Here is a 144,179-nt window from a genome sequence, read left to right as displayed (position 1 = left end):
GGTTGGGAAAAGCAACTGAGACCAAGATAATATTTGTGGATCTTCCACGACTGATGGGCAAGGTGTTGGGGTTCCTGTGGTTGTCTGCCTGCACCTGTCTATCCCGGCCTCGGGGAAGGGCGGGGTGAAGGCCATCCCGGGACAGAGGAGGGGATTCAACTTTTCTTGAGTCCTGGCCTGAAGGAGGTGATGAAGGGAAGTCCAGTTCTTCCTGCTCCACGATGGTTGTTCCATCAGGAGGATAGATGGTGAGGGGAGCAGGTGCCAGAAGGACGACTGTCTGGTTTTCCCAGACCAGAGAGGATCCCTAAAAGAGGGCATGATGGAAACGTCCAGGGAGGACAGAGGATCCTGAGAATATGGGATGGGCGGAGGAGATAGGATGCTGGTGACATGCTTCCCTGGACAGGGTGAGTCGGCTGGACAGCTGGATGGGGCACTGTGCAAGGCCATGTCCAGCTGTGCAGGGACAACCGTGCAGCTCTACAGAAGTGAGTGGCCAGATAAATGAGCCTGAGGCAAAATGAGATGTGCAAGGTTTTGCTAAGTTCCCGGGGGCCCCAGAAAGGAATGCTGAGAGACTGAGAAGGGCTAGTGTGGGTGGACTTTGGAAACAGAGGCGAATGGCCAGGACCATGGACTTCAGTGATGGGTGGGCACACAATGCCCCAGGGGTCAGTTGAAAGCAGTCACCCAGAACAGGCACCAGCCCAGTGACCGGACTAAACTGTCAGACAGCTCAGGCTGCAGAACACCACCGACTGGGTGGCTTAAACATCAAATATTTGTTTCCCACAGTTCCGGAGGCTGACACATCCAACATCAGGGTGCCAGTGTGGTTGGGGTCTGATACAAGTTCTTGACCAACCCCCAACCCCGCCCCCCCGCCCCCCGCCACCGTTTGCCGTCTTTTTGCTGTGTCCTAGGGTGGAGAACAGAGAGAAAGAGCAAGCTCTCTTCCTCTTCCTATAAGGACACTGATCCTATCATGAGTAATCACCATCTGACCCCACCTCTTAATACCATTCCTTTGTAAGTAAGTAAGAGTAAGGGTTTCAACACAGGCATTGAGGTGGGGTGGGGGCGGGGAGCGGATATAAACCGGCAAGCCATAGCAGAAGAGAAGAGACGACCACCAGCAAGATGGCAGAAGACCGTGAGCTTTGAGGTGACCTTCCTTCCTTTGACGCCACCCCCCAAAGTCCTAAAATCTAGTCAGCTAACTTAATTGCTTGTTGTAAATTGAAGTTTTGTGAAAACCCACAATGAGGCTCCGTTTCCAGCCCAGGTGAAATAGGCATCTGGCCGGCAGGCAGAAGCTGGAGCCCTGAGGGCCATGAGGGTGTGGCCACAGAGAACTCTCAGAAATGAATGGAGATGGTTGTTGGCTTTCAAGACAGTGACACTGGGTTGCTCCAGCCCCAGTGCACAGGCTGTGCACAGAACAAGGGCATCCAGCTTCAACTTCAAGGGCCAATGGGGCTGAAATCCCCCAGAGAAGCTGCCTTTTCTTAATACGCTTGTGGTCCAGCCCTTAGCAGGGTTTGGATGGATGGGGGAAACTGGAATGTTTGGGCCTTTTGCCTCTGGCCTCCATCGGGCTCGACTCTTTACCCCAGGATACCATACAAGCATGATCATCTCCTACGTGGGCTGTGACGTGAAAGCATTTGGGGGGTCTTGCTCTCAAGCTGCTCCGCCCAGTTCAGTAGAAATGTCTCGTGTCTCGTGACATTTCGTACAAACGTGTCTCGTACAAACTGAGATGTGCTGTAAGTGTAAAACACATACCAGATTTTGAAAACTCAGAACGAGAGCAAGAAAGTCACCAATAAATGGCTTTATGTTAATTACATGCTGAAACGCCAATGTTTTGAATGTGTATTACCTAGGCTGCTGAAATTACTTGCCTTACTTTGTTACTTTTCCAACGCGGCTGCTAGAAAATTTAAAATCACCCATGTGGCTCCCGCTACATGTAGGGGCAGTGCTGCGCCAAAAAGAAAGTTAACATTTTGCAGACGCCATAGGTGATTGTGTCCGTCTGCAAAGGTAGCGTATTTGCGTACGTGTGTATATGGGTAGATGTGGGTACGTGTGTGTGTTTGTGTGTGTGTACGTGGGTGAGAGGGAGTGTAGATGTGTGTGCGCGTAGGTGTATCTGTGTGTGTGACAGTGAGTATATATATATATATGTGCGTGCATATGTGTATGTGTGTGAATGTGTGTGTGTGTGTGTGAGAGTGAGTGGCTATGTGTATGAGTATGTGCATATCTACGTGCGACAGAGCAAGTGCGTTCGTGTGGGCACATGTGTGTCCGTGGATATGTGTATCTGTGTGTGTGTTTGGGGGGCCTGAGCCATTGGAGGGGGGGCGGAGGAGGCCCAGTGGTAGGTCAGGACACCGTGATTCAGAGACCGTGAGAGGCAGCCTGACCTGAGGAGACAGTTTGGAATGGCACGTAGGAGCAGAGTGAAGGGGGCCCCGGGGGTCTCACAAATCACCAAGCTCGAGCAGCAGCGCCATGGAACTGAGGGAGGAGCCAGCCAACCGCGGCGTGGTTGGCACATGGATTTAGGCACAGGCTAGCCCGGTCGTTACGAGGATGGGCTTTGGAGCCGGATTGTTCGATTCTAGCTTCTCCGCGAACTACCTGTGTGGCCTTGGGCAAGTTACTTAACTTTGCTGTGCCTCAGTGTATTCATCCGTAAAGGGGACATCTATTTGTCATTGGTGACTATATCATTGGGTCATGGTGAGGTGGTAATGCGCTCGTCCGTGTCAAGTGCTTCAAACAGGGTCTGTTGGGTCCTGCTTGGTCACAGAATCCTCTATTATTTTGGCCAGGAGAATATGGTCTTATGACCGAATTGGCCCGGGTCTTGTGCCCGGCTCAGGTGCACAGGCAGCTGGGTCTGTCACCCCAAGAAAGGGGAGAGGCAGGGAAGTGTGCAGCTGATATAAACAGCAGCTGTCCCATCTACTCCACCCTCTGGCTCTGTGACCTTGGGCAAGTGACTCGATGAATCAGAAGCCCAACTTCCACATCTGTAAAAGCTTCCTGGAGAAATTGTAAGGATTACACAACCTGTGCCCCACGGAAGGTGACGAGCAAATAACTTAATGACCGTGTTGCTGTCATCGGCAGTAAGGGGCTGACTTTCGGTTTGGGCTAGACAATGGCCCCGACTTGGAAGCTGTCCCTTCTGGAGCTCAGATCCCACCTCAAACTCTCAACTCAGTGGCAGCAGAAAGGTCAGCTGGGACTTTGGGGCTGAGACCTGCTCAGCGGGCACTGGCCTGTGTCTGTTTAATAAATATCCCCTAGCCTCCTGGAAGGCTTCCTTCCCTTGCTGCGAAGTTTTGGTTCAACCTGTTCTCCTTTTGTAGTTGGGGTTTTGTAAGAGGCCAAGTTCCAGGCTGGGGCAGGATAAACAAGATTGCATGGCTAATGATTGGTGAGCTGGCCCGGAATGCAATTTACTGCAGGTTGCAGTGGAGGGGAGTCGGTCACCCCCTGGGCAGTTTACAGGGAGGTTGTTAAAACAGGAAGGAGGGTCCAGACTCTGCAGGATGGCTGCTCCGCATTTTTCTTTACCCTTTTTTTTTTTTTTTAGGAGTGGAGACACCTGCTTCCGACGGGGAATTCTCTGCCTCCATCTGAGTTATGAAGAAATAAAAACCGTGTGACCAGAGCCTTACATTTATCTCGCATTTTGCAGCTTGCAAAAGATACTCAGTTCTACCACCACTCCAGTGTTGCAGGTGGGGCAATTGGAGCTCAGAGAGGGGACGTGACTTGCACAAGGACACACAGCCAGGAAATAGCAGGGCCAGGATTCTAAAATTTTCCACAAAGCAAATGAGGCAAAACTAGTGTTTGTGCTCAATCTTCTGGAGCCGAAGCTGACCCTTCCTTCTGGGTGGGGACACTTGAATTGAATACAATCTTAGAGGAAGGGAGTGGGATGGTCCCCCATTCTAATGGGATGTCACGATGATGGGGAGAGACGTTTTCCTTTTTTCCTAGCTCGGAATTTTAGAAGTCTGTTTTCTCGACCCCATACTGTTCTTCTCTGCTCAGATATAGCCCGTCTCTCCAACCCAGCTCTGGCCACCTGTCCCGTGTCTGAAGGGACTGCACGGTGCAAAGGCCGAAGGAAGAGATCCAAGTTCCGTTCCTGCTGCCTGACCTCAGGCAAATCACTAACTCTCTCTGGACCTCAGTTTGCTTATCTGAAAAAGGGGTAGGTAAAGTCTAGATGAGCTCTGGGAGCCCGCCCACGCTTCTAAAGCTTCCGGTCTGGCCCCCTGCCTGCAGCTCCGCCACAGAAGAACTGGGGCCCAGGGCAACGTCTGGCCCTATCCTGGCACCTCGGTGCTTTGTCCTGCTGGGGACATCTGCAAGTCTCCCCAGGCCTCCGTGGATGGCCCCAGCTGCCCTCTCTGGTGAGCTCAGCACAGCATTCGTGAGAACCGATGGTGGAGATCAAGACAGACATGCCGAAAGGAGGCTCTCTCTCTCTGTCTCTGTCTCCGTCTCTGCCCCACGCAGGCTTCCTCCCTCAAGGCAGCTGCAGACTGGCCTGGGGGAGGACTGGTTGCCATTCCAGAAGGAGCAAAAACTCGGGGTGGACGGGTTCCATTAGCTCATTCTTCTAATTGTTCTGGCTGGTTATTGTTTCTCCTGATTTATTTCCAATTAGCGCTAGGGAGCTCAGCTTGGGGTTGATTCTGCCAGTTTCCCGGAGCCAGTTCTCAGCTATTTCTGGCTTGGCCAGACCCAAAGCCTTCCTGCTTCCATGCTAGCTGCCATTCGGGGAGGGCCTTCTGGGCACTTAGACCACGCTGCCTGCCACCCTCCCGACAGCACCTGTGAAGCTGGCCTCATCACCGCCATTTCACAAAAGCGGAAACTGAGGCTCGGTGAGGCGAAGGGACTTGCCCAGGTTCCCGCTGGCGGTGAGCGGGCGGTGAAGGCGAATGCTGTCTTACAGGCCGTCAAAGACAGGCGCGTTTCAGCAACATTGGTTGCCATGGTCTGCTTTTATTGCGCCCGGCGCACTGCCTTGCCATCGCATTACTTGCACTGCTTAGAAACAATTAATCCACAAATAAACCCCAGGCCTCGTCTTCCAATCGGAAACCCAGATTCTGGGACTTTTCGGGCCGTTTCTGAGCTAGCCGGGAAATCTCCTGGTCATATTAGGAATAAGCGAAGCCATTTGGGTTTTAATAACATGGTGAGAAAATGGTGTGACTTTCAAGTCTTTATTAGCCCTGGAATGCATTTTCCAAAGCAGGAATTAGCTGACACAGGCAGAGTGTCAGCTGGAAAAACAAGGTCTGGGTTAGGTGGCCCAGAAAAAAACCTGCTTTGGTGCCCAGAGCCTCCCACTGATTTCAATTGCTGGTTAGCACAGGCCAGCAGAATAATTGTCCCATCGGTGAACGTGCCATTAGAAATGACCCCACACAGCTAATGGGGGTTTAATACTGGCTTGCTTGGTCCTTGGTATGGGTCCTGTTCTCATTTTTAGTAAGAAAATTACCTGTCTGTCATTTCTTTTAAACTTGTACAGTAATAATTAGCCAGGCCCCAAAGAGAAGCTGGTTCCCCTTAACCTTGGCCGGATGAAGGCTCAGTGACCCATTAAAGTCTGTGAAGTCATTTGACTCTGGCTGGCTAGGGAGGCAATGTGGCAGATATTTGATAGAAAATGGTTATAATACCTCACATTTGTTCCTCTTTTTACGCTCTTCAGAGCTCAGGGTAACCTTGGGGTCATGAGCAAGGATTCTCACGAAGGGGTCGGCCAACCACGGCCTGCCAGCCAATCTGACCCACCTCGTACTTTTGCAAATAAAGTGTTATTGGAACACCGCTGTGCCCATTCATTTACATTGCCTGTGGCTGCCTTTGCACTCTCACACTACGATCGATCGAGTAGTTGCATCAGAGACTGGATGGCCTGCAAAGCCTAAAATATTCACTCTCTGACCCTGGACCAAAAGGGTTTGCTGACCTCTGCTCTCATTCACAAAAGCCAAGTTTGAATCCCGGCTCAACCACTCACCGGCTGTGTGGTCTTGGGCACATCACTTTGTCTCCACTCTCTGCTTCAGTTTCTCCATCTGTTAATGACAGGTAATAACAGTACCTATGCGGTGGATGCTAGCTAGCAGCCCTCACTGACTCCTTCAACTTGGGCATGACCATGGGACCGGCCTTCAGCAACTCAATGTAAATGCAAGCGGTGTGCATCACTTCTAGACAGAAGCGTTTGGAGCCGGCATCGGCTTCCCGTGCTCCCTTTCTCTGCCACGTTGTCCAAGGAGGCCGTGTGACCCGGCTGCTGCACCTACGAGCCGGTCAATTCGTTTCTTGAAAGATTAAAATGGTGACAGATCCTCTCTACCCACAAATGATGTTTAGCACGAGTGAGGAATCAGTCTTTGGTGTTTAAGCCACTGAAGATTTGAACATCGTTTGTTACTTCAACAACACCTAGTGTGTGGTCTCCGGCCCATTTCACAGTGTTTTGAATAAATTAGAGGAAATAGAGGCGCCTGGGTGGCTCAGTCGGTTAAGCATCCGACTTCGGCTCAGGTCATGACCTCGCGGTCCGGGAGTTCGAGCCCCGCGTCGGGCTCTCTGCTGTCAGCGCAGAGCCTGGAACCCGCTTCGGATTCTGAGTCTCCCTCTCTTTCTGCCCCTCCCCCACTCACGCTCTGTCTCTCAAAAAATGAATAAACATTAAAAAAATAAAAATAAAAAAATAAAACTAGATGAATTAGGTGTGTAGGCTCTGTAGAACAGCGGCCACCGTATAGTAAGTCTTCAGTGAATGCTAGCCGAAATCACTAATATCATGACGTCAATCATTATTAATGAAGACGTATACTATTTTTTCACAAATGAGCTCATTTTCGAGCTCGCAATGACTATGAGGTAGTGACTACTATCTTCATTTATTTGTTCAGTAAGCATTTCATGGGCACCTGTTTTACGTTCGGTAATATGTTAGACTCTAGGATATAGAAATAAATCAGAGAAGCTTTTGGCTCATAGAGGGAAGATCTGTCTCACTCAGACTCTAGAGTGGAAGTGATATTATAGGAAGACGTCACAGCTGAATCTTGGAAGATAAGTGGGGGTGCACCAGATGGAGAAGGGAAGGAAAGGCATTCCAGGCAAAGGGAACCAGCATATGCAATGACACAGAAGCTGAAATTATATGCTCTTTTGGGGAAACATTGGGCGGATTCGTGTGTTAGACAGACAAAACTTTGATTAGGAATGTAGCAGACAATGTTGCTTGGCCACTCAGTAGGTATCTGCAATTCATTCTCCCTCACCAACTATACCACCCAGAGAGAAGCAAGATCTATGCTTTCCCAGACTTCACCTTGCTAGAGATGGCCACGTGACACTGTTTCATCCAAAACAATGTCAAGAGAAGTTTCCTGGAGGAGCTGCAGGTTAAAGCAAAGAAGCCAATGAAGAGATTCTCCTCACTGTTATGTGTGAGTGCAATGCCTGGAGCCGTGGCAGCCATCTTGTGACAATAAGAGGAAGGACAGGAGACCTGGGGAGACGTGAAACCAATATCTGGACCTTAAAGTGCTGCAAAAGCAACGTTGGAGGCAGGTACCCTCAGACTTCCTGACAAGTGAACAATATATGTCTTTGTGATTTAAGCGAATGCCCGCCTGTTGTTTGAAGCCCAAGGAGAATTCTGAGCAATGACGCTGGAGAGGTTAGCAGGGCCCAGATTAGGCAGGGTCCCTAAAGGCAGTGGGGGGGGGGGGGTTTGTGCAGGGAAAGTTTTGCATAGGGAAAGGAAATTCAGGCTTACGGAGGGTAAGTCACTGCTCAGGATCCCACTGCTAATAGGTGTCAGAGGCTGGGATTTGCCCAAAGATCTTACAAACTGTTGACCAAGCCTCTTCCCACTGCTGCGTAGGGCATTTTGCCTCATTTTGCCTTCAATTTGCTCGTGGCTTGTTTTGGCCCGTGGGTTATTTCTAACTGCATGCTGGATGGGTTGAGATTTTGCCAAAGCTTCTTCCTAAGTTGGGAGTAGATCTGTGAATTTCGTAAATAAGGAAACTTGAGGGGGTCGGGGAAGAAATTGCAGAAGGTGAAGCAACTTAGGACCAAATTGGCTTGGGGAAAAGACTCACAAGGACCAGGACATGGCCCGAACTAGACACAAGAAGGATAGTACCAATCTTTCCACCATCTTGGTTTCATTGGCCGAGAAGAAAGTTACAGCCACAGCATCCTCTCCGGACCCTCTGTGGTTTGCATCTCTCTGACACGTTGCTGTGACAGCCTCTATGAGACCATGAGCTCCTCGGGGCTAAAACAGTGCCTGACCCATCTGTATCTCTCAGAGCCTGGCTTTGTGTGTGCCCCAGAGTGGGTACTTCCCAATATCTGCCCTGTGGAACCTGAAATGTAAGACAAAGAGAAATTAGGGGTGTCCTCATCTCTGGGGTAGCCACCTCTTCAAAAGATAGTATCACAGGTCATCCTGAATCTTGGAAGATAAGTGGGCTTTTCTCCCCCCCAGGCTCCTCGAGACAGGTGGACCCAACTCGCACATCAAGTCCCTCCCCCTGGTCCCCAAAAGACCAGCGCCAAAGACCAGCTGATATTCAATCTAGTTTGAGAGTTAAGAAGGCCAGTTCTTTCTTTTTCCTTTAAAAAATTTTTTTAAATTTTAAATTTAAATTTAAATTTAAAAAAAAATTTTTTTTAACGTTTATTTAGTTTTGAGAGAGAGAGAGAAACAGAGTGTGAGTGGGGGAGGGGCAGAGAGAGAGGGAGACACAGCATCCGAAGCAGGCTCCAGGCTCCCAGCTGTCAGCACAGAGCCCGATGTGCGGCTTGAACCCACGAGCCGTGAGATCATGACCCGAGCCGAAGTCGGAGGCTTAACCGAACGAGCCACCCAGGCACCCCAAAAAGGCCACTTCTGAGACCCAAATGGCCAGGCTCTGCCACTTATTAGCGTGACTGTGGGCAAATAACTTACCATCTCGGGACGCCTGGGTGGCACAGTCGGTTAAGCGTCCGACTTCAGCCAGGTCACGATCTCGCGGTCCCGGAGTTCGAGCCCCGCGTCAGGCTCTGGGCTGATGGCTCAGAGCCTGGAGCCTGTTTCCGATTCTGTGTCTCCCTCTCTCTCTGCCCCTCCCCCGTTCATGCTCTGTCTCTCTCTGTCCCAAAAATAAATAAACGTTGAAAAAAAAAATTAAAAAAAAAATAATAACTTACCATCTCTATGTCTCAGTTCTGTAGTAAGAAAGGATTGATTTCATATACTTGTGAGGATGAAGTGAATTAATACTAGGAAATGCTGGTATGTGCCAAGCCCTTGGTCAATGTTATTATTGTTATGTTTCGATTTTATCAGTTGCCCCTGTTATCGGTATCATGCTTCCAGGCAGCCCCTTAGACCATGACCCTTACTCTGACCCTGCTCCAGCTTCTGGTGCATAAATTGAGTCTTCACCAGGGTCCTCCTAGCTGCTGGCATCCATTCCGCCATAACTGGATCTGGATTGGGAATCGATCTTCTTGCCCCAGGGCTTGGAGCCCGGGCATTGCCCTCTAGATCCTGGCTTAGTCAGCCCCGCAGGCCCAATGTCCCCTGTTGCCCCAGGGAAGACCAGCTCTGACCCCGCACTCCCTCCCTCCCTGCCCCGCGGGGCTTGCCCCCTTCCACCAGCTCTGCACTCTCACGGGTGGGGGAGGGGAAGTCTGCCCCGGTGGCCCTGCCACGCTGAGCCTGGTCTGTGTATTCCCACCTTCACGCTTCAGTCGCTGTCACCCCTGACTCATCAGTTAGTTAACAAGCTCCGGAACCATTCCTCTTCCCCTGTGGCACCTCATCAAACAGCCCATCTCGCCTGCGAGAGTGCGGGCTCCATGGGGATCGTTCTGTGGGAGAACTCCGCTTGTCTGTTTTTCTGTGCGTCTGTCCTCCCTTTCTCATTGCTCGGAGAGCATCTCAAGGGCAAGGGCTCTGTCTCTTCTTCCTTTTGCAGTTAGTATGTAGGGAGAGTTTTGCTTTTCGCAGCAGGGAGTTGCGGACCATCTGGCTGGCTGATCAGGAAGGTTATTAGTTTTAACAATAATAATAGTGGCTCACATTTACTGAGCACTTACTATAAGCCGGGCCGTCTGCAAAGCACTTTTTTTGCATTAACTCGTAGAGTGTTTACAATAACCTTGGGAGGGCAGATTTTTTTTTCTTCCTTAATCACTATTTTACAGATAAACACACTGCAGCTTAGAGAACTCATTGCCCACATCAGGCAGCTAGGAGAGACTCCGCAGGATTTGACACCAGCCGGTCTGACTTCCAAACTGTGTCCTGAATCTGTGCTTCTCAAACTTTTGGGGATGTACGAATCACTTGGTGACCTTGTTAAAATGCGGATCTGGGTTAGGACCAAAGATTCAGCATTTCTAAGAAGCTCTTACACGACGATACTGCTGACGAGATCTGGATTAAATCGTATTTCCTCTTACCATGTTAGGTTGACTACAGCATGCTCAATTAAGCTTTTTCCTGGAAGGAAGTGTTTGAAATAAGTCATGGAAAAGGCTCGTGGCTGAGAGTCCTGGGTGTGAATTCCAACAGTTTTACAGTCATCGTGACCTTGGGCAACTTCTACTCTTAGGAACTCAGTTTCCTCATCTGTAGGCTGAGGCTAAATGCAACTTGCTGGATTATGAAGGATCAGATGTGATAACGCCCCTGAAAAAGGACTCTGCGGACCACAGAAAGTATGGCTGTTACATTTACTATTAAAGTCCTAAAAACCCAAATCATACTATTACTAATAACAGCTCCCAACCGAACGGACCATGGGTCACGGACATTCAAGTTGTCATTCGTTCGCCAAACTCTCTTATTTTTTTTACCATCTGATGATCAAGGATGAAGGGATTCACGGTGTTTTATTGCGCTAATTAAGAGCTTTCACTACCTCAGGATGTGAGTCTTACAGAACTTTCTGTGGTGTGTTTTATACCCACAAACCGATTCGCCCAAGCCCCTTCCGTCTTTGGCGCAATGGATGAAAAGGTAAAAAGCCTGCGTCCAAAAGAACATGAGATCACAAGGAGAGCTCGACTGAGCAGGGACGTGGAGCAACGTTGACGTCCCCCCACTGAGTCCCCAGCCCTGGAGGTCCAGCGTGGAAAGCAAACAATGGCTGTAGTACGCATCACTACAGTGGCCAACCGACCGATTAGCAGGGTTGTAGGTATTTCTCAGCAGGTCCCTTAATGTATTCTCTGTAATGAACCAGAGGTGGTGGGTTAATGATGGCTACAAATTCTCTGCTGCTCCTCCTATTAAAAGGTGATGTCGGGGCGCCTGGGTGGCGCGGTCGGTTAAGCGTCCGACTTCAGCCAGGTCACCATCTCGCGGTCCGTGAGTTCGAGCCCCGCGTCGGGCTCTGGGCTGATGGCTCGGAGCCTGGAGCCTGTTTCCGATTCTGTGTCTCCCTCTCTCTCTGCCCCTCCCCCGTTCATGCTCTGTCTCTCTCTGTCCCAAAAATAAATAAACGTTGAAAAAAAAAATTTAAAAAAAAAAAAAAGAGGTGATGTCTAGCTCCCCTCCCCTTGAATCTAAGCTGTCCTTGAGACTTGGTTGATACCAATAGACGGTGGCAAAGTGATCCTCTGGGGCCTCCAAGCCCGGGCCTTAAAAGGCAAACTGACAGTTTCCATGCTCTCCCCCTTGGAAACCAGCTGCTTCCAAGAAGCTTAGGCCAGACTGCTGAGGGGTGAGAACCCTGGCAAGGGAAGGGGCCTTGAGGGTGAGAGGCCATCTTGGGTGTTGTAACTCCAGCCCTCAGCTCCACCATGTGGAGTTAGATAACAACCCAACTGAGCCCAGTCCACCTCCAGGATCGTGAGAAATGATGCATTATTGCTGTTTTGAACCCCTGCGTTTGGCAAGTTACACAACTGAGCACTGAAACCCTAGGCACTTCTTGGATCTATTTTCTCTTTCGAATTCTCCGTCAGTTCGTACATCCGACACGTATTTCCCACGCGCGAAGCCAGTAGCCCTTCGTGTAGTCCCTCCACAGGCAGCGTCCAGGGCTGGCATCACGCAGAAACTGGCTAGAAATGCAAATTCTGAGCCCCACCTCCGATCTACTGCCTCAGGAACTCGGAAGACGGATTAACAAGGCCTTGGAGTTATTCTGACACGACACTCAAGTTATAGAACCACTGGGCTGAGCCCACGGTTTTCTATCCTGGGAGGACTTGAAAAACATACGGTGGCTTCAGAGAGTGCTCAGGTGTGTGTGACCCATAAGGAGTTTCATGCTGCCTCTGCCGCGTAACCGGGTCCCACGGAGGAATTAAAGACGTGCCTCCTGAAGCTGGGCCCTCTAGACCAGGGCTTAATGCGTAGAGGCACAAATGATTTACCTGAAGCTTTGGCAAAAAAAAAAAAAAAAAAAGAGGCAGATTCTGATTCAGTAGATCTGAGGGTTGGGCCTGAGATAAGTGGTCCTCCTTATAAATTCCCACCTGACTCTGATGCAGCAAACCTTACCTACGGTAGCAAGGCTCGGGGCAGTCGCTGTCACCATCTCTTCCGAAGGGTAGATGGCTTAAAAGGCAGTTTTCTATTACACAGCCACACACAGAGGCCCACGCACACCGTTAGGAAAGCTTCAATCAGAGGCAGCCATGCCCACTGCCACGGGGGCAGCCTCGGTGTCCCTTCCCCATGGTCGGCAAGCCCCCATAGGAGATGCCATTTGAGCTTTGCCTCGCACGATCGTAGATGAAGAGGACTTTGTCCAACAGACACGGAGAAGGACGTTCTTCTTTCTTTTCCTTTTTCTCCCCCCAACTCTTTTTTATTATCAATACGTATAAGAGAAATTTACCATCATAACCAGTTTTAAGGATACGGTGAAGGGGTATGAATACATTCATAATATTGTGCAATCATCACCACCGTCCATCTCCAGAATTCTTCCCTTTGTCACAACGCTGAAACTATAGCCATCCAACAATAACTCTCCATTCCTCCCTGCCCCCCGCCAGGCCCTGGCGACCCCTATTCTCCTTTCCATCCCTGATTTTGACGACTCGAAGTAACTCACCTAAGTACGGTGTACGTCCTTTTGTGACTGGCTTATCTCGCTTACCATAACATCCTCAAGTTTCGTCCCTGTTGTAACAGGTGTCAGACTGTCCTTTTTAAGGTTGGACAATACTGTGCTGTATGTATATTCTACCTGCTGTCTATGCCTTCATCCGCTGCTTGGACACTTGAGGTACCTCCGCGTTTTCGCTGTTGTAAATAATGCTGCCGTGAAGATGGTGTACAAACATCTTTTCGAGACCCTGCCCCCATTTCTTTTGGGTATGTACCCCGAGGTGGGATTGCCGGATCATATGGTAATTCCATTTCCATTTTTAATTCTTTTTGAGGAACCGCCGTACCATTTTCCGTAGCGGCCCTCCCATTCCCGCCAACGGTGCACGGGATTCCAATTTCTCCACATCCTCCCTGACGCTTGTTAGCTTTCTGGTCTTTTGATAGTAGCCATCCCCATGGGTGTGAGGTTGAAGGGCATTCTAAGGTCGTAGGAAGAGCCTTGTCAAGGATGCTCCAAAGAGCCACCCGGTGTAGCCAGGCAGCGTGGAGAAAGGGAAATGAAGCCAGAAATGGTTTATGGCTAGGTTAGGAACCACCTTGAAAAGTAGGCCAAAAAATCTGAATTTTGTCCCACGGGCCATGGAGAGCCACGGAAATTTCTTCAGCAAGGAGGTGACACGTCTGCGATCAGAGTCTAGTTCCCACGTAAGGCGGAGGGGCTGCCCCGATTGCCGTCACGACCACATGATTTATAGGATGAGACCAAGTGATACCAGAAAGACTTGAGGGCTTAGTGTCAGATGCAACAGACCGATCTCTTGAAACTGAGGGGACTTGCCCTCCTTTAAACTGGACACCTCTCCAATCAATTCGAGGAGTTGTCTTCAGGGGGAGGAACAGCAAGGTTTCCATTCCCAGAGAGCATAGCTCTGCTCACCTGTTGCGGTAAGTAATGTTCTCCCTGCCGCGATGAACAGAAAAGTGTGCGTGATGGAATGAAAATCTCCACTGCTGGGCTACCCGTGGGCAGCCTCGGTTACTATGGAAAATTCCTGATTAAAGTCAGCAGACGAGTTTCCTAGCTAGCGACTATTATTAAGAGGAGCTTCAGCCTTGCGCTGACATTCAAGATTGGGTTCTTTAATATGTCATTCCACAAGCCAGGTGATTAGACCTCTATGTTTTTTAAAAGCAAAGAGAATGCACCCACCTTTGCCAGACTGACTACCCTCTTTAATAACCCACGCGGTCCTGCTCAGTTAGCATGAGAACAAAACTGCAACCATGAAATTATTTTAACAAGACCATAAAAAAAACAATTTGCTGGAGTGATGTTTAGGGAGGGGGGGGCACCCTCTCTCTAAACTAATTAAACTGTACTATATGTCCTTGTGTAGTTCCTGACATCTTTCTGGTTCACTCAGTTTGAATGGTTGCCCAAGGATCAGCGCCAAGCTCCCAAATGGCTAACTCAAAACAAAAGCAGGGTCTCCAGAGTATCCTTGAGCATCCAACAAATTGAGGGAAAGTGATTTTGGGTTAATCAATGTACTTCAGTTGCAATCACATCTTGCCTCATAGAAAAGACCAAAACAAAGAATCACTGTCTGAAGTCCAATCCAGGATGAACTGGAAAGTGACATTGGCCTTATTGCATTCACTTAGTTTTTATTTTGTATTTTATGTTATATTTACTATTCTATTCTATTCTTTTCTAAAAATCGCACCCTGCCGTGGATGAAACTATTGACAATGGTCCTTCATTTTCTGTCCACTCAGCCCCACCCCTCTAATAATTTATGTCTTTCCCACTCACACTAGCTGTTACCGGAAGCCACTGGCAGTTTCCTTGAACATCTTTACAGGCAAGTGGTCTATTCTCAGCATGGTAGGGACTAGACATTGATTAATGGCTGGGAACTTTGGTTTCTGGCAAGACAAGCCTTAGTTCAAGCTGGAGAGGCCTTGGGGTGTTGGTCAGGCTCTCGTCAAAGCCAAATTGAAAAGCATATTAAGTGTGTTGGATGCAACGCAATTATGTATGTGTTAGATATGAAACCCCCTTCTGAGAAAGGAGCCCAAATATCATGCCCTTATACTCTTTCAGACTAATGTTTACTAACCCTTTCGGGGTTTAAAGAAAATGTCCCCCTTTGAAAAGCTCTTTAACAATGACAAGGCAATAAAATTTGTGGAGTACCAGCTCCCCTGAAATTCCAAAGAACTGTGAATCACAGATAAAATACATAAATCAGTTCATTTCCGGTTAAGCAACATACAGCGAGCACCTGCCGTGTATGAGATACTGACGGGGGACTATCTTTTGGGGGAACAGGATGAAACTCAGAGTGACGCTTCCTGACTTCAAGGAAATTAGACTGTCCGAATTTAAGAGAGGAATTGGTAAGATAAATGGTAGAGCTGCTCACTGATAAGCCCTAACGTTTGCATAACCCTCTACAATACGCAAAGTACGTGCATATATGTGTATGTGTACACACAGCTCCGAGGCTGTTCTTATCTCCCGGCAATAGATGCTGATGGTCTCTGACTGCAAATCAGTGGGGAAAAAAATCAGTGGGGGAAAATACCAGCTGGAGTCATGGGGACGCTCCAGAGGTGAAAACAACCAGGTGATGGATAAGAAAGTACGGGCTTTCGGAGTCCAATAGAGATGTGAGCCCTGGCTGTGCCACATACTAACCCGGAGCTTGTCAAGTGAGAGACACGATGCCCACCTATTAGGGTTGTTGAGAGGCATCTCCGAGATAAAATGTCTTAACCCAATGCTTGGTTCATGGCTGGCTCTCAGTGCCTGTCATGTCCTTTCCCTTCTTGTGTGATGCTTGCTTTATCAATCCCAAGTGTGCCTTGTGCAGAGGTGATGGGCCATGCTGAAGCTCATGCTATCCCCTCCCAGGGTGCCCTAATCAGTGCCATGGCACATTCTGTCTCCAGCCCCAGCGCTCCATAAAGGGTGTGTCTCACTTTTTACAGAATGGCTGCCTCCATTTGTCTGAAGGAGGGGCTGCCCGGAAGGGAAGCTGCCAAGAAGAACAGCAACCCAAGTCAGGCAACTTCCTGTTTTGAAACCCAAGGACCTGCTTGTCATCAAGGAGGAGCAGTAGAGGCTTGGGGAAGACAGTACCAATACCCCGTGCATAAAGGGCTGCCTGTCGCCTGCGGTTAGCATGACTGACACTGGGCTCTTGAGCCCGCTTCTGGCTTAACTATACACCCTTCCTCTACGGCATGCATTTTCTTAGAAATCCAAGATCCACGAAGGGGGTTATTTGGTGGCACGATCTGGTGTGGGAAGGATAGCCTGTTATTTGGTTTCTTTTTTTTTTTTTAATTTTTTTTAACGTTTATTTATTTTTGAGACAGAGAGAGAGACAGAGCATGAACGGGGAGGGGCAGAGAGAGAGGGAGACACAGAATCGGAAGCAGGCTCCAGGCTCCGAGCCATCAGCCCAGAGCCCGACGCGGGGCTCGAACTCCCGGACCGTGAGATCGTGACCTGAGCCGAAGTCGGACGCTTAACCGACTGAGCCACCCAGGTGCCCCTGTTATTTGGTTTCTACACGAACCCGTGTCGTATGTTACTTCACCTTTGCTCCTCTGGTGTTTTCCGTCCCTATCCCACGTGAAGAAGAAGCAGCAGAGCTCCTAGTAGAGCTGAGAGCCCTCAGTCCTCATGGCTCACGGCTTACCAGAAGCACAACGCCTGAACGTCAGCTCTCTAGTGTCACAGTCGCCACCCTTGGTCACCCACCATCATCTCTTAATTAGATAGATACCTGCGGTGGTCTCCTAATCACTGCTTCCCCCGCTATCGCCCTTGCCTTCCCACAACCCCCAGCCCACGTAGCCGTCAGTATCAACTCTCAGAACGGAACTCTGACCCAGGTCCGGCCAAGTGGAGTACAACATCCCCCCTGGCCAGCGTGACTGGCTCAGAGACGGGCTGTAATCCAAGCTAGTGAGTAATTAAAACTCTCATCTCTTAAGCACTTGCTGTGTGCCAGACACGGGACAAAACCCTCAACCAGCAGCGTCTCACTTCTTCACCCTCACAATAATCTTATGAGGTCAGAGCTATTATCATTAGAGAGGGTGAGACAATTGCCCTCTCTATTAGGCACAGCCAAATAATTGAACTCCATTCTTCCCGACTCCGGAAGCCACACTTGCACTTGAGTGTAAGTGCGGACACGGACCCCTCTGTGGATGCTTTCTCCAAACAACGGAATTTGTAACTTTAAGACTTTGTCCTCTAGTGAGGACATCATGATGATGCAATATACTCTCCTTGAACAACATCAAGGAGAGTAGGGTCCTGCCACACAGCCTGGGTGCCCGGGGCTTGCCCTGTGCTCCCTCCCAGCAATGTGAGGGCAACATATTTTCTGCCTGATGACAATGGGCATATTATTTTTTTCCGGATAAAATGCCTTCGTGTTATCACAGTCTGGTGCATCCTGGTACACCTTGCTGGATTGATCAGTTTCTCCCTCTGAAACTGATGTGGACACTTTGGTGCGTTCATCCTGGGATGGAGTCTCCTGCACGATTCCTCCTTTTTGGTTTGATATGGAATAAAATTGACCTTGTGACCATGACTCCCACCCTCAATGCACTTAACGGACTCCCCCCACAGAGAAAGAGTCTCACGCTTCAGAGCAGGAATCTGGGGTCGGAAAGACCAGTGTTAAGAACTCTCTGATCTCCAGCAAGGTACAGAAAGTCGCTAAACCCATCAGCAGGTGGAACGATAATCTTACCTCTCAGGGCTGGTGGAGGACCCGAGCTCGTTTAGGTCACCTGCTTAGCATAGTTCCTGACAAACAGTAAAGACTCAGTAAACTATAGTTCTTTTTGTTCATTTTCCTACTGAGAGGGAGAGTTCATTTTTAGACTTATGACTATTGGATTCATTAATTTATAAACCCAACTCCAAACACATGTTGTTGATGCTTAAGCAGCCCCATCCTTCTTCCTCCTTATGTCTCCTTTTCTTAATCAAAATATATGTCTCTCAGGGCGCCTGGCTGGCTCAGTGGGTAGAGCACCTGGCTTCTGAGCTCGGGGTTGTGCGTTCAAACCCCACGTTGGGCGTGGAGCTTACTTAAAAGAAATTTCTCTCGTAAAATGATTTCTACTACACCAGTTTCTGTATTTTTAATTGGAAACATGCACACGACATCGCTTAGTTGTCTCTCGATAAAAACCCATGTGAGATACTTCTCACAAGTCAGGTGTCAAGGAAAGTTTTTCTCCTGAGATATTAGCATGCTTATTCCTTACATAATGTAAATAAAGTAGCTGGTCATGTTTCCTTTTTGTTCTGGCCACTAGGAAGCTCAAAGCCCAATTTGTGGCTAGACTTTGATAAAAGCCTAGAATCCCCTGTTTGCTTGTTTATCTTATCACTGCCTTCCTAGTCCTGATCTGTTAAATCTGCCTAATCTTGATTTGGTCTCTATGCATAGTTTGCTACTCTTTACTGTATTATTGTAATGTATTATATTACTGTACATACTTAATAGTTAATGCCTCATTATACGATGCCCATAGAAAGGGGTCGATTATATACAGTCATTGGGATGATGATTTATCAAAATATTACATATTTGTTTATCTGCCGAAATCACATAATCTGACAAATCCAGATGATAATGAAGCAGGTTGTGGGGGAAGGGGAAGGTGCAGGTGTGTGTACATAACTATGTGTCCGAGAGAGAGGGAGAGAGAGACAGAGAGAAGCTTCCTCCACAGCATATACGACTCTATAGTGGGCTTGGGTTCCTGGGGAGTGTGTCACCTAAGACAGTTGGGGAGTTTTATCTTCTATCTTCTGATAAACCTGGGTGACTCATTTCTTTCTGGCTTGTACATTTGTCCCAGCCCTCTGGCTACTCCCTGGACTCCGGAATGGGCACCTTTAATCCACTTGCTACCAGATCCCAGAGTAGTTTCCTTTCCGTTTTTGTTTTTTTTTTTAACGTTTATTTATTTTTGAGACAGAGAGAGACAGAGCATGAACGGGGGAGGGGCAGAGAGAGAGGGAGACACAGAATCGGAAGCAGGCTCCAGGCTCTGAGCCATCAGCCCAGAGCCCGACGCGGGGCTCGAACTCCCGGACCGCGAGATCGTGACCTGAGCTGAAGTCGGACGCCCAACCGACTGAGCCACCCAGGCGCCCCCCTTTCCGTTTTTAATGCAATATGAGCACGTGACTTTCCTGCTTGAACCTTTCCGTGCAACCCACAAAGTAAGCCTTAAGACTTTCTAATGTAGTGCAACCCCCTCATTCTATAATTGAGAAGAATGAGAGCCAGAGAGGCAAAGCGACCGTCCTAAGGTCACACAGCAAACAAGGCGCAGAGTGGGGGCCAGAACGGAGGTTTCCTTCCTCTGTTCTTTCATTCCTACATGCATACATCTATTTATTCAAAAAATATTTCTGAAGATGAAGAGGCATCAGGCATATTGCAGGCTCCCGAGACAGCAGTGGGCGAAAATGACGCCGTGCCTGCTATCTTTGGGCTCACGTGCTAGAGGGGCAGATTAACACAGAAATGCGCGGCTTGAGCTGAGTGCTGTACAGACCACGAAGGGGCACGGTGCTAGTGAGTGAGTGGGCCAGTGCGGGGAGGGGGCGGGGGCCGCTTTGACGGGGACCTTTGAGCAAGCCAGTCGGGGGCAGATCTGCCCCAGGGCGTGTGCATGGGCTCCTGAAGAAGGCACTGGCTTGGCTGGATAAGGAACATGTCCAGCACAGGGAGAGAGCCCAAAGGAGGCGACGGGAGAAGCGACGGAAGAGGACGCAGGGCCTTGGCCAGGCCTCCTGCTCTGTCACCCCAGCGCTGGTTTCAGAAGCTCATCACAGGCTCGGGTGCGTTTTCAGACCAAAGTCCTTTGAAACATTGCAGGGGAGCAGGGAGAGGGGGCTTTCCTTCCAGACCCGACCCAACCACAGCTCACCCCTTCTTACTGGATCAGATTTACACCCGGTGGTATTTTTAGCCTTCTCTCTCCAGCTCGGGGAACGCACCCCACATGAAAGAGGAGACAAATTTATCTCTGTGGTTGAGAAATACTCACGTGTGAGAGGCACGTGATAGCAGGAAAGAGCACGGGCTTTGGAACGAAGGCAAGCTGGGTTTGGACCTCAGCTCTGTCGCTGAACTAGGTGTTGTCCTCAAGCAAGACTACCTCACTTCTCTGCACTTTTGATGTCCCAGCTGTAAATGGCATCGGTAAGAACAGGCGTTTGTAGAACACTTAGGCTGAGCCAGGCATGGTTTTAGGTCCTTTATAAATAGTATCTCGATTCATCTTCCTATGAGCCCTCCTCTTGATTATTATCATCAAGCCCATTATACTGATGGGGAAACTTAGACCTAGAGGGGATCACCTGCATTCAAATCCAAGCATTCCTGTCTTTTTTTTTTTTTTAATGCTTATGTATTTAATTTTGAGACACACACACACACACACACAGAATCCGAAGCAGGCTCCAGGCTCTGAGCCAACAGCCGCGAGCCCGACGTGGGGCTTGAACTTATGAACTGCGAGATCATCACCCGAGCCAAAGTCAGATGCTTAACCGACGGAGCCACCCAGGCGTCCCAAGCGTTCCTGTGTCTTATGTGTGATGCTGTTGGTGGGCATCTCAAAAGAAGGAGGGCCCAGCCTGGGCCCTCACAGTATTTAATCAATCTTCCGCTTATCCTAAGGAAGCCACCAGATGCTCAATGGTTGCAAATGTGAGCCGGTGGAGAGAGGCAAAGCTGGTTGGCTGTGTTGCTCACCAGCATCCCTGACCCAACAGCTGGATGCCCGGAATATGCTTCCTGCCTTTCTGCCATGGAAAAATAAATGGGTTTAACTTCTCCCCACTGAACTAATGGTCCCTCACAAAGCTGTATGGTAATTATCTCACTTGCCCAGGGCCAGAGCCCAAATAGAGGCCCACATATCGTATGTCTAAATATTAGAAGTTATAAATCAAGCTAACAAACTGTTAAATAAAATATGTTCTATCCACATACCTTGACAAATATATGTGCCTAACAATCTGGAAGGCCAAGATGAAATTAGGGATCGCAGACGCCTCCAGATTTTGTGACTAACTCTGGTGACATAGGAAGACTGGTTCCAAGCGGCCTCTAACCCCAGCCTTGTTCTCTGTCCTGTACTGAGATGGGCCTTGTATAGGCGAACGCCTGAGGGTTCTCCAGCCTGGTGTCCTAACCCCATCATCCGCTCCGTCTCCCCACCAACAGCTGCACTTCGGCCTGCCCTGGCCTTCAGGGTTTGCATAAGGGCAGCTTGCTCAGCCTTTGGGAGGACAGACCTGGGGAAGGAGTCTATGCAGTCTCCAGAAATGGGCTCTTAGCCTTTTGAGCACGACATCCCTGGTCCCCAAGTACGGAGCATGATCTAGAAGAGTGATCTCTAGTAGAAATGCAACATGAGTCACAGCTGCGAGCCACATGCGGAATTTAAATTTTGCGATCAATTACAAAAAGGTATTTATGAGAAATTTGCCGTTGTTGTGCTGTTCCGCTTTGCCAGCACATCTCCGCTGGCTCTAGCCGCATTTCAGGAGCTCAGCAACCACTTACCATCTAGCGGCTGCCTTATTTGGCAGTTAGGATGTGGAATTCTGCTATGCCAAGTGTCGTCTGTGGACCAGTAACATCTATGGTACCTGCAGAATGTCAGCGCTTCCTCCCTCCAGACAGAATCAGCACTTTAACAAGATCCCCAGGTGATGGATACAGGCATTCGAGTTTTACAGACTCGCTTCTACGGAAGGCCCCTTGACCTGCTGACTCCACCCAGAGAGGGCCAGAGCTAGACTGGGAGCAGGGCGGGGTGCTTTCTAAGGGTGGTTTTTCCAGACTGTTCCTACTGATTCACACTGCCTCCCCTGAGTCCCTTCCAACTGGGCAGAAAAGGCCAGCACAGTGTGAAAAAGGCAAACGTGGGGGGCTTAGAGAATAAGAAAAGGGTACATAGGAAGCAGGAATGGAGCTGTCTGTGAAAAGGGAAAAAGAGGAGAAAAAGCATGGTTCCAGGGGGACGGCAGGCAGGTCTGGGGAAGGGTGCTCTGAGGAGATTGTCTCAGCTGGGAGATAATGGTAAATAGTTTGCACTGGTTTCTGAGCATGAAGCATGGGAATCTAGTAAATGAGAGAGGGCCAAGGTCACCACGTGGGAGGCTTCTGAGAAGACCCGTACAGGGAAATTCGTGATCACAAGTCCTTACACGGCAAAGTCAGAGCTATGTCCCAACAGATTGTATTTGGTTCAAACTGATGTTTTATCCTGAAGGTAGAAGCCCGTCCCATCACGCGCTTTTCGTGGAGGTTTGTCAAACACGCTGGAGGTGAGGGTTTCCATTCAGACTTCCATTAGTGGAAGAGTGCCTGGTTGGCTCAGTAGGTTGAGTCATACTCTCGATTTGGGCTCAGGTCATGATCTCACGGTTGGTGAGTTCACCTCCCACCTTCGGCCCTGCACTGACAGCATGGAGCCTGCTTGGGAGTCTCTCTCAGCCTCCGCCCCTCCCTCACGCATGCTGTCTCTCTGTCTCCCCAAATAAATACATAAACTTAAAAGAAAAAAAAAAAAAAAGAAGAAGTTATGTAGTGGAAATGTCCTTGTCTTTGCTGTTAGCATAATGGACGTTATTTCGAGAAATTACATGCTTGGCATATTGCAGACTCTCAGTTCAAGCTGGGCCTGTGTCGGGTTGGAGCGGTAGGATAACCCCTGGAGGTATAAAGGAAAGAGAACGAAACTAAGGTCTACCAGCTGGATACATATGGTATCTCCATGAATGGCCAACTGCCTCTCTCGAGTGTCACTCGTTCCGTTGGGGGTTTTCATCAGCAAGTACTAGGATGGGCAGCTAACAGTGGCTTAAAGAGTGGTTCTCAAAATGTGGTTCGCCAGCATCACCACTATCACAGGAACTTGTCAGAAACGCCCATTCTTGGGCCTGTTCTAGACCTACTGAATCAGAGACTCGGGGAGTAGGGCCGGCAATCTGTGTTTTCATATGCCCTTCAGGTGATTCTGATGCATACTCAAGTGTGAGAAAGAATAGCTTAAACCATAAGGACATTTACTATTTCTTAATGAGACGTCTGGAAGCAGACTCCCTATGGCCAGGACTGTGGAGCAGCATTTCTGGGATTCTCTTGCCTTTCCCTCGTGGTCCTAAAATGGCGGCCATGGCTGTAAGCACCTCACATCATACTCACCTTGCAGCGTCCCAAACCGAAAGGACAAGGTGAGGGCAGCAAGGGGGTCTTTGCTCCTTAACACTTTCTCTTTCAGCAGGGAGGAAAACGTAGCTCAGGAACGTCCTCAGCAGACTTCCCTTCTGAATTCATTGCCCCAACCTGGGTCTCATGCGTGTCCCCAGGCAAATCCTGGGCAACGTGGGATAGAGCCTGACAAAGACTTAAGCTAACACAGCTCGTCTCCTTGAGTTCACTGTGCTCCTCCAGTGCCTGAACAAAATCATTCTCTACTTGCGAGAACACACCGGGGCTGGGGGTGGGTTAGGGGATGGCTACTTGCTGGTAACCAACAGCATCTGTCACAATTGTCCCCATCTTACAGATGTGAAAAGCGAAGCTCAGGGAACAGCACATACCTAGGAAACAGCGGCTCTGAGATTCAAACGCACTTTCTTCGGACTCTCCAGATCTTTCCATCGCCTCATTCCACCTATGAATTTATCAATGACCCAGAACTGGGGAGGCATAAAAGACTGATTCTGTGACGTTCCACGGTGGCAAACATTCAGATGTGGATTATAATTTGGAACACAACACATCAGCAGAAGAGAGACCACTAGCCGGACACCTGTGCTCCTATGCTTTACTTGGTAAGAGATCTTTTAAGTTTTTGTAAACTCATGTTCAATATTTAATATGGGGAAACGTCACGTTAAAATTTCAACTTCTGGGGCGCCTGGGTGGCGCAGTCGGTGAAGCGTCCGACTTCAGCCAGGTCACGATCTCGCGGTCCGGGAGTTCGAGCCCCGCGTCGGGCTCTGGGCTGATGGCTCAGAGCCTGGAGCCTGTTTCCGATTCTGTGTCTCCCTCTCTCTCTGTCCCTCCCCTGTTCATGCTCTGTCTCTCTCTGTCCCAAAAATAAATAAACGTTGAAAAAAAAAATTAAAAAAAAAAAATTTCAACTTCTAGGTGCCTCTGAAGAAACATGACAGGCTCTTGCCACAGACCCAACATCTCCTCATGGCGAGTATGGGTAGGAGCTGAGTGGTCTAAGTTTTTTCATTCCCCACCATTCCTTACCACCTTACCCCTGACCCAGTTCACCTATTTGTATCACCAGACTTGTCCCAGTTGGCGTTTTGCACGTTCCCCCCACCCAGGCCTGCCCCCCCCCCAACACCCGCCGGGGACCAAAGCCTGCAATGCTGAGGGTGGGGGATCCAATAGCATTTATCCTCACCCCCACCTCCCAAATCTGCAGCCAAGAGTCCTCGGGGCCGGGCAGGGATGGGACGGTGGGAGCTTATGGAGGGAAATCTGAGCTTTCCCGTGGGATCGCCTGCAGTGGGACGCTGTAGGACTTCTCTACAGTCCTTGCTCTGTAGGCTGAGACACTACGCCAGGACGGAGGCATGGGGCACCCCCGCCCCCAGGGGTATGCCACGGGAGTGGACCCCCAGGCTGCAAACAATTTGGGCAAGGGGGTCTGAAATCAAGGAGGTAGGGACTAAAGCCGAGCTGCTTTACCTCCTAGAAGCTGGTTTCCACTGAAACTCCCTGAGGTTCCTGTGCAATGTCCTACTCCTCAGGGTCCCTATATGTCCTCTGGGACTTGTTTTCGTTGTAAACACTACCTGGGGACTAACTGTCCTCTCACTTAAGCCACTACCAGAGGAAGTTGTATATACACCTTGGGCCTATTTCTTTATTTTGCCTTTCAATTCTGAAATACTGTTTGTTTGCTTTTTCCGAAGTACATCTATGGAATTGGGGGGGGGGGGACAGTGTTGCCCCAGGAGCACGCTGTTACAAAAGGAGAAGTCACACCAATAATAAAAATGCTGATGATAATAGTGTAGCTAAGAAATGAGGTAATGCATGGGAAAAGCCCTAGCTCAGCTCTGTGCCAGCTCGGAGGACACAAATACTCAGGGAATTCTCCGTCCGTCCGGTGGGAGGGCCAGACACATAAACAGGCCATTACAATGGAATCTGATCAGGGCGGCGCCAGCAGTAAACAGGGGGTGTTCTCAGCTACGGGAGGCTCAGCACCTTGAGATGGGAAAGCTTCTGGAGGAAGTGACAATTGAACCTTGGCACAATCGGCTGAGCAGAGAAGAGGAGAAGGGTGAGCAGGCCAAAGGAGGCATGGGAGCAAAGGCCGGAAATAGGTAAGAACACAGTGCAGGTGCATGGTAGCACCTGTATATTCCCGGAACTCACAGGGAAATGTTATGGAGGGCGGGGAGGGGGGGGGCTGGAGGAGTAAGGAGCAAGTCATGAGGTCCGTAGATTTCTCCTGGATGAACAGGGATGCCGTGAAGGGTCTTAGGTAGAGATGTGACCAACCGTGCTTATTGGAATGATCACCCAGGCTTCAGACGTTCTGAGAATAAAAAACAGAGGGCAGTGGATTTGAACCTAGCCACTGCCCAGGACTATTTCCTGCTAAGGAAAGAGGGAGCTGATACGTGACCTCTGTCTCCAGGGCTCTCCATCTCTGTATGCCAGAGGTGTGAAAGCAGAAATTGCAGATGTCCTAAGACCCAGCCTCCGGAGTCACACAGCTCACTTCTGCTGAATTCTATTGATCGAAGCAAGCCACAGGCCCGTCCAGATTCTAAATAGACTCCACTGTTTATGGGAGAAGAGGCAAAAGTTAGCAGTCATCTTCGTGTGCACCATGCCTTGCTTGCATATCCTTTTAAATCGTCCGCAACAGAATAGGATACGTAATAGGTGCTTAATAAATATTTATTCGGGATTGATTGATTGACTAATTGGTTAAATCATTTATTTATTCGTTTATGTGGGAATCACTGACCATAAAACAGATCAATAGTCTTCTTGGAAGGAAGGAAGGAAAGAAGGGGGGGAAGGAGAAGGGGGGAGGGGAAGAGAGGGAGAGAGGGACGAGGAAGTGCTGATTCTTGCGGTTTGTCAAATGCCTCTCCAAAGCCTCTCTTTGTCCAGACCCTTCCCCACTTGCCCCAACCTTCTCTTGTCCCTCCACCCTGGCATTCTTGCTCTTGCATATTGCACAGACTGGCACAGATCAGTAAATATTACTCTGAAAGATAAAACAAGGGGATATTTTTTAAGTCTGCCACATCCCCCAGTCACTGCACACATACGTCCACCTTGAACGCACATGCGGATGCTGTTAGGTCTATGAGAATGATGATTCATCCCACCATGGACTTCTCTAAGTCCCCGCCACTGACATCCTTGTGAGTCCGAATGGGAGCATGAACTGATGTGAGCTGATGTGCAGAAACATTGCCTACAGTCAAGAAAGAAAGAAAGAAAGAAAGAAAGAAAGAAAGAAAGAAAGAAAAGAAATAAACAAAGAAAGAAAGAAAGAAGGAAAGAAAGATAGAAAAGAAAGAAAGAAAGAAAGAATGAATGAGAGAAAGAAAAGAAAGAAAGAAAGAAAGAAAGAAAAGAAAGAAAGGAGGGAGGGAGGGAGGGAGGAAGGAAGGAAGGAAGGAAAGAAGGAAGGAAGGAAAGGTTGCCCTTCAATGTTTACTGTAACTCTTGATTTTCTTTTCTGAAATCATTTTTGCTAAGTCAGTCTCCATGTGGGATCCCCTTTGGTGGGACTTCCGTGATAGCTCTGCTATTGTTAAATTGCATCCCTCAAAAAGCCACATTGAAGTCCTGACCCTTGGTACCTTGGAAAGAGACCTTATTTGGAAATAGGGCTGTTGACAGTGTCATTCGTTGTGGTCAAGCTGGAGTAGGGAGGGCCTTAATGTGCTAGGACGCGGTGCCCTACAGGAAGAGGAGACACACAGACACGCAGGGTGAACGCCAGGTGAGGACAGAGGCAGAGCTAGAGCGAGGCAGTGACAAGCCAAGGAAGGGCAGAGATTCCTGCCAGCACCCTAAGCTAGGAAGAGGCAAGGAAGGATCCTACCCGGAGTCTCAGAGGGAACACAGCCTTGCTGACACTGTGGCTTCAGACTCCTGGCCTCCAGAGCTGGGAGAGAATAAATATCTGTTGTTTTAAGCCCCCGGGGTGTATATTATGTAATGGCAGCCCTAGGAAACTTAATTGACATGGCTCCCCACAGCCGTCTTTGCATCTCCAGTAGGACAAGAGTCTCAAAGGAACCGGGTGATTGATTTCAATTGGGCCAATTGGAATAGAATTTTGGATGTGAAACGCACACCCTCTCACTGGATTCTAAAAAAGGTCCACTTCCTTCTAAATTTCCTATAAAAACTGCAGGGACATTCAAAGATTCAAGGAGGCGCTCTTTTTCTTTTCCTCGAAAACAAACAAGTTTTCAGGATAACAGGGGCAGGAGGACAGCGTGACAGCGACAGTGGACAGAGAATGTGGAGTCTCAGAGCCGCCATCTTGTTGTCAGCTGCATGCTCTTGCACAGGTGGATCAGCGAGGGTCCTGGAGGAAAGGCCACTCACTGCTCACGGCTCTGATGAAGCGATCTGTGGGGAGGGACCACGTAGAGAGGTGCCGAGAAAGTTAGGGGACAAACCAGGGATGGTGAGGCAACAAAGGGAGGCTGGGACCCACTCTTGGGCCAAGGGAGCAAAGGAAGAAACCGTGTTAGTGAAATCCATTGGGAACTGCTCTCCACGGAGGTCCACAGCTCCTGGTAAACACGCATTCGAGCAAGTAGGGGTGAGAATGAAAAATGCCAACCTTCTCTTCATTCTGTTTTTTTTTCTCCAACCTTCTCTTCAGTCTGAACTTTGTCGTTGCTGTTGTTGTTATTGTTTTGTTTTGTTGTTTTCTCTGCCAAATGGAGATAAGACTACTGACCTGACAGACTTGGGAGAAGCTAACCTGAATTATGAGGGACCCAGTGCAATGCTTGGCACAGAGGCGTGTCCCCAATATCAATAAACATCTCGTGAACACGCCATGACGGATGGAATGGATACTTTTATAAGGCACACACCATAACTTTCCTTCAGCAAAAAAAATGTATTTATTTTTTTTTTTAATTTTTTTTTTCAACGTTTTATTTTTATTTTTGGGACAGAGAGAGACAGAGCATGAACGGGGGAGGGGCAGAGAGAGAGGGAGACACAGAATCGGAAGCAGGCTCCAGGCTCCGAGCCATCAGCCCAGAGCCCGACGCGGGGCTCGAACTCCCGGACCGCGAGATCGTGACCTGGCTGAAGTCGGACGCTTCACCGACTGCGCCCCCCAGGCGCCCCTCCTTCAGCAAAAAAATGTAAAAAGCCTCAAGTCATAGACTTGGATAAATTGTGCCTCCGCTCCATGTCATAAAAGGTGCAGAGGGAATTGCACAGCATATTAGAGATAATTAACTCCAAGTTTGAATCAGGGCTTCCAGAATTCAGGAAGGATTCCTCTAGTCAATCTTGCCCTAAAAAGGCACCGAGGCACATGCACGGGAAGGAAAATAGAGGCCAATTAATTCAAAACGCTTGGTACCTTGTAGCCTCAAGAGGTTTGGATGGGAGCACTTAGTGACTGTGACTGAAGTAGCGAGCGCGTTGGGCCGCATGGTGGGTGCGACCAAGCTCCCGTCCAGAGTAGGTCCGCTTCTAGGGACTGGTGACTCAAAGGCAAAATGCAAGATGGGGTTTCCTGAGCCCCAGTGGGTTTGGAAGGGGTTTGGAACCAAAGGCCCTTTCTATCCCTGGGGAACTATGTTCGAGTCTTTCCCCAGTTGCAAGAGAGAAAGGAAGGCATCATTGGGCGCCTCCTAAAATACCGAGCGGTGGGCTAGAAGGCTCCTGCACGTTGCCCCTGCGGATCCTCACGGGACCCAGGAGATGATGCAAGAGGAGCAAACAGGCTCAGGGAGGGCAGAAAAGTTCTTATCAGTTAAGCCACCTTGCGTTGGGGTGTTCTGTTACTTTTAGCTGAAGGCGTCCGAACTTGGGCACATAGCCTTGTCTGACCCTCTCCTCCCAGCTGGTTCCATCTCATCCTCAGGTCCAGCTCTGAGGTCACTCACGGTCACCTCTCTGCTCGACATGCCTCCTACTGGTCCCTCCATTCCATCCTGTTCTGTTTCCTGAAGAACCCTGGTGACTCCTTAAGCTTCCCTTTTTTAGGGATAGCACTCCCCTCCCTGACTAGAATGTAGGCCCCAAAAGGTAAGGGATGCATCTGCCCTGTTCATCTCGGGTCCCCAGGACCTAGCTCAGTGTCTGGCATACAGTAGGCACTCAATAAATTATCTCTGGGTGAGTGAGAAGTGGAGAGCTGGCATTCTAACCCAAAGCACCCCCCACCTTTGAACTCATTTGAACTCTTTTTTTTTTAATGTTTATTTATTAGTTTTGAGACAGAGAGAGACAGAGCATGAACGGGGGAGGGTCAGAGAGAGGGAGATACAGAATCTGAAATAGGCTCCAGGCTCTGAGCTGTCAGCACAGAGCCCGACGCGGGGCTCGAACTCGCGGACTGCGAGGTCACGACCTGAGCCGAAGTCGGACGCTTAACTGACTGAGCCACCCAGGCGCCCCTCCTCATTTGAACTCTTAAAACACAGCTGACATACAATGAGGTTCCTGGTCTGCAGTTCATTTCTCCACCCACGACTGATGACCATGGTCTCTGAGTGGGAGATCTCAGGCACAGAATTAGAATGGCCTTCTCATCCCTCTGGTCCACCTCCCTGCCTTCTCCGCCATAGCCCCCACCTAATTTGCTGCTGGGGGGAAAAGTCATGTTGGCGATAACATCGTTGATACCAAGAGCTCTTCGGAATGGAAACTGCAGCTCCGAAGGGGAACGTGATCTGGTCATCGGCAGTGAGTGGAAGACATGGCAAGAGAACCTAGGTTTCCCCTCTCTCTCTATGTCCTAAGACCTTTCCAATAACTGGTCACTTCTCTTAGGTGGAGACAGAGAGAGTCAGGATCAGATCCCAGAATTGCCATTATCTCCAGGGTAAGCGAGAGCATGTCATTTAAATTCTGTGGGCAGCAAATTTACCCACCTGCGGATTGGGGGCTCCACCAGCCTCCTCTGGGGGGTAGGTACGTGTGTGTTTCTTAGAAGATCATTCCAGGGCTGCTATAAGGCCATAAGGGTTATAGCAATGCTAAAACCAACTTGTCCTCCAAGTCCAGGGTCAAGGGACCACCTAAATCAGGCATTTAAAAACATGACCTCTTACAAACACGCAGCCCTATCCTTAGCAAGATGTTTCACCTGAAGCATCGTCCTCTGCTGGCTTCGTCTGACGGGTCATCTATCCCAGCCGCTGGACATCTGGTGCCTGCGGCTGACCCATCAGCTGCCTCGCCTGCCCCCAGAGCAGAATGATCTGTCCTCCGCCTCCATCCAGGCCACCATGAAATATTCAAGCCGCCCTGAGAGCAGATCACTTATTTTGACTGGATTCTGCTAGGATCGTGGGTTGGGTTACAGATGAGAAGTCTGACCAACTAAGAGAAATCAGAGGTCTGGAGCAGGCTGCTTGCAAAATGAAGAATGAACACTGAAAAGTAAATCACAACTCAGGAGCCCAGTCTGCAAACAAATGCAAACTTGGCGAGCTCAAACTTGCTTCGGGCTCCTAAAGAAGTAGCGGAAACCTGATAAAAGATTCCAGACAGTGGAGGATTGCAGTCTTTAGAGTTGTGGAGATCAAGGTTCCAATCCAGCGTGGCCGCTTTCTGGCTCTATTCCTTTGGTAAGTTACTGAATGGCACTGAGACTGTTTTTCTCTACCAAAGTGGGGTGGAATCAGTCCTACCTTCCTCAAATACGGTCAGGTATTCGGAGGGACCTGGTAGGCAGTGACATTATGCAAGTTTCCTCCTCTTTTCCAACCAGGGGCTTCTTTTTAATCTAGGTCACCTTTAGGAGTGAGAGATAGCCAGGCTACATCTGATGGAGGCAGGATGTCATTCACAGATAAGAAAAAGAAAAAAAAAAAAAAAAGGCAACATCCTGGCAAGCAGGTGGAAACATGCATGCTAAGCATTGATGGCCCTTTCTGCCTTTAACTCCCGAGTTCCAGGTCACGGTTATGAAATAAATTGTTGCAATGTGAGCAAAAACAAGAAAAGGGGGAGGAGGGGGCTTTGGACTAGAGATCTCGAGAGTCACAATAATAAAAAGAATTCTTCCTACGGGGGTCCCAGCAGTAAAGGTGTTCTGTAGCTGGGAGTTCATAGCTGTAAAATCGAAATGTCAGTAGATTTAGTGCTATCAGATTAAGTGCCACCCCCCTAATGGCCACCAGCTCTGACTTTAGTACTAAACATCTTACAGATGTTTTTTTATCTCCTTTATCCTCTTTTCCAGCCAGTGTTATGATAAAGTCTCAAAGCAAATGTTACAACTTCAAAGCCTTTCACCTAATGGCCCCTTTGGTTCCTCAGGGGACTCTGGGGAGCCAATTGTATACCATGAATTATCCACTGGGTTATATCCGGTTTGCATAACGGACACTCACACTGCAGGAGAAAAACCTGTGGTCGAGGCTCCAAGGTGTCTCTGAGCTCCCTAGCAGCCCCTTCCAAAAGGGAAACTCGATGAAGCCCAGAAGGATCTCTCCCTCCTTAAAGGGAAGCAACACATACTTTGGGGGTGGTTTCGTTGGCTTGGCGCCTTTGAAGTGGGTTACCATCTAAAAGGCTTTGGGCTGGATAGTTGCTGTTTGCTTTTCTGGCTGTGGCTTCCGTGGTGCGAACACAGGATGTATCTGCCCTGCTATGTGCAGCACGCCCACATGATCTGGCAGGCCCTAGGTTCCCCCTCTTTGCCCCCACGATGTGCCGGACTTTGTCTTCATGCATGGATTCCACACTCCGGCTCCATACGCTCCATTCATACACTCCACTGACAAGTCTCCTGTGAAGTAGACAGTACAATCCCCACTTGACCGCGAAGGGAAAGGAGGCCCAGAGAGATAAGGTAAGCGGCCCAAGGTCCCACGGTCGGCAAGTGGTAGGGCCCCAGCTAGACCCCAGGTCTCCTGACTCCAGCTGCAGCTTCAGAGGTATAATGAGGGGTTTAAGCACACACACACAGAGCAGGTCACAGAGCTGGTACTCAGACCTAGGACTCGAGATTCCAAGTGCAGTGCTCGCTCCACAACACTCCACACCCTCCCAGCCTCCCGCCATCCATTTAATAAATACTTACTGCCTACCTGCTGGGCACCAGAGCTGTTGAAGTCCTAAGGATACACCTGTGAGTAAGACGGACAGTATCCGTGTCCACGCGGGCTCTCCTTCTAGTGGGGGAGACGGACTATAAATAAGGAAGCCGATAGGTTGACCAAATCATTCTGGTCGAGGTGAGTCTCACGGTGGAAATGTTCAGGGGCCGTGGAGGGAAGGCGGGTGTGGGGTCACCGATTTCGATCAGGAGGGTCAGGAGAGGCTTCTCTGAGGAGGTAGTTATCTGAGAACTGCCTGATAAGTAGGAGGCAGACACAGAAGACAGAGCAAGAGGGGTGAGGGCCTGGAGGTGTGAAGTCTTTGTGACAGGGACTGATACGCGGGAGGGGTGGGGGGAAGGTCATGGATGAAGAGCTTCCGGTGAGGTTGGACAGAGGTTAGCCACAGGCCTTGAGTGCATGTGGAGGGCTGATATTTTCCTGAGAGCATCACAGAAGCGTGAAAGCGTTTTAGGCACGGAGGTGACGGGACCCTAATTTGCATCATAGAAAGATTACTCTCAGTTGCTGTGTGTGTGTGTGTGTGTGTGTGTGTGTGTATACACACCCTGGCGCTGGAGGTGGGGTTGCAAGTGGGGGTGAGGGAAGCCAGGAAGATGCTTCTGTGGGGGCCCCAGCAGGCCTGGACCAGGGTGGTGGAGACAAAAATGGAGGGAGGAAGCGAGCGGATTTGGGTTATATTTAAAAACAAAGTCATCAGGGCCTGTGGGTGACTTGAAAGTGAGCAGAGGTGGGGGTCAGTGTTCAGAATGACTTACAGGCTCTGGGGTCCCTTGAGCATACCAGGTGAAGAACAGGGCCATCTATTTGGGGGCTGCTGGAACAGGACCGCGGGGGCAAGACCTGGGGGCAGTGTGAAGGCCCTGCCGTGAGGCCCGGATCTCAAGTCTCACCCTGCGGCAGGAGCCCATCCAGCAAGCAAGCAGAACCCTCTGCCCACAGAGCAGGCAGATCACAGTCCCCACTGTGCCCAGAGGCTTCCGGGGGCCCCAGCCAGCCAGGCCCTGCTGCAGCCAGGGCACTGCACTCTCTAGATTGGGTTCCTGGAAAAACTGTTCAATTATTGATAAGGAACCCTCCTGACATCATTGAAAGACGACGAGGCTCTCTCCTCGCCTAAGTCATGCCTCTCTGCCCTGCAGATCTGGGTCCCCCAGCTCAGCAGTGGGGATGCAGGGCGGAGGGCGGGTGAAGGAGAGGAGGCAACAACTGAAATGCAGTCCGAACAAAAACACTCAGAACCTAAAAATGATGATGCTAATACTGTAATAACGGACATTTTCTGAATACTTGCTATGTGCTAGGCAGGATTCCAAGGGACCATACTCTTCTTAAGAACTCTAGGAGGCAAGTCTTACGGTTATGCCCACTTTACAGGTGAGAAAACTGAGGCCAAAGGAGGTTAAGTAAGTTGCCCCAGGTCACCCAGCTTCGCGATGGCAAAGCCAGGTTTAGACGCCGATAGTCTGGCTCCAGACCCCATGGAAACCCCTACTGCCCTGAACTGCCTCATGTGCTATCCCAGGTACGGTGTCGGAGCTGCTAGCAGAGGAGGCTACTTTCCTTTTCCTCATTTGAAATGAATCAGTTACGGGCTTCTGGGGGGCCCGGTCGGTTAAGCGTCCGACTTCAGCTCAGGTCATGATCTCAGGGTTCATGGGTTCAAGCCCTGCATCGGGCTCTCTGCGGTCAGCACAGAGCCCACTTCGGAGCCCCGGTCTCCTTCTCTCTCTGCCCTTCCCCCACTCATGCTCCCTCCCTCTCTCAAAAAACAAACAAATGTTCAAAAAAATGTGTTTTTAAGTGAATAAAACGAATTAATTAGATGCAATAATGTGGGAAACATTTAACTAAATCCCTGGTAGGGGCTTATATTTCCTATTTTACTTAGATTTACTAACCCCCTGTGAAATGAGGACTCTTGTGAAGCATATGTTACAGAGGAGAAAACTGGGGTTGATAGACACAAGAGGGTCTACCTAAGGCTGGGCAGCTAGGGAAGGACAGACCCAGAAATTGAACCTCGGTCATTTAACTCCAACGGTGGTGACTTCTCCAGCTGCTCTGTGCACAGACATATATGTAAACTCTATATACACGAATTGCTCAAGTTCATTGGAAAGAATATTACCGTTTCAACATAGAGCACACGTGCCTTGTAGTGCGTCCTGATGTTGTGACTGAGCCTTCTCATACCCCCAGGAAGCCTGGTGAAAGATCCATCTGAAGCTAAAATTCCAGCTGCTTCCGTGTTTCTTTCTCTGATCGTGAGTGTATGCCTTTCTTTTCACGACCTTAGAAGAAAGGAAGTTAGACCCTAGACCCATATCTTTCATGTTCCACCAATTTACTGCTTTGCAACAGTCTACTGTTTCTCTTTTATTTTGCTGTCTTTGAACTGTTTTCAATATTCCTCCTTCTCCTCCTCCCTCCCTTCCTTCCTTTGTCATTCAACCAACATCCACTGAGCACTTGCTCAGCCGCTGTGATGTTGCAGAAAGATCACCAGTAGTGGGGCAAAACAGGCCAGTGCTCAAATGTCCTTGACTGACTAGCTCTGTGACGTTGGGCAAGTTCTTTCACCTCTCTGGCCTCAGCATCCCCATCTGTAAAAGGGGCTAATCCTCCAATGTGCTCCGCACGGGTGGCCACAAAATAGAAGCACGGTCACAGCTATGAAAGTGTCTGATAGGGAACTTGGCATACAATGGGTACTCGTACGTATTGATGGACACTGAGACTTTGGGTGTGACGGGAGGCTCCGAATGGACCACAGACTCCACCCTGGAAGAGCCCTCTACCTAGAGGGGGAGATAGGGCAGAAACAAGGCAGGCTGTGACAGGGCCGTAGGAAGGGGAAGACAAAGGGTCCCGAGGATTAGCAGAAAGGAGAAAGTCTTGTCATGAAAGTGCCTTAGGTTCTACAGAACAGCCTGGAAACACATTCCTCTCTTTCTTTCTCTGAGGGGTCAGAATGATGTTTTTCTAGGCCAGATCTGAATCTGCCCTGAATCCTCAGTAAAATAGGGCAGAAGGTAATGAGAAGGAATCGAGGTGATCCTACCTGTGATTGAGGCCAGCGGGCTTGGAAGCTGGAGAAAGCTCCCTCGGGCTGCTCCCGTCTTTTGGCAAGAGCCAAAAGTCCAAGTCTGCCCGGAGTCCTGGTTCTGCCACTTCCTAACTGTGTGACTTTCGACGAGGGCCCCACCACCCTAAAGCTTCGGGCCCACCACCTGGAAAATATGACTAAAAACAGTTCCCACCTTTAAGGCCGTTATGAACATGGAGAGACCTATATGCAAATTCAGGGCACATGGGATATGCATAAGGACCAGCTTTTAACTTTTGTTCTCTTCCTGGTAAATGGGGGCATACTGGGGACTCTTCTGAGACAGGTGAATTTTATTGGCCAATTCGAATTTTGGCGGCTCCAGAACAACCAAAGGGTAAGCTCCTGACAGTTTTCGGTTTTCGATGTTCAACAGAGGAAACTCAGAAATATGTGTGTTTTGAATCAATGGGAGCAAGCTATGTACAAGAGAGCCGGGCTCCTGCATTCAAAAGCCAAGTGTAGGGGCAGCCCCCATCCAACCTGATCTCACGCTCACACTGGAGGACAGGTGTAAGGCAGACTTGTTGGGGAGGATATCCAGGAGCACTTTTGTTGGCTACAGCCATCAAACTGGGGCAAACATTGTGTGCGGGCCAGCACCGTCGGTATCTTTCAGAGCTTCGCAAAGCACACACATACACAGGGGCTCCACTGGGCTCATTCATGCAGTCAGCTCATGCATATGCATGAAGTAACTGTCCGGTGACCAATCAAGGGACACCATCTGAGCAGGAAAGGAAAGAGCATTAGGCCAGGGAAGCAGAACTCTGTTCAAATCCAGGCTCTGTCTCTTTCGTCTCCTTGAGCCTCAGTTTCCTCATTTGTAAAAATGGAGATAAGAAACTCGGGCTGGGGGGAATATTAAATTAGAGACGCGATATGAAAATGACCTGACACAGCCCTCGAAGAGTAGTAGGGCCTTAATAAATGCCGGTTAAATTGGAATCTGCCGAGGACTACAGGACGTAAAGATTTAACGAATATTTATTGCGATCCCACAGAATGTCAGCCTCGTGTCAAGTTCTGGGCGTGTGGGGATGAATAAAACATGCCATTGTGGGGTTGATATCTTAGACAATGGGACGGACACACAAATATCAGAAACGAAATCATAGAAGAAGTAAAACTGATGCCCGTGTTAAAGGACATGACTGCGTTTGCAGTCAGAGACACTCCTGGGCTTGCAAAGTCCCCTTTGGCTATTTCTGGCTTTGAAGAGTGTAGCCATAAAGACAAATGAGATTCACTACCCCCGTTCGATTCGAGTTGGTGAAGAGACCCCATCCAAGGTGTAAGGGGCAGAGGGTGACGTCAGGCTCCTGGCTTGGCCAGCACAAGTCCGCCAAGCACGTGCACCCACCATCCCACTCCGCAAACCCAGAAACGGGCCACCACCATGGAGGTCCCAAACTTCTCTTTGCCTGCAAATGTCCCAGGGAGTCAAGGGCCTCTGTGGTTATAGTTGAGACGCAGTGTTCCAGAAATCTTCCCTTTGCCCATCCAGTCCCACGCTCCCACCACTTCCGCTCTGCTCTGTGCCCTGGGGAGGCTTATCTGGGTGGATTGAATCTTCGGACCACCCTCCTTGCCCTCTGGTTCCTGGTTGGGCTCAGACAATGGGGAGCCTACCGGGCGATGGGAAGGAGGGAGGAGAGCAAGGCTGCAGGATTTAGTCCCCTGCCTCCGCCTTGCTGGGTCACTGTGGGTTGGCTGGGTCCCTCTACCAAAAGCCACAGCTCCTGCAGGGTGGGCCTTTCAGCACAGTTCAGGTCACCGCTCTGTCCCCTCTCCCTTCAGGCCTAGGGGAGGTGACAGCACTCAGCTATTACTGGCCCCAGGGAACTGCACTACCCCTGTGGTTTCCCCACATCTTTGTAAATAGCTCCTTTATTAAACTCTTCTCGAATCACTAATTTAAGTGTGCCATCTGTTTCCTGCCAGTCCCTGACTGACACCTCCGGGTTCTCGGCCTGGATACTGCTTTACTCTGTGCATATATTTTTCTGGACCAGTGGAAAATAAGGCTGGAAATTTGGCCATGACAAGGTTGTCCTTCCAAATCTTTGCACATCCTGTTGGCTGTTCAGTTTGGGCCACTCACAAGAGTCTTTCCTGCCAGTTCTAAGAAAAAGTGGTTTTCGGCCCTCGTGTGAGATCAGGAATCTCAGACGTCTAAGGGGACAGAACTCACACAAACCACGGGGGTGTATTCACCTACCGTATGTGGTGCTTCTCACGACTAATTTGCAATGACACACACCAAGTCCTCAGGAGAGCCCCTGACACACAGTAGGTGCTGTTCAACCTTACTTGGTCGTATCATCGGCTTGCTTTTACTCCCTAATGGTTCACACACACATTGTCCCAAACATCCATTCTGCTCTGTAGCCTTGTTGTTATAGATCTGCAGCATGGAGAAATGCAATTCACGTTGTTTCGAACTCCTACTGGGTGCCAGGCACTTCAGGCCGTGTGGCTGAGCGTGGGACTGACGCGGTGAACAGACATGATTTCTCTACCCATTTCCTGCCTCATCCTTATCCTAGCTCCTACCCTGGAGCCAGTTACGTCAGGCCCCTGTTGATGGCTCGGCCTCCCTGTGCGTAAAATCCGTAGAATAATGGTACCTACCTCTTGGAGGTGCTATGATTAAATCAGTAAGATGTGTGAACATGCTTAATAGCACACGTGCTTATTCGAATTTTGTACATTATCTCATTTCGTCTTCAGGGCAACCCTAGAATAGGCAACCTTGCAGGTCTATGTGACCCCAGAGCCTGGCTCCAGCCCACCGTCTCTGTGGAGATTACGTGGGGGGAGCAGAGTTGGAGGAGGGATGTAACGAACACATTGACAGTTGCCGTCAGGGTGTTGGGTTGTTACTACGTGCATACAAAAAGGAAAGAAAGAAAATGGCTGTACCCATGGTAGGGAGGTGGGAGGCCCAGAACCCGGCCAATTGGAAAGCAGCAGCTGGCAGGACCGAAGCTGATCACAGTGACCATCAAACAGGAAGCAGGGGAGGACTCCAACTGTCCAGGTCGCCGTAATTCCCTCCTGCAGGACAGTGAAGGATGAGGACACTTTGACAAGGTCCCACAGCCAGGCCCAGCTGTACAAAGCAGTGTCAGTGGCTCAGAAGGGACCGTATGGGGGACAAGAGCCCCAGTATATAGTTTCTTCTCTGGGTGGGCTCCCATTTCCCGCTCTGCCTCCGCTCGATGCCTGCACCAAGGCAGGGCAAAACCGCCCCATTTCCCCCCTGAAAGGCATTCACTCAGGGAGGAGAGACGAACAAAAAGCAACGGGGAAATAAGATCTGGCTTCGTCCGACACAAAAGGGTGGGATAAAGGACAATGTGTGTCAAACCTGGCATAAAAGAGACCAGGGATGAGGCTGATGAGGTGGGGACCCTCCCGAGAGAGGCTGCCAGTGGGACCTAACAGAGGGGAGCAGCCACTATGAAGGGCTGAAACTTTGCTAGAACTAGCTCAACTGTAGGTTGAAATCTTCTGGCTGGGATGGCTTCAGGGATTGACAGCTTTGGATTCCACACCTAGCTCAGTCTCCTGGCTGGGCTTCCAGCCACCAGCCTCTACTCTGTGATCCCGCCCCCGGGCATGTTTGACTGGACCAGGGGAAGAGGTCAGCTGACCCTAAAGAGACCAATCAGAATCTCACTGGAGGGGACGCCCCCCACCCCACCCCCGGGGGTTGTTCTGATTTGATTTTTCTCTCCTGTTTTGTTCACTGCTACATCCCTAATGTCTAAGCTAATGGCTGGCACGTAGTAGGTACTCAGTGTATATTCACTGTATATAAACTGTCTCCGCACTTCTCATCAGGATTCAGCCTCTGCAGAGCTGGCATTGAGGAGCCTGCCTCTAACTTGGGATCGGAGACAGCCACATTCTGCAAAATGGACTGTGGAATGTGCACAGGGAAAAAGAGGAGGAGTAAGAAACAGAAAGGAGAGGGAAGGAGGCAGAGAGAGTCCCGACAGGCGATGGGAACACATCCCTGTGTCTTCCCGGTCATGTTCCCTGTTGGCCTTAAGCTAGCCTGAGTGAGTCTCGATATTTAAAACCAAGTCATTCTAACCAAAACAGCATGTCTCCTTAGAGTCCCTCCCCAAAGGGATTGCTGAGAATTCCTGTGCGCTCTTGAAGTATTTTTAGCTGAGTGCACTTGGAGGCATGAAGGACAACTTTAGCCCTTCACCAAATACCTTGTCTGATCTGCCTACTGAGACACGGAGGTGGGAGGGGGTAGGGCAACTCTAGAGCCTGACGACCTGACTCCCAATCCCGGCTCCTTCCCACCCATCCTGCAACCTATGGCAGGTTTTCCGACTTTTCTGAACCTCAGTTCCCTCCTTTGCAAAATGAACATGGGAACAGCTCCTACATTCGTGGGTTATTTGAGAATATAAAGTGCTTTGCACAGCGCTTAGCACATGGTTCATGCTGGATAAGGGATAATAATGTATCCAATACAGCTGGATAAGTGATAATAATGTATCCAATACATCGAACAAGCAAGATTCCTATAAAACAACTTCTTATTTTTGGCCTATCATTTTCCTTTATACCTACTCATTGTGTGCAATCTATTCCTTGCTCCAGAATGAGAATATGGTCAGGCCCATGAGTTTCCTAATCACTGTTAGGTCATAGAAGGTCTAGTGATCATCCTAATTCAGGGACACTGCCTCCATTCATTACCTCTGTCTCCTCTCCTCTTCCTGATAGGGCCAACCCCCGATTTCTGCTCCTCCGTGAGCTTGTGAGCCTGTTTTCTGGATCCTCCAAGAAGGTAAGGGGGATAGAAAAGTTCTCAGTTGTGTGTATTGTCGAAGGCTGGCTTTGCACTCTCTGAGTGTGACAGATGTTTTAGGTTGACACTTAGATTTTCTGGAGACGTCCCTGCTGTGACCACCTATGATTACAACCTCTCACCTGCCACCTAGGGTCATATCCCTACTTCCCCTCCTCTGCTGCCATCAGCCACGGTCACTTCCAAGAGCATGCGCCAGACCCAGGCCCCCCACCCCCACGGCAGGGCACACGACACAAGCTCTCGGAGAGTCCCCGCTGGCCTAAGGGCTAAGGCCGAAGCACAAACTCCTTTTCCGAAGAAGATTTCACAAACTCTTCCCCACATTTCAACAGCCCAACCCAGTTCTCTCCTCCAAAGTGGTGAAGAGCTTGGAGAAGTGTGCAACTGGTTTTTGGATTTTTCTTTTATAAAAGGCTTCGCTTGGCTGGCCCCGCCCCGCCCGTGAAATGTAGCCGCTGTCGCACCTTGGTGCCTCTGCTAAAACCCCCATTTTGATCTGTTAACAAACCGACACATGCATTTAACCTTTCCGGTCACAAAACGTGATCAGGTGCGTTGTGTCAATTCGTCACAGCAACTCTATCAAGGTGGCAATTCTGTTCTCCCCATGTTACTGATGAGGAAACTTGAGGCACAGAGAGGTCGAAAAGCCTGCCTGAGATCGCCCAGCGGAAGATTTGCAGGCAGATTTGCACTGTCAGCCCGATTCCTTTTCACAGCAGCACAGAGCTTCCCGAAGAGAAAGGCACATAAGGGCTCTGTACCCTTCCTCTGTGCTGCCTGGCACTTGGGCTGAGAGCCTTCTATGGCCCAGGGCACTCCTGATTCGAGGGATGTCCTAGAGGCCTGCCCTGAAAGGCAGCGGCTTCCTTAGCACAGGCCTCAAATACAGACCGAGACTTCCTTGATGCGGATTGAGGCAGCCAGCCCTGTGACTGGCAGCTGGGTTCAGAGAACCGGCCAAAAAAAGCCTTGCTTCCTTTGCACATAAAGCGCCCATTCTCAGCCACACACACTGGCACAGACACTCACAGACCAGAGCCTCAAAGGGCCGGACAATAAAACAGACACAGGCCAGGGCAAGAGATTTTTTTTCTTTCCAAATGCAAAATGCAGATAATACTCAACACTTATATACCATTTGCATAGGAGCTGAAATTTTTCTAGGAAAGGCAGAGATTTCTTGTGCCAGAGTTTTGGGGGCAGATGGCTGGGGGAGGTGTCTATAAAGACAGCTTTATAGCCTGCGGCCACTTCCTCATGGTGATCAGCACATGGGCCCAAAATACACCAGCTCCCTTTCCCCCCATGTTTCTCGTCTTCTACCCATCTTCCTCTCTCCTTGTCCCCTCCCTCTCTCCATTATCGATACCTTCTAGTGGCCAGCCCTGGGCTAGCTACGGAGATGAATGATAGTCAAACCTGTCCTTTCTTGACTCACAGTCAGGTAGGGAAGCAGAAAAGGAAAAACCAACAAAGAAAGCCCGGGATAACAAAGACGGAGATACCTGCAGAGTGCTGTGGGACCACAGAGTGGGGAGGAGGGATCGAGAGGAGTTTCAAGGTATCTTACAACTGGCGCAGACAGACAAGTCTGAATGGTTGCCCAACGCATCAGAACAGATCCCAGCCTTTACACAGAACTGAGGGAATATCAACTCGTGGCGGGCTAAGAGAGAGCTTCATAGAGGAGAGTATGCTTGAGTTGAGTTATGAGGGCATGTTCATTAGACAGACTTCAAGAGGGCGAACTGCGGGCCGAAGGAAAGGTCAAGGCAGAGACGCAGGAAAGAGAGTCCAAAACAAAGTTCCTAAATGCAAGCCTGTAGTCCTCAGGAGGTTCAATCAAAGAAACAGCGGTCTGGTCCAACAACGGAAACTAAGCCATCTTATTGATGACGTACATCTGCTGGGCAAGATAAGAAATTTTCAAGCGTGGTTTTTTACAATATACAATGCAGTACAAGCCGTAGAATTTAATGCCCCAGGAAGGTACAGTTGTGCTGTGCACAGCCTCCCAGGTTAGAAATGGTCAGCTGGTCTTCAGGTTAAAGGCCCTTAGCTTGATGGTCATCCTTTTGCTCCTCTGTCCTTGGAGTGTCTGGAACCCCCTGATTCTCAGTGGCCCAAATACCTAGATTTTGTCCAAAAACCAGTACTGGTTTTCCCAGAGGTAGGAACATGATGAAAATCTAATTGACCGCACCCTGGTCTTGGGGATGCTAGCCCCTGATTCTCAGCTGCCCCAGCCTTTGTGTAATTAACCTTCGGACCCCAGAAATGAAGGCTCCATCACAGAATTCGAAGGTCGTCTCCAGGACAAGAAGGAGCTTCTGGGCTGAGACCTTTTCTCTCGGCACTCTGAACGTCAAAACCCAATCGAGTATAACCGCCATTGCTTGGATCCATATCTCTAAAGTGACCCAGCCTGAAAGGCACCAAATAACGTCCAAATTTTACCCCCACGCAGTGAGAAAGGAAGAAAAATAAAATCAGGCTACTTCATCATGTGTCTCTCATGAACGCGTCTTATGAATATTTTGCTTTAAAAGACTAATGTGCTGAGGACTTGGGAAAACGTATTTGTGTGCATTCATTAAGTCTCCGACTCAGAAACACATTCTGGGACTAATTATTTTTTAACTAACTAATCAGCATGTTTCATTCATAAATTGGGATTTATCAGTACAGCACATGAAAGGAGAGAACATATTATTATTTTAATTTGGTTAATATGCAAAAACGCGCTGTGTTTGTAATGACCTGCTTTCACTGAAGAGAGGCAGGCTAGAAATAGCAGCAGCTTTCTCTAATGAGGGTGCTGGCTCCCGGCCCCAGCTGCTCGCCACTAGATACTCTGTTTGCTCCCTGACCTACCAGTGCGTGTCTCCTGCAAGGAGGCAGGAGCGATTTCCTCACGAGGGGAAACCCTGAACGCCAGTGTGCTGGTTCTGCTGATAGAACCAGTTACACCCGCTTTGTTAGTGGGGGAGAAAAAGGAAATCGTGGAGCACGAGGGTGGAGGGTGGTAGGAAGGAGCATTCACTTTTGTTGGCTATAAAACACACACACGCGCACACACACACACACACACACACACCCTGAACCTGTCAAGAATAGGGCCCGAATCCATTAATAAGAGATTCCACTCTAATCTAGTGACTCGTGTCTTCTCTCACCCTATTGTGCCTGCCATCCGAGGTGCTGTTTGTCTGTCATGCAAATAAATCCTATTCTGAAGTCCCCTGATAAAGGGATTTATTTATCAGCCCGACCTGAGTATCCCATTTGTTCCTGCAAATGAGCAGCTCCTCCTGGCTCCCACGCACCCTGATTTAGAGCCACGGAACTAGGGCTGCAGGTTCGCCCAGTTTATCAGGAGCCTGGATTATCTCCCCACCCCCTCCAACTGTCAGGTCCTGCTTTGAACCACAATTGTCTTGCCCCCGTGGCCTGCAGAATTGCTCTGGCCTCACACAGAAGCGCAGTGTCGGGAGGGGTGGGGGCAGAAGTCACCGCTGGCCTTTCAGTGACGTACTGAAGCAGGGTCCAGCTGCATTCTTTCTGTCCAGCCCTGGTGCCAGTCTGCCTCGGTCTCCGGCTGGGGACATCCTGATGTGGCACATTCTAGAACCAGGAGCTGCTTTTGTGTTTTAGAGAAGGACGTTTCCTCTTCCGTTTTTTTTTTGTTTGTTTGTTTTTTGGTTTTTGTTTTAATTTTTACTCTATTTTTAGAGCTACTTTTAAATTATGAAAGAAATACAACACGTTATGAAAGAAATATAGAAAATTTAGGAAAAGGGGAAAACTATCTATTAAAAAGTCTATAATCCCACCACCAAGAGTGCACAGTCCTATTTGGGGTGTTTCCTTCTGCCCCTGTGTGCCCGTGGCAGAACAGGCCCTCTCAGTGAGTGAGCAGTCGGGGCTTCCTCTATTTGTGAAGCAATACTGTATAGCAGGGTGGGGGAAAATTATGCTGTATTTTAAATGTTTACATGCAACAAACAGAGTCACATGATTATTAAATGGCAACAGTATATCTGTGAGTAAGTGTAACTATTCAGAGTATCCCTGTGATTATTTATAAAACGGCATTTAAAGATCATGTCGAGGACTCAGCCTGGATGGCTGAGTTGGTTGTGCGTATGACTTCAGCTCAGGTCATGATGTCACAGTTTGTGGGTTTGAGCCCTGGGTCGGGCTCTGTGCTGACAGCTTGGAGCCTGGAGCCTGCTCTGGATTCTGTGTCTCCCTCTATCTCTCTGCCCCTCTCCCACTTGTACTCTCTCTCTCTCTCTCAAGAATAAATAAATAAACATTAAGAGAGAGAGAGAGAGAGAGAGAGAGAGATTGTGTCAAAAGGCTAAATTTGAGACCTTAAGTGAACATGAGACCCAGTCAAATTGCTCTCCTGGGTCCTGTACCCCACCCTCATGGGCTTTGTCTATGTGCCTTTGTGCTTGTATTATATTAGGGATCATACTATCTTCGCATTTTTATATTCTGATTTCATAGTACTTTGTTAACATTTTTATAAGTCAATAAAAATTCTTCCACAACCAAGTTTTGATGGCTACCCAACATTCCATATGAAAACTTACCACTTAAGTTTTACCCATTTAATTGAACACTTCAGATGATTCAGATGATTCCTTTTTCCCCCCACTATGATAAATAATACTGCACTGAACATCTTTTTTTTTCATGTTTATTCTTGAAAGAGAGAGAGCGTGCGCAGGGGAGGGGCAGAGAGAGAGGGAGACAGAGGATCTGAAGCGGGCTCTGTGCTGACAGCAGAGAACCCGACATGGGGCTCAAACTCACGAACCTTGAGATCACAGCCTAAGCCAAAGTCAGATGCTTAATCGCTTAATCGACTGAACCACACCAGGAACCCCTGCACTGAATATCTTTATATGAAAATCTTTGCAGCTCTCTGTGGTTACTTCCTTTGGATGGATTTCTAAAAGGAAAATGACTCACTCTCAGGCTAGGAACATTTTAGTGTCTTGTTTCACGTTGCTCAATTTATTCCCAGATAGGTGGTACTGATTTATCACGAAAGTTAGAACATTTTCATTGCTGTAATTAGTCTTTAATTGCAGAACTCATTCACAGAATACAGGCTCTTTGTACTCTCCTCCAATCTCTGCCTCCCTCACAGGTAGCCACGGTTTGCGATTCAACAACCGTCCTCTGGTAAAGCATTTAATTTGTTATCTGAGTGTTTATATGAAATGTGTCTCTGTTGAACTAATAAAAACTTGTGTATCTCTGTAACTATAGGAAACATGATATTTTTTTGCCCGCAAAATGTAAAAGTCACTTTTTTACACAAATGATATATTGTATGTATGTTGCTTGACCTCCCCCCCCCCACCCCCCTTTGGCTGTCTTGGAGCTTTTACTGTGTGTATATAAATCTACTGACCCTAACTTTCCATACAGTTCCATGGGATAGATATAGCCTAGTTCTGACAACCATTCATCTCTGCACATTTTGGTTGATCCCATTTTTTTTTTTTTTTTACGAAGAGTGCTGTGATGTATACCCTTTTACACAAGCAAGTTATTTGAACAGGTTTTTTCTTTACAGCAGAAACCAAGAAATAGAATTTCTGGGTCATGGGCTATGTACATTTTTGACAGGCACTGCCAGAGTGTAGAGGGTGTTTTAAATTACTTTTATTAGGGATATTCTAGAATGCCTTGGACTTAGGCTTCATTATCAGGATGTAGATCTGAAATGTTCTATTAGGTGGGATGTCACCCAAAGGTCTGTTCGTATAGTCAGTCATTCATTCATCTGTCCATCTCTATCTTCTGAGGATCCAGCATGGCCCTTCAATACATAGTACACAGTTGTCAATGAATGTGGGTTAGGTGCCCTCCTCTTCACCAGCCACACCCTTGAGGGGCCTTACCCCGACACCCGATTCCTTTCCACACCTGCCAACCCGTAGCTCAGCTTTCCAGACAGCGCTCAAATTTCGCCTCTTCTTGGAAGCCCTCCCCGGAGCCCAGGCTGAGTAAGGCAGCTTCTCTTCCGTGTCCCCATGGCACCCTTATTTTACTGGCTTGTCATGCTTACTGCAATTTGGAATCTAGTCATCTCTCCCCTCTTGGCCTGGATAGTCTTGGAATCTCAAGGGTGTGTCACCTGATGCATGTGTGCGGACTGCTGACTGCACCACGTGCATGCACACAGGGCAGTCTGTCACCTTCGGAATGGAACAGGCCAAGCGTAGGCAGCATTTTTCAGACAGAGCACCACGGAAAAAGGCTGTAAACAATTAGATGGCTAATAGTTGACCCTCGATGGTGATCATGATGTTGATAAAAATGATGAACGATCGGCAAGTAGAATATATCATGAGCTCTCCCCCACACACGAATTTCGAACCTGGTCATTCACCTCTCTGGAAAGTGTTCATAACACTCCTCACTTCGATATTTCTCCGTGAAATCGAGAGTTTTCTTAGGCAATTTATCTTTTAAAATGCATCACAGGGATGACAAACAGCAGCAGAAACATGGCTCAAATAGTTGGAGTGTGGCAGCTTACTGTCATCAATCTCTGGGCAGGGTCTCAACTATGAAAAGAAATGGATGAAAAAAAGACTGGAAATAAAGATATCAGAATGTGAATAATGGTGGCGTCCGTGGAGTTAGGGCAATGCATGAGGTTCTTTGTGCTGTTTAAACCTTTTGGATTATTTTGCCATGCATATAAATTCATTTTAAATCAGAAAAATAGAAATCACCAAAAAAAAAAAAAAAGTCTAGAGGGGGTGCCTGGGTGGCTCAGTCGGTTAAGCGGCCGACTTCAGCTCAGGTCATGATCTCACAGTCCGTGAGTTCGAGCCCCGCGTCGGGCTCTGTGCTGACAGCTCGGAGACTGGAGCCTGCTTCGGATTCTGTTGTCTCCCTCTCTCTCTCTGACCCTCCCTCGTCATGCTCTGTCTCTCTCTGTCTCAAAAATAAATAAACATTAAAAAAATTAAAAAAAAAGTCTAGAGGTTAATCATATTTCTAAGGAGAAAACTTTAAATAATTGCGATGTGTGTACATAGATGACAGAAGAAAGTAGTTCCAAAAGGACTAACCTGAAATATTTGCTCTCAGATTACCTAGTCACTCATTCAACATTAATTGGATACATGGCGAGGGGCAGCGTGGCTGGATGCCCCCCTCATGAAGCTCACAGTTTAGTGGGAGCCACAAACTCAAGTACTAATGGGGGTCAGGCAGCAAAGAGAAAGAAGTGAAATCCACCTGCTGGCCCACTATTTATATTTACTAACATTTGCAGGCCCAGGGAAAGAGTATAAATGGAAGTCCATCCACCATATGTCGAAATACTTACAAGTTATAAATAGAATTAATAAACTGAAGTATCGGGTAGTCTCCTACATTGACAAATACACCTTTACAATGACCTGTAAGGCCAAGTTCAAAGTTACAATTCTCGGACTCCTCAGACTTCCTTACCTAAAGATGATGATACGGAGAGAACTGGTCCCTAGCCCAAGATAACACACACACGTGCGCGCGCACACACACACACACACACACACACACACACTGCAACAGACCATCCACTCTTCTACTCTTCCCATGCCTGACTTGAGCTCACACAGAAAAGGACTTTGTGCAAGTGGATGGGCACCTTGGCCTGCACATTCAAGTTTCATTCCTTTCCCTCCCCACCAAAACACCCTAGCTTTCTCTTGCCATTCCTTAGGCCCAGGGTATGTATGCCATTCACCTTTGGAAGAACTAACTGACAAAGAGGTCTCTACAGGCTCTGGAAGCTGGCACGGGTCATATGGGCAGGGAGTTCCAGAGTCCCTCGGCTCCAGTAGTATGGTTTATAAGAGGTAGTGCAGGCATCCCTTGGCTCAATGAACTTCTGGCTGCATGAAGAAGGGCACCTTTGGGGAGGGGACAGAGTGGTGCCTCTAAGGCATGGGGCCAAAGGCAGGGTCCCACTTGCCTGACTCCTTAGTCAGCATTATCAGCTGGATGGATTGGGACCATGGCGAACTAGATAGCAAACGCCCCATCTTACAAGAGTAGCAACTACTTAACTCCAGCCCCAAATTGCCATATGTAGGAATGCAGATGGCCACATCTTCCATTAAAAAAAAAAAATACAAGTCTTGGTTTTCTTATGAAATTGCATAATTTCTACATGATAGCAAGTAATCACTTAAAAAAAAAGGTAAAGTACTCTGCAAGCCCAATCTAAAGTATCCGTGAACCACCTGTCTGTGACCTCAATGGAAGGAAAGAAAATCAAAATTCCATTTATATGTTGCTTGACCATTATTTGGTTTTGAAAATGATATTCTCCAATTCATTCATGTCACTCAAGCCCAGAAGTAAATGATGATATGTCTCCATTGCTGTATGTACGTTTGAATTTCATGCATCTTCTGTTTTCCAGCAGAAATCCAATTTACTTGGTACCTTCCAGTACTGACATATGTCCCCGTAACCCATCAGCAAAGGCCTGATGTATGGATTTTTTTTTCCTGATGCTGAGTTTCATCATGTTCTCCTCTGGTCTGCCAAAATGACTTGAGCACATACCTCTCACTGCACTTCCTATACACCTGCTGTCATGAGCTCTTTATAACCATCAATTTGAGAATCATCTGCGTGTCCCCAGAGCCTACCACAAAGTCACATCGTAAACTATTTTATTTGTATATGTATTTTATTCGTTCTGAACTGAGTTTGTTGGCGGTTGGTGCTCTGTAATCACCCACATCTCCCCAATCACAAGTGAGTAATAATCATAGCTGACATTTCGTGGACATTTGCTCTAGGTGGGGAGCTCGGACAGGAGCTTTACACGCATTGCCTCATATTACCCTCGCAACTAACTGCTTAATAATTTTTATCCCTGTTTTCCAGATGCAGACACTGAGGCTCAGAAAGACGAGCAGACCTGCTCATGAGTCATCCAGCAAATGGCAAATGGCACTCTGGCAAATGGGATTGAGACCAATCCTGCCCCATTTAAAAGGTGTGCGTTCCTAACCAGTAAGTCAGTGCTTCCCTAAAAGTGCCACCGACAGTCCTTTGAGATGCTTTCAGCATAAACCCTGAATTACTAGACTTGTGTCTGAGTCCATACATGTTTATCTCAGAGTGTGTTAGGAAAAAGTAAATGACAGCATCTGTTTATGACATGACGTTGCTTTTTCTATTTATATTGGTCCACAACATTTTCCTTTTCAACTTATTTAGCTAAGTTCTAAAAAATTGAGTCCATTTACAAATAACATTGGGTGAATAATAAAAAAGGTAATATAATAATACAGCAAAAATTATGTGCTTGAGCATATAAAAAGATTAGAATTCGAAAAACTCTGCCTCGCAAACCACCATCTAGGGATTAAAAAGAAACACAAGCACAATGAAATGAATGTTTAAACTCGCACCATGCACTTGCAAGTTCGTAGAACGTTGCTTGGAAAATGCATCCCAGACCCTGCCTAATGAGGGCTCCAAGCAGCCTCTAAATTCCTAAATTTGAATCATGTTTATTTCTTTTCCCTTTTTCTATTTTTAGAACTTAAATGGCCGAATGGATTAAAAAAAAAAAAAACGCCTCTAAATGAAAAATGAGTGAGGGGCCTGGAGCTCTCCTCTGCCTCATTTTAACTCTGAGCAAATGGTGAATTACAGCACCCTGGACATTGTGGTTTCTAACTGCCAAGCTGCCAGGCTCTTAAATAACAGCCACACAGAAGTGTGGCCATAATGCTACCTATTTCTCTTGCTCAATTATTTATGCATTTATTATATTTTACATGGGCTGTTGAACCTGAAGGTGCTTTTGTGGGGACCGGGTCGTTTCCAGAAACCCATTACTGAGAATCAACTCAGCTACCTTAGAAACGGGTACATCCAACTGTATATTGATCATTAATATTATATAATTACTGCCTCTGTAGTTGTTTTGGGGGTGGTGATGACTTTACACGCATTCATTTGTGTGTGTGTGTGTGTGTGTGCACTATCCAATGGCTTCAAGGAAATTCACCTCATTAAGAAGCTGTTTAACATTGAGGGTATATCAATACAGGCTTGCTTAATGCAATCGTGGAACTGTACCTAAACTTACTTGGCCCAACGAAGCTATTACCCTGTATAATGTGCCTTACACAAGATTGAAGGGGTTTACCAAGTTTATAAAACCACTCTCCAGGATTTACAGTGACTGATTCGCCGGAAAGATCTTCAGCATCGTAGAAGTGTTATGCCAATATAAACTTGGTGTATACTAATAGGAGATGGCTGTATTTTTCATAAAGCAACACAAAAGAGCAACGATAAAATCTAGAGTACTCTTTATAAGATCTTCCAAAGTGTGTTCGTTGTTAAATCCAACCTAACATGTATGACTTTGGATTTACTCGTGGCTTGTGTGTCAGAAAAAAAAAAAATGAAAAAATTCAACCTTAATTCATCACACACTCATGAAAGGCCTACTATGTGCTGGCATAATGTCAGGCCCTGAGGATACAAAAGAGGAAAGAGTGCCTGACCCAGAGGAGCAGCTCTAGTGACTGGGATCTAAAAAGTCATTTACATAATAGTCAATTACATGGCCAAGTGTCTCTGCCAACTTAGGAGAAGACACCACCTTTGCTGGGCGGTCAGAGGAGGCCAACGAGGGTGCTTGAGTAGGAGTTCCCCTGGCAAGCAAAGTAAGTGTTGTTGGCAAACAGACACACATGGAAAGGCCTTAAGGACGTTGTGTGATGAGCTTGGGAGACATTTTTTGACTTCTCCAAAGACCTTCCCTTTACCTTTGCTAGCAGAATTCCGATTTTGTTTTCCGTTTCATGTTGGGAGTTCTTTGGTCTCAGGGAAGGTGGGCCCAGGTTTGCTCTAGATCATGGCATATGACCTAGTTCTGACCAAAAAGATGTAAAAGGAAGTATGCTGAAGGCCCCTGGGAAAGACCTACTTTCCTTGATCAGAAGAAACCTCATGACCAGAAACTCAACTCTTTGAAGCCCTTAGTTTCTTGCCTCTGAAAGTCACAGTACGATGACTAGGTCTGTGGCAGACATCTTAAGACCCTGAAGGAAAGGCCAAGGACATCTAGAGATTCCAACCCAGAGCTCTGACATCACTGACCAGTCACCTCCCACCAGCAACCGCCCACCTCTAGACTCCTTGATGTGTGAGAACAATAACCTCTTATTGGTTAGGTCATTCTTACTCATGCATTCTGTGACTTGTAGCAAGTGGTATTTGTGACTGATGGCAGGTTCATGGAACCTCAAGTTTTTCAAGATGGTTGGAACAAGGTTCTGGGGGAGCTGCACAAAATGATGCTGAACCATCATCTGGTTGGTGAGGTGCATGGGATGCCATGTTAAGGAGTCTGGCAGTGCTTTTCAGACAGTGGGTCCTTTTCTAGTGGGGTCCACGACATGGTTGCACGTGGTACCCAGACAACGCAGTGTGTACTCCTAAGTCGCACAGTGAGAAACTGAGTTCCCTTTCCATTCTCTTTCAGTCCCTCTAATTATGTAAAGAAGACCTTTCAAGATTGGGCTAGTAAGCCTTTAGCACCTTTCTAACCTTATTAATCTTCCTTTTTAACACGGAGGAAGAAGCCCTCGAAATTAGGGCCTTTGATTTGCAATCTGGGATCTAGGAGAAATTCACACCATTATTTTGTTTTCAATATTTATATGTCACAACATACTTTTAGGTTCTAGTGAATGATAATTGTTGTTCCTTTTGAGTGGTAAATCACATTACCTTGAACAAGTTTTTAAGTTTTTTTTAGAAGGTAGGCCAACTTAAGGGAACCTATTAAATGCAGGAGCTACCCCCATATGACAAAAATTGTGAGGCTGGAATGAAAATCCTTGAGGTTTGAAAAATACAGTGAATACATCACAAAGCCACTGAAAGTGTTTAAACAATGGAGCAATTAGACTCCCCATTTAGAAAGACTCAGTGAGCAAAGCCAGGTATTAAGCCTGAAGACAGCATCTGCAAAAAAATCCAGGCGAGACCTGAGCAGACTTGAACCAAAGTAGGAGATGGAGGGAAGGAGGAAATGCTGAAGAGAGGAAATGAAGAAAACCTGGGGTCCAACTCTAAGAGGATGGAGGAGGAGAGAGGAGGAGTTTAGGATGACTCCTATGTTTGGCTTAGCCAACCGAGAGAATGAATCATGGCACCATTTAGCAAACCAGAGAAAATGGGAGGTGGACTAAGGCTGGTCACAGTGAATTGAAGGCCCAGTGGGGACGTTCAATGGATCACTAGTCCTCACAGCATGTTCCATCAAACCAGCAGCATTGGCATCACTTGAAAACTTGTTAGACGTGCAAATTCTTGGCCCTACCCCATACCTATTCAATCAGAAATTCTAGTTTTAACTAGTCCTCCAGGTAATTCTGAAGCACGCTGAATTTGAGGACCACCGGGAAGAGGAAGAGTTCTGGGTCCAACTATCTGAGCAAAATAACTGATTTTAGATACGGCCCTTCCCTGGACCTGTTTCCTCAACTGCAGAATGAGGGCACTGACTCGAGTACACAATTCAGGTACGACACCGAACTTCTCTAGGCCAAAGTGCCTCATCCATCAGTATTCACCTCCCCTATTCTTCACTGGTAATAGAGTGTCACTTTTTAACGAGTCACCTGAGCGTGAAATAAAGACCATAGTTCCCAACCTCTTTTGCCCAAATTGCATATGGCCAAGTTCCTGCCGGGGGAAGGAAAACGGAAGTGATGTGTAGGTCTTTCAAAAAGTTTCCTCAAGGGGCGCCTGGGTGGCACAGTCGGTTAGGCGTCTGACTTCAGCCAGGTCACGATCTCGCGGTCCGTGAGTTCGAGCCCCGCGTCAGGTTCTGGGCTGATGGCTCGGAGCCTGGAGCCTGTTTCCGATTCTGTGTCTCCCTCTCTCTCTGCCCCTCCCCCATTCATGCTCTGTCTCTCTCTGTCCCAAAAATAAATAAACGTTGAAAAAAAAAATTAAAAAAAAAAAGTTTCCTCAAATAGAAGGGTCATGTCTTCTTCATCTTTTCCCTCCTTCCTTCAGTCTAAAATACAGATGTGATGGCTGGAGCTTGATCAACTATCTTGGATCATAGGCAGAAGTTACATTTTAGGGAGGGAAGGAATGGGATAAAAGGAACCCAGCTTCTGATGACTTCCTGAAACCACCCCACCAGCCCTCTATTGATTCTCTCAAATCCCTTTTATGTGAGAAAGGAAGTTGTTTTTGCTTGGGCCATTGTGATTTTGTTTTTTTCTGTGCTCTTACATAATTTTGAGAGAATCTCTTGTACTTTAAAATTTATGAGAAAGCAGCATGAGAAAATTTAATCAGAATATCCTGGGGGGACGGGGCCTAGAATCTGCATTTGACAGGCTGCTAAGAGGCCCAGTGCACACTAAAGTGTGAGGCTGGATGCTTATGAATCAACTCATAACTGTTCTTTAGGAATATATATACTCCAGGAATAGGGGACCAGGAAACTTGGATATAAAAGAAGTTAGTTACTTAGTAAAGAATTTAGCAATTTTTTTTTTTTTTTATAATGCCTTTCTTTGAACCTTTATTGGTTAAGAGTTCCAAAGTGAAACTCTTTTGGTAGTAAAAATTCCGGCTGAAAGGAAATCATCAAATTGAACCAGTGCCTATGAACTTATGGCTATGCTGGGGCTAGAATTTGGGTCTGACCTCTGGGCCCTACGTCTTCCCTGCAAGCTCCAAAAAGCTATTCTTTTTCTAGTCTCACAGGTGAAAATCCTCCAGCCTATCCACAGGGTATGAGATGACAGCTGTTCAGCAGTAAGGCCAGGGTTTGGTGCAGGGAAGTGAAGTGTGTCCAATCAAAACAGCAAGGGGTGATCTAGGTCGGCAGCCCATCCACATAGGTGGCCGAGGCCACAACAGTCATCCCATGTGATGCATGTCACAGTTTGGAAGGTCAACCCCCTGTTCCTGCTCACCTAAATCTTTGCCAGGAGAAGGTAATTTCAAGTGAAGCATGTCTGTGTCCAGGACCTTTCCAAACCATTTAGGCAGTAACAGTGCATTGGAGGAACTGACTTCACCGCCCCCACCCAAATGGCTTGTTAATATGGACTCTATGTTAATGATAATAACCTTGAATGAGAAAGCAGGGAGAAAACAGTGTTTAAGACGCAGAGGCTTCGTGCAGATTGTAAAACAACAAACAAAAAGGGAAAATACAACCCAGCAAGTAATGATAAACCAAAATGAAACAAAACAGTGTTGTTGTTTTTTTTTTTTAAGGAAACATGTACACTTTTCAATATCAAAACTGTGGAGATCGGAGGCGGGGTTTAATAAAACCTACTCTCGGGACTTGGTTTTTTTTTTTTTCTGTCTAGCTTGCCTTCTGGGAGTAAGCTTCCAGATGCGTGTGGACAAGAAGATATTCCGAAAGTAAGTAATTCCACTCTTCTCTCTTCCTGTACCTTCACAGGACCTGCCTCTGAATATACTGCTCCTATATTTTCTTAGTTCCAGTAAAATATATATTCTACCACTACATTAGAAGGCTTAGTAACAGAGCTAGGCAAAGTAGCTGGGTATTAATCTCTTAGGGGACGGGACCATGAACCTGCCCAGACTTGCCTTCTCACTACAGCTCCCTACTCAACAATATCAAGGACACCGTGTCCTTCAATTCCGTCACAGAAAGCTCCTGGGCCACCAACTCTAAACTCTAAATGGATCACCTGCTTTGAATGTTTCTGCACGCAATAAGAATGTGCTCATATAATTTACAGCAGTACCTAGGTACTTTTTTGTACGGGTGTCATCTTTTCACAAGGTGCCTCTGCGTTTTACTCAGATGAACTGAAGCAGGGCCGCCACGTTGCATAACTCCAGGGGGTGGCATTCCCATAATAGTCCGTGGCGCCTTATGGAATTGCACGGTGCACAACATGAGTGGCCTTGGGTGGTGGCGCTGGTTACTGAAGTCACCAGACAGGCCCCTGGGGAGTGGGGTGTGTGCTGTTGGGAAGGCTGACGGATGCTTCAAGGGCAGTGGTGGAGGACATCAGAGTTGGGAGTGGGGCAGAGTTCACCCTGGGTGATTACGGGGTGAGATTTATATCACCTGCCAAGCTTTAAAAGAGGCCGGTGAAGGAGATATTAGGGTCATGCTTCCTGGGAGGCTTGGGTTTGGGGTGTGGTTGACCTCAAACCCCAGAGAGGGCTGGGCAACAGCCAGCAAGGTACAGGCATTCACTAGGCTACAAGTTCTCTGAAGGTGTGTCAGCTCCTTGCTGGACAGGGAGGGAGGTTTATTTGTTTCGCTTTGTTTGTTTTTATCCGGTAGCACCTTAATGTTTGTGCAGAGCTTGCTTTCTCTGCAAACGGAAAGGTTCCCAGGGAGCATGCTTCATGGAGGGGCTCTCTTCTGCCAGCACAGCGTTCAAGCCAGCACTCATCTACAACTGTAGATCCCTTTGGAGATCCTAAATGGAGCTGCTGAATTGTTGTCATGGTTACCTAGGCCAGTTTCCGAGGCCAGAATGTTTTTAAGGAGGGCAGCCCTGGGGTGGGTATCCTGGGTTTCCGAGTAGACAAATGATCCAAGAGAATTGTTTCCCTCTTCCTTCTCCTCCCAAGCTTCTCCTCCCTAACCAGGAGCCTGGTGTCTATAGTGACAATTAGCTTCAGTCCAGCCTAAACCTACTGCCCATACTTGATTTAGTCTTAAAAGAACAGGCTGACCTAGCAGCACCCTGACTGTGGCTCAGGTCTGCCTCCTCCCCGTATAAAGCAACACGGGTTCCTGGATTCTGTCATGCTCACAGCTGCTTCTAGGCAAAAGACACTTGTGAAGTACAAGTTCTCTGCACTTAATATGTTAATAAGGAACTGGTATTTTAAAAAAAACCTCAGCCCAGCACTTCACATGTAGCTCGTGTAATTTACTAACCTAGTGAGAGAGGAAAACATCATTCATATTTGGTCTATAAGGAAGTGGGGGCTCCTAGAGGTAAAGCCCAGGGTTGTACAACCAGGAAGTATAAGTAGAGGTGGGATTCAAATTACACCGTTGGGCTCCAAAGACAGTCCTTTTTCCCCCAAGTCATGGCTGCCATTTTAGCCACGGAGAACTGGTAGCTCCAAAAAACTCAACTATCTACTGGGTACTGAACATTCACTCATTCACTTAACAAACGTGTTCTGAGTCTGCTCTGTGCCGGACCCTACGCTGGCCACGAGGGGCACAAAGGTAACCAGATAAAACCTTTGCCCTTAAGAAATGAACCCACTGACCACTAGCAGTAATTTCAAGAGAGGAGTCTACAAGATGTTAGAGAGAGGGGTGGTCAGGGCAACCATTCTGGAAGAAATGACACCTTGGACACTCTGGTGGAACCGAACCGGCAAGACTCAAGGTATGTCCCGTCGTGGGGAACACACAGCAGACTAAGACCCAATCCCTATGCCCAAAGAACTCCAAATAGAATTGCAGAGGTAAGACTCATGGTCACGATAGAAGGAAAGAGAATAAAAATCACGGCTTCAGGCTCTAAACAGGCGTTCTACATGGAAGTGTTGGAGGATGGAGGGACTGCGGCAGAAGAAGAAGTTAGGACCATTCAGGGAAGGCTAACAGATACGAAATGGAAGCCACCTGTGTTCATGAGCTTCTTCCTAAAAGTTTTTGACCGCTCTTTTTTTCCTACTCTGGCTCTGCTGTGATTCCTTCTCTTCATTTTTCATTTCTCATTTCCTACTAAAGGGAAACACTTATTCATCATCTTTAGAGTGAGGCCTTACCCTAGTCCCCGATGGCGGTCGTAAGTGGGAATGTACGAAGACGAACAAGACCAACGCTGGAGCAGCTCATGAATCACCCACATGATAAGAGTTTGAGAGGCGTGAACTCCAAACAGCAAAAGGAATGAATTAATTCAGACTTGGTAAGGGGGCTGTCATTCCAGAGAGCGCCCACTGTAGTTGGTTTGTTGATTCATTTCTTCAGCATTCATTCACCCATGTCTTCCTATCCACAAGGTCCTCTCCTCAATGAGCCCAGGTCTGGCAGACATAAGCAGCCATTACAATAATGGGATAAACGAGCATGAGACACACAGGACTAATGGGCCATGGATGCTCGTTAAGAGAATTCAGGAGGCAGAGCTGGTAGCGTTTGAACTGATTCCTAAGATGAAAACAAGAGTTTACCAAGTGGAGAATAAAGAAAAGGGCATGTTAAAAGGCACCGGGAGGGTGTTTGGAGCAGCTTGGTGTGGGGCATTTGTTCGGAGATGAGGTGTTAAGATACAACCGCCCACAGAGCGGAAAGGCCTTGAATACCAGACTAAGGAGTTTGGCCTTTTTCATAGAAAGATCTGAACGGATGAGGGAGACCGTAAGATTTTCGTGTTGGAAATGTCTCTCTGGTACGGTGTGGAGAGCGGACTAGAATAGGACGAAGAGGTCTCAACCACGTACGTTTACAGCAGCTGTATCTTTGGGCCTGATAGACTGCACCAAGTCTCCCCGCTAAGCCACGCTGGGGAGTGGGGGTGGTGGAATGGAAGGTGAAGGGAGAGTCCCGCGTGAGGTCAACAGGCAGGACAAGGACGTACGCAGTTCCAGGCTCGGCACGGAGGCTGGGGAGACCCGCCTCCCCTTCCAGATCCCTCTGGGGCGGAGCTCGGGCCAAAGCACGTGATGCCCTGGGACCCACCTTTACTGTGGGCAGGCCTCCCGTTCATCCTTGGTTTTACCGGTCGCCACTCGGATCCGCAAGACCCTGGCTCTTTTTCTTAGTGCTCGAGGGATCCGTTCTCTTCCGTGCGTCCCTACATGCAACTCCTGCAAAGAGAGGGGAGGGGAGATAAACAGCGAAGGAGTCCTGTGCCCACACTAAAGATGGCAACCTGCTGCGCTCACTCTGGGTGGGGGAGCGGGTTCCAGTCGCCAGGCCTCACTGGGCGAGGCGCAGACGGAAGGGGCGTCTCTCGAGGTAAGCTTTCGACCTTCCTGGGAGGGGACCGGAGCCGGGGGGCGTGGCCTCGTCTAAATTCTAACAGCTGATTGGTATTTCGACAGGTGGGCGGGGTGCCCTCGGTACCCCACCCCTCCCTCTTCGAACCGGAAGTGTCTCTCGGTCTTTCCAGCTGGTTGTCATTTCACTCGGCTCGGTCCTGAGGAGAAGGACTCAGCCGCGGCTGCGGGACCCGGACACCGGGAGGCGGTGGCGGCGGCGGCGGCGGCGGCATCGGCGACAGCAGAGGAGGAAGAGGAGGAAGAAGGAGAGCAAAAGAAGAGCCAGGCGGAGTCCGCAACAACGACAGCGGGGACTGCGGGACCGGGGCAAAGTGACGGCGGCGGCGGCGACGACGGCCCAGCAACCGTGAGGAGAAACAAAAGCCTTCTAAATTATAGATTTTTTTTTTAATCTGAGGGAAAGAAGAGAGAGCACAAAGGGGGGAGGCCCTTTTCTTTTAGAATAACTACACTAGTGGGTTTTCCCTTTTTTTCCTCTCCCTGCCCCCCCCCACCCCCCCCAGCCCCCCCACCCCCCTCCTGCGGAGAATCGAACTGAGAGAACTGAACAAACCGCCCCTGGGTCCCATGAGGGAAAAAAACCCCGGAGCCGCAGAGAGGGGAAGAGGCCGAAACTGCAGGACCTTCCAGGTCGCCCCGTTGGTCCCCGCACCCCCGGGCCGCCAGCTCCCTGTCGTCGAGTCTCGCTAATCCTTGCTGATCGCGATCCCCCCAAGAGGGAGAAACGGGTGTTTCCAACCCCTTTCATGGGGGAGAGGAGGCCGGGGGGGAGCCCAGGAACAGCGACCGCAGCAAGATCTGCACCCAGAGCCTCAGGAACAGCCCCCGAGGCCAAAACTGCGCCCCGTGAAAGAGCAGAAACAGGACCGGGAACAGCAGAGACCTCCCTGCGATCATCTTTCCATTAGTCAATGCTGATTTCCTCTCCCGCAACCAGGAATTCACCTCCCGCCCCAGATAACCTAATATAATCTATATATATAAATATATAATATATAATGTTCTTAAATTATTCCTGATTTTTTTTAACCAAGCTGCCAAGAAAAGAACGTATTCTCCTCTTAGCCCTATTCTAATTTTTATGTGAGTGAATCTAAACTGCTGAGGAAGACCATATGTGATTGTTAAATTATATATATATATATTTTTACTCCGCACAAGGCTTATTCTTCTACATCCATAGATGCTTGAGAAGCTGTGTTTTTGTCATTCATGTACATTTTCCTTTGGAAAAAGAAAGCGCCTATTTTACTAACCAAAGACTTGAGTTTTGCCCTCTTCGTTTTTATTCCCTCCTAGAAACAAGCCCAGTCGGATTCATGTCCATGTGTTAAGAGACTTTTTTTTTTTTTTTTTTTTTAGTTTTTTTTTTCTTTCAGAGACCAGAATTCCAAATCAGAACTCTTTCGAGTGATAAGCTGCGATCTTTGAGCTAGCTATATAAATAAGACACTGCAAACAGACAACTTAAATTTCGGGTGGAGGACGCAAAGACGCGGGACATCGGGTTGCCCTTTTTTATCATAAGATTCTGATCCTAAAAGTGATAAATGGGGGATTACGGGTTTGGAGTGCTAGTGCAAAGCAATACTGGGAATAAATCTGCTTTTCCAGTCAGATTCCATCCACATCTGCAGCCTCCACACCATCACCAAAATGCCACCCCCAGCCCTGCTGCTTTTATAAATAATAACACAGCTGCCAATGGCAGCAGTGCGGGGTCAGCTTGGCTCTTTCCCGCTCCAGCTACCCATAACATTCAGGATGAGATACTGGGGTCAGAAAAAGCAAAAAGTCAGCCACAGGAACAGCAAGACCCTTTAGAAAAGCAGCAGCTCTCCCCCAGTCCAGGTCAGGAAGCCGGAATACTGCCTGAAACCGAGAAGACCAAGTCGGAAGAAAATCAAGGGGACAATTCTTCGGAAAACGGCAACGGGAAGGAGAAAATAAGAATCGAATCGCCAGTGTTGACAGGGTTTGATTATCAAGAAGCCACGGGGCTGGGGACTTCGACCCAGCCCTTGACGTCTAGTGCATCGTCTCTTACTGGTTTCAGTAACTGGTCGGCAGCGATAGCACCTTCTTCCTCTACAATCATCAATGAAGATGCAAGTTTCTTTCACCAGGGAGGGGTCCCGGCTGCTTCGGCCAATAACGGTGCTCTGTTGTTTCAGAATTTCCCCCATCACGTCAGCCCTGGCTTTGGAGGCAGCTTCTCCCCGCAGATCGGGCCTCTGTCACAGCACCACCCTCATCACCCTCATTTCCAGCATCATCACAGCCAGCATCAGCAGCAGAGGAGGTCTCCCGCCAGTCCCCATCCCCCGCCTTTCACACATAGAAATGCTGCTTTTAACCAGCTGCCTCATTTGGCGAATAATCTTAACAAACCCCCCTCTCCGTGGAGCAGCTACCAGAGCCCCTCTCCTACACCATCTTCTTCGTGGAGCCCGGGAGGTGGTGGATACGGTGGCTGGGGAGGTTCCCAAGGCCGAGATCACCGCAGAGGGCTGAATGGAGGAATAACGCCCCTGAACTCCATCTCGCCTTTGAAGAAAAATTTTGCAAGCAATCATATTCAGCTGCAGAAGTACGCTCGCCCCAGCTCTGCCTTTGCTCCTAAATCCTGGATGGAAGATAGCTTGAACAGGGCTGACAACATTTTTCCTTTTCCGGTAAGATTATGTTCCATTTATAGATTAAGATGAATAAGGAAATTGCATGGTGTAGTATCTGTTTAACTAAAGAGTGTTTGAATTGTTCATGCGCATATCAGAACTCTTCTGAGAAAATGAGTTAATTACCAGACGTTATTTTGGCAGGACAGGAGTATAATTCGGAACAAAATATTCAGCGGTTTCTTTGGGAAATTTCTAATTGTAATCTCCCCCATAGGTAATAGTATGAATTGGCGTACTTATGAATACCAGATAGCTAATGATGTCAGAATTATTAACTGTAATACCTTTCTAGCCTGACAGGATCAGCAGGGTTGGTTTTTGCCCTACTTTTTTAGGTGGGAATAAACAATGTATAGATACAAGTATATTTCACTGTGGAAACTGATGATCATTTTCTGCCCACATGAAGTAACTAGATGACAGAATTCATGTTTTTCCTCCACTGTCGTGTAGGGTAGTGATTCAGTGAAAACCAACTATTGAATTATAGTTTTCTCCCTGGTTACACTTTAAACCTGGAACCTCTCTGAACCTTGCAGTGTGGACAGTCTGAATTCACCAATTCAGCAATTCCTCTTAAACCTCTTTGCAAATTCCGGCCTGCCCTGTTCAGTAAGGACTGGTACAGAAATGATCTAAATGTTTTCTTCATCCCCATTTATTTTCAAATACCATGAAACTGTTGATCTCAGAGTGACTCTTTCATGATGCCTTTCATCCATTTGTTTATTTTCCAGTGTTAACACTAGGGGTGTAGATAAACCGTTCCTAAAAATAGATCCAGGCAAAGATCACTTGTCTTTCTGGCCACCAGTGTATCTTTACTCTGTAAGAGTCACATTGTCTGATGTTTTTGAATTAATGAGCAGCCGGTCTGGTTGACAGATACGCCATAAAGGGAATTTCATAGTTAATTGAGCATCAGATGCCCCACTAAGTTTGTACACTTCGGGGGTATGATTGTTTATATGTGTTTAGGAAATTTATATGGGATGATAAGCTAACACTGAGTCAGGCCTCACAATGACCCCACAAGGTAAGTTCTATTCTTATCCCCATTTTGCAGAGGAAAAAATTGAGTATCAGAAAGATATAACTTGCGCAAAAGCACACAGCTGATTCGAGTGCCAATTCTAGGTTAAAAAAACAAGGATTAAAATACATGTCTGTATACCTGTGTATGTACATATGTGTGTATGTACATTGTGTGTGTGTATATACACATGCATGCACCACAGATAGAGGGTTATTGTAGAGACGTTTTCTGCAAGGGCTAAAGCAGATTACAAAATAGTTGCAATGTCCCCAAATATGATGTCAGCACAAGCAGAATTATCTGTTTTGATTAATCATTTGCTTAGCGGGAGGGGAAGTTTGCTAAGAGAATCCTATGTCATTCCAAGGAATTAAATGTCCCTTCCCTGAAGGATTCAGGTGTAACAGTTAGGATGTATCTTAAAATATTCCATTAAGTTTATTTTAGAGTTTTAAACTTTTTTTTTTTTTTTTTTTTTTTTTTTTTGCCTAAGTATCAAAAAGCTGTTGGCTTTTGCTTTTATAAAGGATTCTTTACTCAAAACTGAAGAGCAGTTATCTTGTGTTAGTGGTTAGGTAAAAAAAGGCTCTTTTAGATTTTGGCAATTTCATGAAGTCTGTTTTTAAAAAAGTTGCTTTTAGTACTCTTTGGAACATAAATTTACACTTGATCTTAGCCAAAAGGCCGAGAAGCGATTCTTTGGAACATAAATTTAAAGAAAATGTAGTGCAAAGGTGACTTTTATGAATTATTCGTATGTTGCTAATTTTTAGATCTGAGATGGCATTCTGTACATTTCAACTGATTAAGATTGGTTCAGAACTGAATACACTTGATTTTACTACTATACAGTGACAGAATGAACTTATGTGACCTCATGCTTTATTTTCTGTTCTTAGTTTACTGATTTTTGATAAAGATTTGCTTTGGGAAAAATAAAAAATTCGGAAAATGAATAAACTATATATATGCACATTATTAGTATTTTGGGGGGGCTAATGGAATGTGTTTAACGTGAAATCTTTCGGTTCAGTTGGAGGTGTATATGAAATAATAATAGAATAGACTAAGAGTGATCCTAAAACTAACTAACTAGGAAACTAACTCTTCCCTTAGGATTGTTGCCTATTATGCTGAGGATGGGAAAAAGGATGAGTCAATATACTTGGCTCAAATATGGTAGGATTAGAAAGTAGATTGTTGATTACTGCTCACCGTCCCCACCATTTTTAGGAAAGGGAGTGGGGTTCAGGGAGCCAAGAGCAAGTGTGGTGGTGATTTGAAAGTCACAATAGAAACAAGGGATTTTAAAAAATCCTAATTGGGTTTTGAAAAAAATCACACAAAGTTAGTAAACTGACTACTGTAGTGCTTACTTAAATGAATATAGTTCTGTGTGTGTGTGTGTGTGTGTGTGTGTGTGTGTGTGTGTGTATTTTAACAATTAGTCTTTTGAATTGATTTTTGGCAAAAAAGAAAAAATGCCATTTTGGGTTGGTATGGATTACTTGGTTAAATTTAATATGAAAAACTCAAAGAACACTTATTTGACTGGGAGCCTGGAGACCTAGGTTATGGTCTTGGCCCTATCAATATCATAGCATTTGGGGACCTCGGTTTCTCCATAAAATGCGGGGGATGATGGAGGTGATGCCTAAGTTCCTTATGATCCTGAAGTGAGCTACTGTGAAATTGCAATTGCTGCGACCACAACCACACTCTTTCCTAACCGCCGCCATTTTTGAATTTATTACCCAAAAAGCTAATTTTAGGAAAGAAATTTTATAGATATTAGTAATTCAGTTTCAATGGCTATTGTCAGGAATTCCTAACGTGTTGTGTAGAGATCTGGAAACGCACCACAGAAGTTACAGGATCCAGCTTACATGGCCACATTATAATGTTAGTGTTCAATCAAAGGCCAGCATGGTATTGTTACATTGAAAGGAAAGAATTCACCTGATACGTAACCAACATCAGGCAATGTTTGTTTTAACTTGAAATAAATCAGAATGTTTTTCACATTTGTTTAGTGCAGGTTTGAGTACGTACAGTGAATTGAATTGAAATTGAGGGTAACGTCTTCAGTTAGTTTTTTTTGTCCAGCCTTAACACTCTCTTTTATCCATGTTTGCGGAGCAAGAACAGAGGTTTCAAATATGTGAATAATCCTCTAAATAACTGACATGGCAAGGCATTGTATTTTGTGAATATTTTTTGTATTACAAAAAATAAGGTCTTTTTCTAGTTTCTTGTTTTGTTTTTGCTTAGTTTAAAGCTTTAATTAATACGAACTCAAATGACATGCCTCAAATCCTGTTTTCAGATACCACTAATGTATATAATTATATATACCTAATATAATTATATATAGTATAATTAATATAATAATAGCTAACATGCTTATGATATTCAGTTTTACATGTATTAACTCATTTAATTCATTCAACAATCCTGTGGGGTAGAAATTATTATTACTTTTCAGACACAAGATTTGGCTTTTAACCAGTATACTACAGTGCCTCTTGACATAAACATAATACAGGTTTTGGGGGAGAATGCCTCCTAGAAGCAAGTAAGATGAGAGGAAAAATTTTATAGTTTGAATGGTTGGTACATGCTAATCAAAAGATGTAAGTTTCGAAAGTAGAAAATAATATAAAATAATAGAATATACTTCTCAACTTTAAAATGTTAAGCTTAGATAATATTCAAGTCAATTTTTTTTGTTTATTTTTAGTATGTACTGTATGTCAGGCACTGGCATAGGACTTCTCAATCCTATGAGGTTTGGTTTTATTGTCCCAATTTTAAAATGAAGAAACAAGGTCCATATTCATGTGATTAAAGGCATGATTTGACTCTTACATTAAGGAGGAAAAAAAAAAAATTCCTTGTCCTGCCAAACACATCCTGGAATTTCAATGTCCAAACCAAATAGTATATTGGGGCACTTGCCAATAATTATATTTGAATACAGCACTTCTTTGGAGAGGTGCCTATTTTCTGTCCTTACAGGAAAGTAAAGGAGAATTGTATAGTATATATTCTGATACTCTCTTATCTTCAGCTCAGTTATACTCACACCTCCATTAGCCAAATACCAGCAAATAGACAATAAATAAATAAATAAATTAATTAATTAATTAATAAAAAGGCGGGGGGGGGCGCAAAATCTTTCCTAAAGACCATCCTAAAACTTGATAGGGAGACATTTTGGGATTTAGAGCCCATTTGCTTTTACTTAAGACACAGTCACCATGGATTTGTCTTAACCAGGCAAATAACTCATGTCACTTTAATAACTCTGCTTGTGTTGTAAGTTTATTGATCCTTAAAATGATATATGGCATCTTATATTTGAAAACAGAAAGTTACTGCATTGCTTCACTTCTGAAAGTCATGGTGAATTATTGCAGTTGTCTAAGTGCAACCTCATTACAGTTTTGGTTTTTTAATAGCGTCCTGGGAGGGAATCTTTGTATAGGAAACATTTTCTATTACTTTGTATTTCTTCATATTAGAAGAAGGAAAATTCATTTTTTAAACTATAAAGTACGGGTTGGATTGTTTTGGCTCCAGCAGAATTGAGATATTGGAACAACTTTGGAAAAAGCCTACCAGATACAATTTTGTGTCTTTTTGTAGAAAACCTTTCAACTAGGTTTCATTGCTTTTCTGATGGAATCAAAACTTGGGCAGGGCAGAGTGGTTTTTTTTTATTATTTTTTGTTGTTGTCTTCACAGAAGCCATGGAGTATGATCAACACATTGTTCTATGTCTTTCAGGAAAAACCTGTTTATAGCGAGCCTCATGAACTTGGTCGTTGCTAGCTGCAACTAGAAAGATGCTCTTAGTTCGTGGGTTTACGCTTTTGAGAGTAATTCTTGTTGGTGTTCATGAGAAAGAATGGAAAAGTAGTCTTAACGTTAACATATGCCTAGTTTAAATTTAACAGCCCGTGTTTATTTTTTTAAGAACTTTATCTTGCTGTAAGGAAAGCTTGAAGATCCATTATCACATATTTTCAACACTACATTGTACTTCAGTTTTTGGTCCCAGCACAGATAAGATAATGTATAGAATTAAGGCAGGGAGCCCATAACATGAGCATTCATTTTCATATTTCCTGACAGACTCATTTTATATTTAATTGTTCAGAGAAAATTGCTCTTGCAGAAATTAAAGTATGTTTTCACCGTGATAAATTGACAGCGATGTGTAATTTTTTAACTTCAAAATTAGTATAGGTTCTCATCACATTTTATATTATTGAAACCGAAGGGGTTCCACTTTCAGGGTTTCAGAAAATTCTTAGTAGCTAGAAAGATAAAGGTACAGTCCTCTTTTTAATCAGTTTCTGAAGGTGAAACTTGAAAAATTATCGAGAAAGCCTATTTTATGACGCCAAACAAACACGAAGTAGAGTGAAGCACAGGCTCTGGTTCTTAGCAAAACAATGAAATTACTTACAATTATGGTATCTACGAAAGATTTTTAACAGTCCTTTGTACCGCCTCTCTCATGCTATATATTTTATTTACATTTTACTCCTTTTGCATGAGCTAGATGCAATCCAGGACAGATAAAACATTTAGCAGAATTATCAATTTTCTTGAGAAGTTTTATAATTGTGTATACGCTTAAAATTTCATTAGGACTGGCAGACTGTATCTTTCAGTACTTTGAAAAATTTTACCTGTAGTTATTTTGAGCGATTTAGAACATTTCATTGCCTTTGTATACATTAAAGGAGACTGTTTCAAAGGAGAATTTGTGATTTTTTTGGTAAGAGATAGGAAAAGGTACCAGGGATTTGAGTTGGGTATATTTTAGCTTTTATTCTGGAATTCAGTTTCGCTTTGTATATTTTGATTTATTTAGCACATATTTAATAAGCACTTCCTATGTTATCGACCAGGGGCAAGCCTAGATGTCTCATAAAAGTTGTTTTGGTTTGATTTATAATTTATTTCTGATCTGTGCTAGTCCCTGAATGATACTAAACATACTTTTTTTTTTTTTAATCTCATTATAAATAAAATTGGCAATTGATAGTTTCAGGTCATTTTAATCCATGAGCTGTTTTAATTTTTTTTAATGTTTATTTGAGAGAGAGAGAGAGAGAGAGAGAGAGAGATGTGAGAGAGAGAGAAAGAGAGAGAGAGAGAGAGAGGGAGGGGCAGAGAGAGACAGAGACACTGACTCTGAAGCAAGCTCCAGGCTCTGAGCTGTCATCACAAAGCCCAGCGCAGGGCTCTAACTCAAGAACCAGGAGATCATGACCTGAGCTGAAGTTGGATGCTTAACCGACTGAGCCACCCAGGCACCCCTCCATGAGCTGTTTTGAACTTTAAGGCAAATTAAGAGATCCACCTTTAGCTATAACAAAAGCAATGTGTTAATGGTATTTTCAAATATTTTATTAATGGTCACATTTGTAAACATATGCTTGGGTGCAACATGTGCTTATTTAAGTTCTGTGGCAAAATGGCAAACTTTAACCTATGGTTAACAGAATTCAGGCCTTATGACACGTAAAGGAGAAAACTCCATCAGCCACTTACAGGTCCTCTCTCATGTTTGCAAACTGAATTAATAAAAGTTCAAAGTCTTAAGCCATGCCAGTACTTTTCATATTTTAGAGTATTTAGATTGGGCAATTTCTGTTTGCTGAACATTTACCAGAAATATCCCAATCATTTTTTTTATAGATCTAAACTACATTATAGTTAATGCCTCAGTATTATACATTTTAAAGCCGTATTTATATTTAAATATTATGTAACATACTTTTAATAGTAGTTCTTCCAGGTGTTTTTGAGGAACTCATCTGAGTGCTCATCAGTAAAATAGCTGTTGTTATTTTACATCTGTAAGAACCTTTAAAATAAAAGTCAACTTAAGAATGTTGCTATTCAGAAAAATCTCCTAATTATAGTATGGAAGTCAGAGCTGGGTTCCAAATATGGCTCTGCCACTTACTGTACGACCTAGGGCAAGCTACTCAACCTTCCTGATCCTTCATTTTCTCATTTGCTTTGACAGGTGATCACATAGAAATATTGATTCAATGGGGCGCCTGGGTGGCTCTGTCGGTTGGGCGGCTGACTTCAGCTCAGGTCATGATCTCCCGGTCCGTGAGTTCGAGCCCCGCGTCGGGCTCTGTGCTGACAGCTCAGAGCCTGGAGCCCGTTTCAGATTCTGTGTCTCCCTCTCTCTGACCCTCCCCCATTCGTGCTCTGTCTCTCTCTGTCTCAAAAATAAATAAACATTAAAATAAATTAAAAAAAAAAAGAAATATTGATTCAAAATCTTGCAATTAGCATGTCTTCTTAAAATATGAAAACCATTGTATAACTTGTGTCTGGTAATTTGAGCTTAATTTTAAAGAAGACTTTCATAACCCAAACTATAATTTTTTTTTTTTTAACGTCTATTTATTTTTGAGACAGAGAGAGACAGAGCATGAACGGGGGAGGGTCAGAGAGAGGGAGACACAGAATCTGAAACAGCCTCCGGGCTCTGAGCTGTCAGCACAGAGCCCGACGCGGGGCTTGAACTCACGGACCGCGAGATCATGACCTGAGCCGAAGTCGGCCGCTTAACCGACTGAGCCACCCAGGCGCCCCAAACTATAATTTTTAAAAAGAAAGTCACTGTACTTAAATGATAGTGGAATTCAAAGCTAGATGATGTTCTCACTTTCTTGAACACTGCTAAAAAAAATTACTGACTTTTTTTGGTCTCTATTTTGGCAAAGTGTTTTCCCTCATGACTTTTAAATTTTTTATTAGGAAAAAAATTAAGCATATTCAATAGTAGACAAAATAGTATAGCAGAGCCCCATGTACATGTCATCGGGCTTTAACAATGATCAACTCGACAGTCTCCTGTATCTTCTTATGTTATTTTCATGTTATTTTATTTTATTTTTAATTAATGTTATGTATTTATTTATTTATTTTTGAGAGAGAGAGAGAGAGAGAGAGACAGAGTGTGAGTGGGGGAAGGGCAGAGAGAGAGGGAGACACAGAATCTGAAGTAGGCTCTGGGCTCTGAACTGTCAGCACAGAGCCCGCCGTGGGGCTCGAAACTCACAAACTGTGAGATCATGACCTGAGCCGAAGTTGATGCTTAACTGACTGAGCCATCCAGGCGCCCCACTTTTCATGTTATTTTAAAGCAGTTTCCAGATAGTGTATCATTTTAACTGTAAATGCTTTAGTATGTGTCTCTAAACGATTAGGAGTTTGTCCCCCCCCCCCCCCACCACAACAACAGCAGCAACAACAACAACAACATTTCATGGGTGTTTTTAAGCCAAGATAGTGAGAGGGGCGCCTGGGTGGCTCAGTTGGTTGAGCATCTGACTTCAGCTCAGGTCATGATCTCGCGGTCTGTGGGTTTAAGCCCCGCGTCAGGCTCTGTGCTGACAGCTCGGAGCCTGGAGCCTGCTTCGGAGTCTGTGTCTCCATCTCTCTCTGCCTCTCCCCTGCTCATTCTCTGCCTCTCTCTCTGTCAAAAATAAATAAACTTAAAAAAAAAAAGAAAAGAAAAGATAGTGAGAAACTGAAGCAAGGCCCACATTCTGTTGCACCTGCTCAGCTTGTTTCACCACTCAAGCTGGTGCTAATCTCTAAGGAAATCACTGCTGGCTTCATTTCCTCCCTCTGGGCAGAGAAGGGTGTTGGTAGTCACTTGGCTATCAGGAAAAAAAAAGGAGAGATCCAACAAAAATGCCAAAACGTATCAATTGATGACTGAAAATTTGGGAGAGGATGGTCTAGTTTTCTTCTGTCCACCTTAGTCTTTCCCCAGGTTCAGGCTTCTGTGGACTTGTGAGAAGGATCTCTGAAAGGAGAGAGAACAGGACACGACTGGGAGCTTTTAGGGTGTATTTTTGTTTGTCTGTTTTTGTTTTTGAAGAAGAATTGAGCGATTTGGGGCTTTTGTTGGACTGCATCAGATTTTTTCACCTCTTGCAAATGTCTGATACTTTCAATGGTCCACGCACTGGGAGTACATGACCAAGGCAAGCAGACTTCTTGAAGTGTATAGTCTGGGCCAGAAGTACCTTCTGCTCAGGAAACTCTGGGGAGCTAAGGATATGGGGGTGGGAATTGTGAGGGCCCGGAAAGGCTGACACTGGGCACAGGCTGCTTTTTGACATTGCTCTCAAGGTTCCCAAAAAAGATGTCGTGGGTTGTAGACACGGGCCTCAGTTTAGGAATAAAGATTGTGCATTTGGGTGACCATTTTCCTTGCTGACTTAGAACCTGATCTGGCCCAGCAGACATGGAACAGAGGAACTCTGATAGGCAGTAAGCTTCCAAAGGCAGAGGAAGGGCCAGAAGGGGCTAAATGACTTCATTCCTTAGTGTTGAGTTTTAGTAGTATTTACCTATTTTCCTTAAGCTAGTGACTTCTTGCCCTGAGTAGTTTATTAAGTAGGAGAAATATTGTTTTCCATTTCAGTTTCCTATGAAAATGCGCTACAGGAAATAGCACAGCAGCTGAATTATTCAGATATAACAGTTCCTAATTTAGTATATTACTTTCAGGCTCTTTTGCTATTTCACTAGAGAGAGAAGGGGCAGAAAGACTGTTAATTGAATAGATCTACTAACGACCGGGCATTTTGCACAATCTGTTCAGATACCTTATCTTTTTCCTCACCGCGATTTATTATCTTCATTTTGCTGATGAAACCAAGGTTCACAGATGCTGTGGCATCAAGATCACTTGTCTAGTAAGTGGTCATTTAAACTCAGGTCTGAGAATTTTTCCAAAGAAGACATCCAGATGGCCAGCAGACACATGAAACGATACTCAGTGTCACTCCTTATCAGGGAAATACAAATCAAAACCACACTGAAATACCACCTCACGCCGGTCAGAGTGGCTAAAATGAACAAAATCAGGAGACTGTAGATGCTGGTGAGGATGTGGAGAAACGGGAACCCTCTTGCACTGTTGGTGGGAATGCAGACCGGAGCAGCCGCTCTGGAAAACAGTGTGGAGGTTCCTCAAACATTTAAAAAATCGCATTGCTGGGCATTTACCCAAGGGATACAGGAGTGCTGACGCATAGGGGCACTTGTACCCCAATGTTTATAGCAGCACTCTCAACGATAGCCAAACTATGGAAAGAGCCTAAATGTCCATCCACTGACGAATGGATAAAGAAGATGTGGTTTATATACACAATGGAATACTACGTGGCAATGAGAAAGAATGAAATATGGCCTTTTGTAGCAACGTGAATGGAACTGGAGAGTGTTATGTTAAGTGAAATAAGTCATACAGAGAAAGACATATACCATGTGTTTTCACTCTTATGTGGATCCTGAGAAACTTAACAGAAGACCATGGGGGAGGGAAAGGGGAAAAAGAAGTTACAGAGAGGGAGGGAGGCAAACCATAAGAGACCCTTGGATACTGAGATCAAACTGAGGGTTGTTGGGGGGTGGGGGGAGAGGGGAAAGTGGGTGATGGGCTTTGGGGAGGGCACTTGTTGGGATGAACACTGGGTGTTGTATGGAAACCAATTTGTCCATAAATTATATTAAAAACATAATAAGCTCAGGTCTTAGAATAGAATAGACTTTAATTATTTCTCTCTGCCAGGCAAGGTGAGAATGAACAAATAGTCAACAAAAAGAAGGGGTCTGTTGACCCAGGAATGACTAGTCAAGTCTGGAAAGGCAGCCAGCTTGTTTTGTAAATTCAGTTAAGTGGTGACAAGAAGTGTTTACCATTTCAAGGATCTCTAATGCTCAAAATGAGTGCGGTTTATTTAGTGAAGGTGGAATAAAATTTTCTTCTCAAAGGCTTTCTGGAGAGATCTGATTCGTCAGTTCACATGGGAGCAAATGGAGCTATGGATCCAATCAGAATAAAACACCAACGACATTCACTCATTTAGTTATGGTTTTTTATAGGGAGCATTTGGTAGCCTATGGTCTCTTAAGATTCTGCCTTAGTTATTAAGCTGTCATAATGAGAAAGTACTGATGGAAGAGGAAACACGTGAAGAAATATGAGATGATCCTGAGTGTGGTTTATTCTCCTGCAGATAATTACCTCTTTGACTTTAACCTCTGACACTTGTTCTCTGCATTCAGGCCCTGTACAGAGCAAAGGACTTCATACTTGCTGGGCGTTCACACGTTGAAATTTCTAGGTCACGATGAGGCTTACTTAAACGGACCACGTTTCTAAGCTTCTCTGACGTCAGACTCTACCACTTACCGTGTGACTGGGAGAGCGATTAGTTAACTTCTTATAGCATCATTTACCTAAAATGGGGATGATAATTGTATGCACTTTAATGTGATGGTTGTGAGGAACCAATGTACGTATATCATACATAACTCACATAAGATGCACAGCACTGAACCAGGAGGAACGGGTTGGCCACTTTAATAATGGTGGTGACAATAACGAAGGGCTTATACTCTGCACATGTGCAGCGTGTCTGTGGCTGTGTAGATGAGTGGTGCTCACAGTCCACTGGGGGGGGATGGCTGTGATGGAACTTTGTCAGCATCATGTGGAATGGTGGCATGTTAGGGGGGATGGGCAAAAGGGACTCGTTTCTGCACAGGGATTTGAGGGTCATCTGGAAGTGGACTCATGAAAGTTGACTTAGGTAGTCTTTTTTGATGCCTGTGGGCTTACATATTTAACCCAAGAAGAACATTCACGTCTTGGCAAATCTTGGATTAAAACTCCCATAGTACCTTTGATTAATTATGGACTGTACTGGCATCTCAGACTTCCTATTTATTTTGGCAGCTGACATCCTGGCATAGACTTTCCTTTCAAACCAAAATATTTTCTCTTCCCTTCTTCACTAGGGAAAGTTTAAGCCAGAAAGAGAAACTTCCATTGGCTGATAGAGATACATAGCTGTCTGCGAAGTGGCGATCGCAGTGCTGTCTGTCTTTGTAGGGATCGAGTGAGCGAAGGGAGTAGTAGCTGACCTTTGGCTTTGGTTCTTAATAATGTGGCTGTATTCAGTTAAGTACTTTTTGTGTGTTAGATCCAGTCTAGTAATGCAAAAACATGCTAACTCAAGTATAAACAGACAAGAACCAGTAGTAGAGTGGTCATGGTGGTTGAATTGTTGAAATTGAACTTGATTGTAATCTTTTTCCAAGTTAGGCGTCTCGGGGCTTGGAGAGGGCTTTGTTTTGGGTTCTGAGAGCAATCCCTTCGCTTTATGCAGAAACCTTAAAATGGGTGACGTAGACTATTTAAGCTGGACTGTATCGTGGCCAGCCAGCCAGGGTGTAACTCACAAACACAACCCCAAGCATCTAAGGAAGTTAACCTGTCGAATGTAATTGCTTAACTCCGTGCCACTCAAAGTGTGGTCCCTGGCTTCACTTAGAAACTTACTAGAAACGTGAATTCGTGGATCCTACCCAGGCCTACTGAATGAGATACTTTTGTGGGTAGACCTCCTAATCTATGTTTTGACAAGATCTCCAGATGATTCTGATAGACTCTCGAGCTTGAGAATCACCGTCTCTCATACGCTCTCAAGTTTTAGAATATCCATCTGGATGTTAAGAAGAAAAAAAAAAGCCATGAATGATGATTTTGGTTTGTGGTATCACTGCAGTCTAGTTGTTCTTCCTGTGTCAATAGACCGACAGGTTCATGTGTTTCTTTTGGCTGCTCCTGGAATGTTATGAAAAGCCATGTCATCAGATATTTGCTGATGTAAGGCTTCCTATTTTGCCATGGCAGTCAGGATCACTCAGGTGTAAGTTAAAAGGACGTGTCCTGCTGTTTGAAGTACTAATTTGTTTTATCAGAACATTATTTTTTATCAACTTGGATTTTCATATTAGCTTGTATGGTTTTTTTCCCATTAGAAATTGTTCTGTGAGGTACAGATGACAGAAACTGAAACCAAACCAGTTACTGACCTGCAACTCTATATGTTAAATATAACAATTAGGATTACAAAATAAAATGAGGTCTAAGTGTCGTAGTCAGGTTTGCTTTGCTGAGCCTTGAAAATAATTGGTACTCTTCTATCTTCATTCATGATTATTAAGCTCACATGTTCTAGAGTCGGAAGGCCTGGGTTCAAATTCTGCCCCTCCACTTACCTTGCACTGATACAGTTATTTAATCACTCTAAGTTTCCATTTCTTCATCTGTGAAAAGGGATAATTCCGGAACATACCTAACTGTATAGGATTTTTGTGAGGAATAAAGAAGATCATATATATAAAGCATTAGAGCTTGATAAGTGTTAGCTACTAATGTTAGTGGTATTATTACTACTGTTACTACCACTTCGACTCCTGTGGTTGGCAGTAGAAAGCCTAGAGTGGCATTTGTGGTAGGTTTTTAATTTGTGCCCCATATCTATTTGCCACCTCGACAGAAAGAAGGAAGATGAGGCTTCTTTTCGTATCTTCTTGGCACCTCTGACATAATCCTATATTATCCTTATACATACTCTTACACGTTTTATTCTTTCTTTCTTTATTGAGAAATATTCCAGTGCCTGCAATTTGTTGGGCACTTGCCAGCACATTCCTGCTCCCTGGACCTTTACAGCAGAGTATCTCATTTATACCAATGTATGTCTTTTGTTTTATTTTTATTAACATTTTTTTCTTAATGTTTATTTTTTCGAGAGGGGAGGGGACGAGAGTGAGGGAGACACAGAATCTGAAGCAGGCTCCTGGCTCTGAGCTGTCAGTACAGAGCCCGATGTGGGGCTCGAACTCACGAACCGTGAGATCATGAACTGAGCCGAAGTCGAACACATAACTGAGCCACCCTGGCACCCCTGTGTAAATGTATGTCTTAATTAGTGTGGTCCTTTGACTGCTTACCCAAGGAATTACTGCCTGCTCTGGAGGGCGATTTAGGCTTGAATCCTGACTAAGCTGCTGAACTATGCAGTAACCTGTCTGTGCAGTAAACAGAATTTTCCTTAGTCTTAGTTTTTATCATGAAAACAGGAATAATGCCATCTAACTTAGAAGGAGGTTTGAGGATTAATTAAGACAGTATTAATAAAGTACTTAAGGGGCGCCTGGGTGGCTCGGTCGGTTAAGCGTCTGACTTTGGCTCAGGTCATGATCTCACGGTCTGTGAGTTTGAGCCCCGCGTTGGGCTCTGTGCTGACAGCTCAGAGCCTGGAGCCTGTTTCAGATTCTGTGTCTCCCTCTCTCTCTGCCCCTCCCCTGTTCATGCTCTGTCTCTCTCTGTCTCAAAAATAAATAAATGTTAAAGAAAATTTTTTTTTAAATAAAGTACTTAAAATAATGTCAGGAACTTAGTAGGTGTTCAGTAAAAGATAGTTGTGTTTTTCTGCCTTTTCTCCCTTTAGGCTGCCAAGAGAAACAGGTGATGGTATGTTGAAGCAAATATGGTTTCTGGTATTTTTTGTTTTATAATAGAGTCTTTGCCCTTTCACCTGAAATCAGCACATCCCCTTCAACAAATTGTTTTAAGTATATTTTTTTTATTTAAAAAGCTTATTTTCCATTATGTACAGCATAAGAAAATGTAACGACTGGCCTGCTAAGACTTTTAAGGCTTCGTTTCTTATTAACCTGTGATTGACTCTCACCTTTTCGTGGGCACAAAATGATGAGCTTTCATTAGTCATTCTCAATTACATTTTTGCTTCCTGCCAATAGTCATCAATATAATTAAACTCAATCTTGGGAGACCACAAACTAAGGACATCAGAAAGCTGGAATACAAATATATTTTGGAGCTAGGAAGAGGTCATTATAGATCTAATCAAATGTTTTCCTTTTTCAGATCAGCAAAGAGGTCTGAAAGGTGAAAGTGCCCAAACTCACATGACCCACCAGTGGAGGAGTTGGGGCTTCCTAGTGTCTAATGTTCATTCCACCGATTTATGCTGATGTTCATATTTTGGTTATCAGCTCAAGTTCAATCTAGGAGAGCTGTCACTTGGCAAGTTTTTTATTTTATAGTTTACTTTCTGGGAAATGGATCCTAGAAAATAGATAAGTGATTATGATATTTGGCCCAATTAGCAATCAAAAAAAGGCAAAGTCAAAGAATGAAATAGGGAAATCAAAGCCCTCTTATTTTGACACTTTGGTTATTGCGTAGGAAAACCAACATCGTTTGTGTTCTTGTTCCTTGGGTTTATTTATTTGTGTCTACTTCTCCACCTATTTCCTAGTGGCTCACTTAAATTTTAGCTGTTTTTTTTAATATTTTAACTTTTTATTTATTTTTGAGAGAGAGTACACGTGAGGGAGGGGCAGAGCGAGGGGGATACACAGAATCTGAAGCAGGCTCCAGGCTCTGAGCCATCAGCACAGAGCCTGATGCGGGATTCGAACCCACGAACCATGGGATCATGACCTGAGCTGAAGTTGGACACTTCACTGACTGAGCCACCCAGGCGCCCCTAAATGTTAGATTTTGTTTTTATTTTAATTAGAGGTTAAAAATCGATGGAAAAGACCAGTGAGAGGGAGTACATCAAGAAGGATAAACTTTAGACCCTCTCTGAGAACAGAATGTTTACTGGACAAAATGTGTGGCTTTTGAACTCTTTGAATTGCCAAGGCATCATAAGAAATAAAATGTTATACGGATGTAGTCATTTATAATAATTGTAATAAGGCTGGACTGTGGGAAGGAATACATACTAGGCGGTTGGCAAGAATGTGGTACTTGTGCCATTGGGTCTGTACCTTGCACTTAAATCATCAGCAGTCTGTCCAGACGCCATTCCCTCTTGAATCCACACAGAGCCTGAAAATCTTTCTCAACACATCGCATCTGAGAATCAATACCAATTGATCAGAGTTTGTATATTGGCATTTATTTGTTAATCTTGTATTAAATCGTGAGAAATGAAAGGAAAGTTAGTATGAGTGTAAAAAGGATAGAGGGTTTGTTTGTTTTTAATCCCATAAAGCATTACTGAAAAGTTAAAAATTTCATTTAGGATTTTAATTTTAATATGTTCCACCAGTTACAAGTCAATGGTTATATTAGCAAAAATCTTTATGTTTCAGGCACTATGCTGGGGGAGGAGGTAATGAAGTGGCTTTGGTAAATTTCAGTACCACATTTAGAAACTTACAGGTTAAAAGGAAGCTTATTTTTTGTTTTGTTTTTTTTTTCAACGTTTATTTTTATTTTTGGGACAGAGAGAGACAGAGCATGAACGGGGGAGGAGCAGAGAGAGAGAGGGAGACACAGAATCGGAAACAGGCTCCAGGCTCTGAGCCATCAGCCCAGAGCCCGACGCGGGGCTCGAACTCACGGACCACGAGATCGTGACCTGGCTGAAGTCGGACGCTTAACCGACTGCGCCACCCAGGCGCCCCTGTTTTTTTAAATAATTTTTAAAATATTTTTTTAAATGTTTATTTGTTTTTGAGAGAGAGAGGGGGCCCTAGCAGGGGAGTGGCAGAGAGAGGGAGACAGAGGATCTGAAGCAGGCTACGCACTGACAGCAGAGAGCCCAATGTGGGACTCAAACTCCTAAGCTGTGAGATCATGACCGGGGCCAAAGTCAGATGTTTAACGGACTAAGCCACCCAGGTGCCCCAAAAGGAAGTTTCTTTCTTTCTTTTTTTAAGTGTTTGTTTATTTTTGAGAGAGAGACAGAGCTTGAGCAGGGGAGGGCAGAGAGAGAGGGAGACACAGAAATCAAAGCAGGCTCCAGGCTCCAAACTTGGAGCACAGAGCCCGATGTGGGGCTCTAACTCATGAACCATGAGTTCATGACCTGGGCTGAAGTCGGATGCAGGAATGGAAACAACTGTCATAAACCAAAACAAACTGCTTCTCTTCAGTGATCTTGTTATTCAGTGATTGGCAAAATGCAAGTTCTGGAAATTCACAAGGTTGCTTACTGCTTTAGTTGCATTAAAAAAGGAAAAAAAAAAAAAACCAAAAAACCAGACTGAGTATCCTCTACCCCACCACCCAGGACAGCTATTTTGGCAAAAGAAAACCTACAACTCTAAGGCAGGAAAGGGAAAATGTAAGAACAAACCTTAAGGAAATAGGAGGAAAGAAATATCTTAAATACTTAAAAATTACTTGAAGCCATTTATTTATTCTTTGCTTCAGCAAACGCTTGTGCTTTCTACCTTTCAGATCCTGGGTGAGGCACAGTGATACAGAAATGTAGGGCAAAGCTTCTCAACCTGTTTCATATCATGACACACATAGAAAACGTAATATTGAAACAGAAATCATCTGTTAGGGAGTTCCTGCTACATCAGTCCTGTGGGCTTAGGCGATGAATATCTTGGCACACCGCCACCCTTTGGAGTTGTACCCATTGGGAACATTTGATGTAAGACATACTTCCTGACCTTGAGAAACTGACGACATAGGCAAGTTATCAGACACCGAGAATTCTTGCCTCCAACACCGGTTTTGTATCGGAGGTAGTAGAGACAGTGGATGGCCTAGTTATCGGTGTGGTTCGTAGATTTCGGAACAGGGGACAAATCCAGCAACTGTAGAATAAGACAGTGGAATTTTGTTTTAACTTCTTTCTCGAGTTATGCCTCAAATCCACCTAGCTTCCAAAAGAATAGGCAGTTTTGATTTAATTCAAGAGTTTTGATTTGATTCAGTGCTTGAGATGAGGAAGGATAAAAAAACAGAGCAGTTGTCTCCCTTTTTGTGAACACTACTCTTTAGAAATTCTAATTCTGGCCACGTGTCCTCCTGCTTCTCTGTAGACCATATTGAGAAGGTGAAGATGATGAGGAAAGAATCGGGAAGAAAAGTGAGAAAGATATTCTGGAGGGAGTTGTACCAGGTCAGAGCAGAACAGTGTGTTAAGGCTTCTGCTCCCCATCCCCAGCTTCATCCTCTCTACCCCCAACAAAAACCCTGTAATACTCTGTTTTAAATATTGGATTATATCCAAATATAACTGTTCTTGAGCTCCTCAAGTTGCAGAGGTAAAGAAATTGGTGTCAGGGCTGTATCTTTCTCTCTAAATAAACATTAAAAAAAAAAAAGAAATTGGTATCCTATAACAATTCACTCAGAGAACATTCTGAATGTCTACATGGTGGAGTGTGGTCAGAAGTGATCTCTATTTCAGGGAAATAGGACAGGTGGTGTTACGGAAGGACGGAGGAGAAATGCCAAGTTGATCAAAAAATGCTCTCCAGTGGAGAACGTGCTCTATCAGTCTTAGGGTTCTAGAAGTTTGCTAGGAAAGAGGAAAAGTGAGATTCCACAAACTGAAAGAAAGGGGTGGGGAATAAAATCAGGGGAACCTTTTTTAAAAAGCCAAAGCTTTGCGTTAAAAAGTAACGTAAGAGAAAATAAAGCTGAAGGGAAGGTTATAGACTCCCGCTTGTCAAATTCCTTTGGAAGCCCCTTTTCTTTAAGACGTTTTGGCAGTTGTCTCTGTATGTGCACCTGTTTATTCTTCGGGTGGTTCCGAAACCTGTATTACTGCTTCCTTTCCGAGTTTAATTTTAAAATATTTTCATCTCCTACTCGTCACTTGTCAGGCTAAACTTAATCTTAGTTATCTCTAGTACTTTTCCTCCAGAAGAATGCCAGAGCGGTTGGTTCGTTGTGTATTTTCAGATTTCTCACCCACTCTTGAAATGCATTTGGTTAAGCCAGGGTTTAGACCAACAGTGTTGACCCCCTGTCTTCCCTTTAAAATTATGGCAGCAATATCAAGACTGCCTTGCCACTTAGTGGTCAAAAGACTATTGGATAACGATTTCCAAACTTTGGGTTACAAGCATATGGCTATTCGGTAGCAATCTCTACTGAATGCAGCTCGGAGCCTAAAGTGCTGAAACAAGTTTGTCAAGTTTTGCCACGTTACTGCAATCTTAAGTGGCAGACAGGTTATGAATTTTATTTTTGCATTTGTTTCATGTTGTTGACTATATGGAAACAGGTTTTAGTTGCCTTTGCTTTCTTAGTAAAAGTAAAGCTTTTATGGGGCACCTGGGTGGCGCAGTCGGTTAAGCATCCGGCTTCAGCCAGGTCACGATCTCGCGGTCCGTGAGTTCGAGCCCCGAGTCAGGCTCTGGGCTGATGGCTCAGAGCCTGGAGCCTGTTTCCAATTCTGTGTCTCCCTCTCTCTCTGCCCCTCCCCCATTCATGCTCTGTCTCTCTCTGTCCCCAAAATAAATAAACGTTAAAAAGTAAAGCTTTTATTGAAATTACTAGAAATCAAATCACTCTCTGCTGAACCCTGGGTACTTTTGTGCTTTTGATGTTTTGGAAGTGTTAAAAATAAAATGTAGTAATAATGTACCTTACACATAGAGGGAGTAAAATTGCCCCTTTTTGATCTGTGTCCCATCGGATGCAGCTTATTGTCTCCTTTTATAATTAAAAGCTATTTTAAAAGTGGTTTGTGGCTGTTTGTGTTTGCAGGATCGCCCCAGGACATTTGACATGCACTCCCTGGAGAGTTCCCTCATTGACATTATGAGAGCTGAAAATGATTCCATTAAAGGTAATTCAAAAAATCTAACTATTTGGTTTTAGCGAATAGTTAAACATTTGTATTATCTATGTAATCTCGTGAGCAATACGGCAAATATTATGGGTGCATATTTTGTATGTAGTCAGTTCCATCAACTTTATACATGGACCTCTCTTGTGAAAAAATCAAACGTATTTGGTGGGCGTCCACTGTGGGCCCTTCCCAGTACCAATTAAGAGAGCTACAAGAGTTCTAATTTAATGGGAGACACGAACCATACACTTCATTTTTTTTTTTTTTTTTTTTTACATCTGAGGCAAAAAGTGCTCAGTGTCTCAAACCTCTATGTGTCTCTGCTCTTGATAGTGACTGGACACTAGTCAGAGTCCAAATGCTGATAGAGGTTTTGGTCTAGTTTCACATTTTTAAAAACGGCCAGTAGTTTCCAAGTTAAAATGAAGTTTTATTATTGAAATAGTTTTTATGGATTATGTTAGGAAAAAATAGTGTTCTTTCTGCATTCTGGTCTCAATTCTATTGCTGACTGGCTCTGTTATTTTGGATCGTACATTTTCTTTTGCCTAGGCCTTAATTTCTCATCTTTATAGTAAGAGGCTTAGCCTCACTGTTAAAGTAAGGCACTTATAATGGGTCAGCTTTAAAAATAAAATATAGATGCCTGGACCCCATTCCACGTATGGGACGGGACTTGGCGTGTCAACTTTTCAGTGTCTCACGTGATGCTCACCGGTAACCAGGACTGAGAATTACCAGACTGGGTATTCTCTAACGGCCCTTCCAGCTCTGATTTTGTGAAAACTACCCCACAAAATAAGATATTTTTCTGCACATAAATGTCAGTTTACTGGAAAGCAGGGTTGGGTTTTTTTGTTTGTTTGCTTGTTTTTTTAAAGAAATTTGGAACGCTGGATACATTTGGTCATCCCACTTACCTGTTCGTTCATTCATTCATCCATTCATTTGTTCAGTGTTTATGATCCTACTTTGTGCCAGACGCAGCTTTGCACTAGGGTCAAAGGTGGCAAGACAGCCTGTTGCTTTAAGTGGTGACCAGCCTGGCCTGGTTTTCCTTTGAGTTTGGTTGATTATATTACTGCTGCAGTCAAACTTTTAAGTATTTTTTCAGCAGATGAACAATGGTACATTTTTTTCAGGAGAGCTTTTTGAGGTCTGGGGAGATGAAAAATAATATGTGAAAAAAGTATGCATCCAGCTGTTGAGATAACTTTGCCATAATTAAGAATATTTTTGAAGATCTTTACTGAATTCCCCATATAATTCTGATGGGTGACTCTAACCCAGATACACACTGTTTCTGAGGGAAGATGATCTCTTGTTCAGAATTTATTTTTGCCATTCCTTAGCACTCTGACTTGGGGTCATCCTCTTTGATGTGTCTTTCTGTTTTCTCATCAGAAGAGTGAGGAGAGTGTAAGGCCCTTTCTAGCACCAGAAAAACTACACACTCTTAAATTAAAAGTATAAGCTAAAGGAGAAATGTGAATATGGTCTGTAGATTGTACCAACGGCAGTTTCCTGGTTTGTACTCTACTTACGTAAGGTGTCACCACTTGAGGATGCCGTATAAAGGGTACATGGGATCTCTCTGTACTATGTTTTGCAACCTGCTGTGAATCTGCAATTATCCCCAAATTAAAAGCTAAGTACAGAAAAAGTAGCTGAAGGTAAAGGACATTTGTTTATTCTTAATGTATTCGATTCCTTCAGCAACTTTCTTTTTTTGGGTCGGGGGAGAGCCTCTTATGTACTTGATACAAGGGATAATAAATAATCAGAACTCATTTTTCACGATAAGTGCCTGTTTCTTTTTATTTCATGATATTTTATTTTATTTATTTATTCATGATAAGCGCATTTCAGAGAAAACACAGTTTCCAAACGGTAGCAGATGTAAGCAGTTTATTACGTGATGCTTCTAAGAAGCAAGCCCTAACTAGTACTTAGGTGAGAAATAAGAGTTTGCATACATTATTCTAATAGGATTAACAGTAGCATTTCTTTGATTTATCAGATGCAGCCAGAATATCTCTCAGGTTTATTTCTATTTCTTCTAGTGTGCTGAATCATTGTATAAAGTTCTGCTTTTATTCTATATTCCCCTTTCAATTTCTTCCTACCAACTTTTACCCAAATCAAGTTTCTTTAAGCTGATTCTGTAGGGATAACGAAAAATTAAGTCCCATGACAGAAAACATCAAATCTGATCGGCCTGGTCTGGAAACATAAAGGTTTTGTAAAAATAGTGATTTATAAAAGGAAGTGCGGCAAAGCGGAAAGGCCATCGGTTTTGGGGTCGGATCTGGATTTCAATTGCCATTCTGTTGCTATGGTTTATAGTGGTTGGAAGGATTGAATGCTATGATATATCCATGAGATCCAGCACACTGCCCAGCCTTGAAAGCACTCAATAAATGGTATAGATTATTACTAAATATCTGTTAAGTCTATTTTCAAGCCTATCAAATGAGAAACTTAGCTCGAACTTAAGCTTAAATGCCAAAGTGACTTAAGTATATTAAGTGAACTTTGTCCCTTTTTTCCTTTAAAGAGTAGTAAAGAATTCATACATGAGTTCTTTGTCCCAAAATGTCAGAGTATAGTTATGCTTGATTTTTTTGTATTTAAAAAAAAATTTCTTTTAATGTTTATTCATTTCTTGAGAGAGACAGAGCGTCAGTGGGGGAGGGGCAGAGAGAGAGAGGGAGACCTAGAATCCAGAGAGAGAGAGAGGGAGACCTAGAATCCGACGCAAGCTCCAGGCTCTGAAGTGACAACACAGAGCCCTAACATGGGGCTCGAACTCATGACCTGAGCCGAAGTCAGATACGTAACCGACTGAGCCCCCCAGGTGCCCCAGCTTGATTTTTTTTAAACCAAGATGATGAACTTTATATTACTGTAGTCTGTTACCACCGAAATGTAGTTTGGCTCGAGGAAATACTTTACCTCTTGTCAAACTCCCTTGGTTTAGATAGCTACTAGGAAAGCTGTGCTCGATTTTAACAGTGATTCTATTGTGAGATTTTTAAAAAAAAAAATTTTTTTTTTCAACGTTTATTTATTTTTGGGACAGAGAGAGACAGAGCATGAACGGGGGAGGGGCAGAGAGAGAGGGAGACACAGAATCGGAAACAGGCTCCAGGCTCTGAGCCATCAGCCCAGAGCCCGACGCGGGGCTCGAACTCGCAGACCGCGAGATTGTGACCTAGCTGAAGTCGGACGCTTAACCGACTGCGCCACCCAGGCGCCCCGAGATTTTTTTTTTTAAAGGTGATAACAGAAGTTGAATATCTTAAAAAAAAAAAAAAAACCACAACAACATACTGTCCTTTTAAAGTAAATATATAAAACCTGCCAATCCATTTTGAAAATAAAGAACCCCTCCAGTTGCTCTGCTACTTTAGAAATGGAGAAAACAGAATATGGGCCTTGATTCTGTGAGACTAGTAGAAAGTAATACGCCTCTCAGAAAAAAAAGTATGAGAATTCAATGAAAAGAATTTGAGAATTAAAAAGAGCCCACCATGTGGAAGCAAATTTTATATTTGGGTTTATTTTATCTTAAAAATAATTTCATAAAATATATTATGAATGACTTCACTTACTTTTAATCCTTTGTTTGCAGTTCCTTATAGAAACGTGATTGTTGAATGTGTTTAAAGTTGATATAAGACCTAGAAGTTGGATGGATTGATATGGCTATATTATTCATCTAAATTAAAAAAAAAAACAACTTAGGAAACGAAATTTTGCTTTTCCTTTTGGGGAAAAAAAATCTCCTTTAATGTAGTGTGGTTTAAAACTTAATTTTGCAGTCAACAGACAAAATGCTTCATAGGCCTAGGAACCTTCAAATACAGCTTTTGAGTATCTTTATGAACGTGTTGTTGATTCCAACTGGCTTGTTGAAAACCTTTCATCTTTTTAAAATTTTTTTTAACATTTTTAACAAATGTGCAAAAGGAGGACCTGGCCTTCATTTCATAATTTGTATTAGTTTTGTTTACAGTTGAAGTAGTTTCTCCAAGAATATTAAGGCTACTGTCATTTTCTTCATGGACAGAGAATTAGCTCTTTGGGAGGAAAAGGGTCTTGCCTCTACCTTATCTCCTTGTCCTTTCTCTGATCAGCTGGCATGTCTGTATGTTATTTTTATCCACGAAATTATATATTGCATTCTCCATAACCAATGCCGGTAATAGTCCGTAGAAGCCTTTCCCCAGAGACCGATTTCATTTTCTTTATTGCACACCCAGTCTCGTAAGCTAAGAGCGTGAGCCATTGACAGATTTTGAATTTTGATCTCCCAGTGGCAGGTTGCTCATTGCCACAGAATTATTAGGCTTATCAAGTATTTTCTTCACCTGGACAGAAGAATCTTTTACTGTTGTAGGTGGTCAGCTGATCATTTGGGGGGGATATTCTATCTTACTGTTATTTGTGTTTTTTCTTGCCTGTGAAATTGGTACTTACTGTTTAGAAATGGAGTAGCGTGAAATATATTAAAACCACATGCGAGCACATCTGTTTTCAGCCTTCTGAAGCATGGGCTGGACACAGTGAAATAAAAGATTCACAAAATGGTATTATATTCAGTGTATGGTAGGAAAGACCTCTGACGATTAAGGAGCCTTTTTTTTTTTTTTTTTTTTCCTTTTCTGTCTGGGAAGGGAATGAAAGAGTATAGATGTAAACCAAAAAGTAGCTGTTAGGGAGAGGAAGCAGAGGGAGGCCGCACTGGAATAAAGAGAGAGAAATAGTACTTGAAAATTATCAGATGTCAGATGGAGTAAAACAATCCACAGTTTCATAATAGTGGCTGAGTATTTTAAATCCTGTATATGGAAGCAACTTAGTATATAGTTTGCTTCATTTCACTAGAAAGCCAAATGAGACAGCAAAATTATTGCGAGAATAAAGGCAAATCTGTAAATTGTCAAAACATTATAGTTCTTCAGGTATCAACTAACTAAATTATGAGTCAGAACATCATCCTCTTTTTTCCTCAGAATATTGTGAAATTGGAATCTTCTTGTCTTTATATTGTTACAGAATGTATCTTGCTTTCATTTTTGGAAGAGGGACTAAAAGTATCCACCCAGTGAGTTTCAGGCATCTTAAATGCTTGACTTGAATGTAAGCAATAAGGATTGCATTCAGAAGTGCACGTTGTTTCAAGTGCCATTTTTTTTTACATATCCCGTGGTGCCCAAGAAATCTATTGCATATGTAGAGTAAGCAGTGGGAGTATGTTACACACTTAGACATTACTGCCACACTTGCTTCATGCATTCATTTAATAAGAATTTATTTTGAGAGCTGGATCTGCTCCAAAAACGCGATGTATTCAATTCCCGGCTGCCGAAGGTATTGTGACCTTGCGTTTTAAAATATTTTTGATATACGTTTTTCTTTCTCTATTACACATTAAATCTGGGGGCCCTTCCCCCCCCCCCCCACTATTTTTCATTGCTGTGGATTTGTTTGAAACAAATGCTTAAATGAGTAGGCAAGTGATGATTCCATCTGTGCCTCATTTCTTTGTTGCTAAGCAAAAGAATTTATAATGATCTCTCTAGAAGAAAATCATGAAACTCTGTTGAAAGTTGAGTACACAAAGCCTGTTTCATTTATTTTGCATAAGTTTTTTATGTCGCTGTAAGAGAATGACCTTTGGGATAATTTAAATTCCTTACAGTAGGGGGGAGGATAAAGTTAGTGCTACTTAAAAATAGATACCATAAAAAAGAGCCAGGAAGCCTTACATTTTTCTTTGATACCCAATTCTTTTAATAATCCTATATTCCAAATTGCAGCCATCTAATTCCGTAGTTTAAAGAACAGATGTTGCAAACTGATACAGATGTTTTAGAACATATACTGCAGAGTGACTTTATGTATACTTGAGATAGCTCCAAAAACTTTTTATGAGAGTTGTTGAAAATAGGACTACATTTAATATCATTGTTATAAAATTGGATTTTGGAGTGAATAAAATTATAAAAAAGAAAGGAGCTCTGACTAAAAGAAGTTCCGCTGCTGTAATGTTAAAATGACTTATTCCAAATGGTAGTGAGGGGATATCATTTCTTGTAGTATTTAACCTTTTCCCAGTTGAATCAGTTTGCCTGTGGCAATTCTGCACCCCACGCCTCCATCGCTTTTGTAAAGGACAAGATGAACATTTTCCTTTAAGGGAGATTTAACAGAGCGTGATACAAAGTACCATAAAGAAACGGATAGTGCAAACCAGCTAATTTTGCTCATGATTCTTAATCAAATTTCACCTTCCAAGTAAATGACTGTTACTTGGCGTCAGATGTCTTCTGGTGAATTGGGGGCATCTTTAAATATCTTGAAGATTCAGAGTCCACCAGGCAGTGGCTCTGAAAGTCGGGCGGGATCCTTCCTGAACTCGGCTGGTTCCTTCTTGCTCTGTTTGGATGATACCAACTTAACTCAGAGCGGCATGGCAGGGGAGTGGCTAAGGCCTCCAGAGAGAAGAACGTGGCCTTGCTTCTAGAAGCTTCGTGAGTAATAGAGTTAAGTACACAGCAAAAAATACAATTTAAACTCGACTGCAGTGAACTGTGTGTGTGGCTGTTTAGAAATGAAAGAAGCGGTTTCCTCTCCTTTCGCCCTCTCCCTTTTATGACCGCTGAAATGGAACATCCTCAACACTCCTTCTCTTTTGCTTGGCTTAGCGGTGCCGCAGGATGGGACCTGGGCTTCTGTGTTGAGGTAACTTCTTTTGTGAGCCAGGAGAGGACAAAGTAGCGGGGCATGATTTCCTTTGTATCACCGACGCAGGGTATATTCTTAATTGTGAACCACTGTCCGCTCTCTGGTTTACCACCGGTCAGGATCTGTTGGATTCCTCAAGCACTGTGTAGGCAGAGCTTACAAAGGTGTGGATTTTGACCAGCACGGCTTCACTTTTTCAGATTGGGGATTGCTTTTGTTTTTGGTTTTGTTTATTTATTTTGTTTTCGGAAGGGGGGGGTGGGGAGTGGTGGGGATGGCTGGGAGAACAAAATGTGATGTGTATGAACAGAGCATTGGACCTTCAGCCTCTGAACTGAAACCCGCTCTGTCCATAGTAAACACTCCTTGCGCTGTGTCCAGACCCTCCTCTGCCCAGTTTATTAACGTAACATGTCGTGGTAAGTAGATTCTTTGCCCTGTACCCTCCACACATTTGTGATAGAATATTGACTTTTGTTTTTATTTGTTCTGAAACTCGTGTAAGCAGTTGTCACAAAGGGGGAGTTTGTCTTATGTCATCCATGATGTGGGCCCAGAATTACTTAAGCAGTCCTCTTAATCCTGAGCATGGAGCACAAAGAATCTTATTTTGAGTCCATGAAAATTCAGTGATCCTCTGAAAACATTGTTAAACTCCTGATTTTACCTGCGTGAGAGGTGAGGGTAAAGGGGCATGGGGGGTGGGAGGGGGGTGAGAGTGAACTGTTTATAGAAGGTTAAAGATCCGAAACATTTCTTTAAAAGAAGCTTTTAACTTCGTAACCTTTCCCCCCCCTTTACAATTGTGTTAAGACTCCCATATTTTATGGCTGTTGTGGCTTAATTTTGTTGGATGTACGTTCAGATCAGGGACTGGTGATGGAATCAACTACACGTGACAGTTAACACTTAGAAATAACAAGAAAATAGTAACTTGGGAAAAAAAGGCAGCAGTCAGGTAGCGAATTAACAAGTGCTTTTCTGCAGTGTTTTACCCTTTCAGTGTTGTGTACAACTTAGTAAGTATAGGTATTGCCTTATGGACAGGCAATAATATTATTTTTCGTTCAGAAATGAAATCAGAACGATATTTAAGCAGTAAAGTCTTCAGACTTTGTCAACAGTTTGCCAGCGTTACATATTAGGGAGCTTCCTACACTAGAAAAATAGTAGAAGGAAGTCCAGAATATTTATAGAGATCCATTTTGTTCATGCCCTGCCTCCAAATAAATAATAGTATATGTGCACCTTTTGGTAGTGTCACTTAGTACTTTTGGTCTCCCTTCTATATTCTAAAATTCTCCGGAGAGGGGACTTGCTCTCTTATTTCGTGACAGGTAGTAAACCAGCCCTGAATACTAATAGCTACATAACGGAAAAGTCTTTTGATAATGGGGTAATACAGTAGGGAGTAGTCTGCAAAGATCTTAAGACTTTTCCTTGACCCTGTGATCTATAATCCTTGAATATGTTATTTGCCAACTTGGAGCTGTCATAAAAATATCCAAGATTCTCTTTGCGTTCAGTTCAGTGACAGGAAGGACAGATCAGTTGCACAGTTGTGCCACAAAATTATTTCTTCCTTGACAGGCATGGAATTTCCACATGACTAGTGGATGCAGGTGATTCATTTAGCACCTATATATATATATACCCGGTACGGTGAATTTCTCTACCCCACAGCTCCTTATTTTTTCCCCCTCACGTTGCCACTATCCTCACTACTAAAGTTACAGGATGGAAAAGAGAGAAAACTCTCACAAGAGAGGGTCTGTTGTTGTTCAGCGGCTAAAAGTTTGCAAAAGGAGTACTTTTTAACTAATTTTGAACTAGTTGCTACTCTTTGAATCAGGTATTGAGATGGCCAGGCTGCCTCTGGGCTTCATTATTTTGTCTAATTGACTGATTCTGAATTCAGTCCCACGGCCAGTGCGCTCTGGTCTAAAAGCAAGGCTTTGTTTTATTCTGGGTATTACCTGGTAACCAGTCAATTAAGAACGTTAGTGGAACTCTGAAGGGAAAGCAGTTCCATAATCTCTTTGGAATCCAGTTGGGCTGATGCCAGTTGCTATACATCGGGAAAGAGAAGGAGGAATCAACCAATTAGAGGACCCTTTTTTCATTCTCAAGAAACCCACAATAAGTGCAAATCTCAATTCTGAAGAGCAGTCGTGATTAATTGAAGTATAAAGAACTTAAAACAAAAAAATCTAACTTCTACTGGCCCTAATATTCCAAATAATAAATGCCTAGTATGGTTCATTAAATACGGGTATTTAAATTAGCCACTCCATCTCTTTGTTGTAAATGATCAGTGGTTGTTGCCTTCTAACCGACTTTCCCAAATTGTGAGGAGTGAAAAGAGAAGCATTTAGGATCGTGCTCCAACCTGGCTCTGCCATTAGCAGTAATAAGGCCTTCGGTCCATCAGTTCTCTCTAGATTTTGGTTTCCTCCCCTGGGAATGGAAGGATTGAACACCATGACCTTTAAACTACTGTTAGCAATTCCACCAAGTCTCTCTGACGTGGTGTTCCTAAGTGACAAAATTGCAGAGTTTCGTAGTTTAATGACGAAAAGTAGCGAATGGGTTTCGTGTGGGTTTGGGCGTGGCAGTATTTTATACTGATTAGTTGTAGAAAGGGTATACCAGGAATCAAATAAATGTAGTCAGCTGAATGAAGGCTTTGTTTTTAGACTGCATCTTTTCTTTTTGAGATAGGCCTAAAAATATTATGTTTAGGAAGCCTTTGTTTAAACTTGGCGTCATGGAATGTTTTTGTTCTCCATTTGTGGACCATGGGCCTCTTGAACCATGAGAATTATTTGAGGGGGCCCCTATGAACCCATTAGGACTAAGCATTCCAGTTAGGTGATAGATATATCATTTACATATGCAGGATTGTCTTTCAGAAGCATGTGGATGCTGATGTAATGTAATTAAAATACATTTCAAGGTGTTGCTAAATTCATAGTAGCCTTCTGTTGTTAAGGTGGTTTGTTGTTGTTTTACCGGTAGTATTCATGGGAGCGGGGGTTGGGGGTCTCATTTGTTAGTGTGGTGGGGAGGCTCTCCGAAACTTTTTTTTTTTAATATTTTTTTAATGTTTATTTTTGAGAGAGACAGAGACAGTGTGTGAGCAGGGGAGGGGCAGAGAGAGAGGGGAGGCACAGAATCCGAAGCAGGCTCCAGGCTCCGAGCTGTCAGCGCAGAGCCCGACGCGGGGCTCGAACTCACAAACCCGGAGATCATGACCTGAGCTGAAGTCGGCCGCTTAACCGACTGAGCCACCCAGGCGCCCCTAATTGTTCTTCTTTAAACTGCCGTTGGAATGTACCCCGTTACCAAAAAGAGCGTAGCATAAGGAGGAATTTAATACAGGAGATGGTGAGGATGGAGACATAGAGGAATGAGGAGCCGAACTTGCCTTACCCTAGATTATTAGCTCCACCAAAATAGCACTTTGGGACTTTGTCTCTGACGTCTGAAACCATCTTTTTGCCCTTTGAGGCAGGGCTAGGAGCGTGGGCTGTTTAGCCTACGTCTGGCGCAGTGCTAGGGTCCGGGGGAGCCCTGCGACAAGGGGCACACGCGCTCTGGGGTTGGGTAGCATGGCAGCCCCTGATAGCAGGGGGAGACAGCCTTCTTTAAGGCCCACGGTTTGAGCTCCTGCTTATATTCCAGTTCCACAAATATTTGAGCACACTCTATGCACCAGGTAGTAGTAGATCAGAGGACACATTTGATGCCAGTCTACGGTTTTCTTTTTTGAGATAGACCTGGACGTTCTGTGTAGCAAGCAGTGTTAACAACCACTTCCAAGTGGAAGAGCTCATCCTTCTGATACTGTTTCTCTGACTTTCACTCTGTGCCCCTTCTGGGATTTGTGTAACTTAAATCCTTACCATAACCTTTTATGTGAGTTTTGTGATCTCCATTTTACAGTTGAAGAAGTTGAAGTTCAGAGAGACACAACAGCTTCTGGAAGAGTCACTCATCCATCACTCAACTAACTGGTACCTAGAAAGGAACACAGAGCTCCTGGTTCCTGGTTTAGTAGCTTGGGTGTTTATTATGTGGCATTTAAGAGGAAAACATAAGAGCCTGAACGTTTTTTTTCTTCTTCTTCTTTTTTTTTTTTAGTATGCTTTAGACAGAGAATAGGCGTTAACGTTTCTTAATTTTGACTTAGGACACTGGGTCAGAATTGAAGATCTGCATTTTATCGTAATGTACTGTAAAAGATTCAGATCTCAAATCTGCTGGTTGCTTACGGAAGGTTACATTATTGAGGGTAGAGGTCAAAATAGGATCGCTGAGAGAACGTTTCCAAGGTGGCTTATTTTCCCTGATTCTGATTCACCAGGTCTGTCATGAGACTGAAGCATGCGTATTCTCCAAGTGATTCAAATACACTGCTGTCTTGCCCCACGGTCATCTTCTCTCACTTTGTGAACCACTTTGGATATAAAATCTAAAGCTGTGGGAGGCCATTCATACAACAAATACATATCAAGAATCAGCCATGTGCCAGGCACTATTTTAGGCTGTTGGGATATATCAGGGAATAAAAGCAAAGACTCCTAGCCTCATGCATCTTATCCTTCAAATAATTAGCAGATATCTTGGAATAATAGCTTGTTTGTTATTTAGTTTTGAAGGCTAGTAAGGCAGAGGAAGCCTCAGTGCCTTAAATATCGATAGGAGAAAATAAAAACTGGGCCTTCTGAGAAACCACAAAAGGTGAAATTACATCAGGTGTGAAATTCAAGTGCATTCTTCATTAAGGTTCAATAAAGTCATCAGACTTTATATTAAATAAGTGATTAGATGGGGCGCCTGGGTGGCTCAGTCGGTTAAGCGTCCGACTTCGGCTCAGGTCACGATCTCGTGGTCCGCAAGTTCGAGCCCCGCGTCGGTCTCTGGGCTGATGGCTCAGAGCCTGGAGCTTGCTCCCGACTCTGTGTCTCCCTCTCTCTCTATCCCTCCCCCGTTCATGCTGTGTCTCTCTCTGTCTCAAAAATAAATAAACGTTAAAAAAAATTTTTTTTAAAAATAAGTGATTAGAATTGAGGATAGGTATGTATGCAGAAAGCCAGTTAATGACTCTGCCGATTGCTTTTTGGGGGTTGGACTTCAGTAATCAGTTTCAGGAGCAGTTTATCACTCTTCTCTAAGTTCTCAATCGTTTGCAAGCAACTTGGCTTCTGGCATCTAGAGATTTCATAAGTTTGTCTTGATCTTTTATGTTCATGTCAGTACAGAGAGCCGTGTCTCAAAATCATTTGTACCTTGGGGTCAGATCGCTAATTCTTCGTTTATTCGCTGGTTCTTTTAAAATGTGTCTCTTGTAACACATGCCTTTTTTAATCAAACTTTTGCCAAGATAGGAGAATTTCAATTTACTGCCTTGGCTTTTTTCTGGATTACTTAAAACTTTACTACCCGTTGGTCTGTTTTTCCACTTTTCTTTCCATTATATTATCTTTTTGTTTTTGTTTTTCAAACTGGCTTTTGTTCATTCAAATTTGGACAAAAACTATGCCTAGTTTTTTAAGCTTTAAAAATTGCTATTAATCACTGGTATCATAACATCCTCTTAAGGCAAGTTATCTTGTTGCTCTGTCCTCTAAATGTAGCATCCAGAGTCAGAAGGCCTCTGGCAGGGATAAAAATAGCCTTCCTGCTTGCCGGCTTGTTGTTGGTTTACTGGCAGTAGGAAATCTTTTGAATTCCTTAATTGGGTCAGCTGTTTGCTAGTTTCTCTCTAGACATCCCCTTCTGCCTGAAATTCTTAGTTGCTTTTTGTTAGGTCTTGCAACTTTGTACCTGCCCTGAGTTCCAGTCAAAGCCATCCTTCTTTTTTATAGGAAATCTATAATCTATGGAAACTTACCCCTTGACTTTCCCTGTCTTACGGATAAATGTTATTGTTTGGCCACTATTACAATCTCTTACCACAATTGAAAAATAAATTTGAGGCATTGGTACAAAAGGAAGACCTCCTTTTATAAGGAACATTTTTCAGTTGAATTTTCAGTTTTCATTTCCTAAAACACTTCTGCTACTTGGCCAATTTGGCTATTATAAAGGTAAGGAGTTTGATGTTTTTCCCCCTTCACTCCCCCAAAGAATCACATCCGTTTGTAACCAAGAACACCAGCAAGCTCTCCTCTCTCTGAAGCTGAAAAATCCCCCAGATGGCCACTCCCTTCTCCAAGTTTTCAGTTTGGATCTTATTTGGCTAAAACAAATCCTTCCTCTTTCTTTCATAAGTGGAAGATTGTTGGTTATCTCTGGCTTGTGGTCTCGGAGGGCAAAAGATTTAATGTTAATAGAGCACCTCTTCCGTACCGGGGACTTTTCTGAGCATTCTGCAAAAATTGTGTCATGAATTTCTCAACAACAGCCTTGCAAAGTAAATGGAAATACTTGTTTTACCGAGGCTCATAAAGGCTACGTAATTCGACCTAGCTCACAAGACGGGAATTGCTCTGCCTCTCTACCCTTTCTACTGCATGTTCCGGGGCAGAGAGACCACCAATTGCTGGCTTTGCTTCATTTGCTTCAGCTATTTATGGAGCATCTTTGCTCGAAGCTCTGGGAGCCAAGACCTCCAAATGTGTCCTGAAAGATTTTGTTGCCTTAGAGAAAGAGGGAGTTTAGGGATAGGTAATTCAAGTATCGTGTAAAGGGTGTTGTACGGAGTGCATGAGGTTGTCTGAACCAGAGAGCCAGTGGTTTGGGCAGGCAGGGAGGACTTCCCATAGGATGAGAAGCTACCTGGGCAGAAGGGTGGTGGCTTGAGTGGTGAGACATTGGGAGTAGAGAGAGGAGGGCATTCCAGACAGAGGGTGGAACCCGGAAGTAAAAGTTAATGGGCCAGTAGTTCTGGACTAGCTAATGGGGGAAGGGAAATGGCAGTGTGGAAAGATGAACCTGGGGAGATAGGCAAGAGAAGTCAAGAATTTTTAGTAAGCCCTGGGTTTTAAAGTGAAAGCCAGCTCTTTCTCAGAGAAGGGTTTTGTTTAGCGTGAAGCGTGTCTGCGTGTGATTTAAATGTCTCTTTGGATGGGTGAGGGGCAAGACTCGCCAGCTGATGTCAGTCCCAGCCAGTTCCTCCTTTGTGATTTCGCATGGAGACATCTTTACTGGAGGCTGGTGGTATCACAGATAGGTTAGGGGGTAGAATAAGGTCAGTGGAATGCATTAGTAAAAATAATTACACTGGGGCGCCTGGGTGGCGCAGTCAGTTACGCGTCCGACTTCAGCCAGGTCACGATCTCGCGCTCCGGGAGTTCGAGCCCCGTTTCAGGCTCTGGGCTGATGGCTCAGAGCCTGGAGCCTGTTTCCGATTCTGTGTCTCCCTCTCTCTCTGCCCCTCCCCCGTTCATGCTCTGTCTCTCTCTGTCCCAAAAATAAATAAAAACGTTGAAAAAAAAATTAAAAAAAAAATAATTACACGATTAAGTGATAGAACACATTGAACACATTTTACAATAGTTCCTATTGATATGTGTTCTGCATCTGTCTAAGTATAAATTTGGTATTCAGAAACTGAATTTTTTGTACATCTCTTTGAGCCTCGCTCTGTGTTGTCTAGGTCCCCACAGCGCCATCTTGCTGCAAGTCTCAGGCAGTGTTGGTAAAAACCGCAGATGCAGAAAGGCAGGTAGAGAGCAACAACACCTTTAAAAACTCATCGGTGGCAGTATAGCTTTGACTTGCTTAAATGTGAGCTAAAGAAAATTAGCAGGGACACTGCAGTGAAACAAGTGTATATGTATGTATGTATGTTGGTACTGTGTATAAATCTTTACTCTGCCTTAGAAATGGGCCTAAGCCTATATACTTATCCTTTTCCTGTTAGAAAATTTTAATGGTGTCCACTGAAAACCCTTCTCTTTTCCTTGGAGTGTCCAGGTTTTTGTAGGGTGAGTCAATCAAAAAAACTCAGACTTTTACATCACTCGTTACTTTATATAGGACTGCATGGCTGTATTTTGGGCAACCTTGCAGTTATCCCGTATTATCGTTCCTTAGCCTACACACGTCACCGACAATGCTGGCATGACTGAAAAAGAAGGTTGTGGCATGAAATCGAATAGCACTATGGAACATTTGACATTTTTCGGTGTTTGTATATGTATATTTCTGTGTTTGAAACAGTAGCGTTTATTATATCATTTCCTGCCGAATCATCAGTAGCAGTAATATCTGGGTAATGTTTTAGAAAATAACTTTTTCTCTAATTTTGAAAGTAATGCATACATATATATACTCTAATGTATCAGAGTATCTCCTTCTAGTCCTTCCTCCTTTCATCTCATTGACGAGGTTACTTTAGTTTTCGTCTTAGTATAATAGTACATAGTGTTCTTTTGGGTACTTCTGCCCCCCCCCCCCCACCCCCCCATCAGCTGTTCTTATTCTGGTTGGTAAATATTGGTTCTGCAACTTGCAAATGCCTGGCATAAAATTGGCTAGCTGGGGTACAGATCTTTTCCGAGCTGTAGAATTTGGTAGTGTAGTTCCCCAGAGTCTCACACTGTATCAGTTGCCTGTATTTGGCTAGGTTGAGTCATAGCACCAAATATAGTCTCTGCCTTCTGCATGATGTATGCCGGGCTCCTGGCTCCAAATGCCCCAGCTGGTCTCCAGGGACTACTATTTTTCTGTCATAATCTCCCTTAAGATTAGGATGGCTAGCCAGGCAGTATTTCTATATATTCATAACATAATCAATACTAAGAGCCTTCCAAGATTGAATTTTATCCAGTAGGTTCACTTTGCCTGAAATCCCAGTGTCCTCCTTCTCCCTTGAGAAATTCAATTCTAAATGTGCCAAAACCTGGGTTATATTTATAGATAGATGAGTTATCAAAAAACCAACCAAACAAAACCCACAAACACTGGATTATATTCATATTCAGATAGCTCATTTATTTTTGTTCTACTTCACTTTATTCATTTGTAAAATGCTGGTATTTTAATTTCAGTGGAATGAACTCATTGACTGCTTACCTGGTACTCAAACAGGAAACTCAAGGTACCTAGGTAAAAGTCTAATTCTTAAAGGGGGCTATTATGATAAAGAGATAAAAAAAAAAGAAATTTAGATGATTACCTAACAAGGTTGGCTGTTGCAACATAGTTAGAAATAAAACTTAGTGAGTTAATCTAGAAAGGGGGTTGCCTTTTGGGGAAGGTTGCACTGGAAAAGGGTGAATCTGAAGAGAGAGAAAAAAGAAAAGATTTGAAAAATCCCCTCCCCTGGGAACCAAGGAAGAGAGTACTGTCAGACAAAAGAAGGGATTGTCAGTGATCTAGCTGTGGAATAGAAACCGCAGAAATGTCTGTAAAAATTGGCATCCGTAGAACAGAGGGAATATTAGCACAGAAATGAAGGGTGTACAAGGAGAGTGAAAAGGCTTATGGAAGACTTGAATGTCCCATGGCACTTAAAATGAGAGTTTATGGAAGATTTCCAGAAAGGAAGTGATACGTGTCATCCATAATGGATGTCATCAATGGATGACTCTAGATATTTTAATTGTAGAAAGAATTTACAGAAGGGTAGGGCAGTCAGGTTAAGGAAGCATTATGAAGTTTTAAAAAAAAGTTTTTTGAAAAAAAATATCATTGCGTATAGTTTCTGAATTGAAGTAGAAAACATTACTGATTGGTTCACAAAATGTCACAGGTGTATTTGTTACCTGGAGGCCAAAATTGATTCCAGCTTGACAGGACTCATATCACAAGACCAGGTTAGAAAATTAAAAACAAGTATCACTTTCAGAGTTAAACTATGAACTTGGCTGTTGATTCTTCAGTGCCCTATTGTCTTAGCTGAAGGGTAGAGTTACTGCATTCAGAAGTCCGAAGAGCAGGAAAGGTGTCAAAGGTCACCTACCTTGGCGGTAAAGGGTAGGATCTCCTCAGAAGCTGTGTGTTGAGGCAAACTCTGAGAACTGAGTTAAGGACATTTTTGTGCCTGTCAAGTTGAAATATTCTTCTTATCTCTCTCTCCTTAAAAGAGATACCCAAAAGGTGAGTTTCTGATAAGGTGGAACTTGGTTTGTGTAAACTGGGCCAGCCAGTTTGGTCATTTGTCTTTTTTGGATTCTCATTGTTGATTATCCCTTCTTGGCATCAGATAAGAGGCATTTAGTTTATATGGAACAGTTCTGGTTTCACCTGGAATGTTAGCATTAAAAAAAAAAAAAAGAGAATATCTTCTTAGAAGTAAAACATTTCCTTTTAACTTCGATTAATATAGTTAAATACTTTTGTTTCTGTGTTGACTTACATCCACTTAAAAAATGAAATGGTAAATGAAAATGGTATGTATCATAGTTCTCTTATTTACTAGAGGGTTTTTGCAGCAATAAAATTTATACATGTGTTCCATTACAGAAAATCAGCTGCTACTTTGAGTTAACTGATTCAGAAACACTACTCACCCGCCCCTAACTTTTTTAACAGTTAAGGTCATGTTCTTTTTCCAGCATCACCAGTCTCTGCTTTAAAAAAAAAAAAAGAAAAAAAAAATGCTTGTGACAGATCATACAATCCAGGCTTATAGTTAAAAGCAGTTTAGATGGAATTCGCCCGCCTTGGATACTTGGCTGTGTATATTAGCGTTAAATAATTGAGCCAACTTTCATGAAGCAGTTGAATATCAGAATTAACTTTTACCTCCTCCTTTCCTATTTCCATCCCTGGCTTCAGTCTAACTAGGAGCAAACTGAAATTTAAGTGAAATAATTAACAACTTAATAATAATCCTTGTATTTGGCCTTAACGTATAGGAAAATTACGAAGTTCAGATTTTGTCTCATATTAGACTCCCAAGTTTTGGACATGGGTTAACTAAAGCTATTAGCAATAGAGCACAGTTTGCTTTTTTCATGGCATGAGGTCGTTTCTTTGGAGACTATTTCAAAGAAGCAGAATTTGAGAAATCGAAAGATAGTTGAGGCCTAAAGTTCCTTTCTGAGGAGTTGTAAATATATGGCTGGTGGAGCGATAGGACCACATACTAGCTCTGGTTCCCATAGTGTTTCCTGGAGCTAGATAGAGCCTCCTGGCATGTTGGAAGGCTTGCCTCAGCCTTAAGGCGTGCGAGAACCTCTGCGTACCCACTTTTCCATACCTTCGGAGAGTCTGCTGTGATTCTGTGGGATTAGAGTGTAGTGTGCTATTTCCTAATGACATGTCTGCAGTTAGGAGTCAGTTTTAAATTCTCACACTATTCCCCGCTTTACAAAGTGCTGACCATGGTAGATAATTAACAGTCACGTTCTCCTATTCGTTCTTTAGACTTGTAGAGGGTTTTCCGCCATTCTTAGGAAGGCGGGTGCAGATGAACGTGTGGAATATGGAGACTTAAAACTGTTGCCCCGATAATGTTTATAATTTACAGTGTACAACTAGGGGTATGGTGTGTACCCAGAAGTAGTACATGGTACTATGTGGTGTAGATATTTAGAAACTCCTCCAAAACAGAAATGTAATTCCTTATAAATGGAGAGATCCACCCCACTGCTGTTTCCCTCCCTTTATTTGTGGCTACCAATTTAGAAGATGCTGTGGCTTCCAAAAATTTTAGTGCCAACCCAACTTCTCTTTTGATGGACATCCTGGGTGTCCACTGTAGGTTCAAAACTAGATTTCGAATCACCTCAAAATCAGAAGTAAACCAACCCGGCATTTATTGAGCACCTGTTGTGCTCTGGGCATTGTGCTCTGGGCTTTGATATTTTCTGTCACATGTAAGTACAGTGATATGTTTTGCTTACCTTCTGTGCATTTCCTCCCAAATGAGAATTTAAACCTACTAGTGTGTCTGTACATGTAGTTATAAGCCTGGGCTTTTGTTGTGAATTATATAGAGAAATCTTCCTGCTACTTACGTACTTTTAAAAACGCGCAAAAAAACCGCACACCTGAAAACTTTCACACTTATGGAGCAAAAAAACTATCATGATGAGTTTGTGTTAGAACATAATGTTATAAAGGAAATTACTTTGTGTGGGAATTTGGAAATTAGAGAGCAAATAGTTAAATATGAGGGATATTTTATTTTCCCACTTTCAAACTTGCCCTTTTTGGATGTTTGTGAACATGCTGATTGACATGTCCTCTGACTCATTGTGTTCATTAGCACAGCAAAGTTTTATCCCATAATAAAGCTTTTTTAAAATACCTTACCTATTAAAGCTATTCATTCAGCTTTGTTACAAATACGTTTAAACCATCTATGAAAAAAATAAATTTAGTAACGGCCTTCTTTTACCTTCAGGTCGTCTAAACTATTCATATCCAGGATCCGATAGCTCTCTGCTTATTAATGGTAAGTGATAATTGATTTACCCTAGTGAAGTTCACAGAACTGAACCAAGTTAGTCCTAGATGAGAAAATATAGTAGGTATGCTTTGACCGGTGGAAAAAAATGACATTAGTTTGTTCTGTAATCATAATTGCAAGTTGCTATTAATCTGTTAGCTGTATAATGAATAATTATGTTTCCTCCTGATTGTGGCAGGAACTTTTTAAACTTTGAGAACCAACTGATTCTCTGCCTTGAAATTGGTGACAGGATACATGAGAATCACATACTGATACGTAAAGAACGGTTTAATCTACCCTTCGATTCTGTAGAGTGACCTTTGAAATGTCAACATAAAAAACCATTTCCATGTAGTTAGAAAAATGTTCCAGGGGGAAAGGAGGGTAATCAGAGATCTGAAACCAGAAAAAGCAGCCTGAGACCACAGGGCTTGACATTGTGAAGGACAAGGTCATTCACTGTTGGCTGTCTAATGAGAACAAGAAGGATGAAGTTTTATTGGCCTTTGCAGTGCCTTTGGTAAATTCTCCGTTCTGGTTCTAAATATTACCCCATTGTACTATCGAGTTCTCTTTTATGCGCATTTGCTGAAACAGACTAAATTTCACCAGGAAGGGGCATCTACTCCTAGAAGGAATTAAAGAATCAAAAAGTGTCTGTTTTGCTCTACTATCGTTTAATTGGGTAGAATTCAAAAGACACATTGACTTCTTTTCTACTCATCCACTATTGAATATGGATCTTAAATTTGTGTGTTCACAATGCCTTCTATCTGCCAAAGTTTAAGGCCCACCATCTCGAAGAAGTATTCCCTGACGAAATAGCCATATTCTCATCATTCCAAAAACGAAATCAAACCAAACAAGCAAGCAGAAAACCAACACACCACCTTGTACTCCTTGTCCATGGTATATCACGAATGGAGGATTACAAATTATTTTTGTGACTGGATCTGCTTTTATGTTTGAAATCAGTATTCTGAAGGACATAGGATCGTTGAGTCAGGAAAAGTGAAAAGAAATTTGATTGGTGAGAATTGCGAGGGATGCGTCAGATCCTCTGGAGACCGTACAGTTTATAAAAGCCTCACTTATTATCAGACTCTTCATGCTACAGCTACCAGAAATAATGTCAAAATATAATACTTCAGCGTAAATGTGTGTAGACCGAAAACCAAACCCAGTGGTGATAATGACATCGAGATGAGGGGGAATAATATAAGGGGTTGCCATTACAGCAGGATCTTTGCTTTTCTTGTGAACGAGTTCCAGAGTCTGTGTGCTGGAAATGGCCGTGAACCCAAGATTTGAGATATTGATGTGTGATCTTAGGCAAAGTGGCCAAGTCTTCTTTGTCTCACTTTCCTCATGCAGTTGCTAAATTAGATCATTTGCCTCTGGGGTCCATCTTTGTTGAGGCGAGACTCTCTCATGGGTTTTCTTTAAAGCTTAAATTCACTTCAAAATTTTTAGAGTCTAATATTATATTTCCTCCTCCCCCCTGCCATTAATATCCTTTTTTTAAATGAATAGATTAGTTTTTGTGACCCCTACTTGGCAAAGAAAAATAAGGGTAACTTTCTCCCCCAAATAATTATATTCTGACATTTTACTGGTCCACAGACTCTATGGTTTTTGCTGTTACATTCATGGAAATTTTGTGTATTAGATATACTGGCTGAGGTTAATATGGTCTCAAACTGAAAGGCAGGAAGATAAAGAACAAAGAGATGTCAAAGAGGGAGAACTTACGGTTCCTTAAGCAGGATCGCAGAGTGGGGTTATGACTACCGTAGTCTCAGATCTAGTGTTCATCTCAGAGGGTCCTAGAACTTGATTTTGTCAGATTTGATCAAGTGTCAGTTTTTAATCACCAGCCAACTAGGACCAGATGCCAATTTATACATTTTTAATACGGAATAAAACTAGGTTGACCGGATGCTGGAGTTGGCCGACAGGGTCATTTCCTCCCCGGGAGCAAAATCCAGATTATAGCAGATTACTTTAAAATCCTGGAATTGAAACAAAGTGGGGACGGAGGGACGTTGAGGCAGTTTTCAGTCACCTTGATGAGATGGGGGCATTGCCTGTTCTCTTCAGTCAGGTTTATGAAGCATCTTCCATGGTGGATTGCTTCTGTAGAGAAATTACTCTTATTCATGTGTTGCGTTTTTAGTAACTTTGCTGTCAATTTAGCTCATGTTTTGGAAATCTAGTGTAAAGCATTAATTGCACTTAATGAAGATAAACTCACAAATACTACCCATTTCACAGAATTGAGATGAAGATGAAATGCATGTAAACCACTTAGCATAATACATGGCACACAGTCAAATTAAAATAATTAGAATGCTTAGGAATAGATGCTAAAAATTTGTAAGGAGAAAACAAGGGATTAAGAGGAGTCTAAGAATTGTCTATAGTTGACCATGCTTTCTTTGTCTGATTATTAACAGAGGGGCGCCTGGGTGGCTCAGTCGGTTAAGCATCCGACTTCGGCTCAGGTCGTGATCTCGCGGTCCGCGGGATCGAGCCCCGCGTCGGGCTCTGGGCTGACCGTTCGGAGCCCGGAGCCTGCTTTGGATTCCGTGTCTCCCTCTCTCTCTGCCCTCCCCCCACTTCTCATGCTCTCTCTCTTTCTGAAAAATGAATCAACATTAAACAAAATTAAAATAGATAATGTGAAACTTACTGTATTCATTTTGAATTACAGTCCCTTCCTGTCTTATGTCCTTGCAGTCTTTTCTGAACACTGAAGATAACAGCCTAGTTCATTGTGCTGCTATATATTCATCATTAAGTTTAAGACTTCAAGGAGGGGCGCCTGGGTGGCGCAGTCGGTTAAGCGTCCGACTTCAGCCAGGTCACGATCTCGCGCTCCGTGAGTTCGAGCCCCGCGTCGGGCTCTGGGCTGATGGCTCGGAGCCTGGAGCCTGTTTCTGATTCTGTGTCTCCCTCTCTCTCTGCCCCTCCCCCGTTCATGCTCTGTCTCTCTCTGTCCCAAAAATAAATAAACGTTGAAAAAAAAAAATTAAAAAAAAAAAAAGACTTAAAGGAACTATAGGAGCTTTCCTTCCCTGCCCACCATAAATCATCTGTTCATGTTTTAAAACCTTTATAAAAGTGGTTATGTAGCTATTCGACTTTGTGTAACCCGCAGTGTTTTCAGAGTTTTTTTCTTCCAAGCCACTGTTGAGTGGAAAGACATTTCTCTTTTGTTCGGAGAAAAATGTGTAAGAATTGTTTACTCTTTCTCCCATGAACCTCTGAATTTCGACTATGATTTTTATCGTACAATTTGTTTTGAAATTTTCAAGCAATCTCCGAGGTTTTTTTTTGGAAAAAAGTAGGGTTTAAATCCTCAATAAATAAAAAGAAAAAAAGATTCAGAATGTTCAGAGTGGTCTACCAGCTTCAACAGTTTATATTGAGTTTATATTGGAGTAGTGTTGGGATTTGCATGTACAGAGGTAAGAAGGGCTTACTCATCTGGTAGATCAAATTACTTTTTTCCCCCTTGGCCATGCTCAATCATCAGTTTTCATACTATGCAGTGACCTTCATATACCACTCATGACTTTTAAAAGACACTGCAAGTATAATTCAACAGATAATAATTGATAACTATGCTAAGAATGTTGTAGTGCACATTCTGGGGAATTATTCAATTTATTGCCGTTATCAGTTGTAGAGACTTTTTTTTTAAGGGACATTCACAGGGGAAATCCTTGGGTTTTAAGTGTATAAAACCCCCAAACTTCGTAGCTACTTTCTGGATGCTGTATTCATTTGCTAGAGCCGCCTTAACAAGTACCACAGACTGGTGGTTTAAACAGACATTTTTTTCCTCGGAAGAAATAAACTCCAGCTTCGAGTCTTGGAGGCTAGAAGTTCAAGATCAAAGTGCCAGGAGGGTTGATTTCTTCTGAGGCCTCTCTCCTTGGCTAGATGGCTGTCTTCTCTCTGTGTTCACATGATTTTGCCTCTGTGCATGAATGGTGTCCTAATTTCTTCTTATAAGGACATCAGTCATTTTGGATTCGGGCCTACCTCAATGACCTCATTTAACCTTAAGTACCTCTGTAAAGATCCTGTTGTCAAATATAGTCCCATTCTGAGGTCCTGGAGGTTAGGACTTTAGCATAGGAATTTTGAGAAGGGGACACAATTCATCCCAGAACAGATACCTTTTCCAAATAAGTTTTATGTAATAGGAATATAGTTTAGAACATCCATTTCATGGTTATGAAAAGCAAGCCTGAAACTGACTCAGTTTCTCAGCCAAGTCAGAAAGGAGCTTAGACCAGACTATCCTCAGGTTCCTCAGATTCCTTGGTGTAGCTTTGAGACAGACATCAGATTAAAAGATTAATTTTCCCTTTATCCATCTTGAGAATTTATTTTGCCTGAGAAGACTAACGTACAACTACCACCACCTCTGTATAAAAGTATTCGTGCTTGGTACTTTTTTTTTTTTTTTTTTTTTTTAATGCGTATTTATTTATTTTTGAGAGAGAAAGAGAGTTCGGGCAAGGCTGAGAGCGCAGAGCCTGATGACGGGGCTTGACCTCCTGAACTGTGAGGTCATGACTTGAGCTGAAGTCAGCCGCTTAACCGACTGAGCCACCCAGGCGCCCCTGAGCTTGGCACTTTTTTTTCCCAACCTCCCATTCCGCTGCTTCAGCCCATAGGATTAACTGCTTCAAAAATAGAACTCCTGGCAGGGAAAGTTATAGAATAACAGCGAAATATATTAGGTTTTAACAGATTCATGTATGTATTTCCTTTTCTCTGTGGATGTCTTTTACTTGGAAGCATCCATTAAAATATTTGTTTGTCCCAGATAGGAGATTCGTAAGAGATCTTTTAAAGGTTAGCATAGAACAACAACTCTTAATTATAGTTCTTTGGAATGAGAGGAGGAAGATTGTTTGCTTAAGGGTTGCAGGGTGGTGGGGTGGGGGGGGGGGTGGCGACATACACAGAAATCTATGAAAAGAGAGAGGGTATAATTTACCCAGGAGAAAAGTAGATTATAGTCACTTACTGAAAATGTATATAATATGGTTCTAGTTGCTAGAATAAGGAGCATGTTGAAAGATGCCTTCCTGAAAAAGATAATATGAAAACATTGTAAACTCTAAAGTGCTCTGCGGTTGTTAGCCTTAGAATAGTAATGAAAAGCCGAGAGTAATTATTGAAGACCAACCTCAGAATATAGACACATGAGTTTACTTTTGTGGAGGGAGAAAATTACTATTTACTGAACATCTGACTACGTGGTCATGGTATATACATAGGCTATCTTTTGTCATTCTCTAATCAGCTCTCCATTTTTATAAAAAACTGAGGGTTGGGGATATAGAGAAACGGGAGTCACATCCTCTGCCCTTCTCTAAAATAGCTCTTCACACATAATGTATTTGTCTCATCTTATCCATATCTTTGAATATCATACCAACAAGTTAGCGGAAACACAAGCCAACGTGGCATAGGAGATTCTAACTGTGAAACGTAGATTTAAAATTTGGGACACTGCGTCCATTACATTAGGGGTAGATTTATAAAATGATTTAAGATGATTCTCTGCCTCTTTGTTGAATTGTAGGCCCCAGTCTTTATGATGATTGCCTGCTTTTTGGTTCTACCATCTTCATTCTTTTAGCTTCCAGCCTTTGATTTATATCTTTTTAAATGACTACTAATTTGACTAATTCCCCTACATACTTTTTTTTTAGTCCTATTGGAAAAGTCTGTTGTTCGATAACATCTCTTATTCTGAGCCCTCTCCCCTTGTTTTTCCAAATAGAATTGCTATCTGTTTTCTCAGCTTGGGGGCAGTGAGAGTTGTAGACCAAAGGCCTGAGGTAGGCCAGAGTTGCCGGAGTGTGATCAGTCTTTCGTTGCCTCCTAAAACGTAGTAATCGCTTATCCCTCATGGCCTAAAGCCTCTTCTTTACAAAGTTGCTTTTCTTTAATATATCATTTGTTTGTTTGTAATGTCAGTACCAAGAAGAAAACCAAAAACGATCTGTGAGTGAGTATAGTAATGTAGTTCATTGATGTAAATAATACAGAAAAGCATAAAACAAGAAGTGAGATCCTTCTTTCTTTCCCCATGCCAGTTTTTCTCCCTGAAGGTTCTTGTGGTTTTTAGAAAAAAGATTTATGCAAATTCCCACATACCTATTTGTATTTTCTTTATTTTTTAAATTTACACGTTATGAACCATACAGTACACACATAGGCAACTCATGGAAACTCTCTGAGAGAGCTTTAGATGCCAGCACATGAATATTTGCCACTCTTAAAATGGCTACATGCTAGGTATTTACTTCTTAAGATTGTTTCACTGTTATGGATACTTGTTTCTTTTTGACAAGAAACGAGAAACGTTTGACAAATGAGAAACAATGAGAAAAAGATACTTTATAAGAAACAAATAATATTTTCATTTTTATAATGATCTATAGAAAAAAGATCTGAAAAGTCTATCTCCACCTTCTTTGCAAATCTAGCATCCCAGAGTACTGGAATGTTACTAGAGGGAATTTAATGATGAATGTAGGGCATTTGTAAGCAATCCTGTGGAGACATTTTGGAGAGAAAGTATTTATCAATAGATCTCATAACAGCAGGCATCTAGAAATCATAAAAATTGATAGCTATGGGGCACCTGGGTTGTTCAGTCAGTTAAGCATCCGACTTTGGCTCTTCAGGATCTGGCGGTTCATGAGTTTGAGCCCCGGGTCGGGCTCTGTGCTGACAGCTCAGAGCCTGGAGCCTGCTTCGGATTCTGTGTCTCCCTCTCTCTCTGCCCCATCCCCACTCATGCTCTGTCTCTCTCTGTCTTAAAAATAAATAAAACATTAAAAATAATTTATAGCTACAATGTTTCCAGTCCATTTAGAGCATTCTTGAATCATGTTAATACTGAACATGAAATTATTGAGGACTTTATAAGTGAAAACTAAGAAATTATAATAAAAGTAGGTAAACATATAAATAGTAGTCATTTTAAATCATATGGGGACTAGAAGATTTGTGTGTAATAATAACATGCATTTTACAAATATCTTTAACAGTGTACCCTTTGAAAATTAAAGGAAGAATCTGGGCAGAGTTTATTTCAGCCAACTTAGCTAGAATTTTCCAAAGTGTAGATTTCTTTATACATATTTAAGTGATTTTTTTTTTTTCTACCCACCACTTCCTTGGACGTTTGAGAAGCATGAAATAATATGTAACATTTGATGATCATGAGATTTCAAATCTGACGTTTTCCTCAATAAAGTGGTGCAGACCTGTGTTTCAAGTATTCCATCATCATAATCTTAAGCCAAGTATAATTTGAAATAGTTGGGAAAAAGATGCTTGTTACATCTTTCCTATGTAGGATGAAGTGGCACCATTTACTACTCTGTTAATATCTGGGTTCTGATTACATAGGTGTATTCATGTTCTGGAAAATTCATTGGACTCTGTACTTAATGATCTGTGTACTTTATTTTGTCATGTCAAAATCTGCATTAAAAATAATGTATAATTAACAGCGCAATAATAAGTGGAAATAAACATTCTTCTCTTCTGTGTTCTAGAATATCATTGTTTTTATCTTTTGGCACTAAGTTTATATTAATTTCCCTACCTCATTTGACAGTTTTGTGGTTGTAAGCGTTATGTGCCTATCCCTTATTTTTCTCCGTGTGGGAAAGCATTTCTGGATAGTTTTCAGAATTTAACCATGAATTCTTGTGTATTAACCAGCTTAATTTTGTGGTATAAGATCAAAGTTTGGAAGTACACATTTAAAGATTTTTGAGATTTTATTTTTGCCTTTAATCTATAGCATTTACTGCTCCTGAAACTGTATTTATTTTTGATAAGTGGAAGCTATGAGAGCTTTATGTTAATTTTATAGCTTTTAAAAGTCTACTCTTTTCAAATATTTGTTTTCTTAGAAATCTGAGTAGCATCAACTTTTTAAGTTTGACGGAACCGAGATTTTCAAATCATTCGTTTTCCCAAACTCCCTTGTCATTGAAGTAGTTATAGGACTAGAATGTTCTTAAACAAGCACCTGTTTTTATATCTTTGTCTTTGCAACCTATGTCAAGTTAACTGAGAAAATACCTCCCCTCACCCCAAATTTAAGACCTACCAAAGTGAAAACCTAGTTGAGGGAGATTTTATGTGGTTTTAATCCATTTGTTCAAGTATTTTGGTGAAATCCAATGTTACCTACTAGTGGGAGAACATGTATTTTGTGTTTTTTTTTTTTTCAACGTTTATTTATTTTTGGGACAGAGAGAGACAGAGCATGAACGGGGGAGGGGCAGAGAGAGAGGGAGACACAGAATCTGAAACAGGCTCCAGGCTCTGAGCCGTCAGTACAGAGCCTGACGCGGGGCTCGAACTCACGGACCGCGAGATCGTGACCTGGCTGAAGTCGGACGCTTAACTGACTGCGCCACCCAGGCGCCCCAGAACATGTATTTTGTATGAGACAGTCTCACTTTGGAAAATACCCACGCAGTGCTTCTAAGTTACAACTCCCTTATAACTGAATTAAACATCTTAAGCATTTATTTAGTGGGCTAAGAACTAAAACCCCGACCAGTTTGTATAATGACTTCGTCAAGGTACAACTCCACCTTCTAACTCAAAAATCGACCCCGACTTCCTGTTTGAACACTCCTCTGCAGCCAGGTCCTCACTCGGTCCATGTCCTTCTGTTCTAGGCACCTTTTCCTGACCATGACAGCGCTCCTATTTGCTGCGTTGCTAGGCCTGCAGTGCCCTTCCTCTGTTTGTTCCTTAAGGTCTCACATGCCATTCCATCTCCTGCTCCAATGCCACACCCCCTCTCCCTGACTCTTTAATCGGAGCCAGTTGCTTTCCTCCGCTGTTTCTGTTGCACCTAACACATAACTACCACTGCAGTAGGCATGCTGTATTATCATTATTTGCTTATGCGGCTGTCTGGCATTTACGTTTGCTAGTTCTGTGTAGTCAGGGCCGTGTGCTTTGTCTATAGTGCCCAGCCAGATCAGGCATTCAAGCAATGTTCATTGAATTGGTTTCAGGTGTTTGGGCAAGCCCGGCTTTTAAGTGCCAGTTGGTTTCAGGGGAGCCATTTTCTCAAAAGCTTCTTGATTGAAAGTTTGTACTGCCCTTTTCCTGATATTCAAGGACATACGTATCAGTTATTGTATGCTTCTCTTAGCCGTAACTACTTGGCAATAAAATGCCAGACCTTTTACTTTTCAGCGTTTGGGACATGGTGGGAAATTTGACAAGGGACAAGAAACTTCCTTTGGCTAAAAGGAAGTTTATAAATTGCCTAAAGATTTCATTTGTTACGATTTTCTTTATGAGGGATTAATCAAGCCATCGTGCAAAATTGCTATTTATCCGGTAGTGGTGAAAAAGTCTTGAATTAAATATCGACATATTTGCTGAATTGCTGGTTAGCAGGGAATTCTGGGACAATGCAAGATCAGTATGGTAGGAGTCGGTTTAGATCGTGTTCCATGTTACCTAGTTTGGATCCTGGGTGACAGTTACAGCCAAAAACTTCTCTTACCACAAGTAAAATTCAATACAGCTTTACAGTGTTCTCGAAGAACTTAAAAACAAGTCAGAAGGGTGTATTAAATTGACCTCTCACCATCCAAATTCCTTGTTTTTGAGACATTTACTAGGAAATGCGGAGCATAGCCAACTTTTTTCAGTTTCAGAAGCTGGTAGTTGAAATCACAGTTGATTATTTTGACAATGTTTGAAAGGTTGTTTTTGTTTTTTGTTTTTTTTCTCATTTGACATGCAGCAAGGACATATGGGCGAAGGAGAGGTAACATTATTGTTTTTAACTTTTGAATGTACCAGTTGTATTTGGAGAGGACCCAAGTTCACTCAATTTCTAACCCTTGTGGGGAAGGGGGGCGGGGGAACGCACCGTAGCTTTGATCCGAACATTATGTGTCATAGTCAGCATTATAGACTTTCTAATTTGAAGGAGTCAGCATGGTAGGATTTGGATTTGAATCAATAATGTCCCCGAATTATAAACTCAACTTCTTTGTATCAGAAGATTTATTTTGCTTTTTTCCTTGCTGAAAGGAATTTCTTAGGAGAAGAAACTTAAGGATCTTTAAAAAGGAAAATATGGGGTGACTAGTCTCAAAGTGCCTGATCATATTGGAAGCTCTGTTATACTTGAAATACCTTATGTCTACTTTTCTCTACTAATTTCAGCATAATACTGAATGAGATTAGCTACACAAATGACCAATCCTATACATTTCCAACACTGGAGGGAAAAACTCGAGAAATTTTAGAGAATTTAAAAGAACCATTTCCTAGAGGTACCTGAATAAACCTTATTTTGACGCCTGTGATAGCTTTGCCTTTTTACAAGCAAGGTGGATAGTCAGATAGCTCAACTCTGAAATGGAAGTGACTTTTAAAGACCATATAGGAAATAACCTCCAAAGTCATTTTTTATCTTCATCACATAGCCCTTGAGCTATAGTTTTATGGGATAAATTCATAGCGAGTACACTGTTATTATTTGCGTTCAGTCAGGAAGGTCGAGAGGAAGGCAAGTGTGGCAACAAAGGGACATCGGAATGTTTCAGTGGAGGAAGAGCACTGACCGCTACATTTCTGTAGGATCTGTGAACAAACTCCTCAGGTAGTACCTGCAAGGAAATTGGCAGCCCGGAAAGTCCCAAAACAGCGCTCGAGAGATTCTACAGTTATTTGTAGTTCTGTGTTTTCGCTTATGATTTGCAACGTTCATATTTTGCGGTCAAGTACACAGGGGAATAATGTGAACCGCTTGGGCGTCTCTGGTCTCTTCCGCTTATATTTTCTGTATCATAGGATTTTCAAACCGCACACGTAATGCCTAGTTTTTAGAATTAGCTGGCACCGGTGGCAACTGGTCCTTACTCAAACTGAAAGAAAATAGATCGTTAGCATGCCTCAGAATCTTAAATTCTGTAAGACTAGACAGTGAGGTTGGAGAGCAGCATTGAATGGGTTTCGATTAGAACCCACTCAGGTAAACTAAGGTGAGTGCTCACTTTAAGAATGGACTTGTGCATTTTAAGGACAGTCTTAGAGGAGGTCGTGCAGGCTATGTCATTCTGTGTTTTTGAAAAATTCAAGCGATCTAGCATCTGCTAGTCAAACTTAATACTTGGTATACATGTCTAGGTTGCCCGTGAGCATGGGGCCCTGCCAAGGCAGTGCTGTCTACTGCCAGCTGCTTCCAAAAGAGAGTGCTCCCTCCTACTATACTTCTAGTTCACCTCCCTGAAGTTTCTGGATCCCAGGGGGCTAGTTGAGCAGTCTTCTGTTTAACCGTGTGCTTTTCTCTCTGACTCCATTGAGACTTGAAAGCGATGGGAATTCAAGAGCCTATCTAAGCGATTTGTTACCTAGTGAGAAAAATAAAAGCAGCAGTTTTGTTGAATCTGCCCTTTTCCTGGTTTCTTGGGTAAGGGAATCGGTGGCAAGGAACATTTGCTGTTAGCGTTTTCTTTTTTTCCTGCTTTCTATTCCAGGTCAGTCTTCACTGTTTCCAATGGAAGATGGATTCTTGGATGATGGCCGTGGGGATCAACCTCTTCATAGTGGCCTGGGTTCACCTCACTGCTTCACTCACCAGAATGGAGAGAGAGTGGAACGATACTCTCGCAAGGTGTTCGTGGGCGGATTACCTCCTGACATCGATGAAGGTATATTTACAAAGAACGGTTAACTGCACGGTGCCTACTGTGGCACATAGTAGGTAACTCATAGATGGTGGTGGCTGTTACGATACTAACAATCTTATCTGACTCCAGGTATTCCGTTTTGATTTGCATGATTCTTTTGTTCGATCTCTCTATCCTGGCAAGTGAGAGTAGTTTACGGAGGAAGGGGAACAGGACTTTGGCAACACCAGCTGAAGCAAGTGATTGTGCTAGATGAAAAAGAGTAAACATCGGAAAACCGGCTCAAGGAGTCTGTTGTGGGCAAACAGTGCTTGCTGCGTTTTCGTCCGTGCGGGCTGCCTTGGCCAAATTCCACTATGTGTTTTCCTATTTGTTTCCTACCTTTTATGAGTGCCCCATAAATGTGGTTAATTGAACATTTAAAATCTTAGATTAAGTGTGAGCTTTTGAAAACTAAAGCCTGAAGGAGGACCGCAAGAAAGGGAATCTTCAGGGTTTTATCATTCAAGGAGTATTTTTTCACTTGTCAAATATTTACAGGCTTTTAAAATGCCATGCACTGTTCTTAGGCTTGTTTATAGCATAACCAAGATAGAAAGTCCTTGTTTGCATAGAGTTTCAGTTCTAGTGGAGAAAGGCAGATAAAATAGTGTGCAACCATGTAAGAAAGCATCAGAGAGTAAGTGTTGAAAAGAAAATAGTGTGATACTGTGCTATTTTGTGATACGGTGATATCTTCTTAGATTCGGTGGTTAAGGAAATCCTCTTTAGGGAAGTGATATGTGAGCTGAGACCTGAATTAGGAGCCAGCCATGCAGAGATTTAGAGGACTAATTGTCCAGTAATATTTTATTCCTCTGTGGGTCTACATGACCTAGTAAAGACCCAAGGTGCAGACCATAGAGCAACCATATATCCTTGGTGGTGGTGGCGGCGTTGTTGTTTGTCCTAATCTGTTTTGGTTTCCCGAATTGGAAATGGAAATAAACCAGTTAATGTTACGGAGAATAGTTTTCTCTAAAAATCTGTAAAGTCTAATAATAAGGTTTAATGGCTTCCCATTAGGCTGAGATTAAATGTATTGAGTCACTTCATTTTCCTGAAGATGATCAATCTTGTGGAAGGTTGAGACAAAAAGGTTTCAAAAAGCCAAGGACTGAAATAAACACAGTTCTCTTTTGTTTTGTTTGTTTTGTTTAATCTATGAAGCTGTGTTGGGATTTCAGGTGAGACTGAGTCAGTCTCCATCCTGTCGTCAGAGGGCACAGCTTTCCAAAGTGTTCATCTTGGGCTTACCACGTGGTCACAAAATTGGCCTAAGTAAGCTCCGAAGTGCAGCCTTCTCTTTTCTCTGCCTGGAATCCTCATTTTCCCTAGTACCGTAGATTCTAGGTGGTTTTTTGTTTTGTTTTGTGTTTTAACCTTTTAAAGTCTTTATAGCCCAGATGGTGTTTAATGAGTGAATTACATGCTTACGTACAAAAAGAGAGAGACGACTGAATTTTACCTGACCTTGCCTGGGATAAACTCCTCCCTGGCCTAGATAGTCTGTATTTTTTTGGAAAATTACTGAGCCATCTTAAATGTGCAGTTTCTAAAACTCTTAGAAGCACAGGTAAATATAACTAACCTGGCAAAGGAGATGGTTTAAACTGAGCCAAATTAATGGGAATTATGGTAGTCATCTTGCATTATCCTTAAGACCAAGCGTATTGATAAGTTATTTCTATAACATGAAATATGCAGTCCTGGAGAATATTGTGCTATGTGGAATGGTACCTCAACAATTACAGGGTTTCTGGGGAAATAGGGTTCGAAGCAGCTAATTTCGAACCTATTGAACTTTGTACCCAAAGTTCATTAGGAAGCACCAGCAAAAAGGAAAGTAATGTCCGGAGATAACTTGGACAACGTAGGCAAGTAGGTCAGCATGGTTGGAGGTTACCTCAAGGAATACTGAAAATGCACAAAACCACTAGAGCAGAAACGCTGGCTTGCAAGCTTGGAGGCAGTGCAGATGTAACTGGACCTCGGCACCCGAGAAGGTGCAAACGCCCTGCAAGTTGAGAGTATACCTCTCCAGCGAGAGAGCCCTGGTCGCTGTGCTCATTTGTAATTTTCTTACAAGAGAGAGGGAGGGCTCCTGCCAGCATATCCGACAAGCTAGGGGCTTTTTCTTTTCCTGAGGAAGGTTATAGTTCTCCTCCCACTATGCTAGCTCACCGTGCCCGGGAAAAATCACTTGTGAGCCAGTAAAACTTCTGGGTTATACTGATTTCCTTCCTCTATTTACCAGTCTCTCTTACGTGAGCTAAATGGTACCGCAGAAACGGGCATCAAGAGGAGAGCAGACTGTACTGTTTCACAATCTGGAGGAGAGAAAAACAGTTCTACCAGCTTGGAATTTGAGCACATCTCCCATCTCTTCTTTTCCTCCGACCTGCTCTCCTCCTGGGTCTTATCGATACGCGCTTACCTACTGTTTTCCAGAACTTCTTTGGAAATTTATTTTCCTAGAGTCTACTCAGGAGTCTGGTCATGAGGAAATGGTACGGGCTGAGAGTCATCCTACAGAATGAATGGCCTCCATCCTTTTAAGACTGCCAAAGCTATAAAAGATAGCAAAGAATCAGAAGCTGTTCCAAGACTGGAGAATACTGATACCCTAGGGACAGGACGGCTAAATATATCACGTGTCCTGGATAGGATTCTGGATCAGAAAGGGAAAAGGAGGGGCGCCTGGGTGGCGCAGTCGGTTAAGCGTCCGACTTCAGCCAGGTCACGATCTCGCGGTCCGTGAGTTCGAGCCCCGCGTCGGGCTCTGGGCTGATGGCTCGGAGCCTGGAGCCTGCTTCCGATTCTGTGTCTCCCTCTCTCTCTGCCCCTCCCCCGTTCATGCTCTGTCTCTCTCTGTCCCCAAAAAAATAAATAAACGTTGAAAAAAAAAATTAAAAAAAAAAAGAAAAAAAGAAAGGGAAAGGAGATACTACCGGGATAGGTCGAAATTTGGGTGGAGTCTTTGAATTGGGTAGTAATAGTGTATGAGTATCGATTTCCTGATTGGGAGGGTCCCATGGTGGTAGATGGGGAGATGGCCTTGTTTTGAGCAGGTGCCAGCGGTTGTATTTTGGGGTTATAGAGCGCGATGTCAGAAAAAAAAATGACAGGTAAGTAGGTAGGTAGGTAGATAGGTTGATTTCATGCATACATACAGGTAGAAAGAAGGGCAAGAAATGTGTAAAATACTAACAGTTGGGGAATCTAGATGAAGGAGGTGTAGGAGTTCTTTGTACTGTTCTTGTAAAGAGTAGATTTGAAACTTTTTTCTAAACTACTTCCCCAAAATGATTGTAAAAATATTTAAGTTTACTGTTTTGTTTTGCTTTGTTGTTCTTTAGATGAGATCACAGCTAGTTTTCGTCGCTTTGGCCCTTTGATTGTGGATTGGCCTCATAAAGCAGAGAGCAAATCCTATTTTCCTCCTAAAGGTAATTCTCCAAATTTAATATACATGTGCAGTGTATCCTTACATTGTTTAATGTTTAGCCTTTTCATAAATGTTCATCTTTGCTATAAAATTTTCCATTGTTAAACTTACATTTTCCCAAGTACATCTTTAAAATTTCTACCTAGTGTATACTTTCTATTCAAATTTCATTTTACTCCAAAATACGTTTCAAGATATCAAACTGAACTTTAATGTTGATACTATCAGACTTCAGGTAGGAATATTTAAGTGTATTAATTTTTTTTTTTTTTTTTTTTTTTTACTCTTTTTCTCTTCCTTAGTTGCAGTTTATACTCCCTTTCTGTTGAAGAATTATATTAAAAAAAAAGAAGGGAAACAAATAAGCCTCTTTTCCCCTTTTTATCAGGCTATGCATTCCTGCTTTTTCAAGATGAAAGCTCTGTTCAGGCTCTGATTGATGCATGTATTGAAGAAGATGGAAAGCTCTACCTGTGTGTGTCCAGTCCCACTATCAAAGATAAGCCAGTGAGTGTTGTCTAACATGAAAATAGCTTCTTGTTTTTGCCTCCATCTCTGCTTGGTTTGAAAACCCACAGACATCTTGATGTGTTTGCTAATGGATAAGTTTGTAAGTAGACTGTTGTTGCTGTCAACCTCCTAACATTGACATTCTGTATTACTCGTGCACATTCTTTCGACATTGAATTTTTTGGTTAATTAAAATATTGGTAAATCCTTACCACTGAAAGACTTTACTCGATAATACGTTTGATAAAGTAGCTGAATTTCCTCTGAGTAATAGAACTCAAAAATCACAAATACGTATTTGTCTATCTCCTTCTTCTCTTTGATCAAAACTTTACCCAATAAATGTCCTTAACTTTTTGCACAAGGTATTCGCCCAAAGTAAAATGAATTATGTATATAGAGAAAGGTACATGGCTTTTTTTCTTCCCGTTTTAATTTTTTTTTAACGTTTATTTATTTTTGAGAGACAGAGAGAGTCAGAGCACAAGCAGGGGAGGGGCAGAGAGAGAGGAGACACAGAATCTGAAGCAGGCTCCAGGCCCTGAGCTGTCCACACAGAGCCCGACGCGGGGCTCGAACTCAACAAACTGAGATCACGACCTGAGCCGAAGTCGGATGCTTAACCGACTGAGCCACCCAGGCGCCCCTGGTTTTTTCTTTTTGAAAAAAAAAAAATTTTTTATCAAAAAATTTGGTCTTTAAGAATAGTAGCAACTGTCCTGTTTTGACAAATCTGGCAAATCAACAACTGATTGTCACTCAGGTTGATCTAGTAATGGGGTGCAGTTCAGAATGGAGGTGCCTGTGGGTTCATACTGCTCAAGCAGTAATTAGTGGAGCTTCCCTCGGGGTTGTCTAGGTCAGGAACACTCTTCCCAGAGTTCCCATGGCCTAGACTTTATACTTTGACTTGTTTATGTTCCCCCATAGTCTTTATACTTGACTTGTTTATGTTCCCCCATAGTCTTCACAGTATTTGAATTTGGACCTCTGGCCTAGGACTTTGTTGATGGGCATATTGGGAATACCCCACTATGAACCTACCCATAGCCTTTGGTATGGGCATTTGTAACAATAAATAAATGCAAACAATTAGGATGAGATACATGATTCTTGGTTGGCTGAAGCAGTGGACCCATTGCTATGTGCAAATATTAATGTTTTTACTTTGAAATGCTTTTTGAAATAATGCAACAGGTTTCTTAGTATTAGGAGTAGTTTGCATTTGTGGGATTGGGCACACAATCATAGTTTACTTATTAGCACTGTATTCTTTTTTTTTTTTTTTTAATTTTTTTTTTCTTTTTAATGTTTATTTATTTTTGACAGAGAGAGAGAGAGCGTGCATGAGCAGGGGAGGGGCAGAGAGAGAGGGAGACACAGAATCCGAAGCAGGCTCCAGGCTCCGAGCCGTCAGCACAGAGCCCGACGCGGGGTTCAAACTCACAGATCGTGAGATCATGACCTGAGCCGAAGTCAGACGCTCAACCGATTGAGCCACCCAGGCACCCCATTAGCACTGTAGTCTGATTAACCTCAAATACCATGCTGACTTACATTATGTAGATTTGGGGGGATCGGGTGGGATGGAAGCCCAAATAATGTGAAAAACAGCTAATTACCGATAATTAAAGAAGTGTTAGTGATTTAGTTTATAATAGGTAATGAAATTGAACTTTCTATCTTGGTTCACTTAACATTGGTTCACTTAAAAAAAATCACTTGGTTTACTCTTAAAAATGTAATGAAGGGTTGGGCTATGCTATTTGTAAGTCTTCTAATTTTACAGCCTTATTGATCTAGAATGATGTGGATTGTTGTTGCTCTTCAAATACTCTGCAGTAATTTTAAACTTATTTCTCCATAAATTGTCAGCGTTAAGAATGAGACATTTTGGTTTGTCTGTTCCCTAGGTGCAGATTCGGCCTTGGAATCTCAGTGACAGTGACTTTGTGATGGATGGTTCACAGCCTCTTGATCCACGAAAAACTATATTTGTTGGTGGTGTTCCTCGACCATTACGAGCTGGTATGATTAAACAAACAAAAATACCCCCTTTATTCTTTAGCATAAGAAATAACCTTATAAAGTTTTTGGTTTTTTTTGTTTTTTAATGTTTATTTATTTTTGAGAGAGTGAGAGTGAGCATGCATGCGAGGGTGGGGCAGAGAGAAAGGGAGACAGAATCCCAAGCAGGCTCCACGTGGTCAGCACAGAGCCTGATGCAGGGCTCTAACTCGTGAATGGGGAGATCATGACCTGAGCTGAAATCAGAAGTCGGCCGCTCAACTCACTGAGCCACCCAGGAGCTTCCCTTATAAAGGTATCTTAGGAAAAATTCTCCGTAAGCATTTGAGTTAATGTCCAAGAGAATCCTAGAATCAAAGTATCTGGCTTTGAATTCATGTGCCCTGCTCCCAGTTAATAGTTGAGTGACGTTGGACAAGTTATTTTCTCTAATTTTCAATGTCCTCATCAGTCCAAAGGAGTAATAAGTGTATCTGCTTCGTATGGAGTTTTGATAGTTTTGAGGATTGAGTGTGATGAGCAGGGCCAAGGGCTCCGTGTTGTGTTAGTGAGCATCACTCTTGTCATCATCTGGAAGAGCCCTTCAAGAGTAGACTAGATGTCGAGACGTTCAGGGTTTATTTCCCAAGCCCCCAGTTGCCCACCGGCTTTTACTGAGCTCTGAAACATGGGAGGGTTTTCAGCAGTGCATCATGTCTTTAAAAGTAGGACCTATAGGAGAAATTTCGTCCCCGACTTCAAGTAATTTGAGGTTTAATAGTATAAATGAGATAAGATAAAAACGAACGAGAATGCAGTTTCAAAATTTAAACATCTCATGGAGAACACCATACGTTCATTATTTCAAGTTTTTATATAAAAAATTGGTGGAAAACTAGACTGTAGGGAAAGGTAACAAGGCTTTCATGGAGATATTCCAGAACGACCTTCATACAATCAATTTGCAAGCGTTCACCTGATTATTTATATTAAGCAATACATTATTACTTGTAAAGCCATGGTGGCAACATGGTAGAGAGCGGACAGACCAAGATGACCGACCCAGCACTATCACTTAACCATCTGTGACCTTGGACAGATTGAACGTCCACTCGGTGGCTCAATTTCCCAGGAAATCACTACCTACTTCATAGGGTTGTTGTGAAGATTAAAAGAGACCGTACGTGTAAAAAAAAAAAAAAAAAACAAAAAACAAAAAAACCAACCAAAAAAAAAAACCCAGCAGAGCCCCTGCCCTTATTTAAAAGATTAAAGATTGATTTAATAATTATCATAAGGACGTGAGCTCAGAATACATATGAACTGCTTTTGATGAAACCTTTGGTGAGCGAGATGGGTTTTCCTGATTTCAAATGCCGTCTTTGTTCCTTTCTTATTTAGTGGAGCTTGCCATGATAATGGATCGTCTGTATGGAGGTGTGTGCTATGCGGGGATTGATACCGACCCTGAGCTGAAATACCCTAAAGGAGCTGGGCGAGTCGCATTCTCTAATCAACAGAGTTACATAGCTGCTATCAGTGCCCGCTTTGTTCAGCTGCAGCATGGAGAGATAGATAAACGGGTAAGTCCTAGATTACATTCTGGGAAGTTCTGGAAATGGCCCTCTCGGTGTGTCATTACCAAGATTGGAATGGGGGAATTTGAATATGGCAATAAAATTGGCAGCTGACAGTTATGCCTGTAGGACCAGTTAGGTGTATATTCTTTAATGCATCTAAGGGTTCCTATGAATTTTTTCTGTCTCTTAGTTTCTTGAGTAGCCTAATCAGAGCCCTGCATCAATTTACTGTGGTTGATTTAATCTCCTAAGCTATCACCTCCATCCATTCACTTATTCAGTTAGTCATTCAGTAAATATCATTATATCAAGTACAAACATCAATGCCCTTGAGATCCCCTGACCTTTTTTTTTTTTGATCCCGAGACATCATGACTATCTCAGTAAGCCCTATTTTCCAGTGTGCTATGTAACAAATGACTGAATAAATTCACTTGTAGGACTGCGTTAGAAATATTTCATTGAAACAGATTAAGTGAAAGAAATCATAATGTTTTTATTTTTAGTGTATTCTACCACCTGAAATTAGGCAGTAATTAGCATTATCTTCAGTACTTTAAATTCCTCTTTGTTGGTTTGTCTTCTGAGTTAAAAAGCTGGAGAAAACCTCGGAGAGAGCGCTCTCCTCTGTTTTCTAAGCTACTGCATTCGAAGCTCTGTGCTCCGTTATCCGTCTTATTTCTTTGCATTCACAGATTTATTTCTTCGTTTTGTGATTCATGCATTCACCAGATGTTTTAGCACCTAGGACAAGTAGTTGATGTTCTTCTCGGGAACATCTCCTGAGGAGTTGATGTTCTGATAGATATAACTGTATCTTATACTGACACTGCTCAAAGTGTGGCCTGTGAGCTGACTGCCAGAAGCGAATGGTTACTGGCTTGTGGTGAGATAGGAGTTTACACCATTACGCCAGAATGTGAATCCGCTACATGAGGAAGCGTGGTGTTGATTAGTTCAGCTGACTTGGGGTTTTTTGGGGTTTTTTTTCTCCCCCTAGAAAGACCCTCCTGATGAAAGAAGCAGTGTGTTGATTTAGATTCTGGTGTTAGCTCCTTATTTCATGGGAGACTGGCACTTTCATTAGGACTGACTTAGATATCAACACTCTGAGGCGTTGTGCTCCAAAAAGTCCTTCCTGATTGATTGTCTCGTGCTGTTCTCAATTCATTATGTAGAAACTATCAAGGCGATGGTGGTTGACAGTTACTGCTTATGTTTCATTTCATGTATACGCTGCTACGGTGTCGGTATGAAATACAAGGTTATAGTGGCTGTCATACTGTGACTGTATGAAAAGAAAGGTCTAGATTCTAACATAAACACGGAGGGAGAGGGCAAGACCCGTTGCAGTGTAAGTGAACAAGCGCACATGCTTTTAGTTCACTGAAAAAATAGCTACGTCTGACCAAGCAGTGTCTCCTGTCTTGCCGCTTCATCCCGGCAAAGGTGTCAGAGGTGTAAGGTTGGTCATTGGAAATGCACACTTCATTTGTATTCCTCTGCAATCAAGCCCTTTGACCAGCATTCTTGCAGCTCCATAGATGTCACGGAGTGGCCTCGGGGCCAGAAGGCTAATGCTCTGGTTTGTCTGCTCTTCCCGTCTTCCTGTCACCCGTCTTCTTTTGTTCATGGCTAACCTTTGTCAGGATTCCTTGTCACAACTGCATGGCACCGGTGGTAGTGATGGCCTGGCATAAGGGAATTTTAACCCTGAGTCTCTCTACGACTAAAAATAAGCAACTCTTTTCTCACTGGTGAATTAACAGCCAGGTTATTTTCAATGCTTGAGAGACTCAAATGACAGGTTGGCCTATTGAACACTGGAACAGACCCAGGTTTAGAAATTCACCTCTGACTTTTAGACTGAAGTAAACCATTCTTACTGACAGAGAATAAGGCGAGGTTTTAGACTGTGAGTACTATGGCCGCGTCTTGTTTGCTCAGAGTTCCGAGTCTGGGTGATTATAACCCACGATGTGCACACTGTAAATAGAAACCGTGACCCAGCCTTTATTACAACCTAGACGCTTATGACACAGAAGTCAGGCATCCTCCCTCTGATGTGAATATTGAAGTGCTATTTTGTGGAACTGGGAAGCCCTTCGTTGGTTTTGTTCAAACTACAATTCCACATATGACAAAAATCCAGATCCACTAATTAAAGCGATGGTTTGTGTCTATAAAAATGCTCCTGTGGGTTTAATCTCGTAATGTTCTAAACAGCTGGCTTCCCTTTTTTATTTCTGGCGGCATTGTTTTTCCTTTGAAAAGTGTTTCTTTAATAAGACAGAAATGTAAAATGATGAATACAAAAGCCTCACCAGGTCCTTAAAGATGGACTGGACTGCCTTAATTTCAGGAAAAGAGCTACTGACCCTTGTTTCGGGGCACCCCGGCACAGATTGATTCAGACAGAGGTTGGAAGTGCACGCACCACAGTCAAAGGTGCCTGGACCATTCACTGAAAAGTGTAAACGCCTTCCTTTTATTTTCGATTGCAGGTGGAAGTTAAGCCATATGTCTTGGATGATCAGCTGTGTGATGAATGTCAGGGGGCCCGTTGTGGTGGAAAATTTGCTCCATTTTTCTGTGCTAACGTTACCTGTCTGCAGTATTACTGTGAATATTGCTGGGCTGCTATTCATTCTCGTGCTGGCAGGGAGTTCCACAAGCCCCTGGTGAAGGAAGGCGGTGACCGTCCGCGACATATTTCATTCCGCTGGAACTAAAGGGTAACTACAGTGCTCATTTTCAGGCCTCAGAATAAGTGCACTCTTCTGTTAATTCTGACCCCTTCCTCGACCTCTTCACGCTGGCATGTCCTTTTGTAGCAGCCCGTAACTTAACAATAGTGTAACAAAAAGAATGACCTATAATATAGGCGTTTTGTAGATTCTCGTGTCACTGAAAACAGTACGTACGAACTCCTTTTTCGTATTGCCATCGTGTTGCACGGAAGTTTTAGTCTCTTGTTTTGCTGGAGACCAAGAGGATCCAAAACTTCCTGTAACATTTTCTTAGAGGAGAAAGAGAAATATTAAAAGAGAAATGAAACAATAGAGTATTTTGGGTTTTGAATTAAATTATTGTTAATAATAGAACATATAAGAATACTTTTATTAAAATTAACCATGCAACAGTAACACTATCAGTCTGTCCTGACACAGTTTTTCCCCCAGAGAAGTGCTTTTGCCTTTTCCTTTCTTTCTTTTTTGCCTCTCTTTTTTGCCATCCTCCCCCCCCCCACCCCCCCCACCGTTTTGTTCATTTACAGCAGTGGAGGAAGTTAACAATTATTAACAGGAAAGAGCATGTTAAAGCAAACACAAATGCATGAGCAAGATCGAAGCAGCATTAGAACAAATTGTAAGGGTTTCGAGGCCGAGTAGAATTTCATGACGCCTCCGAGTTACTACCACAGCAGAAAAAAAAAAAAAAAAAAAATAGTAAAGTAGGCAGAGCTAGGTTTATTTTCTTTTCAACCATTTAAAAACCTTTAGAATGTAAAAATTGGGTAAATGTACTACTGAGGGGAGTGCACTTATTTATTTTTAAACTTCCTCGTCTGGTCACGGCCCCAGGAAACCTACCAAAGCTAGAATTAATGACAACTGGTGGGAAAACTAGCATTTCCTCCCCCCCCGAAGAACAAATGTATAAATTTTATTTTTGATGTTATATATAAACTCTATATCCTAATTTAGTAAACACTCATCAGGTGTCAGCCTTTGCTCTCCATTTTGACGTTAAAAAACAAAACAGAACAGAACGGATCTAGAGATACCTCAAGGACATCAGTTTTGATTTTGTGTTAACAGTACAATTGTAGCCAAAACTGGGAAACAAGACCCATATACAAATTGGCTGCCGATCGGCTTACTTTTAGATTTAAAGTTGCTTTGGGTATCCTGTAATTTAGTTGTAACATAGACAACGGAAAAAAAAAAGTTAAAAAAAAAAAAAGTTAAGTAGTTGCAGAGTGTTTTGCACTGTTGAACTAAGTAACTGTGTAAATCTGTGCAAAGGTACGTATGTTTATCTTACTCTTCCTATAAAATAAAAATAACATTACCGTTTCAGAACTTAGCATGGGACATAGTCAGTGTTTGAAGTGCCAACTTCATCAAGTAATGCATGCTTTATTATACATAAAATTCTAGCTTCGAAAGGCGTTATTATGTGTTGAACAGTACGCTTCAGGGGTAAATTTAAAATAGTCTCTTGAAGCCCTGGTCATGGAAGTGACTTTTATTTTAATTGACATTCTCTTATCAAATGCCCTACCCACCACCAAAAGGATTATTACCGGTGTGCAAAACATTAAAAAAAAAAATCCTGCTAGTTGTGCTACCTAACAGTACCGTCTTGGATCCTTCAAAACCAAAGACTTGCCCCAGCACTACGGTGGAACCACCTGGCTGATGACCCCTGCTGATTATCGTTAGGAAAAGCAGTCCTTTATTTTTAACACAGGCTTTAACGAACTGCATACCTGTTAAGTTCCAAAGGTCAAAATGGAGGCATATGCTGTCTAATGGGCAGACACAGAAAGGGAGCTGCTTTTAAAGAATTCCCTGCAAATACGGAAAGCAGTCATGCGAATGGAGGGTGCTCTTGTGTAGCTGGTCAGGGACTTTTTTTTCTTTTCTCCTGAACTACATAACTCTAACCGAAACGTTCATTTGCCTCTTTTTATTCTTTTCGATGCTTGTAGGTGGCTTGGGGTGTGCTATTGTACTGTTCCTACTCAGTAAACAGGTGTGATGAGTTAACAAGAAATAACACTGTTTGAGAACTAGCTTTGAATAATAATTTTTCCCTTTGTACATGACCTGCTGAATTTCGGTACAGTGTTTTTGTAGCTAACTTATTTTGTCATGCACATAATGTATATTTGTTATGCACTACTTTTGTATATCTTGTTTTTCCAACAGTGAACATTTTTAGGCACACTTTTCACTGACGGGATATCTCTTTATGCAATACCTCAATTTTTCATATTGCAAAGAGTAGCTTTTTGTACTTTTATTACTGAGAGATCTTCATATACTTCATTTTTTAATATAAATAATTTTAATAAATTTTATTTTCTTATATTCTGCTTTTTATACATTTCAGTGCTCTGCATACATTTTAAATTATGAATGTTGTGCACTGGCAATGCTATTTTAGAGTCTGCAGAGAAGAGAAAGCATGTTGCTTAAACATCCTTCCCCAGCACCAGCTATTGGTGTACCTATAATTTAAGAAATAGTCTATGTAAAGTCACAAATTAATGAAAAAAAAAATTCGCATGAAAATGACAGATAACACGGTAGTTCCTAAAAAGACAAAAAATTAAAACGCATAAGCATAGGGTAGAAATTTAAAATAACAAAATTGTCTACAGCTTCTTACTAAGTTTTTAAAATTATTCACAACGCAGACATTCTTGGTGAATGTTTAGCCATTTTTAATATTAATAAATTGATGTTAAGTGTTTGATTCAGAGATGTCTGCTCTTTTAATTATATATAAAGAAAAAAAAAATAGCCTGCCGTGGGACAGGTGTGTAATGTTAGTATGCATGACTAATGTAAGAAATTGTTATTCTACTAATATTTACTTGTGATTGTGTGACAAGCGTGTTTACAGATTATTTGGTTACACTTCAATTTACAGGGCATAAACAATTATTATCTATTACTCTGAACGTTATTGATTACATGTCCTTCAGATTACACGGGATTGTAGTTGGGAGTTACCATGTAACTCAAAACATAATTAACATGGAATTAGTTTACAGATTTTAGGGTATCACTTCAATTTACCAAGCATGTAGTTCTAGCACACTAGCATGGCACCAGCCATGTACTTACAATGTAGTTACAGAGTAATTACATGGTTATTTTTGCAATGTAAAATAAAGTGTTTCTGATTATTTTCTATGTAAAGGAACCCTCTCTCCCTTCCCCTTCTGGTCCCCACGCTTTGGTATAATATATATACTTCTCCATACACAGACCTCTGCAGAATGCAAAATAAAACTTGCAGTGAACGAATTTAGCATTTTATGAGAGTGCTGTTGGAAAGACTTGATAATTCACCCCTTTTGTTTTGAAGAGTTGAATCTTCTGTTAAAAGGTGATTTAAAACTTGAATGTGATGAATTGTGGCAAGTTAACTTCAAGTTATGTGCAATACTTATTTCAAACTTTTGAAAGATCTTTGCAGTGTAATTCTTTGTTTTTAATTGCAGACATTTAAAAATGTCATTTTCTACTGTTAAGAGTAATCCTCTTTCTTGCTGGTGTTTCTAAAGAAAAGAATCAGAAATCAATCTTTCTACTAATGTAAATTTGAGATTATTTTTAAAAATGGAATAAAAGAGGTTTTGGTCATTTGCTTTATTTTATTATCTTATTTTAAAGCTACTGTGATTGATAGCATTGTAAGAATTGGGACAATATTGTATTCAACTGTTTTATTTTTTATATTTTTAAAATTTAAAGTATAATTAGTTTTTATAATTTTCATCAGATTTTTGTTATATTTTTTGGAAGTGAAACTTTTAGCAAGTGGGTGTCTAGTTTTTACTAATCCCTAATGTTTTTTTTTTTTTTCCAGTGTATTGCTCATATTATCAGAAGGAAAAGTTATTTAAGTATGTCAGTTAATTGTACTACTTGGCTGAATTTCCATATAGTTTTTACTGTGTATGGGGAGGTTGTAGTATTTATTATAGCATTTTAAATAAGGGTAATTCATTTTTTATTAAAGTCATTTTCACGTTAAGTTCCTATTTTTGTATGTTCTACTCTTAAGTTATATAACACAGTTCCTTTTTTAAAAGAGTTCATTTGTTGAAGTGCTAGTGGAAAATTAATGTTATTAAATAGTTTGCAAATGACTATTTATACCAGTATGCATATAATTTTTAAATATTTGTAATGTGAGATGTTGAATGAATAAAACTTTTAACTCAGCTTTCTTTTTAATATACTTATTTATTTGCAACATGAGTAGGTTATGCTTCCATGATCAGGAATGAAATCTTTAAAAAATATTAGGTGTATATCTCGGGCCAAGGCAGAACATACTGATACGAAAAGATGTCCAGCCATATAGGGACCAGTCGCAAGTATGCATTGCTTGTGTAAGTTTGTAAATATCTGTGGGTTGTTGTCTTTGATCTGCACTATATTAGTTCACACGTTGCCCTGCAGAGTCCTTTTTTTTTTTCCCTTTCCTTTTCTTTTCTTTTTTTCTTTTTTTTTTTTTTTAAATAGCCTCCCGTGTGTATGGGAGGCCTCGGCCGGGATTCGAGCATTCGGTCACCTGCTGAAGGCCGATGTCCAATAGAAGTAAGGAAAGGTCAATATGTGGGGGGTTTGATTTGTGGTCTTTGCTAATGAAGAGCCTTGATTTTTGGCCACCGTACAAGAGGATCTTGGTTAATAAGTCTGGACTTTCAAACCCCTAGTTTTTCCCCGGATCCTAACGTCACAGGATATGGCCTCTGGGATAATAATCTCTGTAGCATGTGAATTGAAAGTACGATCTCCGACTCGATTCGTTAATCACGTGGACTACTGAGCACCACAGTGTATTCGTGTTTACATTTTACACCACATCTTCAAACTTTTAACTTCAGGACTTACTATGGCATGAAGCGTAACACGGAGACTGTTCTGTTTTGTCAAATTTAATTTCTGTTCTTTCTCACCTCGAGGATAGTAGTCTTAGGACGAGAAGAAGCCGTTCTCGTCCTGAGACAAATGGACTGTAGAGGTCTTTTGCATCTAATTTGTCTTTCCAACCTGTAGCTCTTCCAGCTGTAGGGGAGCCTGAGGGGCCTTAGCCTGAAGGGCTGAGCAGCGCTTAGATATCCCCCGGGAATACCGGGTCACTCAAGCTTTGGCTGACAATATCGGGAAAACTTATGTTCCCAGTTCAATGAAGGGCCCCTGAGGAAGCCCCAGGGGACGTTGGAGATGTGGGTGGCGTTTGGTCGCCACTTGACAACATCCCTGGGCGTTCTGGGTTGGTTTAGGCACTTAAAGTAGGGGCAAAAAAAAAAAAAAAAAAAAAAAAAGACATAAGTAGATTCTGGGTTTTTTTTTGGTTTTTGTTTTATTTTTGTTTTTGTTTTTGTTTTTTTTTTTTAGAAATATTTATGTTAGGCAAGTGCACATCAACTGTAAGTGATATAACAATTAAATCTGAAAATAATATGTAGGCGCAACACGTGGGTGTTTTAAATCACAGAACGGTGAATCTGTAGCGTGTGAGAGGCTATTTGGGCTGCATTTTCTTATTCACTGGTAGTTCACCCAAATTCACCCAAAAAGGAAAGTTCTCTACCCCATTCTTCACCATCCTTAACAATCAAGTTGTTTCATAACCTCTTTTGGTAATGGCTTTGTACCCACACCCAGTTCAAAAGGAAAATGATTTTTTTATGGATTTCTTTCTTAAAGTTGGATAAATACTCCCTTAAAGTCTGATCAAAAGTCATGGGGAAAGTAAATTCCTGATTTTAGAAATTAAGGAACTGTGGAGATGTCAATGATACAAAAGAGTAATTCTTTTCTGAAGTATGTAATGGCAGAATAATAAACAAGGAACTCCATATTTATTTCCCAAATCGGGATCTTCGAAACAGTAAGGTAATCCTTTCTGTAAGAAACAGACAAAAAAAAAAATGTGAAGTTCGGTCATTAAATAAACGTAGAAAATAAGGCACCCTGTTTTGTGGAAAATCAAATCATGCAATTAGCTTGCTGAGGCTTTGAGAGGTTGGACAATGAAGAAACCTATTTTACTTTGTTTAAAAGTGCCTCCCCCCCCCCCCCCCCCAAATTTCTTTGCCTATGGTCTCTGTTTACAGATAACACAGGGCCCCATGGGACATACTTGGGATCTATTGCTCTCCATTTTAGTATGTGTACTAGTATCAGGAAGTCAAAGAACCTTACCGTTTTTTGTTCTAGAAGGTCTCTTGGTCCTGTCCCTCCTTAGTTATTCCCAAGGCTGGTAACCATTGTCCATGTTAACTTTACGAGGCTTCGAAGTCATTGCCTAGCTTCTAACCCCTGCACCATTTCCGGTTTAGCTTCTTAATTCCCCTCCCTCTACTCCCAGTTCCAGAAGAGAGAAGTGTCTTTGCAGAATGGACCGTCACCTTAGGAAGCGATTGTTGATCGTGCCTCTCCCTGGCTCAGAGCGGCCCTTACTGCTCATGCGTGCCACGGCAAGTGCTGCTTCAGACAAGCACCTTGTGGTTTGAATCTGCCCTTCGTGACATGCTGTCTTCCTGATAATTCATGTCATTTCCCAACTTTGAAAATTTTCCCTCGCAAATGTCCCCCGCACCCCCTGCCAGTGCTCTGAGAGCCAGGACCGCAGGCTTTGAATAAACTCTAAGAATTCAGAAAATGAACATTCGTGCCCTACTATGAACTCTTCTGCAGTACCAATTCAGTCTCTTATTAAAGAACATTGTGTTTTTGGCATGCCTGAACCTTGTCAGAATATTTTAAGTTGGAATCTTTTTTCCTAGTCAAATTGGGTGTCATTGTTGACTGGCTGGAAAAGGAGAGGAAAAAAAAAAAAAAAGTGTCTCACTGTGATTCAGTGCGGTGACCAGAGTTGGAAAAGAGCCGTGTGTCTCAAGGAAGTTAAAAATGAACAGCGGTGTCCAAATCTAAGCCCGAGCTTTCTTTATCCTTTTCCTTGGAGTTCTATTTCGGTAAGCAGGGCTTCGATACCATAAAAATGTCAACGTGATTAAGCAAATGTCACCATTTAAAGAGATTATTTTCCACTCGTCTCCCACCCCCCCCCCACCCCCAACACCAAGAGAGAGAAAAGGACCAAACATCCCCAGGAATGACCCTCCCACCCCGCTGCAGAACCCGACACAGGCGGCAGGACATTCAAAACGTGTTCTGGAGTGAGTTAGGATGAGAACTGGGTGTAATAAACATGTGTGAAACTGCATAAAAGGTCTTAGGCGGGGTCCAGTACAGACCTGAGCCACCTTATCAGAATGCGTGGAGGCAGAATTCACCTCTCATAGTTGAGGGAAAAGGGAAGCGACCCCTTGTGTGTTTAGCCGGCTATTGAAGATTTGATTCCAAAGACCTGCTATAGGGTTGGGGGTAGGGGTGTAGAATGGCCTCATCTCTCAGGTGACTCTCAGCTCGCCTGACTCGGCAGTGAGGGAATGGTTTGATTCTGGAAGAGGCAACCCGTAATTGCTGACTACCTTGGTATGTTAGGCACTTACATACATGAGCATAGTCAGCACCCTCCCTTCCCCGCCCCCCCCCCCACCCTTGCCCTGGGAGCTACTGAACAGGAGACAGAACTATCTCCAGGAGAAGTTGGGTGTCCTGCAAGGTTACACAACCCGTATGAGGTAAAGGCTGGATTCAAGCCCCATCTACCAAATCCCACGTTCTTTCCCCGTAAACCTCACTGCCACGGGGATGGCAATGGACGGGATTTTTTTTTTTTTTTCTTCCAATTGGTATTTGCTTTTAAAACAGAAGCTTCGTTCTTAAAACGAATCTGGGCGCAAGGTATCACGTTTGAAAGTATCGAGACAGGGAGACAAAACAAAAGTTGCAGGCGAGAATGGGAGTTTGGATTGGGTCTGGGCCATCTCTACGATTCTTGTCTATCTACTGGCTTCCCTAAGTGTGTGTCTTTGGTTCAGTGACCAGACTTGGCGGACTTCTCCAGGAGTAAGGACAAGGGAGTTGAAGTGTCATTTCTATTCACTTGGAGGAGCTACAGACTTCTTAATGCATACCTTTTCTTTTTGACTGAACCACCAGTGAAAGACCGATCAGTTTGGGGCGGGCAACAAAGTCCAAAGGAAGACCCTTTCCTCCAGCACCATGAACCCCCCAGTTCCAGAATCACGAACAGTTCTCGAGTAAGAATAACAATTACAACAGCTAGTGATGAGGTTTTTTTTTTTTTTTTTTTGGAGTGAAAGTGGGGTTCTGGAGCCAAAGACTAAGGAAGAATTCTTGAAGACGTCTTTGGTGCAAAAGAAGTTGATTTTACTGAAGCACGGGGACAGGACCCGTGGGCAGGAAGAGCTGCCCCGGGGACCACGAGGAGAAACTGGTTATATACTATGGGGTTGGGGGGACGTAAAGTCCAGGGGAAGTTTCCAGTGAGATTTTCATATATTAAAGAAGACTCCCAGGATACTGGAGGCCTGGCTACTGTCAGGCTAAGGTGGTTTTTCTTTTCCAGCAAAGCATTAAGACAGTAAGGAGTTCCTGGACGTTTTACTCTGCCAGCCTCAAGTATTTGTCAATGGGCGGCGGCCGGTTATAAGGAAATTTAGTTCTATCCGCCATTTCCTTCTGCCTTCGTTTCCCACATCACTGTGGAGGGGTGATGGAGACTGAGGTCCTGCGGGACTATGATCTCTATCAGTTAACCATTTGTTTTCCCCCTTTCCTTCATTCTTGGGCAGCCAGGAGTGCCCAAGGAATAGCACACATCCCACCTGGTTGGGGGTGGGAGTGGAGGGGGGTGCGGCCCCTCAGCTTGCCTAACGCTCCCCCATCAACTAGCATGGATGGCGTGCCTACCAGATGCCAGGCATCCCGCTTGCTATAGGCGTTTCCTCTTTTCAGCCTCCCACAACGCCACGAGGTAGGTACTGTTCGTGTGGCTAACGTTCGGAAAGGTTAACCAGTCTGCAAAGCCAGGATTCCAACCCAGGCACACAGACGCCCAGGTCCTGTTTGACCTCACCCCCCTTTTAAGTTTCCAACCAATCAAAGAGGAATTGCATTAAAATTTCACCAAGAAGTGATACTGTGGGGCGCCTGGGTGGCTCAATCGGTTAAGCGTCCGACTTTGCCTCAGGTCATGATCGCACAGCCTGTGAGTTCGAGCCCCACGTCGGGCTCTGTGCGGACAGCTCGAGCCTGGAACCTGCTTCAGATTCAGTGTCTCCCTCTCTCTCTCTGCCCCTCCCCCGCTCGTGTTCTCTCTCTCTCTCTCAAAAAATAAACATTAAAAATTAAAAAGAAATGATACTGAAAGAATACCATTTTACAAATCCATCGCAAAATCATTGCCCTTTATTGTCTCTGACAAGGATGTCTTTAACAATGCTGTGATAGCTATTTTTGGGTGTAGTTACGTCATCTCCTAAATTGAGAAAGCCAAGGAGAAACCCGACCAACCAAATCACATGGGTGTCAAGAAAGGATATCTAGTTAGCTAGACGGATGGATGGGCAGATGGGTGGGTGTATGGATGGACAAATGGGTGAATGGATAAGCAGGTAGGCAGGCAGACAGACTGAGAGATTTGCATACGTATTATATACCTCTATACATCTGATATGTTTTTTTAGATTCAAAGAAACTCTCACCCAGGAGAAAGGGTTTTATTTCTTCCTATAGAACTATAATTGAACATGTTCTATATAGAGATCGTACAAATCAAGCCTCCCCTCACGCATCTCATTCTTGAGACTGCAAAGTCTTTGTAATCTCCTCCAAATAATCATGAAATCCAGGGCGCCTGGGAGGCTCAGTTGGTTAGGTGTTTCTTGATTTTGGCTAAGGGCCTGATCTCACAGTTAGTGAGTTTGAGTCCTGTGTCAGGCTCTGCACGGCCACCACGGAGCCCGCGTGGGGTTCTCTCTGTCCATCCCCCGCTTGCGCGTGGGTGCACAGAAACTCTCTCTCTCTCAAATAAACAAACTTAAAAAAAAAAAATGGTCCTGGGGCACCTGGGTGGCTCAGTCAGTTAAGCATCCGATTTCCGTTCAGGTCATGACCTCACGGTTTATGAGTTCAAGTCCCGTGTATCGCGCTCTGCGCTGACAGTGTGGAGCCTGCTTGAGACTCTCTCTTTCCCCTCTCCCTGCCCCTCCCCCCTCTCTTTTTCTCTCTGTCTCAAAATAAAAACTTAAAAAAAAAAATAGCTCTGAAATCCAAAAGAGCAGGGAGAGGCCTTCTTACTGACGAATTTTCCTGGTGAATTTTAAAATGGCACATGAATATTTTGCTTCTGGACTGAGATGTCAGAATCATTAAAATAGATTTCTGCAGAGAATATATATTCTTGATTATATACATATATATCACATATATACATATATACATATATCATATATATTATATATACCCCATATATATCATATGTCATATTTTATATATCATATATATTATATATACCCATATATTATATATATGACATATATAATATGTATTATATACATATATACATATATGTACACGTACATATATGTATATGTACGTATGTATATATGTACATGTACATATATGTATATATATGTATATATGTATATAAAGAGAAAGAGAAGTGTTTGCCATTTTTAGAGCACCGGAGCTCTGGAATACACAGCTTTGATCATTGCTGCAGCCTGAACAGCTGTTTCTGAACAGATGTGATGCTAGAGAGCCTAGAAGAACCAACTTAGAATGTTTGAACATAGATTTGCAGCAACACCCGTCTGAGGGAGACATTAAGGCCACAGCCAAATACAGTCATCAGCAACTTCCTTTTTCTTTGCCCCCCAAAGAATTCAAACCTAACAAAGAGCAAACTCGACACTCTAAAACTGGAAAGGATGCAAATGGGGACTCAGATTTAGTCCCCTAAAGGGTCCTACTTAAGTCAGAATCAGCAGTCCTCCCCAAGGGGTGTCCCGGGGCGGGTCCCTGGGGGGGCGGGGAAGAACTGGAAGAGGCGGGCAGTGGAATTCAGTTAAGAAATACAATTTTGTGTCAGAGGTCTGTAGCCCCACCCTCCACACACGCTGCAAACAGCTGGGGCCACAGCCGTCCACACCATTTCCTCTCTCGTCCGGGACAGGGACATTTTGCAGTGATGGCAAGTAGTTGCCCACGATGGCAGAAAATTGGAATCTTTCCTGGATTTCGGTGTATTTATTTTTATATCATTTTCCCCTTTGAGTTAATACGGAGAGCGCAGCTCCACGACCTTCAGACGTGGGGTCTCTGGGCGCCTTGATCTGTTTCCGTCCGGCAGTTAGTGCCCTCAGTACGTGTTCATCATTATCAGCATCCGAACGACTGCTGTTCTTATTACTCTCTGTGCACTTAGAAAGTGCTGGTCCCTGTGCTGGGTTGGGGGCAGGACAGGGTGGCAGGGTGGCCGTGCGTGCGTCAGGCAGGAACCCTCTTGCTGCCGCTGTCCTACATCATTTCCCTTCTGCGTATTCTCAGCATTCTGTCCCATCCAGCCGGCAAGGGTTGCCATGGTGACGGGGAAAGTGTGGCGACTCCAGGCCAAGTGCCGCTGCTGCGCCCTGTTCTTGCTGTCTCTTTTCCACGTTGGGAACGGGATTCCTCCCACGGTGGGGAACCGTACCCTGCACAGAGGGTCAGGACTCTGCTACCGGTTTGCACACAAACTCCCAGGGACTGTGCCCTGGAACCCTGGTGTTCTGGAGAGTTTTAGATGAGCCAAGAATCTTTCACTTTAGGGAAATAAGCAGGAAAAGGAGGGGAGGAGCTGGAGATTAGGCCTGGAGTCTGCCAGCTGACAGCTCCGTCATGCTGCCTTCCAGCAAATGCGATTTTCCCTTCCTCCGCTATTTCCCCTTTGCCCTTATAAACGGCAAAACGTAGGCAAAGGTGGCCCCAGGCGTGATGCTGGGTACTAGAGGTGACTTGGATTTAGAAGTCAGGCTCATACCCCAGAGACAGGGGACATAGTTCTAGGGTGAGACCCCAGGATTTCTGTCCCTTTGCCACCTCTGGGTGAGTGAATTTGCCCACTTCAGTTCAGCTCTGAATATTGTTTGTCTCACCAGTCAGAAGGGGTAAAAAAATGAAATCCCCATCTTCGGGGCGGAGGTTAAGTCTTCAATGAGGCAATCGTAAAAAAAAAGCAGCATTTAAACAATAAACTTTGGAGACTGTCATTATCATCACCGTTATTGTGCCAGATCTGGCCATCGTGGCCTGCCAATACCTTGGGGAAGTCCCTTCCCCTCTCTGAGACAGTGCACTTGCTATCTCTGTATGGTGGGGACAAGGACACCGGTCTCCAGGGCTGTGGTGAGGACCAAGTCAGGGGAACGCCCGGTCCCCTGCCCCGCCTCAGCGTTGCCTCCTTGCGGTCACCCTCCCTGCTACTGCCTCCACCTGCTACAATTCCTTCCCCCCAACATCCACCCCACCATGTTAGCTGGGGTCAAACAGAAATCTGGCTCTGCCCTTGCCTTGCCAAACCCTCCCACAGCATCCCATGGCCCCGGAGATAAAACTGCTTGTGTTTTCTCGGGGCGCCTGGCTGGCTCAGTGGGTTAAGCGTCCGACTTCGGCTCAGGTCACGATCTCGCGGTCTGTGAGTTCGAGCCCCGCGTCGGGCTCTGTGCTGACAGCTCGGAGCCTGGAGCCTGCTTCGGATTCTGTATCTCCTCCTCTCTCTGCCCCTCTCCTGCTCACACTCTGTCTCTCAATAACAAATGTTAAAAAAGCCAACAAACTGCTTTTGTTGTCTCAAGCCCATAGGCCTTATGGGATCTGGCCCCGGCCCCCACCCCCACCTCTCTCCACTGTGCACTCCAGCCACACTGCGGCCCTCCTCCGATGCAAGCCCCTTCTTCTGGGGCAGGGTCTTCCTACCAATTGCCTCCTCAGTGAGAAAGTATCTGCCTACCCCGCCGCCTCTCCCCGACCTCAGACTTCAACGCAACCCCTCTACCCTGCAGGACTTCACTTAGACATCACCTCCAAGAGGACTTCCTGAATCGCTCCTTCTCAAGTCTCCCCGTCCCGCCTCCCCACCCATCACACTTTGTTATCAGAAGCACACCTTCGGACTAGTATTTCTTACAATGTGGAATTAGCATTATACATCATTTGTTTACCCGGTTTTCTGGGGCGGGGGAGATATTGTCTTACCCGTGCTTGTGTCCTCAGGAGCAGTCATGTGCCTTGCACAGCGTAAGTGCTTAATAAATGTTTACTGAATGAGTGACTCACGGGATTTGGATATTAGTTCTCTTTCCTAGACCTGCTCTCAAAACAGCCGCCAAAGGATCTGTGCTTCAGAAGGAGGGCCTGAGAGCTGATGGGGCCCCAAGGCTCAGGTATTTCACAAGCAAAATAGAGATCGGAATGCCAGATAAAGGTAGCTCCGAGCCCTGCAGTGCTAATGGGCACCAAGTTCAGCTAGGGATATTGTTCAAATGCAGGCTCTGATTCAGCACTCCTGGGGGCCTGAAACTCTTGTCTTTCTAACAAGCTCTCAGAACTGCTTCTCCGAACTGCTGCATCGCAGGCCATGCGGAGAAGCAAGAACTTTGGCCTCGTGAAAACCTTGAAAATTTTTTTAAGTTTATTTATTTTGAGAGAGAGAGAGAGAGAGAGAGAGAGAGAGAGAAGAGAACCAGTGGGGGAGGGGAGGGGCAGAGAGAGAAGAGGACAGAGGATCCCAAGCGGGCTCCGCCCTGACAGCAGAGAGCCCGGTGCGGGGCTCGAACTCACAAACTGTGTGATCATGACCTGTGCTGAAGTCAGACGCCTAACCGACTTAGTTACCCAGGCGCCCCCAAGCCTTGAATTTTTAAACCTTGGAGTCCCAAGGACAGGGCGAGCATAGTGGCTGGGAGGGGTGGTGCGCACACCTCCTGAGCTGGAAGCTTCTCAGACCCAGGATCCAGGGGCCAAGAGGGGAGGGGCGTCCTCTGGATACGGAGAGCAGAGCAGCCAGATGGGGTGAAAGGTCGGAATCGGCTTTGTTTTAGGCTGTGCCTCCGTCTCACAGAGAGACTTCTACCCAGGAGTTTGCTCATTCATGTATCCCTCGTTTCTCCAGCAAATACCTGCTGAGGATATTATGTATCCTGAGGACACTGTGGGGACGAGACAGGCAAAGTCTCTGTCCTCTTGGTGTTTACGTCCTGTAAACAAAGACCTGGATTTGAGACCTCACCTCTGTGTGTAAGAGAGAGAGGTCTGGGTGAGTCATTTCAACTTCTGAGCCCTGGCAAGATGCGATGCCTGTTCCCAACATGGGGAGTTGCCGGGAGATTCTCAGGAGACAGTGCCTTACAAAGATAAAGCATTATTATGCACAGAACCACTCATCTGAATTTTGAACTTGCCCTCTATTAGCCAAAGGTGGAAATCTGCAAAGGAGAATTATATTGAGGGGTTTCCTTGTTCAGTCAATCATTCATCCAAGTGTTTGCACTGTTCTGGACTCTGGGGATATTGTGGGGGCGAAGTCTCTGTCCTGTAGGCATTTACATTCAGAAGCAGAAATCAGATAATCAACAAACACATATATAAACAGGAAAATGTTCTGAGAGTCACGAGGAAAATAAAGCCAGGTAACTTGGTGGAGACGAGAAGTGGAGCTACTTGAACTGGGAGGTTCGAGAAGGCATCTCCAGGCGAGATTTAAGCCGAGACCTGAATAAGGAGAAAAACAAGCCAAGGTGACATATAAGGGAAAGGTATTCTGGGCAGAGGGAACAGCACATGCAAGAGTCCTGAGGCAAGACCAAGCTTGACATACTTAAGGAAGAGCAGTGTGGCTGGACACAGCAACAAGGGGAAGAAGAGGTCGTGGCATGAGCTCAGAGAGGCCAAAGGGCCAGATAAAGCAGGGCTCTGTTAGCCGGGGCAGAGGCTTTGGGTTTTGTTTTAAATCAGATGCAGAGCTGCTGAAAAGCAGCTGCAGGGCAAGGGTGGGAACTGAGTTGGGATTACTCTGGTGATGGTGTGGAGACTAGAGGGGAGCTAGAGTGGGAGCAGAAGAACAATTTAGGAAGGGATGGCAGGGGTGTCTGTGAGTGAGGACGGTGGATGTTGGTAGATGACAGCGGCATGGGCCAGAGCGATGGCAGAACGGAGAGAGGTGGGCACGGGAGGGCTATAGGTTGGAGTGAGGCATACGTGAGTGAGAACGACTCGGGTCCATGCTGTGCTGATTTTGGAGGAAACACAATTTACCAAGCAGTACTAATCCCATTCCCTTGGCACGCTTCTGCAAAAGCGAAACCTTCGGGGAACCAGGAGGAAACGAGGCAGTTCTAATCCTACCTAGACACACAGAAGCTTCAAAAGGAGCATATCGCTTACAAAGGGAAATTCTTACCCCGTTCCCCTCCCTGTCCTGGGAGGTCTCATTGAAATCCTTTGCTTGTTTGAAAGGGCAAGAGAGATCCCGCTTTAGCAAGTAACGAGCCGGCGCTTAGATGCCTTGGATGGGCTCTAATTCGGATTAAGCATTAGTTTAATGCGGAGGGGTTTTCCGGAAAGAAGATGAGATAGATGAATGACACAGACAATTTAATTAATCTTAGAGATGGGGCTTAAAAACCAGGGGCCAAAGCACGTGTGGGTGCATGTGTATGTGTGAGATGGGTGTTGATTTGGTGGTGTAGGCAGCAGGGGAGGGAGGGAATACTTGATTTCCCTGCCAGGTTTAGTGAAGTTTCTCTGCATTCCCCACAGGGCGGGGTCCTCCCATCCACTCAATCCCAACTTACTCAGTGTTGAGCTGCGTCCCATCCCGTGGTTCTCTCATTCACAAAGGGCCAAAAAAGGGAGCGGGTAGACCTTATCTCAGGTGAAACAAAGGCCGCAGAAATCTGCTGACAGGTATGAGAATAGAATTGAACCGTCACACGCCTTTAAACTCAGGTACCATTACCTCGTCCTCTGCCTGTAACACATAAAGGATCCAGTCTTAAAGAGGAACCCCTATAATTCCTTGGGACACACATAATTCTAAGTTGTATTTTGAGGGTGAAAGCTTTATTTGTTTAACGTAAGCATTTTAAAATATATCACAATTTCTTCCTGTTAAAAAACCTGCCGTCCCCCCTGCTTCCTACCCCCTGACACGGAATTGGCCTGGGCCGCTTTCTTTCTCAAGGAGTCCCTGAGGTTAGCTCTTTGGAAGTTAGGGCTCAGCAGCAAGGACCGGTCCAGGTCCCCCACCCTGTACATTCCCAGGAACGAGGCAGAAGCTGCGGGCAGTACTCGTCCGAGCCAGCGGAGGGTGAAGGAACAGCACTTCAGCACGGATGAGGTGGGAAGGCCCTTATCCGACAGTCGTCAGCGGCTGCCTCCTGGTGGGGGGGGAACCATATGTCCCCAGGCCTGCGACTGGCCAAATGAAATTCGTGGCTAGGAATATGCATCCGTTGGTTTTTCTTTCAGCTCCTGCAGCTGTCTGATGAGGGGCGACGGAGGAGCAAATATCTCTTTTGTGGGCTGAGATGCCTTCTTATACAATTGCCCCTGGTCTTTCTATGCAGCACTACCCCAGCCTGCCCCCTGCGCAGGCAGCCAGGACCACTCGCCCCACGGGACATATGGGTTGGGAACGCACCTTCTCCAAGTGTCACTTTCGAAAAGCCAAAGGAAAGAGTCGTGGTTTGAATTCAGGCTCCTAACTCCTTGGCAAAAATAAAAACTGAGTGCTTTCTCCTTGAAAGGGGCGATCCTCTTTTATATGGGAGCGGTGACTGCCACCTGGTGGAGGAAGTTAGCTGAGCAACTTCCTTCTCTTTTTGGCCTTTTCTAATGCGTCTAGCCACTCATTTCGTTATTTCTTCATAAATACAACAGGGGAGTGTGGAACGTGTGTGTCAGGCACTGCGTTAAGTGCCTGGGGACAGGCTGTGGGAACAAACGGGTCAGGGTCCTCGCTTTCATGTAGCAACTGGAGGGCTTGTGGGGTGACAAGTGGCTTGCGGGGTAAGCCGCTCCATTAGAAAGAACCTCGCGGCCCGTGGGAAAGACATTGGGGGAGGAAGGGACTTGGGCACAGAGGCTGCTTTGGAGAGAGGGACCCCGGGGGGCTACTCTCAGGAGGGTCCTTTGCGATGAGATCTGAACCCTGAGAAGGTTCTGGCTTTGGGAACTGCTTTCCCCACCTGGCTCTCTTGACATCCTGCTGGTAGTCCTGTCAGAGGCCGTCCCCACCGACTGCCAGTGGAGCACAGGGTGGGCCCAGTGAGAGTGAATACACTGGTGAGGTGTGGAAGCCGGTCTTCTCTGGTCCCTGCCTCTGCCCCATCCCTGTGGTGGCCGGGGGGGGGGGGGGGCACTAGTTTGTGTCAGGTCCAGCATCTCTCCTGCCAAGAAGACCATCAAGCACTAGAGAAGCACCAAGAGGACTCTCCACCATAATTCTCCCCCCTCCCCAGATGCTGCCCAGGTTATGAGTGGCAGCCTAGCGTTCAAGGTCACCCACGGAGGGCCTAGTAAATGCCCCAGGCTTTACATTGGGACATCTGAGGAACTACATTCTAAGGAGCAAGACTGAACAAGATATACACCGACCTTTATAAAGACTCAAGCGAAGTTATAAATCAATTCAAACTCCCCTACCCTACCTGCCTGCCAGAAACGAAAGATAAATATTATCCAGACTCTCAAATAATCTATAGTTTTAATTATACATTATCTGGCATGCACAAATTCCCCAGAACACCAGGATTCAAAAATCAAGTAACCAAAAAACAAGAAAGAAAAAAAGTGGTTGCACGGATCCTAATGGGATGGGAAACCACTCTGATCAATACGTTCTAGAAAATATTCTGAAGAAATTCAGAGGCAGAAAACTCAGTTTCCATTTCATCCCAGAACTGAAAAACGTAACTGAAATTTAGAACTTGATGGCAGGTTAGTGAATTCGTGGAAAGTGGACTAGTGGACTGGTCTACAGAAAATAACCAGACAGAAGTGACTATGGAAACAAGGACGGAAACCACAGAAAAGAGCAAAAGAAATATACGGAACAGGGTACAAGAAGACTTAATATGTGTAGCGGAGTCTCAGAAAAAAAAGGGAAAGAATGAAGCAGAAGCAACAGCTGGAGAAATAATAGCTTAGAATCTACCAAAGCGGATAAATGATAGCAAATCACACATTCAAGAAGCACTATGAAGTCCAAGCTGGATAGATACAAGAACACCATACTCAGTCGACTATTTCGTGATAAAAGTGCTGAAAAGCAAAGACAAAAAGAGAATCTGAAAAACAGGCAGAGGGGAAAATTGCATCACTTTTTTTTTTTTCAATGTGTAGTTTTGAGAGACAGAGACAGAGCACAAGCAGGGGAGGGACAGAGAGAGAGGGAGACACAGAGTCCGAAGCAGGTTCCAGGCTCTGAGCTGTCACCCAAGAGCCTGACACAGGGCTCGAACTCATGAACCGTGAGATCATGACCTGAGCCGAAGTCGGATTGCTTAACTGACTGAGCCCCCCAGGCGCCCTGAAAAATTGCATCGCTTTTAAAGGGGCAGTAATCTGACTGACAGTTGACTTCTCAAAAGAAATAGCAATGACAAGACAATAGAATTTCTTCAAAGTGCTGAAAGAATAGCGGGCGAGCTTGAATTTGGTAGTCAGCAAAAACATTCTTTAAGAGTAGTTACAAAAAAGACTAAGTGAATTCATCACCAGTACAACCACACTAACGTAAAATGTTGAAGTTGTTCTTCAGGTAGAGAGAAAATAATCCCATTTGGAAAAATAGGTATGTGGGAATGAATGAAAACACAACAGAGGAGGTAGATTTATCAAAATTTGGTAAGTCAAGGGGCGCCTGGGTGGCGCAGTCGGTTAAGCGTCCGACTTCAGCCAGGTCACGATCTCGCGGTCCGTGAGTTCGAGCCCCGCGTCGGGCTCTGGGCTGATGGCTCAGAGCCTGGAGCCTGTTTCCAATTCTGTGTCTCCCTCTCTCTCTGCCCCTCGCCCGTTCATGCTCTGTCTCTCTCTGTCCCCAAAATAAATAAACGTTGAAAAAAAAATTAAAAAAAAAAAATTTGGTAAGTCAAAATGAATACTGACTGTAGAAAACAATAATAATATTAATGTCTCATGATGTTTAAAATACATTGTAGAATTACCAAAAAAAAAAAATCCATATGCTGTTTACAACAGACATTATAAGGAAAAAAGGTTGGAAGTAAAATAAAGGAGATATACCATGAAACAATAACCACCAGAATATATTCCAAGAAGCATCATTAGAGCTAACACTTCATAAAAATCAAAGGGTCAAATTACCAGAAGATATAACGATTGTAAATGTGTAGGCATCTAACAGCAGTTAAAGACCTACAAAGCAAATACTGACAAAACTAAGAGAAGAAAAAATTCAGAGCTCTAGAGGATGATTTTCAGCACACCTCTGTCAGCAACTTATAGAACAGTCTGACCTTATTTAACTGATAGTACAAAACAGATAAGAAGAAATCAACAAGGATACATGAAGAAACCTAGATAAGGGGCTCCTGGGTGGCTCACTCAGTTAAACATCTGACTTCCGCTCAGGTCATGATCTCACAGTTTATGGGTTTGAGCCCTATGTCAGGCTCTGTGCTGACAGCTCGGAGCCTGGAGCCTGCTTCGGATTCTGTGTCTCCCTCTCTCCCTGCTCCTCCCCTGCTTGTGTGTGTGCCCGTGTGCACTCTCTCTCTCTAAAGTAAATAAGTATTAAAAAAAAGAAACCTAGATAAGACACTTCATAAATTTGATCGAATTTGCATATATAGAGCACTAGCCCCAACAACTACAGAATACACATACTTTTCAACTGCACACAGGTAGTTCCCAAAAGTAGACCACAGGCTGCATTCTAACACAAGTTTCAGAAAATTTCAAAGGAATGAAATCATTCAGAGTATAGTCACTGACTACAATGGAACTAAGTTAAAAACAAATAACAAAAAGACTGAAAAGCTCTCAAATGTTTGGAAATGAAACAATATACTTATAAGCAACCCATATGTCTAAGAAACTACAATTAAAATATTTTGAATGGAATAACGGAAATATGAAATACAAAACTTATGGCATGCAGCTAAAGCTATGCTCAGAGGAAAATGTATCGCTTTATGTGCCTGCATTACAAAAAAAAAAAAAAAGGCTTAGTATCAACGATTTAAGTATCCATCACAGGATGTTATAGAAAGAATTAAAGAACAACAGAGGGAATTGGCAAAGCCAAAAGTTAATTCTTGGAACAGATTAATAAAACTGATGGTCTACTGTCGAGACCAAATCAGAAAAAATAGTGCAAAAATTATCAATATTAGGAATGAAAAGGAGGATCTTGCAAGGCTCCTAGAGACATTAAGAAGACAATAAAAGAATATTTGAACATTTTTTGCTACTAAGCTTTAAAATACAGACTGAACAAATCCTAGAACACAGTTTACTAAATGGACCCAAAAAGGAATAGAAAATCTGAATAATTCTATAACTACTAAAGACCTTCTTACAAAGAAAACTTCATGCCCAGGTGTCTTCATCAATGAATTCTACCAAATACGTAAGAAAGAAGTTTTAAGTCATTCTCTGTCGTGAACACAGAAGTGGAAAGTCTAAAGAAAACACTGAAAAATAAAATTTAGAAGTGTATCAATCATATAAAATGATAATATGCCACAAGCAAGTAGGATTTATCCCTGAATAGAGGGTTGGTTTAACATTATAATTCAATCAATGCAATTCATCACATTTACAGACAAAGGGAGTAAAATTATATAACCATCTCAATAGATTATAGTCAAAGTATTGGATAAAATTTAACACCAAACTAAACTGAAAATAGAAGGGAACTTCCTTAATCTGACAAATACCATGATTAAAAAAAAATTTATAGTGACTAGAGTACTTAATTATTATTATACCTAATAATAAAACATTGAAACTTTACTTTGAGGGCAGAAATAAGACAAGGATGTTCACTATCATTTGTATTCACCTTATACTGGAGGTTTTAGCCAAAATGAACTAGATATCCATATAAACAAATAATGATTCTTAAAGCTCTAATATTATACTATTCCTAAAAATCAATTCCAGGTGGATTGAATATTTAAACGTGAAGTATAAACAATAAAGCTTCTAAAAGATAGGCAAGAACTTCTTGGGATAGACAAAGATCTATTAAATCAAACACAGAAAGTATAATTCTAAAGAAAAATACGGATATATTGGACTAAAGTTAAAAACATTTATTAAGAGTTCGTAGACAGCATAAAAAGGTGAGTCACAAGGTGAGAAAAAAATTACAATACATATGACTAGCAAATAACTAATATACAGAACATATTTTTAAAAAGTCCTCTTAACGACTGAGAACCAGATGAAAATCCCATATAGAAATAGACAAGAGATTTAAACACAAAAGATGATATCCAAATAGCCAATGAGCTTGGGGCGCCTGGGTGGCGCAGTCGGTTAAGCGTCCGACTTCAGCCAGGTCACGATCTCGCGGTCCGTGAGTTTGAGACCCTCGTCAGGCTCTGGGCTGATGGCTCGGAGCCTGGAGCCTGTTTCCGATTCTGTGTCTCCCTCTCTCTCTGCCCCTCCCCCGTTCATGCTCTGTCTCTCTCTGTCCCAAAAATAAATAAACGTTGAAAAAAAAAAATTCAAATAGCCAATGAGCTTAACTTCCTAAGTAATCAGGGACATGCAAATTACAAGAAAGCAATATCACACTGTGTTGGTTAAGTTCATATGTCCCGTTGGCTAGGCCACAGTACCCCAATATTTGGTCAAACATTATCATAGATGTTTCTGCAAAAGTATTTTTTGATGAAATTAACATTTAGAGGACAGCCGATTATCCTCCATAGTGTGGATGGATCTCATCCAAACAGTTGAAGGCCTTCATAGAAAACTAACGACCTCTCTTGAAGAAGGGAAAATTCTGCCAGCAGTTGGTCCTCAGACCTGAACCACAGCATCAACTTTTCCCTGGGTCTCCAGGCTGCTGGCCATTCCTGAAGATTTTGGATTTGCCAGCCTACATTCTTATGTAACCCAATTCCTTAAAACCTTTCTCTCTCTGTCCCTCCACACACATATACACTCACATCATTATTGGTCCTGTTTCTCTGGAAAGCCCGAATACACATACCCATCAGAATGGCTAAAATGAAAAACACTGACAATGCA

General features: G+C 43.8%; 1 protein-coding gene and 2 long non-coding RNA genes across 7 annotated transcripts; 2 read left to right on the top strand and 1 right to left on the bottom strand.

The window, feature by feature from the left end:
• Window positions 1-2,987: 2,987 nt before the first annotated feature.
• On the top strand, window positions 2,988-3,697 carry LOC122492146. The gene is made up of 2 exons (XR_006299552.1): window positions 2,988-3,257; window positions 3,620-3,697. It is a non-coding gene; the product is annotated as an uncharacterized LOC122492146 (long non-coding RNA).
• A 54,994-nt stretch (window positions 3,698-58,691) lies between these two features.
• On the top strand, window positions 58,692-126,188 carry CPEB4 (cytoplasmic polyadenylation element binding protein 4). 4 transcript variants are annotated; one of them, XM_043595690.1, is made up of 10 exons: window positions 58,692-61,263; window positions 80,721-80,802; window positions 99,863-99,913; window positions 109,740-109,763; window positions 111,484-111,657; window positions 115,035-115,124; window positions 115,512-115,630; window positions 117,547-117,661; window positions 119,042-119,223; window positions 121,725-126,188. In XM_043595690.1, the coding sequence occupies exons 1-10, from the start codon at window positions 60,139-60,141 to the stop codon at window positions 121,950-121,952; spliced, it is 2,190 nt and encodes a 729-aa protein (XP_043451625.1). In that variant the 5' UTR covers window positions 58,692-60,138; the 3' UTR covers window positions 121,953-126,188. The 4 variants fall into 4 exon arrangements, with proteins under 4 accessions (XP_043451625.1, XP_043451643.1, XP_043451634.1 ...); XM_043595708.1 differs by lacking the exon at window positions 99,863-99,913; XM_043595699.1 differs by lacking the exon at window positions 109,740-109,763.
• A 10,323-nt stretch (window positions 126,189-136,511) lies between these two features.
• Window positions 136,512-139,338, bottom strand: LOC122492121. 2 transcript variants are annotated; one of them, XR_006299548.1, is made up of 3 exons: window positions 139,139-139,338; window positions 137,744-137,919; window positions 136,512-136,661 (listed from the first exon to the last, which is right to left on the bottom strand). It is a non-coding gene; the product is annotated as an uncharacterized LOC122492121 (long non-coding RNA). The 2 variants fall into 2 exon arrangements; XR_006299549.1 differs by having other exon boundaries at window positions 137,744-137,845.
• Window positions 139,339-144,179: the final 4,841 nt, after the last annotated feature.

Source organism: Prionailurus bengalensis, chromosome A1, assembly GCF_016509475.1.
Source record: "Prionailurus bengalensis isolate Pbe53 chromosome A1, Fcat_Pben_1.1_paternal_pri, whole genome shotgun sequence".
In the NCBI taxonomy this organism is placed as follows: Eukaryota; Metazoa; Chordata; class Mammalia; order Carnivora; family Felidae; genus Prionailurus; species Prionailurus bengalensis.
This window is presented reverse-complemented; position numbering and strand designations above follow the sequence as displayed.

Excerpts from the sequence above, each read along its gene's own strand:
- CPEB4 (XM_043595690.1), top strand. The coding sequence starts at position 60,139 with ATGGGGGATTACGGGTTTGGAGTGCTAGTGCAAAGCAATACTGGGAAT. Across the intron at positions 109,764-111,483 it reads GACATATGGGCGAAGGAGAG|GTCAGTCTTCACTGTTTCCA; the intron begins GTAACATTATTG and ends TTTCTATTCCAG. Across the intron at positions 115,631-117,546 it reads CCACTATCAAAGATAAGCCA|GTGCAGATTCGGCCTTGGAA; the intron begins GTGAGTGTTGTC and ends TCTGTTCCCTAG.